General features: G+C 36.7%; 3 pseudogenes; 1 reads left to right on the forward strand and 2 right to left on the reverse strand.

The window, feature by feature from the left end:
- Positions 1 to 24,338: 24,338 nt before the first annotated feature.
- On the reverse strand, positions 24,339 to 37,326 carry LOC140532223 (ubiquitin-conjugating enzyme E2 D1-like; annotated as a pseudogene).
- A 608-nt stretch (positions 37,327 to 37,934) lies between these two features.
- Positions 37,935 to 83,991, forward strand: LOC140532224 (cytochrome P450 3A12-like; annotated as a pseudogene).
- Positions 45,294 to 45,887, reverse strand: LOC140497113 (retinitis pigmentosa 9 protein homolog pseudogene; annotated as a pseudogene).
- Positions 83,992 to 144,179: the final 60,188 nt, after the last annotated feature.

Below are 144,179 nucleotides of genomic sequence, written 5' to 3' on the forward strand. Positions count from 1 at the left end.
TCAAAATGATCGATTTTGCACCTCATAATGTTCTCTATCTCTTGTTTGGTCACAAATTTCTCCATTCTCCATAAACCTGATATTCCTTGGTCCTCTAATTTATTTATATTATCAGCATTTATATCTACACTATGTACACATATGGACTTTATTTTGGTGTACAGTGTGAGGTATTGATCTATGCCCAGTTTCTGCCACACTATTATCTAATTTTTCCAGCAATTTTTGTCAAGCAGTGACTCCTTGTCCAAGAAACTTGGTTCCTTGAGTTTATCAAACAGTAGACTGTTATGTTCATTGACTACTGTGTCTTGAGTACTAACCTATTACATTGATCTACCACTCTATTTCTTAGTTAGGACCAATTAGTTTTAATGATTGCTGCTATATAATACAATTTGAGATCTGATATGGCTAGGCCACCTTTGCTAGCATTTCTTTTCATTAATTCCCTTGATATTCTGGACCTTTTGTTCCTCCAGATGAATTTTGATATTATTTTTTCTAGCTCTAGGAAATAATTTTCTGGTAGTTTTGTTGGTATGGCATTGAATAAGTAAATTAATTTAGGTAGAATTGCTATTTTTATTATATTAGCTCTGTCTACCCACAAGCACCTGATGTTTTTCAATTTATTCAGATCTGACTTTATTTGTGCAAAAAGTGTTTTGCAATTATGTTCATATAGTCCCTGATTTTTTTTTTGCCAGGTAACTCCCAAATATTTTAGAGCATCTATCACAACTTTAAATGGGATTTTTCTTCATATTTCTTGGGGTTGGGCTTTGTTAGTAACAAATAGAAATGCAAATGATTTATATGATCTTATTCTGTAGCCTGCAACTTTGACAAAATTGTTTATTGCTTCAAGTAATTTCTTGCTTGATTCTCTAGGATTCTCTAAGTATATAATCATATTGTCTGCAAAGAGTGATAATTTAGTTTCTTCTTGGCCTATTCTAATTCCTTCAATTTCTTTTTCTTCTCTTATTTCTAAACCTAACATTTCTAATACTGTATTGAATAACTGTGGAGATTATAGACATCCCTGTTTCACCCCTGGTCTTATAGGAAATGCATCTAGCTTGTCCCCATTACATATAATGCTTGCTGTTGGTTTTAGGTAGATACTACTTATTATCTTAAGGAAGACTCCATTCATTCCCATACTCTCCAGTGTTTTCAATAGGAATAGGTGTTGTATTTTGTCAAAAGCTTTTTCTGCACCTCTTGAGATAATCATATGGTTTCTGTTAGTTTTGTTGTTGATATGATCAATAATGCTGATAACTTTCCTAATACTGAACCAGCCCTGCATTACTAGTATAAATTATACCTGATCATAATGTATTATACTTCTGATAACTTACTGTAATCTTTTTGCTAATATCTTATTTAAAATTTTTTGCATCTGTATTCATTAGGGAAATTGGTCTACAATTTGTCTTCTCTGTTTTGGCTCTTCCTAATTTAGATATCAGAACCATATTTGTATCATAACAAGAATTTAGGAGTACTCCTTTTTCACCAATTTTCCCAATTAATCTATATAGTATTGAAATTAACTCTTCTTTAAAGGTTTCATAAAATTCACTTGTAAATCCATCTGTCCCTGGAGATATTTTATAGGGAGTTCATTGATAGCTTGTTTAATTTCTTTTTCTGAGATGGAATTATTTAAGTATTTAACTTCCTCTCTTGTCAATCTGGACAAGTTATACTTTTAAAAAGATTCATCCATTTCTTTTAGACTGTCAAATTTATCACTATATAGTTAGGAAAAGAAATTACTAATTACTTTTTAAAATTTCCTCCTAGTTGGAGGTGAGTTCACCCTTTTCATTTTTCATATTGGTAATTTCATTTTCTTCTTTCTTTTGTTTTAAATCAAATTGACCAAAGATTTATCAATTTTATTTTATTTTTTCATAAAACCAACTTAATGTCATTTATTAATTCAATAGTTTTCTAAATTTTAGCTTTATTAATCTCTCCTTTGGTTTTCAGTATTTCTAATTTGGTACTTACTTGGGGATTTCCAGTTTGTTCTTTTTATAGCTTTTTCAGTTTCATGACCAGTTCATTCTTCTTCTCCTTCTCTACTATATTCATATTGGTATTCAATGATATAATACTCTCCCTAAGAAATTCTTTCACTGAATCCCATAAGTTTTGGTAGGTTGTCTCATTGTTGTCATTATCTTGAATCTATTTGTTGATTCTTCCTATGATTTATTGTCTAATCTACTCATTCTTTTTATTTTAATTTAACTTTTAACATTTATTTTCACACAATTTTGGGTTACAAATTTTTTCCCCTTTTATCCCCTCCCCCCCAAGACCCAAGCTTTCTAATTGCCCCTGTGACCTATCTGCTCTCTCCTCTATCCTCTCTCCCTGCCCTTGTCTCCGTCTTCTCTTTTCTCTTGTAGGGCCGGATAGCTTTCTTGACCCCTTAACCTGTATTTCTTGTTACCCAGTGGAAAGAACATTACATTTGGTCCTAACACTTTGAGTTCCAACTTCTTTAGCTCCCTCCCTCTCCACCCCTTCCCCTTGGAAGACAGGCAGTTCAATATAGGCCATATCTGTTTAGTTTTGCAAATGATTTCCATACTAGTTGTGTTGTATAGGACTAACTATATTTCCCTCCATCCTATCCTGTCCCCCATTACTTCTATTTTCTTATGGTCCTTTCCCTCCCCATGAGTGTTGACCTTGTATTGCATTCTCCTCCCCATGCCCTCCCCTCTATCTTCTCCCCCACCCTGCTTGTGCCCCTGTCTCCCACTCTCCTGTATTATGAGATAAGTTTTCCTATCAAAATGAGTGTGCATTATATTCTTTCCTTTAATGGAATGTGATGAGAGTAGACCTCATGTTTTTCTCTTGCCTCCCCTCTTTATCCCACCACTAATAAGTCTTTTGCTTGCCTCTTTTATGAGAGATAATTTGCCCCATATAACTTCTCCCTTTCTCCTCCCAATATTTCTCTCTCACTGCTTGATTTCATTTTTTTTCTTAAGATATGATCCCATCCTCTTCAATTCACTCTGTGCACTCTGTCTCTATGTATGTGTGTGTGTGTGCATGTGTGTGTGTGTGTACTCCCACCCAGTACCCAGATACTGAAATGTTTCAAGAGTTACAAATATTGTCTTTCCATGTAGGAATGTAAACAGTTCAACTTTAGTAAGTCCCTTATGACTTCTCTTTGCTGTTCACCTTTTCATGGTTCTCTTCATTCTTGTGTTAGAAAGTCAAATTTTCTTTCCAGCTCTGGTCTTTTCATCAGGAAAATTTGAAAGTCCTCTATTTCATTGAAAGACCATTTTTTCTCCTGAAGTATTATACTCAGTTTTGCTGGGTAGGTGATTCTTGGCTTCAGTCCTAGTTCCTTTGACTTCTGGAATATCCTATTCCATTCCCTTCTATCTCTCAATGTAGAGGGTGCCAGATCTTGTACTATCCTGATTGTATTTCCACAATACTTGAATTGTTTCTTTCTAGCTGCTTCCGATATTTTCTCTTTCACCTGGGAATTCTGTAATTTGGCCACAATGCTCCTAGGAGTTTCTCTTTTTGGATCTCTTTCATGCGGTGTTCTGCGAATTCCTTGAATATTTATTTTGCCTTCTGGTTCTAGAATCTCAGGGCAGTTTTCCTTGATAATTTCATGGAAGATGATGTCTAGGCTCTTCTTTTGATCATGGTTTTCAGGTAGTCCCAGAATTTTTACATTGTCTCTCCTGATTCTATTTTCCAGGTCTGTTGTTTTTCCAATAAGATATTTCACATTATCTTCCATTTTTCGAATCTGCGCGGTATGTTCTGAGATATCTGTCTTTCTCATAAAGTCCTTAGCATCCATCTGTACCATTCCAGTTTTGAAAGATCTATTTTCTTCAGTGAGCTTTTGAATCTCCTTTTCCATTTGGTTGATTCTGCTTTTGAAAGCATTCTTCTCCTCATTGGCCCCTTGCACCTCCCTTGCCAACTGAGTTAGGCTAGTTCTCAAGGTGCCAATTTCTTCAAGATTTTTTTGGTTCTCCTTTAGCAGGGAGCTGATCTGCTTTTCATGCTTCTCCCTTATGCCTCTCATTTCCCTTCCCAGTCTTTCCTCCACCTCTCTAACTTGATTTTCAAAATTCCTCTTGAGCTCTTCCATGGCCCGAGCCCATTGGGTGGGCTGGGACACAGAATGCTCGATTTCTGTGTCTTTGCCTGATGGTAAGCATTGTTCTTCCTCATCAGAAAGGAAGGGAGGAAGTGTCTTTTCTCCGAGAAAATACGCTTCAATAGTTTTACTTCTTTTCCCTTTTCTTGGCATTCTCGTCAACCAGTGACCTGACCTCTGAATGTTCTCCTCACACCCACCTCGCCTCCTGGTCCTCCCAGCCAGCGTTTGGGGACTGAGATTCAAATGCTGCTTCCCGCCTTAGGGTTTTTGGCGGGGGCAGGGCTGCTATTCAGTGTGAGAATTATGATCAGGTGGTCAGGGGCAGGGCTGCCTCTCTGGCTCATTTCCCTCAGGGGGTTTATGCATAAACCTTCCACAATGGATCCAGGCACCCGCCCGTTTGGGGAGCCCCTGTCTGTAGCCGCCTCTCAGCTTCTATCTCCTGGGGGGGCCCGAGCCATGGGGGCACCCCACTCCCCTCTCAACCCACCAAAGGGACTCTCTCACCTACCCCCGTCAGTCCCCTGTTGGTGGGGGGGCTTGTAACGTCACTGGAGATCCCGTCCCCATAGCCCTCTCGGATCTTTTCCTCACAGTGTCGCTGCCACGGTAGGGCTACTCTCTGCTCCCTGGCCCGGCGCCCAATCCACAGCACGAAGGACCCCCCGCGAGAGGTTTGCAGGTCTCTCCAGAACAGAAATCTCCCTCACTCCAGTATTCCGTGGTCTCTGGGTGCAGAATTCGCCCTGGGTTAGTCCCCTCTAGCCGTTCTGTGGTTTGTGGGTTCGGAGCTATGTGTATGTGCGTCTTTCTACTTCGCCATCTTGGCTCCGCCCCCTAATCTACTCATTCTTTAGGATTAGATTATTTAGTTTCCAATTAATTTTTGGTCTATCTTTCCATGGCCCTTCATTACATATAATTTTTATTGCATCATGATCTGAAAAGAATGCATTGGCTATCTCTTTGTGCCTCTATGTGAGGCTTTTATGCTCTGGTATGTGATCAGTTTTTGTGTATGTACCATGTACTGCTGAGAAAAGTATATTCTTTTTATCCTCTTTCGGTTTTCTCCAGAGGTCTATCATTTATCTTATCCAGAGTTCTATTCACCTCTTTAACTTCTTTCTTGTTTATTTTGAGGTTTGATTTATCATGTTCAGAGATGGGAGAAGTTGAGGACCTCACTAGTATAAGTTTGCTGTCTATTTCTTCCTGTATCTCCCGTAACTTCTCCTCTAATAATTTGGATGCTATACCACTTACTGAAGTTAGAACTGTATACACATTTTTCTGGAGTGGTTGCAGTGAAGGGGAGTGCTGTGAAACTGGTGTATGTTTTGCAATCCAAACTAAAATAGTCAGCAAGATGATGTGTCTGCCAAAAGGAGTGAATGTCAGGCTCATGACAATGCTATTGCCACTTTCAGGAAAACACTATTCCACCATCATCAGTGCCTATACTCCCACCAAGATGAACCCTGATGAGATCAAAGAAAATTTTATGAAACCCCAGAGACACTTATCATCAATGTGCCAAAAGAAGACAAGCTTATAAGTCTAGATGACTTTAATGCTAGAGTAGGCTCAAACTACAAGAGTTGGCAGGGAGTTCTAACGAGGAATGGAGTTGGAAACAGCAACAGCAATAGCCATTTACTGCTGAAGACTTGTGCATCACATGACCTTCTCAACATCAATATTGATTTCTATTTACCTAAATGCAATAAAACTTCATGAATGCACCCTTGTAGCAAACACTGGCATCTAATAGATTATGTGATTATAAATAAGGAGGAGAGACAGACAAGATGTGAGAGTGATAAAGGCATTGTGTTGTACAGAGTGCTGGACTGAAAACAGACTTCTCCTTTCCAAGCTAAATATTCACATTCATCAAAAGGACTCCCCCAAGGAAAAATGACTACCAGAAGAATTAATGTCAATATATTAGGGCTCTTCTCTTAGCATGAACAGTTTGTTGCTGACTTGGAGGGAAAGTTGAGCCAACACATAGTTGGCAACAGTAGAGCAGAAAAGTAGTGGGCAACTTTCAGTGATTTGGTGTACAGCACTGCATTTGCTCATCTGAATCAGAACACTTGCAAATACCAAGACTGGTTTGATGAAAACGATGGGGAAATTCAGAAGCTGCTAAACAAACAAATGAGAACTCCATAGGATTTACCAGGAGAATAGTTCATCCACCTCTAAGAAGGTAGCATTTAATTCTATCAAAAGCAAAATACAAGCAAAGCTTAGAGAAATGTAGGATTCCTGGCTCAGTAAGAAGGCAGATGAAATTCAGTTGTATGCTAATAGTAACAATCCAAAGCACTATTATGATTCTCTGAAAGCTATTTATGGACCAAAAATCTATGGTGCATCACAACTACTTGGTGCTTCATGGAGTCACATTGTTTAGTGATAAAGACATGATCCTAGAGAGATGGGCTGAACACTTCCATAGCGTTTTCAACAGAACATCATCAATCAATGCTGAAGTCACTTGACCTCTTACCTCGGGTTGAAGTCAATTCCTTCCTAGCTGAACTTCCAACTGAAGATGTTTTGGAGGCCATTAGACTTCTTTCATGTGGCAAAGCACCTGGTGCTGATTCTATTTGAGCTGAGATTTACAAGGACAATTGCTCATACAAAAGTTGACTGAAATTTTGCAGGTTATATGGCAAGAGGAGGTTATCCCTCAGGATTTCAAGGATGCCTCCATTGTCCATCTCTACAAAGGTAAAGGGAATAGATTATCCTGTGATAATCACAGGGGGTTCTCTCTCTTAGTCATTGCTGTCAAAATTCTTGCTAGAATCCTCCTTAATAAGTTGATCCTTCACCTGAAAGATTGTTATATACCTGAGAGTCAGTGTGACTTCAGAAAGGGCCAAGGAACAGATGATATGGTATTTGCTGCCCAACAACTCCAGAAGAAATGCCAGGAGCAGAACAGAGGTCTGTACACATTTGTAGATCTGACCAAGGACTTTGATACTGTTAGTCATGAGGGATTATGGAAAATTATGTCAAAATTTGGTTGTCCAGAGAAGTTCATCAGTATTGCACATCAATTTCATGATGGCATGTTTGCCTGGGTTCTGGATAGTGAACAAAGCTCTTGTGCCTTCCCAGTCACCAATGGAGTGAAACAGGGCTGTGTGCTTGCTCCCATGCTTTTTATCATGATATTTTCAGGCATGTTGTCAAATGCTTTCAATGAAGATGAACATGGCATCAAGGTCAACTACCATACTGATGGTAAGTTCTTTAATTTCAAAAGGCTCCAAGCCAAGGCCAAAGTTCAGGGAGTATTGGTGCATGATTTTCTGTTTACAGGTGGTTGTGCTCTCAATGCAGCAACTGAAGCTGAGAGGCAACAAAGTATGGATCAATTTCCTGCTACCTGTACTAGTTTTGGCCTAATAACACCAAGAAAACACAGGTGCTCCATCAACCACCATCATACCATCCATCCATGGAGAAGTTTTGAATGCTGTAGATAAGTTCACTTACCTTGGCAGTGTACTTTCCAGGGATGTACACATTGAAAATGAGATTGATGCACACATTGCCAGACCTAGCTCATTATTTGGTAGGCTCTGAAGAAAAGTTTGGGGGAGAAGAGGTATTAGACTGACTACCAAACTGAAGGTCTACAGAGCCATTGTGTTGACCTCATTGTTATATGCCTGTGAAACCTGGACAGTCTATCAGAGCCATGCCAAGAAATTGGATTGCTTCCATTTGAACTGTCTGAGGAAGATTATGAGGATCACCTGGCATGATTAAGTACCAGACACGGAAGTCCTTGCTCGACCTGAACTGCCAAGCATTCAAACTATGCATCAGAGAGTGCAACTCCAATGAGCTATCCATGTTGTTCAAATGCAAAATGTATGCTTTCCAAAAAGACTATTTTACGGAGAACTCATGTGAGGCAGGCAATCACATGGTAGCTGGAAGAAATGATATAAGTACCCTTTCAAGGTCTCTTTCAAGAACTTTTGATTTAACTGTGTGACATGGCAGACACTGACATAGGACTGTTTAGCATGGAATGCCCACATCAGAAAAGATGCTGTTCTCTGTGAGCAAAGCAGAATTGAGACAGCACAAAGGAATTGTAAGATCTGCAAATTTGGAGTAACCACCTCAAATATTCATGTGGACTATCTGTGTCCAACCTGTGGTAGACCATTCCCAAACTCGTATTGGTCTGATCAGCCACAATCACACACACTGAAACTTCAGTTTATCATTGTGATGTCATTTTGGTCCTCTTCAAGAGTGAAGGCGCACAACCAACCAACCAACCAATTGCAACAAGAGAATTTTCACACTGTGGGGCAAGATGAAACCAAACCTTCTCTAACAGCTTTTTCAAAAGAAAGTATTTTTACCATTTAGCTTTGCTATGCATTTTGTCCCATGAATGTCCAAACTGTGATTCATTCATTCATTCCCTCATTCATTTATAAAAAGCATTTTGGACTTCTAGGTAGCTGATGAAAAGAATCATCATTTTTCTGAAAAAAATCTCAACTAGTAGATGCTACTGATCATTTCATATCTGGTTCATATGCCCTGCTGTCTTGAACATAGAGCAAATAGGGTAAACCTGGCTAGACCACATTGAAATATAATTGCGAAATAGGTAAAAAATACAGTAGAATGTGGATAATATTAGTATATACTTTTCCAATTTGAATATATGACCCTTAGATATCATGTGGAATGGTTGAGTGATTCCAATTTCTATTGAGTTTCACACTACAGGTGTAGAGCCTCACTTCATGTCTTTATTTGTTAATGAAAGATGTGATGCCTTTTTTTGACTCATTTTTTGCTGTCTTTCCTCAGCATTTTGGGGGCCTACAGCATGGATGTGATAACCAGTACTTCATTTGGTGTCAATATTGATTCCTTGAATAACAAGAATGATTCTTTTGTCAGAGAAATCACTAAGTTACAAAATGCATTTAGTGCTCTGGACCCACTCAGGTTTACAACAGGTAAGTTAGTCTTTCTTTACAGAAATGAATAATTAAAAATTCTGTGGTCTGAAGATTCCTGAAGATAAATCAATAAGTTGGATCCAAATAGATTTAGAGATGGGAATAAACTTAAAAGCCATCAAATCTAACCCCTTTATTTAACAGAAAATTAAATGTTAAAAGGAAAGAGAAATTACACGAGTCGCAAGAATGATGGAGATTCAATTCTTAAATTTCTATGTGTCAGGAAGGGAAAGATTTCAGAGAGCAATGACCAAAATTTTCAATGAAATTGTTTGCTGATTGGTGAGTCAGATAGCTTTGCAATTAATCTAGAAGACTGGGGATGGGTACAGGACACCTGATTTTAGAGAGCCCTTCCATTGTTAGACTTTTTGTTGATGCACCAGTTCATAGGCAGTGAGAGACCTCAGAAGGTAAATGAGTAACCCATGCTACATTACAATTTGTACCTCTGCTACAATTTTCTCATTTATATTCCAAATAAAGGTGGCAGCATATTTCATAAAATGCTACATTTTTATAGGGATTTTTTTGTATTTTTTTTCCTTTTCCTCATCACTCTTTCTGTTCCTTGTTGCCTTGTTAAAAAAAATGGATGTAACTGCGTTTCTAAAAGAACCAGTAAATTTCTTGGCAAAATCAGTTAAAAAAAATAAGAATGAAAGAAAAATCCACAGAAGGTAAGTCCCACCAATATTCAGAATAATGATAGGTGTACATTAGAAATGGTTGTATTCTTTATCCAGAATAGAGCAAAATTCTTGTGTTCCATTTCACTTCATGTACATCTTTCTTCATTATAATTTTTATTCAACTCCAATTGTCAGATTGTTTTGAAGACTTACTGTAGCATGAAGAAGAGTCACTTTGTAGCCTGTAAGCTAATTTCCAGCTCTAATTCTATGCCCCCCATCATTTAATATTTGCTGTAATTAGTGATCTGTGTCTGTGGGAGTACAAACAAAAAAAAGGCAGTGTCCCACCTCTCAAATATTTTACAACCACTCAGGTGGGAGAAGAAGCATCTGATATATTGCAAATTAATACATTATATGTAGCAGCAACCCAAGAAGAAGAAATTACCTTTCTCCTTTATTTATATACTCTCAAAGGAAGCCTTAATAACAACAACAAGCCTATATAAGAATGGGCACAAAACTTGTAATTGTGCCAGTAATATGGCATTCAAATTCTTCATGTGGGCTCTTAGCCCAAATTCAAAACATTTTTCATTTTTCCACAAAGCTCCTACTCTGAGTCCCGATTCTGGAACAGCTGTGACTTTTAATTATTGAAGGTCAGACCAGAAAAGTACAACCTATTGTCTACCCTTGCAAGTTACAAAATCTTCCAACATGGGCATATTGGTTCATTGCATGCTTGCTGACCTAGGACCAATCTAGCTGAGTTTGAAGAGAGATGTACATTTGTTGACCACAATGACATCAATTCCTTTGCCTGTAGTGATCTCTGAAAATCAGCCATGAAATTATTGTAAGATACTTATCAGTATGTCCATGTCAATGATATAAATCATTGAAGCATTACCTTTCTATCCTTTCTGTCAGATTGAAGAGATTTCATTTCCTGAAATACTTAATATTTTCTTTTAGATTTTTCAGTGTTGGCTTCCTTTACATAACCATGGACTTGTTAATGGTTCAGAATCTTTTAATGTTTTGGAAGCTGATTTAAAGCCATTATTTCATTCACTTGAGGCTCAGACTCTTTGACCATCCAGGGTCCTTAAGTTGAAATGCCTTAGTTAGAATTCTAATTCTGACATTGAGCTGAAATCACAATGTCTCTAATTATTTAGATCTTCACTTGTCTATCCTACAGTAGGCATATTAATTTGCTGCGTTCAGAGCTAATTTCTGTGTTCTCAAGTGTGTTCTCAGCACTAATATTTTCCATTACTTTTACATTGCTGGGTAGATTTCCTTCACCTTATGATCAGTTCTCAGACTTCTAACAAATCAGAGATGCAATCTCACAAAGATAACTTGGACATGAGGATTTTCACTAAATGGAATCTTGAAGCCATTATCTGTGGAAGTATGAAATAATTTCCAATTTGCTTATATGATATACCGAATAATAATAATGACAATGAAGATGGTAATGATAATCTTACAGGGTTTAAGATTTGCAGAGCAATTTACATATCATTCTTCATTTGATCTTCATAACAATTCTGTGTGCTTGGTGTCATTCTTACTTAAATTTTAGAGATGAGGAATCTATGTCTGAAAGAATTAAACAGCTTCTATAGCATCACAACTAGTAAAACTTTGAAGTAGGATTTGAACTTAGATCTAATTGACCTCTAAATCCAGCTCTCTGTGGTATCATCTAGCCATCCAGAAAGATACTTGACATCTGTAGGATGAGTTTTCAAAATCATATTTCAGTTTGTGATGGTCCTGTTAGTCTGAAGCTTGAACGATAACACAAAAATTCCTTTGTTGTCTACAACTGTGACAACAATGAGACTTAGTGAGGTGGGAAAAAAATGATTTTTTCTTTCTTTAAATTAATAAATTAATTTTTAGTTTTCAACATTCTTTTCCACAAGGTTTTGAGTTCCAAATTCTCTCCATATTTCCCCTCTCTCCCAATTCTGATTATCCCTTCTGCAAATCTGCCCTCCCTTTCAACGAACCCCCTTTTATCCCCTTCACCATTATATTCTTGTAGGGCAAGTTAGATTTCGATAGTCCATTGCCTATATATCTTATTTCCCAGTTGGGTGTGAAAACAACTTTTAGCATTTGTTTTTGAAACTTTGAGTTCCAAATTCTATTCCTTCTTCCTTCCCCACTCACTCTCATGGAGAAGGCAGGTAATTCAATATAGGATATACATGTGCAGTTATGCAACACAGTTCCATAATAATCATGTTGTGTAAGAATAACTAAGTTTTCCTCCATCCTATCCTGTCCCTTACCTATTTGATTTTCAACTTTGACCCTGTCTCTTTTGAAAAGTATTTGCTTCTGACTATCCCCTTACCCAATCTGCCCTCCCATCATTGCTCTCCCATTCCCGTTCCCATACCTTTTACTTTCCTGTAGGGAAAGATATCCAATGAATGCATCTGTTATTCCCTCCTTAACCTAGGTCTGATGAGAATAAGGTTCACTCATTTCTTCTCACCTACCCCTCTTCCCCTCCACTGTGAAACCCTTTTCTTGCTTCTTTTATGTGAGATAATTTACTCCATTCTTTTTCCCTTTCTCCTTCTCCCAATGTATTCTTCTCTCATCCTTTAATTTTATATTTTAGGTATCATACCTTCATATTCAACTTACTCTGTGCTCTCCCTCCCTCCCTCCCTCTCTCTCTGTCTCTGTCTCTCTCTCTCTCTCTCTCTCTCTCATCCAATTAACATAATACTAAGCAAGATCTCATGAGTTACAAATATCATCTTTCTATGTAGGAATGTAAACAGTTCCACTTTAGTAAATCCCTTATGATTTCTCTTTCTCATTTGCCTTTCCATGCTGCTCTTGATTCCTGTATCTGAAAGTCAGATCTTCAATTCAGCTCTAGTCTTTTCATCAAGAATGCTTGAAACTCCTCTATTTCATACACATTCCATCTTTTCCCCTGAAGTATTATACTCAGTTTTGCTGGGTAGGTGATACTTGGTTTTAATCCTAGCTCCTTTGACCTACAGAATATCATATTCCAATACCTTAATGTAGAAGCTGTTAGATCTTATGTCATCCTGATTGCATTTCCACAATACTTCAATTGTTTCTTTCTGGCTGCTTGCAATATTTTTTCCTTGACCTAGAAACTCTGAAATTCGGCTATTATATTCCTAGCAGTTTTTATTTTGTGATCTTTTTCAAGAGGTGATTGGTGGATTCTTTGAATTTCTGTTTTACCCTCTGGTTCTAGAATACCAGGGGAGGTTTCTTTGATAATTTCTTGAAAGATGATATCTAGACTGTTTTTTGATCATTGCTTTCAGGTAGTCCAATAATTTTTAAATTACCTCTCCTGGATCTATTTTTCAGATCAGTGACTTTTGCAATGAGATATTTTACATTGTTTCCTATTTTTTCATTCTTTTGGTTGTTTTATAATTTCTTGGTTTCTCATAAAGTCATTAGCTTCCATTTCGAGATTTTAATTTTGAAGGAATTCTTTTCTTCAATGAGCTTTTGGACTTGCTTTTCCATTTGACCAATCCATATTTTTAAGGAACTCTTCTTCTCATTAGCTTTTTGGACCTCTTTTGCCATTTGGTTTAGTCTGTTTTTTAAAGCATTATTTTCTTCAGTATTTTTTTGTGTGTTTCTGCTTTAGCAAGTTATTGACTTGTCTTTCATGATTTTCTTGCATCATTCTCATTTCTCTTCCCAATTTTTCCTCTACTTCTCTTCTTTGATTTTCAAAATCTTTTTTTTGAGCTCTTCCATGGCTTGTGACCAATTCATATTTTCCTTAGAGGCTTTTGATGAAGGCACTTTGATTTTGTTTTCCTCTGGTTGTATGTTTTGATCTTCTTTGTCACCAAAGTAAGATTATATAGGTCTGAGTTTTTTTTTTCACTGTATACTTGTGATCCCAGCCAAATACTTGACTGAAACTCTTTGTCCAGGTAGGGCTCTGCTTCTGGTGGGTGTGGATATGGGTGTATTGTCCCAGGGTTCAGGGGTTTTGTATCAGCTATTCAATCCCCCGCTGTCTGTTGGCCCAGACTGCTGCAGACTCTGTAGTTGCCATGCCCAGCACCAGCACCCCTTCCTTCTCCACCCTGTGACTGGATCTGGTCCCCAGCTAGACCAGATATCCCAGACTTCTCTCAATGACCTTCTATGCCGTTTTTGGTGTTTGTCAGTTGAGAAGTCAGGAAAAGGCCACAGCTGCTAGCAATTCAGTACCCTGAGGCTGAAGCCATCCATGCTATCAAGGCCCATGCCTGACTGAACTCTGCTCAACTCCACTCTCAGTCTAGTGGGTCAGATGGCTCCCATTAACCCTCCAGGCTGTCTGGGGCTGGAAATTTGTTTCACTCCATCACTTTTTGGATTCTAAAGCTCTTTAATTTGTTTAGAGTCATTTTTAGAGGTATTTGGTTGAGTTTAGGGAGACAGTTCAAGAACGTCCCTGCTTTCACTCTGCCATCTTGGCTCCACCCCCAAAACAACATTTTCAAGAAAAATAATCAATTCTTTTATTCTAACTGTTCTACTTAGTACTTTTTTGATCCCTGGGTACTTTATTTCACTTGCCAATACTTGCTTGTCATAGGTAAATGCATGGCATTAGCCCTGATGATCATTTAATTCTCTTCTACTTCCCAATCTGAAAATTTTACTCTATTCCCTGGCCTAGATCATGTTTCCTTGTGCTCAACTTGTTGGACAGATAAGATAGAGTGTCTGGCTTGGAGTCAGAAAGAATCATCTTGTGTGACACTGGGTAAGTCATTTAACTCTGTTTGCCTCAGTATCATTATCTGTAAAATGTACTGGAGAAGGAAATTCCAAACCACAACAATATCTTAGCAACAAAAACACCAAGTAGAGCCACAAAGCATCAAGCATGACTCTAAGGGCAAGCAAAGTAGAATCTTTTTCTGTTTTTGTTTTAGCATAATCAAGAAGTATAATGCCTCTGACTGAATTTTGCCATTATAAACCAAGAGTCTTTACTAGGACTAAAATGCAGAAGCAAGAGTTTCTTTAACTAGAAACACTACTTGTATTTGTATTGTTAATGAGATTAAAGATTTTCCCCACCCATTAATGGGCCTTCCCGTTAAGGGGAATTTGATTAGGGAGGATATGTAGGAAGTCCCACATCTTTTGTTAGTGAGGCACTGGTTCTCAAGGGTTATGATGCCCTCTGGTTCTAAATCTGAAGACTTTATCTGGCCTTCTGATTCCCAAATGCAGTTCCCTGTATTGATAATCCTTATGTTTTAGTATAATCAAGTGTCTCTCATTGAGTAATTTGATTAAAGATCTTAGCCACTTATTAATGGACCTGGGAATACTTTTAGGAAGACCCACACCTTTTCTTACAGAGGCACTGGTTCTCAAGGGTTATGATGCCCTCTGGCTTTGGAAAGGGTATAAATACTCTGAGGGTGAGGTTTTACTTTGAGGCTTAGTTTTGGAAGAAACTGGGTTGGCACAGAAGAGACTCTGGGAAATTGCTAAGTAGACCCCTAGCTTCAAAAACCCAAATGTTGGTGCTTCCTCTATGGTAACTATAGTCAGAAAGTTGGACATGTCTGTTGATGTGTGATATATGTGTTGCTTATGTCAGACAGTTTGGAAGCACTGACTGTTGATTTCCTGAACTAAGTGAATGATATATGTGCTTGATTGGAGGAGACTGTTAATCCCTCAAAAGTTGCCTTTCCTTTTCCAAAAGCAGATCAAAGAACCTGTGATAGCAGGCCCCACTGTTTATGTCAGGGTGCTTAATGATACAATGACTGAAAAAAATTGTAAATAGCCTCACTGGAAAGAAAAAAAGTAAACGTGTCTCTTGAAACAAAAAATTTGCAGGTAAACTTTTCAAACTGTGATTTAATTAGCACTATTCTCATTAAACCATAAGTAGGATATTGACTCTCCTTTTTTATACCTAAACATTCATACCAGAACTCAGCGGGTGGGAGGCAACGTATTTTAAGGGAAAGGGGATCAATAATCACTTTGATCAAACACATGCATCATTCACTTAGTTCACAGGGAAGAGTCAACACTCTGAAGATCAGAGAAAATACAGAGAAATCAGGGTCAACAGATAGTGCTTCCAGCTGCCTGACATAAGCAATACATACATCACAGATCAAGAGACAGATACAACTGTCTGACCATTACATACATACATAGTTACCAGAAAATGAAGCAACAACATCTGGGTTTTCAAAGTCAGGGGGCTGGTTAGCAGCTTCCCAGAGTCTTATCTGCCACACAAACCTTCTTCCAAAAACTAGACCCCAAGGTAAAAATCTCACCTCTGAATATTTATACATTTTTCAGAGACAGAGGGCTTTATAACCCTTAAAAGCCAGTGCCTCATTAACAAAAGATGTGGGCCTTCCTAGGAATGTTCCCAGGCCAAGAAATAGGTGGGGAATATCTTCTTTAATCAAATTAGTCAATGAGAGGAACTTGATTATACTAAAACATAAAAAGGATTATCAATATAGGGAACTAGAGTTGGGAATCAGAAGGCCAGATTCTAGTCTCAGTTTCAGCCACTTACTAGCTCAGTGATGTTGCAACAGTCATTTTATTGCCCTGAACCTCAATTACCTTATCTGAAAAATGGAGAGAAACCTTCATGCATTAGCAATTTCACAAGCTTGTTATGGTGCTCAAATGAAATAATGTAGGTAAAATATAAACACTAGGCACTATGTTTATAAATGTAATTGATGTTTATCATTACTTTCTGGATAGAGTATTGTCTCTGAAATCTGAGGACCTATGTTCAAATCATAACTCTCTCACCTAAGAGACTTTGGCAAAGTCACATAATCTCTTCAGGCCTCAGTTTACTGAACAGAAAAGTCAGGATACTGGACTACATGGCTTTCGAGTTTCCCTCCACTTCTAGATAAATGATCTCACTAAAGACCTCTTTCCTCACTATTTGCTTCACTTAATGTACAACTACCCAACTACAGGCACTTATCCTCCCTCTTCTTGACTATTGCTAGAAACTTCTAATATATTTGTTCTATCAGCATACCAGGACAAAAAGAAAATTCCCTGAAATCAAATGTCATTTTTATTACTCCCAGAAACAACTGATGATGAGGCAGGTTTGTGGAAAAAGCAGAGCCGATATTGGAGAAAAGAGGTTGAGCAACCCTGGTTAGACTTAATCTTTATCCTTGTGATGGTAGATTTCAGTGGGAAATTCCTGTCATGTCACTGAATGCATTTCATATCTTTTATAGGTATTCTGGACAGTGAGGAAAATGTCTTTCCTAAATTCTTGTGATATGACTAAATTATACAACAATGGTAGGATAACTTTGTTTGAATATTTCTCGGTCTCTTTTCAGAATCTGAGTGATGAGGAAATCGTGACCCTGTCCATTATCTTAGAACTGTTGGTTTTCTTCCCAGGAAGCAGTCACATATGATGCCCTGGTACAGGTGGAATATCTAGACAGGTGATACATGAAAATCTCAGGCTGTTTCTCATAGTTCCCAGGGTTGAAAGGGTTGCCAAGTAAACTGCTGAGATCAATGGATTGAGGATTCCTAGAGGCACAGTGGTGATGGTTTCATATATTCATTCATCATTACCTAGAATACTGACCAGAGCCAGAGAAGTTTTGTCCTGAAACATAAACACATTTTTTTTTTTTAAATAAGGGAGATGGTTGCTCCATGTGCTCAGTTGCAGCATTGAGATTGAGGGACAATCTCAAGGATGCCCCTTAATTTCAAAGGGAAATGACTATTTAAGTGTTCCCATAATGGGTATTATCTTACTTGGTCCAAGAGGGATGGAGACAGGTGATCCTGGTGCATCAAAAAATGCTTCCTTGGTGAGGATAAACTAAAATATCCACTCAAAAGGCCTTTTACCTTCTGACATCAGGAACAATGCATAACCCTCCCAAAGCCTTGGGAGGCAGGACCAGGCTTTGATTTCTGCTTTTGTGTCTTTCTTAGATCTATGACTCTGGGTCTGCAACTTAAACTCTCGCAACAACCCTGCATAATGCCTACAGTAGCTATTTCAGTAACTTGAATACAGTCATTTTAGGAACCATTGTCTCTATTTTATAGATGAAGGAATAGTTTATACACAGTAAGTGACTTAGCATTCTCCCTACAGTTAAGAAGTTTTAGAAGTAGATTTTGAATACTGATCTTTATTAGAGTTTCCAAGGTGAATAATGAGGGTTTAAATTGTATACCAAGGGAGGGGAGTGATGGGGAGAAAAATTGGACATGTTACAAAGTGAGGTAAAAGCAATTTGTATTAAAACAATTGACTGAATTAATTACTGAGAATAAATCAATGACATATTTAGTTTGGGGAAAAGAATTTCAGTCTAAATTCCCTAGAGGAAGGCAACCTTGGGCAAATTTGGCATTGATGGAAAAGTTAAGGTTTTAATGGTAAATTTGATTTTATGATTACCATTCAATCAGGAACTAGAACATGTATAGAAAGGCATGTAAGCCACTTAAGACTTGCCTCAAAAGATGTTCCTTAGCCAGAGTGAAATTGTAATAATATTTGAAATCTGGTTATTGGAACTCGAAATTTTTGGATGCTTTGAGACTATTAAGTGACTGTTCTTCTGAGTCTAACTCCAGGTATGGGTAGCAAGAAAGGCGATCAGAGCCTCCAACCCATGATGCCAGTAAGCTGGTGAGATGCTGGTATGAACTGCAAAAGGTGATCTCATGGCAAGGGTGGGAGAGTGGCTTGTTCAGCATAGGCTAAGGTAGCATTCTCCTGACTCAATTTCCTCACAGACACCTGGCAGACTTTAAGCCTGATTGAATGCAAGTGGATAATCTAATCCTGCCTGGACTTGACATGAAGTTGGGGAGATACTGTATCCCTGTAATGTCCGTACTCTTGGTGGCAATTTCCTATAGTCAAAAGGTTTGTAAGTTTAATACCAGATCTATTCAATCATAGATTATTGGTAGGGGGAACATCCCAGGTTAAGTCTAAAATTAAGCTATTAGGCATAGGACTTTAGACCAACAACAATAAGCTAGGGTTCTTTAATTCTTAGTAATGCTATAGAGACAATTAGGTCAGGAGCTTGTGAAGTTAGCAACATAAATATTATTTGTGTCTCAGTTGATTAATGTTTGAAAAAAAATTCTTTTGTGGTCCATATCATAAATGCTTTAAAAAGAAATATTACCTGACCAAAAGTTTGAATTGCTTTACCCGTTATAAACTGTATTAAAAATAAAAAATAAAAATAAAAAAATAAATAAATTGTATACGAACTGAGATCTCTTTTATCTTTAAATTCTCTAATCTTTGACTCTTTTAGTTATTTTATATTTATGTCTATTCCAGGGTCAATGCAAACATGTAATTATTTTCATGAATCACTTATTTGTAGATTTCTTTAAGCCCTTAGAAGGGACTAAACTTTTTAGGGCATATCAGACAAAGGACATTGTGCTACATTCATAGTCAGGAAGACCTGAATTCAAAGCCCACATCTGACACAACTTAACTATGTTACTAAGGGCACTAATGATCCCTTTCTACATAGTGACCCTTCCAAACATTTGCTTCCCTCCTCAAAACTTCCATTGCTCCCTTTTTTTCACTCTCTCAACTGAGAATCTTCACTCACATTTTACCAGACAAAATATGAGGCTTTTCTCATTGAATTTCTTTTCTCCTCTCCCTCAAGTCCCATTTTTCAGATGTGGAACATCTGTTACTTGCCCCTCCATTACATCTGTATCACATGATGAAGTAACTTTACTCCTCTACGTGATCAAGTAATTCCATCTCTTCTAATGGATTGCCCCATCTATCATTTCCATTCATGTATTGTTTTCAGTCTGTCCCTGTCTAAGGACTCATTTCTTATTGCCTACAAAGAAGCCCATGTGTCTTCTATCCTGAGTTAACCCCCACTTGATCTTTCTCTCTCTGCTAACGTCTTATATCTCCTCTATCCTTTGTAGCTAACCTCCTCAAAAAGTTTACAATACAGTAAAAGGTACAAAGGTTATCTACTACAGGTGCCTCCACTTTTTCTCCTTTTGCCTTCACTTCGGATTTTGAAAATTAGTTTAAAGTCTTTTGTTATTGTTTTTTTTTTGTTGTTCAGTTGTATCTGACTGTTCCCCACCCCATTCAGGGTTTTCTTGGCTCAAATATTGGAGTGGTTTGTTATTTACTTGCCCCGATTGTTTTACAGATGAGGAAACAGAGGCATACATGGGTAAATGACTTCTCAAGGTCCCACAGCTACTAAGTTTCTGAGGTCAGATTTTAATTTAAGTCTTTCTGACTCCAGGTCGACCTCTCTACCTACTCTGCCACCCAGCGGCCCAAAAAGTGAAGTGCTGTTGCAATAAGAGATCAACACTCTCATTGCTTACATTTCTTAGTAATTAAAAGTTTAGCATTTCGAATATCTAGATATTTTTTATGATAATTTGTTGAGAGTCTGTTGAAATTTCTGCCTTTCAAGGCTCATTTGGAATTTTTAAAAATAATAAATAACAAATAGGGCTTCATGACAGGAAGGAATAGCTCTGAAGACAGACAAGTGGTGCTTTAGAAGTTCTTAATTATATTCTTGAAGTAGATCCCTTGTTGTCTACATTTTTTTCTCCTTTTCATTTTTTACATTGATTTTTAAAATTTTGATTTTGAAATATTCTTCCTCCTTCTGGCCTTTTCCCTACGCATTGTGAAGTCAAGCAATATGAATCATTTTACCTGTGAAGTCATGAAAAACATATTTCCATTTTAACCTTCTTCCAAAGAACAAGAAAAATAATGTGAAAACAGTGGACTTCAACATACATTTAGACTTCATAATTTCTCTTGGTGCAGACGGATAGCTTTTTTCATCACAGTAGTGTTGGAATGAATGTTGGATCATTGTATCAAGGAGAGTAGCTAAGTCTTTCACAGTTAATCAAAATTGCAATTTTCCTGTTACTGTGCAAATTGTTTTTCATTTTGTAGCAGTTCATACAAGTATTCTCAATTCTTTTTGAAATCATCCCCTTTGTCATTTCTTACACCACAATAGTATTCTATCACAAGCATACCACAATTTGTCCACTCATTCCCCCTCTGATGGGCATCATTTCCATTTGACATTTTTTTGCCACCAAATACACACTGCTATAAATATTTTAGAACATATAGGTTTTTCTGCATTCTTTGATCTCTTTGGGATACTGATAAATAGTGGTATTGCTGGGTCAGATGGTTTACAATTTTATTGCCCTTTGGTCATATTTCAAAGTTGTTCTCCAGAATGGTTGGAACAGTTCACAACCCTATCAACAGTATTCTAATGTGGCTTTTATTCCCCATAATGCCTCCAGTATTTGTGATTTTTCCCCTTCAAATTAGCCAGTCTGGTGTGATTGTTGTTGCATCCCAGAGATATAGTTTGAATTTCTCTAATCAAGAGTTATCTAGAGTATATTTTCATGAGACTATTTACAGCTTTGATTTCTTCTGACAACTTCTTCTTCATATCCTTTGACCTTTTTCAATATTATATTGTTCTTATTTTTGCAAATTTGATTCTGTTCCTCATATATTTGAGAAATGAGACCTTTTTCAGAATAACTTGCTATAAATTCTCCCCAGTTTCTGTTTTCTGTTTTCCTTCAAGTTTTGGCTGAATTGTTTTGGTTTGTGCAAAAACTTTTAAATTTCACATAATCCAAATCCTCCATTTTATTTCCTTTAATTCTCTGTGTTTTGTTTGGTTATAAAACCTTCCCTTAGTCATATGTGCAAAAGGTGAATTTTTCTCTCTTATTTGCTTTCCTTATTTGTCTGTGATAACTTTTAGCAAAATCTAGTTTCCCTGATTATCTCTTTGAACCAGGTCTTATAAAAGTTTTTTTTTGTATGATTATCAAGTTTGTAACCCTCCTTATTTTACTTAGCTTGAAGTACAATAGATTTGGTTTCAACACCTTGTTTTAAGCTCACATGCATGTCTTTCTGTTTCTTTTTCAAATTTCAGAAACTTTAATGAAGAAAAAGTTATACTTCCATAAATGAATGCCACATAATAAAAGCTCTAAGGATCTTCCAGCCGACAAAGTCCTTTATTACCAAAGTAGATTGATTAACCAACCCCAGTGAGACCAAGAGTTTCTTTCTAGTTACTTTAACCCCATTTCAAATTCAGTGAGAAAGTAACCCAGAACATAAAATATCTTTCAGATGTCTCTACCTTGAAAACTCAAAGGAGGAGGTGGTTTATTTTAAACAATCACATTTTAAATTTTCATTTCACCATTCATTTAAGTATTTTACATACATTTATAGAACACATACTATTTCTATTTTTCATTAAGCTTATCTTGTTTGTGCTGTAGCTTTCTATCCAGAAGATAGCCAACTGATTTAAATTATTGTCATATACCCATCACAAGTAGTTGCACATTTATAGAACCATTGCAATACTACAGAAAAAATTGCTGTGTTAAAGACATTAGATGGTTAAAAAGAAAATAACACCAATACCAGCACCACCACCACCACCACTATTACTACTACTACTACTACTACTACTACTACTACTACTACTACCACTACTACTACTAATAGAACCTTTGTGCTGGGGAAATAGCACTGGCCTGAGAATCAGAAGACCTGGGTTCAAATTCTGACTATCTTCCTTACTGTGTGGCCATGTGCAAACTATCAATCTTCTCTGAACCTCTGTTCCCTCATCTGTCTAAGAGGAGGACTCACTACCACTCGGCCTGCTTCCCCTCATGTGCTTTGTCATGAGGACCAAATGAGATTATGGATGTACTGTTTTCAAAACTGTCACTCACTAGACAAATGCCAGTTATTACTAGCTTTTAAAGTGAAATGATTAGCAAATTTAATGTCTTCAAGTTTTCATTATGCAATATTGAAAATTTGACACAGGTCAACTTGGGTCTTTGAAGCAAACTACTCACAAAAATAAACTCAAACATGTATGATTTTAGTGTCTTGTTAAAATTTCTATAGTAAAAAATTGGTTTAATTCAAAATTGAGAATCCATTTCTAAAATACCGTATTAGTAATTCTATGTTAAATATTAAGGATAAAATGAAAGTTCAATCTGTTGGACAAACTTATTTTTAAAAACATGCACCTGTAGACATATATTAAGTTTGACTAATTCATTAAACTATGCCTCATGTCTACAAGTGCTAAACTCAGGATCCATCCCACTGGCTTGCCATAACAGTGAAATCATTTTCTCTGAGAGATTCCTTCTGGTTTTCTGATAAACAACCAAACTACCTCGACACCATGATCCACCACAGACCAACAATATTCTGAATCCTGCTCTATAGCAAGAGACTTAAAGAAATTATTTGATAGCACCATGATTTCCTATTATGGGGTGTTAATTTAATGTCAGACAAGATTTATACAGGAAATATAATAATAAGAAATGAAAATTAAATACACGAACTCTGAATAAGGCAGTCCTTATTTTCAAAAATTTGCATGCAAAACTATATACAATATTTAGATCCTTTCTCTGAGACCTAGTAATGAGTCTTGTAAAAAAAAAAAAAGCATGAGAAGTAATATAAAAAGCATTTAATTTACATGGAAAAAGCTGCAGTAAGATCTGTAAAAGGTCCATGAGAATATTATATTGCCTGTATGTATGAAAAATGTGAATAGAAACAAAAAATTTACATATCTTCCTACTTAGCAGTGCAATTACTTTACACTGCAATAAAATTAAGTCTAATGTGCAACAAAATCGAAACAAGTATTTCTCCATAATCAGAATACTGAGAATTACAGTGTAAAATATCACATAAAATTTGAAGAATCTGCAATCAGTCTGTGGAATATCCTAAGGAAGAGGATTCAAAGTGTTCTTTCATTTCATTACTAGCAGTTGTAATTTGTCAATACTGTGCATAGGAAGAGAACGTCTAATGAGTTGACTTACATGGTAAATAAAATATATTTAGTCTATACAGTAAAAAAAATACAACTTATGTAGTGAGTTAACAAAGAATGAAATCGGAATACAGATTTATAAAACTGATGACATTTTAGACAAACACATACTGTATCTCATGTAAAAAACACCTGGTATTAGCAAAAAATAATTTGGCTGCTTTACAACTGCACTGTGGATCTCGTAGGCTGAAGATTCAGATATGCAACTATGTTAAAAACCATAAGTGTGTTTTGCAAAGCATACAAAAAGATAAATAATCTCATCACAGTATTAAGGTTATTTTTGGAAGTTGGTTTTGTCTTGCTTCAGAAACACATTTAAGATGGGTAAAAATCAAAGAGTCTCAGGGTACACTGGAATAGCAAATGATGCTCAATTTATTTCTACTATTGAAAAAACTTAGAATTTATAGTACTCTGGTATATAGGAAAAATATCTTCCATTTTACATCGTGTGTTTCTGTGTCAATTCTCTCTCATGTCTGTTGTATTTTTCCTTGTCTGATTTATAGATTTGTGCAATATTTGGTACTAATGGGTCATCTGGATTTGGATCACAAAGTAGTGAACATATGGACAACAAAACTTTTGATACAGTCAAACCTGGTGACCACTGTGACCTCAGGATGTCAAGACAAATACTTCCATTGCTATTTATGTTTGAAAGGTAGATTTTTTGTTGTGAAAACAATCGTTGGTGGCTTAAAGGCTTAAAAGGACAGTCTGTTGGGAATATGCAGTGAGAAAGAAAACTCCACTTTGACATGCACTGTCTGGAAGTCCAATAATAGTGACTTGCCAGTGGGACAAGTCATTTCCCACTGGTTCTGCTGAGCAGTGGGCAGGAGGGTCACACTGAAGATCACTTAATTCCTTCTGGATCTGCTTCAGTGCCACGGGTTCCGGGAGTGTTGAGTTCCTCCTACCTCAGATAGCAGCTGGGCTTCAGGGCGAGGAAAGGTGCCACGTCTTTCTGTTTTAAGCATTTTTCTTATGAACAACATATTGTTCGATTCTGATTTCTAATCTGTCCACCAAATCAATGCCACTTATTGGTAAGTTTATCTCATTCACATTCATAGTCATGATCAATAACTGCATATTTCCTTTATACCCTTCTTTCTGTTGTTCTTTTTGCTATACTTGTTCCTCTCCTCTTTCTCTTTGTCCTTCATTTTCTTTTTCTCTTCTTTCACTTTCCTTTTTCCCCCCTTCCTCCTGTTTCTTTGTGTCTCATTTTTTCTTGACCATCTCAAAAGTCTTTTTTGCTGTTGCTACTGCCTCTCTTGGAGCAGCTAGATGGTGTAGTGGATAGAGCACCAGTGCACGGGTCAGGAGGACCTGAGTTCAAATCTCAACACTTGACACTCACTAGATGTGTGACCTTGGGCAAGTCACTTAATCTCAATTACCTCATCCTGGATCATCTCCAGTCATGCTGATGAATATTTGGTCATTGGACTCAGATGGCTCTGGAGGAGAAGTGAGGCTTGTGGTCTGCACAGCCCTCCCTCACTCAAAACAAAGTCAAGGGCAAGTCATGTCATTATTTCTCTGATGGCATGGTCTTCTTTGGCAACGAGAGATGAACACACAGCTCTCTTAATCTACCTTTCCTCTTATCACTGTTGCCTGCCTTCTCTTAGCCGTTTCTCCTCCTATTTCACTGTTGATTAAGGATTTCTATACACAACTGAGTATGCACATATACTCTTTCTTTGTTTAACCAATAAATATGAATGAGATTCAAGTAGTGCCCTTTCCTCATCTTATTTGCTCTTTAATTGGAAAAATCTCTTCCTCATGCACTACTTTAGGTGAGATAATTTTCTCCATTTTTGTTTTTTCATCCCTCTTCTCCCAGTATATCCTTCTTTCTCAGTCTTTTTTTCTTTTGAGATCATCTCAATATAATTGTCAAATACCCATGCCCTCTGACAAGTAAGATTATTTCTAACTAAAATGATAATAAAGTTTTTGCAAGTTTCAGTATCATCTTCTCATTTGGGAATGCGAAAGTATGATCCTTTTTAAGTTTCTCATGATATCTCAATCATGTTTGCCCTTCTATATTTCTCTCAGATTCAGTGTTTGAAGGTCACATTTTCTATCCAGTTCTGATCTTCTCACCCATAATGCCTGAAATTCCTCCATTTCATTGTTGGCTTATAGAAATATACTAAATTTTGTTGGGTAAGTAATTTTTGGTAATATTTCAAGCTACTTTGCCTTCTAGAATATCATATTCCAAGTTGTCCCTTCCTTTATCTTGGTATCTATTATAACTTGCAGGGTCCTGACCCTGGATCCATAAATGTTTCTTTCTGGATGCTTGCATTATTTTCTCCTTGACTCTGGAGCTCTTGAATTTGGCTCTCATAGTTCTGGGAATTTTCATTTTGGAATCTTTTCTGAAGGTGATCAGTGGATTCTTTCAAGGGATATTCCACATTTTCTTTCATTTTTTAAAATTCATTTGGCATCATTTCACTTTTTCATGATATTTCATTTATTTTAGCTTCCATTTGACTGGTTCTAATTTTCAAGAAACTAGCTCCACAAGTGAAGTTTTGTACTTTTCCCCCATTTTGCCAATTCTGCTTTTTAAGAAGTTATTTACTTCATTATTCTTTTGTTCCCCTTTTACAGAGCTGTTAATTTGCCTTCCAATATTCTCTTGAATTGCTCTGATTTTTCCCCAATTTTCCCTCTACTGTCCTTATCTAATTTGTAAAATAATTCCCTGCCTTTTAATATCTCACCTTTTGTTTAACTCTTCTGGGAATTATTTTGGGGCTTTTATCCAATGTGGAGGATTTTTTTTTTTGGCTTTGCTTATAAATATTTTCATGTCACTTTAGTCTCTTCATTTGGGTCCTGAACTTCCTTGTTGTCCTCATATTATGAACAAGTTTACTTTTGTCTCTTGATTTTAAACTTTTGCTTAAAAGCTTCAGGTTTTTTGTCCTATTTTAACAGTTAGTTTTGGAGGCCTATACACTTTAGTGCTTCTAAGTTGGTTTTATTCAGGGAGGGATGTGGTCCCTGCTCTTTTGGTCAGTACTCTGGTGTTTACTGTCTTCAGACCCTTTCTCTCTCATGACCAAAATTCCTCTCCTTCATGCAACTTGAACCTGGAATTGCATAATGAGCAACAGAGTTGTTAAATGGTGCCTGATACTGTGCCTACTGCTAGAATAAGTGTCCCCTGGAATCTTTTTCTGACCATGTGTTCTTGACCACCTTTTTGCTGCTTCCATTTCCTCCTCCAAGCCTCATAACTGATGCCACTGTCCTGCTCTGCTTTTCTCTGTTCCTCACTTGTATGACACAGACCTATCCTTCTGATCTTCTAAGTTGCCTTGAGCTGGAAAAATGGCTCATCCTATCCCATGTTTTGTAATATGCCATTCTAAAATTTGATTGGATATGACATTTTTTAAAATTTATTTAACTTTTAACATTCATTTTCACAAAATTTTGGGTTCCAAATTTTCTCCCCTTTTGTCCCCTCCTCCCACCCCAAAACACTGAGCATTCTAATTACCCTTATCACCAATCTGCTCTGTCTTCTATCATCCCTCTCTGCCCTTGTCTCCATCTTCTCTTTTTTCCTGTAGGGCCAAATAACTTTCTATACCCCTTTACCTGCATGTCTTATTTCCTAGAGGCAAGAACATTACTTGACAGTTGTTCCTAAAACTTTGAGTTCCAACTTCTTTTCCTCCCTCCCTCCCCACCCCTTCCCTTTGGAAGGCAAGCAATTCAATATAAGCCAAATCTGTGTAGTTTTGCAAATGACTTCTATAATAGTCGTGTTGTATAAGATTAACTATATTTCCCTCCATCCTATCCTGTCCCCCATTATTTCTCTTATCTCTTTTGATCCTGCCCATGAGTGTCAACCTCCAATTGCTCCCTCCTCCCCATGCCCTCCCTTCCATCATCCCCCCACTCTGCTTGTCCCCTTCTCCCCACTTTCCTGTATTGTAAAATAGGTTTTCATACCAAAATGAGTGTGCATTTTATTCCTTCCTTTAGTGGAATGTGATGAGAGTAAACTTCATGTTTTTCTCTCACCTCCCCTCTTTAGCCCTCCACTAATAAGTCTTTTGCTTGCCTCTTTTATGAGAGATAATTTGCCCCATTCCATTTCTCCCTTTCTCCTCCCAATATATTTCTCTCTCACTGCTTGATTTCATTTTTTTCAAGATATGATCCCATCCTCTTCAATTCACTCTGTGCACTCTGTCTCTATGTGTGTGTGCGTGTGTGCATGTGTGTGTGTAATCCCACCCAGTACCCAGACACTGAAAAGTTTCAAGAGTTGCAAATATTGTCTTTCCATGTAGGAATGTAAACAGTTCAACTTTAGTAAGTACCTTATGACTTCTCTTTGCTGTTCGCCTTTTCATGCTTCTCTTCATTCTTGTGTTTAAAAGTCAAATTTTCTTTTCAGCTCTGGTCTTTTCAACAAGAATGCTTGAAAGTCCTCTATTTCATTGAAATACCATTTTTTCCCCTGAAGTATTACACTCAGTTTTGCTGGGTAGGTGATTCTTGGTTTTAGTCCTAGTTCCTTCGACTTCTGGAATATCCTATTCCATGCCCTTCTACCTCTCAATGTAAAAGCTGCTAGGTCTTGTGTTATCCTGATTGTATTCCCACAATACTTGAATTGTTTCTTTCTAGCTGCTTCCAATATTTTCTCCTTGACCAGGGAAATCTGGAATTTGGCCACAATGTTCCTAGGAGTTTCTCTTTTTGGATCTCTTTCAGGCAGTGATCTGTGAATTCCTTGAATACTTATTTTGCCCTCTGGTTCTAGAATCTCAGGGCAGTTTTCCTTGATAATTTCTTGAAAGATGATGTCTAGGCTCTTTTTTTGATCATGACTTTCAGGTAGTCCCATAATTTTTAAATTGTCTCTCCTGGATCTATTTTCTAGGTCAGTTGTTTTTCCAATGAGATATTTCACATTATCTTCCATTTTTTCATTCTTTTGGTTTTGTTTTGTGATTTCTTGGTTTCTCATAAAGTCATTGGCCTCCATCTGTTCCATTCTAATTTTGAAAGAACTATTTTCTTCAGTGAGCTTTTGGACCTCCTTTTCCATTTGGCTAATTCTGCTTTTTAAAGCGTTCTTCTCCTCATTGGCTTCTTGAACCTCTTTTGCCAATTGAGTTAGCCTATTTTTCAAGGTGTTATTTTCTTCAGCATTTTTTTGGGTCTCCTTTAGCAAGGTGCTGACCTGCTGTTCATGCTTTACCTGCATGTCTCTCATTTCTCTTCCCAGCTTTTCCTCCACCTCTCTAACTTGATTTTCAAAATCCTTTTTGTGCTCTTCCATGGCCTGAGCCCATTGAGTGGGCTGGAATACAGAAGCCTTGACTTCTGTGTCTTTCCCTGATGGTAAGCATTGTTCCTCCTCATCAGAAAGGAAGGGAGGAAATACCTGTTCGCCAAGAAAGTAACCTTCTATAGTCTTATTTTTTTCCCCTTTTCTGGGCATATTCCCAGCCAGTGACTTGAGTTCTGAATATTCTCTTCACACCCACCTCGCCTCCAGATCCTCCCAGCCAGCACCTGGGGTCTGAGATTCAAATGCTGCTTCTCAGCCTCAGGGCTTTGGGTGGGAGCAGGGCTGCTATTCAGTGTGAGATTAAGTTCAGGTGCTCAGGTGGGGGTAGGGCCACCACATGGACTCAGTTCCCTCAGGGGATTTATGCAGAGACCTTCAACAATGGTTCCAGGCTCCTGCCTGCTTGGGGAGCCCCAGTCTGCTGCTGCCTCCTCTGCTGCCTCCTGAGGTGGCCTGAGTTATGGGGGCATCCCACTCCCCTCTTGGCAAGCCGAGAAGACCCTCTCACTAACCTTTGGGGCCCGTGTGTGGAGGGACCTGCGTGGCTGCTGGAGATTCAGTCCCTGAAGCCTGCTTGATCCACTCCTCTTGGTGCCACGAAACCAAGGCAGGGCTGGGCTCAGCTCCGGGTCTGGGGTGCGACAGACTTTTCACTTCAGGTTTTCAGATCCCTCTGGAACAGCAATATCGTCTGCTCCGTTATTCTGTGGCTTCTGCTGCTCCAGAATTTGTTGGGAGTTCTTTTTTACAGATATTTTATGGGCTGTGGGTTCAGAGCTAGTATATGTGTGTCCCTCTACTCTGCCATCTTGGCTCCATCCCCTCTCATTGTATTTGACTTAAGGAAGTAATAACATAAACTCTCAATTGGATATGGAGATCTATCTTACCATACTGGAATGTGTGGGGGAAAGGCATACAAAATGGGAGTAATGATAGAAGGGAGGGCAGATTGGGGGAGAGGATAATCAGAAGCAAACACTTTTGAAAAGGTCCAGGGTGACAGGAGAAAACATAATAAATTGGAACAGGATGGAGGGAAATACAGTTTCTCTTTCACAATATGAATATTATGGAAATGTTTTGCATTACAACATCTGTATTATGTATATTGAATTGCTTGTCTTCTCAATGTGAGTTGGTGGGGAGAGAAGAAGGGAGAGAATTTGGAAGACAAATTTTTGAAAATGAATGTTAAAAATTTTTTTTTGTATTCAACTGGGAAATAAGATACACAGGCAATGGGGTATAGAAATCAATCTTGCCCTATGAGAAAGTAGGGGGAAAGGAGGTAAGAGAGGGGTGGGGGCAGACTAGGGGGTGGATTAATCAGAATGCATGCCATCTTGGAGCTGGAAGCAGGGAGAGATGGGGTGAAAATTTGTAACTCACAGTCTTTTGGAAATGAATGTTGAAACTAAAAATAAATCAGTTTTAATAATTGCTTTTACATGCATCTGGGAAATAAAATATACAGAGAGCGGGGTATAGAAAGCTATGCTGCCCTAGAGGAAAATAGAAAGCAAAGGTGGAAGAGACAGGGGGATTGACAGAAAGGAGGTCAGATCTGGAGCAGAAGTAATCAGAATGCATGCTATCTTAGGGGACAGGAGAGATGGAGAAAAAAATTTGGAACTCAAAATCTTGTGGAAATGAATGTTGAATATTACAAATAAATTAATTAATGAAGTGCAACTTAATTTGATAAATATTAATTAAAACATTATTTTGTGTTGAGAATTAAGCTGACTTCACTAGAAATAAATAAATAAAACATCTTCCCTCAAAAACCTCACAGTCTATTTGAGGAAGACAATAGACAAAAGGAAAGTGAAAAAAGAAGTGGTTGAAAGTGGTTGAGAATGTACCCAGAACAGAATCATAAGAATGGTGGAGTCTGCATCACCAAGGCAACATTCACAGCACCGTTGGTGACTAAATATGCCAGTGCAGTTCTCAATCACAAAATACAAAAGATTCTCCATATAGAAGGGAAAAGAAAACCATGTATTTAAACACCAGAAATCCAAATCCCAGAATGAGAAAACCAGATCCATCATGGTGACCAAGAAGTTAATAAACATGATCACAGCAGAGAGCAAAGCCATTCTCAAACCTCCTCTCCCTCATCCAGGGCCTTCTTGCTATCAGCTGTCACAATGTGTCAGTTGGCTTGTGTCAGTTGCCCTGTGTTCTTTCTCCTCTGAGCTGACCTCCCTCACTCCCTCCTGGTTCTGCTCCACCCTTCCTGTTCTATCTCTTCACCAAGCTCCTCCTACCACATGTGACCCAGGCTTCCAGGCCATTTAAGTAGATCATATGGGCCTATTAATTAATGAGAAAGATCATTCTATTTGAAATTACTATTATGAGGCAAATTGATGGCATAAAGAACAAGAAGTCAATAATATTAAGCAATCAATGAAAAAAGTGGAAAGAAAAAGAGCTTATCCTGATTTTAAACTATTCTACTACAAAATCATATTTGTTAAAATAAAGAAAAAAGCAAAAACAAGAAAATCTTGGTATTGGGTAGCAAATAGATAATTTCAGTAGTGGAAAAATTAGGGACACAATACAGAGAAACAACGAAGAACAGTAACCAGTTATTGATGAAAATGAAGATACTAGATTTGGGGGAAATAATTCAGTATTCACCAAAACTGTTGGAAAAAATACTCTAGCAGAAACCAGATATATGCCAATACCTCACATAATATACTAGGATAAACTCAAAATAAATATACAATTAAGATACAAAGCAAATTAGAGTAGTATGGAAAAATTACTCTTCAGAACTACAAACAGGGGAAGAGTTCATGACCAAATAAAAGATAGAAGTTCTAAGAGGGCAAAGTGAGAACAACTAGTCACCTAAGCTCTTAGAAAAACTACTTCACATACCTCTAAAAAGGGAATCTGGCCAAATTTTGGAGGTGGTGTATCCAATAGGAGACAGACTGTGGCAGATTCACAGACTGGGACAGACTGGAAGATCGACAGGAAGGATAAGAATTTTTGACTAAAGAAGAGGTAGAAAGCATTATGAAGGGCAAGATGAATAATTTTGGTTACATTACACTGTAAAGCTTTTGCACAATCAAACCCAATGCAACCAAATTTTGGAGGGATGTGGAAAACTGGGAAAAAATTTTATAGCCAATGTCACGGATTTTTTTTAGAATATATAGAGAACTGAGTCAAATGTACAAAAATAAAGTCGTTTCCTAATTGATAAATGGTGAAAGGATATGAACGGGCAATTTTCAGGGGAAGAAATTAAAGATATCTATCTTCATATGAAAAAACTGCTTTAAATCACTTTTGATTAGAAGGATGCAAATCAAAATAACTCTGATGTACCACATCACACCTATCAGATTGGCAAACATGACAGAACCGGAAGATGATAAATGTTGGAGAGGATGTGGGAGAATTGGAACACTAATACATTGTTGGTGGAGCTGTGAGCTGATTCAACCATTCAGGAGAACAGTTTGGAACTATGCCCAAAGGGCTGCAAAAATATGTATACTCTTTGACCCAGCAATATCGCTTCTATGACTGTATCCTCAAGAGATTATAAAAATGGGAAAGGGTCCCACATGTACAAAAGTATTTACACCAACTCTTTGTGGTGGCCAAAAACTGGAAATCAAGGAGATGCCCATCAATTGAGAAATGGCTGAATAAATTATGGTATATGAATGTAATGGAATACTCTGTAAGAAATGATGAACAGGAAGACTTCAGGAAGACCTGCAAACACTTATATGATCTGATGCTGAGAGAAAGGAGCAGAACCAGGAGAACTTTGTGCACAGCAATGACCACAGTGTGTGAGTTTTTTCTGGTAGACTTGGAACTTCCTAGCAATGCAAGGATTTAAAAAAATTCCCAGTGATCTTCTAAGGCTAAATGCCTTCCACATCCAGAGAAAGAACTATGGAATTCAATCACAGAATGTAACAGATCATTTGTGTGTGTGTGTGTGTGTGTGTGTGTGTGTGTGTGTGTATTAAGTTTTGGTTTGTTATATGATTTTCCCCAAGCAATTTAATTCTTCTATACAGCATGACTATAGTGAAAATGTACTTAATAAGAATGTTTGAGTACAACCTATATAAAATTGTATGCCGTCTCAGGGAGGGAGGGAGGAAGGAGGAAAGAGGGAGGGAAAAATAATAATCTGAGTTAAATGATAGTGATTGTAGAACACTGAAAATAAATAAAATTAATTAATTAAAAAAGATAGAAGCTTACAGAAGTTAAAATATACAATTTTGGTCACATAACGTTAAAAAATTTGCAGAAATAAATCTAATACAGCTAAACTTTGAGGAAAAAAACTGGGAGAACACGTTTGGAGGAACTTTAACAACATCTCATTTCTCTTTTATTAATTCATTTTTAAAATGAAATATTAAACTTAAATACACAATGAGAAAACAAAAAGAAACAAATTTAAATACTAAAACTTAAATACCAAGTAAAGAAAGAAAAGAAAGCATTTGTCTTTGATGTTTAAGTCAAAATTGCAATTAAGTCCAGGTTATTTTTGGCAACAATATCCTGAAAGTCTGGCAGTTCACTGAATGTCTATTTGTTTTTCCTTCAGGATTATTCTTTCCTTTCCTGGTTATGATATTCATGTCAGTCACCCCAGTTCTTTTGATCTTTACTATATAGTTTTCCAAGACCTGTTATCTACTAATATAATTTCTTCTAAGTCTTTTGTGATTCTAATTGTGGTTCATTGACTTTCCTCTTGGAGTTAGGAGTTTCAGAATTTGACTATGATATTTCTATCGGTTTTCCTTGAAGAATTTCTTTCAAGTGGTGATCAATGATTTGGTATATTTCTACTTTACCTTCTGGTTTTAAGGCTTCAGAACTGTTTTTGTCATTTATTTTTGTGTTATTATATGAAGATTCCTTTTTTATGATAGCTATCAGGTAGTAAATTTATTGTTGTGTTTTTCTTCTTGATCTGCTCTCTTGATCAGTTGTTTTTCTTATGAGATGTTTCACAATCCCTTCTATTGTTTTCCTTCTTTATATTTTGTTTTATTTTTTCTTTGTCTCTTAAGATTGCACTTACTTCTCTTTGCTTGATTTTGATTTTTAAGGAGTCATTTGCTTCGTTTAGATTCTGGATTTCTTTTTCTAATTGATTGGTTTTCTTTTCATAATGTTCTTGATTTTGGGATGTTTTTGTTTAGTTTCTCCTCAATTTCTCTAATTTGATTTTTAAAGTGTTTTTAAGTTCTTCTAAGAATTCTTTTTGGGCAAGTGAGCATCTGAAAATACTCTTTCAGGCAGAAGAAGGGTTCTTTGCTGAAGCAAACCGTCTGGAGATGAACCCTGGTCTTCTATACCTACACTAACTTTCTTTGGTTGGATACTTCCTCCTTTGCCTGCTCATTTTTGAATAATTTGTAGCAGTTTATTTTTTGTAATCACCACTAGCCTTAGGGTATGGGGGCATTATGCCTTTACTTCAGATCCTGCTTCATTTCTGTCTCCTGACCTGGAACAGAAATCACAACCTCTAGGCTGCTGTAAGTGTCCACAGTTACTGTCATCCCCATCTCATTTGTTTCTTCTCAATTCATGGTCACATCTTTGCAACACAGCTGGGCCTGGTTTTCATTATCAGCAGAGGTCTCTCAATTTTCCACTGCTTAGAAGCCTAGTTCACCACAAAATCCAGGATGTGAAAATTCCTGTGACTAAGGTTGAGGATATGTCTCAACTCAGCTAGGTGAACGGCTAGCTTCTTGGTGTTACAGTGTAGCTAGTCTGTAGGTGTCTAGACTTCAAAGGGCCAAAACCTCAGTCCTGGGATTTTTCTTCATATCTTCTCAGGTTGAACCAGGTCAGCCACTGTTCTGTTCCAACTTATGTATGTGTGTGTATGTGTGTGTGTGTGTGTGTGTGTTTAACTGCTCTAAGTTCACCCTAAGGCACTATTTAGTCTTGTTTGTGGGGGAAATCTAAAGAGTTTGGAATTTTCTGACCTACTACTCTGTCATTTTCCCAGAATTCTATCCAAAATCTCATTTCAGAGACATACAGGGAATTTAGGCAAATTTATAAGAACAAAGCCATTTGCAAATGGGGTAAATCCCCTATGATGTGAATATGATATGAATGAATAAACAGTTTTCAGAGGAATAAAACCATGCTATAACTAGTCATGAAAAATGCTCCAAGTCACTAATAATTAGGGAAATTCAAATAAAGTAACTCTGAGGTACCATTTTGCACAAATTAGATAGGCTATGTTGACGAAAGGAGGAATGATAAATACTGTAGAGGCTGTGGAAAAATGTATATTAATGCACTATTGGTGAAGCAGTCATCTGTTCTAACCATTTAATAAAGCAATTTGAAAGTATGAACAAAAAGCCATAAATCTCACCGTACATTTAGAATTCATCAATACTAGCTCTAGGTTTATAATCCAAAGAAATTAAAGAATGAGAAAAATGATACACATTTACAGAAATATTTATAGCAGTTCTATTTGTTATAGCAAATAATTGGAAAGTGAGTATATTCATCAGTTTGGAAACGGCAGAAAAAGTTCTGGTATAAGAGTATGGTGAAATAAATAATGTGTTGTAAGAAAAGATGAAAGGTAATTCTTATTTGAACTGATACACAGTGGAGTGAGCAGAATTAGGAGAGAAATTCATGCAATCACAGTATTACAAAAGTAGTCAACTTTAAATCTATGGAATGCTGTTAAGCACTATGACCAATGATGTCAAGAGGATTCACAATGAAATATTCTACCCAGCTACAAGGCAGAGTGCTAATGTCCTCAGACTGCATATTGTAGCACATTTTTTAAAATTTCTTTTCCATTTTTGGAATATAGATATGACTAATGTAGGAATTGATTTTTACATCAATATACATACATGAAAGTAGCTTTATTCTTGCATACCCCATGGGTAGAAGTTAGAGAAGAAGATACAGGGAGAGATTTTGGAGCTGAAAATAAAAGAAAATTGAATTGAAAAATGAAAAGAGGCATCATATATTGCATGAGCAAGATGTCAGTTACGCTGTCCTCCACCATAGTCACATCCAATATGAAATACTGTGCCAGTAAGGGGAAACATATTTGAGAAATGATCCTTATAAAAAGACAATATCTAAAGAAGGACAACAAAGACTGGCAGGGATCTTTAATTCATGACATCTGACATTCAGCTGAAGGAAGTGAAGATGCTGTGCTTGGGGCAGAGACAATTTAGAGGACATTTTCAAGTGCTTTAAGGGTTGCTACACTAATGGAAGATTAAGCATGATCTACATGGCAGCAGAGCACAGAACCCAGACCAAACATGGGAACTACAGGGAGATAGATGCTGCCTTGAATGAAGTGAAAAATTGCTGAAGATTAAAACTACCTAGAACTGGAATTAGTTTGCTTCAGGAAGTAAAAGTTTTGTCATCTTTGGAAGTCTTCAGAGAAAGCTTAGGTGATGCAGTGGATAGAGTCCCAGCCTTGGACTAAGGATGACATAAATACAAATCCAGCTTTAGATAACTACTAGCTGTGTGATTACGTTTCCCTTAATTCCTCATCTGTAAAATGAGATGGAGAACGAAATAGCGAACCACTTCAGTATCTGCCGAGAAAGCCCTAAATGTGCTCACTAAGGACCAGGGACAACTGAAATGACTAAGCAACTGAAAAGAGAAAGGTAGAATGACCACTTGGTTGGCCTGCTGCAGCCAAGACGTTTGTTCATATATTTGCTGTTGTAAGAGGGCTTTTCAGATCCCTTCTACGCTTAAATCATCGGTTATATGATTTAGGGAAGAGAATGAACAGAATATATTTTCCTGTCAGTAGCTGGAAGCTAGCAGTTAATTCATACCTGAGACTTCTAATTTGCCTTGGGATGATGACTTTAACCCTGGTAAGCATCTGGGATTTGGTCACATTGCGAATCTTCCATAGAGACTTACATCCATGTACGTTTTTCTGTGGATGGCTAGAGAACTCAAGGCGAGCATTTCCTCCTCTTCCTGATACATCTGGGAGTTGCATGCTCTAGCTATGTATAATATAACCTCACTAGAAAAGAACAGTCTTAATAATAGCTGACCATAGGTGGCAGACTGTGCATTCAAACTCATGCCTAATGAATCAGAGTTCACCTCTTTTCTGCGTGGTTCTGTGACTCATGATTATCTTATGCTCACACAGTTATTAATTGTTACAGAAAGAATTGTCATCTTTATATCTCAAGGACTAAGTGTAGTGTCTGGCACATACAAGAACTTAATATATGCTTATTTACTGCTTCATTTGTACTTTAGACCTTCACAGAACTTTAATGCCACTTTTGTTTTGTCAGCACTATTTCTGATAAGGATCAAAGATGTTTGTACCATGATTATATATTTAAAATGGCTAAGGTTAATTTTTGTTTTCTGAATTGAATTGATTGTCACAGGATTCCATGTACTTATTTGCTACAATATCTCAATAAAGACAAACTCTGAGACCTCAGAGATGACGATTTGTATAGAACTGTAAAACTTCCCAGCTGAGTCATAGTTTCGTTGGTCATCGCTTTATCTCCACCCCTTGTTTTACAGGCTATATAGTCCTTCCAGAATTTGTCAGGGAATTAGAACAGCACTAGAAGTTGAGCTATTAAGAACTAAGGAGTACCAGGAGACAAGGAAAAGACACAGAAATAAAAAGCTGGCTAGAGAGAGTGACAATGAACATCATCCCAAGCTTAAGTGCTGACACCTGGGCACTGCTTGTTCTCTTCCTAACTCTCTTGTTTCTGTAAGTGATAACTTCCTATTTATTCCTCTTACAATTTATCAAGGGATTAGATGCAGCTTCTTTGTGACTGTGACAGAACATTTCACAGTGACTGGTTTCTACTTCCTTCTACTCTGTACGTAATGTGTATTAGGAGATATATGTATGTATATATATATGCACACATATTTTGATTTCTGTAACTAAAAATGCTTATTTTCTTTGTCTATATAAATGAGTTGACACAATTTTTGAGAAAAAAAGAAAATTTTAAACTCTTTGATCAAAGGCTGCATTGTCATTTCCTAAAAGAATAGATTTTGAGGATATTCCTGTGGTATTGGTCAAGTAATTTAAAAGTGAAGACAAGTCCTTAAAGAAACCTGAATTCATGTCAGTTTTCGTTTTACCTTTCCAGTTTTTCTCCTTATTATTTTAATTTTTACAGTATAAGAGGTATTTCCTTCTGTTCAAAAAATTACATTTTATTTACTAATGCTCATTTTGACCAAATCACCACTCTTTTCTATGATCCACTTTCTAGGGATTCTGTATGATGTGTTTCTGCATTCTTTTTTTTCAAAGACTTTGGGAGTGGAATGTCCCCCAAACTTGAGTGCTGCTCTGTTTCATCTATCTCTTTTAAAGAATCACTTTCCTGGAAAGGTAGGGAACTAGAAAATTGGTTAATGTAATGGATATAAATCAGAGATGGAAGTCTTTCTGTACAAACAATACAATTATATCTATTATTGCAATCTCCACAAGCTGATGAGGCTCAAGGTCCATATTGGCAGGACAACAGTTAGACATTCTACACTGCAAACTACTAAACCTCAGAGTTTTCTGTCTTTTTTTATTTTAGAGTTCTGATGACTTTAAGGACTATTATTTAATTATGTTCTATAGGATATGAATGCTTTGTGCTTAGGTCTTGTTTATTTCTTGGTATATTGGTTTATTTAACACAAAATGTGGGAGCAATCACCGCTAAATGTTAGAGGAAAATTCACATAACTTCATAATTTTTCCTTTTCATTTTTCCTGAAGACTTTGAATCATACTAATTAATTCAGGTAATAGAAGTTGATTTCATATACCTCTTGTGTAGTAGGATTTTTAAAATTCCCTATAAAAAAGTAGAGAGAACTTGGTGGTAGTTCTCCACATGGATATAAAAATTGACCAGCTTGGAAAAAATGAAGTTGTAATTGAACCAAGAGATAGTTTAATACCATAATACCAATATACAGGTTTCTTTCTTAGAGCTATCAAAAAACATTGTAAAGTCACAAACCTGGGGAAATATGACCATTAGATGTCATGGGATCCTTCTACATTCATGCTAAAGTCACAGCAACACTGATGGATTAGATTACTAGCACACGTAAATGACAATGCACTCAGGAGTGAAAGGGCTTAAATTCAGATCCTTCTCTTGATATTCACTTACCTATGTAACCTTGTCAAGGATGTTAAATTGCTGAGCCTTAGTTTCCTCATTCATGTAATAAGAGGATTTTTAAGATGGACATGGAAGCCACCTAACAGTCTAAATTTATGATTCTGTCATCTTGAGTCCCATAATGAAAGTCAGAGCAGCCAATGTGTGCTACTTTGCGCCATTTCTGGGATTATCCTCTGCAACTCCTTTATTTTCTCACTAATTTGACAGATGAGGACCTTGAGGTTAAGACAAGAGAAGGAATCTGCATAAGGATTCAATACAATGCAACATATCAAAGATGTAATAAAGTAACATGATATGACATAGCTTAGTTTTGAAACATAACTATTTTGAAGTCATAAACAGCAAACAGATATGCTAAACAAAAAGGGAAGTTATACCCTAAATGAGGAAATAATATCAATGTTAAATATACAGACAATGAGCAGTCCTTTTAAAGAACCAAGGTTCTTTTTTAAAAATTATTTGAAACTCTATTGTGAGGTAAAATCTTAACGAGTTGAGCCTTTGAAACGATAATCATAATCTTACCTGACACCAAAGCCTATATTGAAGTAGAATCTCAGCAAGTATCATATAAATAAAAATGAAATAAAATAACATAGTCTCCATCCAGGAGTTTTACAAATGTTTACCATGTTTCAGAACATACTCTTTTCTTTGTTTCTTTTTTTCTTCTTTTTATTTACTTATGTAGATGAACACATGACGTAGCGGTGAAACCATTCCGGTTTTGTTGATTTTGCTATACTTTATCTCACAGCTGACCTTCCTTATTTCCTTGTATTCGTTAACCATAATTATTGAGGGAACTTTTATTATATTTGATTATAAAGTGCCATAATTAGGTTAGGCAACATTGAACATAACATTTGTTTTTCAAAATAAAGAAGAAATGAATATATATTTTATATTCATAAGTAATTTTAAAATTTTATCTTTATTTCTGTGATACTCTACTTGTACAGGAATTGCTTGATTAAAAGTAATATTCTGCTTTGTGACTCTTATAATGTATTCGGACATTGCTCACCAAAATATTTTCTTGATTCTGAAGTCCTATCAACAATGTATTGGGGTGTCTGATTCCTCTGAATCCCATCAAAAGTGGATCTAAATACAAGGTATTGTAATATATTCTACTTTAGGACAATGAATTAAAAAACATCAGCAAATGGAAACATAAGGTACCTCACCACCTATTATCTTCATCTGAGCTCTGTTGCTAAATGTTCTCCCTATAAAAGTCAAACACCTTCAACAAGCCTATCTCCTTATTCAGTACAAAAGTCTTTGAGGAAATAAAGCTAAGGACATCTGAAAGCATATTAGATAACCATATGACAAGTTTGAGTAAACTAAGGGATATAAAAAGGAAAGAAGGAAGAACATTATGAAAGAAGGTATTTAGTAAAGAAGGAAAGTAAAAAGGAAATATGGAAGTAAGACTTCTGCAAACATGTACTATATTCCAGGTACTGTGGCAAACACTTTAACAATATACTCATTTTTTCCTCAAAAAATCCGGAAAAATAACTACCATTAACTCCATTCAACAGCTGAGAAAACTGAGGGAAATTGAAATTAAGCAACTTGCCAAGGATTACACATATACTTAGTGTTGAAAGCTGTATTTGAACCAAGGGTTCTTCACTCTAGGTCCAGTGTTCTATCCACCAGTCCACCTAGTTTTGAAGTAGTGGTATAGTTATATCCTGAAAGGTGTCTCACATCTCCCCACATCCTAGCATAATTACTGAATTTTTATGTGTGAGTGAATATATTTTGTTTGTAATTAATAGTAAACATGTTAGAGATGTTAAAGAGATAGCTTCCAAGAAGAAGAGGTGGTCCATTTGTGTGAAGGAGGGAGTAGCAATTGCTACATGTTGAAGACAACATAGAAGAGGCAACTGGGGTTTATGAAGAAGTGGAGATGTTAGACATGGAAGTTGTGGAAGCCCAATTGTTACATATGAAGGGAGATGGAAAACTCCCAATGTGTTTCTACAGATCCAGCATGTACTCGTTGCACATTTGGGCTTCCACAAATTCATTCACCATAGCCCATAAAATTTCTGCAGAATGACTCTAAACAAATTCTAGAGCAGCACAAGCCACAAAACGACAAAGTGAAAGAGATTTCCAACCCAAGACAGCCTGAAGGCCTACAGCAAAGGTCTATTGCACCAGGTATGAAGCACAGCCCAGCAGGAAGGCCCAGGTGGTCTGAAGCAGCAGCTGCACTGAAGAATCTCAGGAATATAAGCCCAGGAAAGGAGTCCAGCAGAACCAAGCAAGTGAGAGCCACAGAACCCCAGGTATCTGCAGAGGCTTCTCCTGAGACTATCAGCCCACAGATTAAATGTCTGGAAGTCACCTACTGAACTTCCAGGAGCCAAAATGACACAGTGACAGATATATTCTCTCTCCTCTTCCTCTTGTTGACCTTGAAAGAACCATAAAATGTTTCCCCAGAAAAATCCTGCCACAGTGGGATCAGCAGAAGGGGCAAACAGTCTTGTAGCTTGGAAAATCGCTAAGGAGGATCCTTCTTACTGTGACAGAAGGACATCAGTACAGGATCAGAGCTGTCATAGACAGCCCCACCTCAGTCAACTGAGAGGAGATCCGGAGCCTCAGGGGGGTGGAGCCATGCAACCATCAACACCAAGATGTCTAGCATGCTTCAGCACTGTAGGGGAAATGGGAAGACACTAGGACAGCCCAGATCACCAACTGCTCAGTTTGCCTATGCTGTAGCTCAGCAGGGGAGACAAAGGAGACCTGCTGTGGTCAGACCACCCATGTCCCACACTTAACAAGCTAACTCCAGGGTAAATCTGAGGAAATACAAAAAGACATCATCTGGCCTCTGCTTTCCCACACCAGCCAACTCACTACCAAGTAAGCTGCAGCACTTTAGCTGTTACCTGAAAGAACAAGAGGCCACAACATACAAAACCTCATCATCATGAGTAAGAAAGAAAGAAGAAAAACAAAGTCCATAAAATCTTTCTATGGGAACAAGGACCAAAACACTCATATCAAAGAGGTCAGCATTTAGGCTGTACTCCCATGTGAAATTTCAGAACGGACTACGAATTGGTTGCAAGCACAAAGAACACTTTTATAAGAGCTGAAGAAGAATTTTAAAAGCCAAATTGGAGAAACAGAAGAAAAACTGGCCAATAATTTCAAAAATATGAAAAAAGAACTCACTGAAAAGAACATCTCTTTTGAAAGGAAAATTGGACAAATGGAAAAGAAAGCACAACATCTAACTGGGAAAACTGGACAAATGGAAAAGGAAATAGAAAAACTAACTGGAAAAAATAACTCCTTAAAAGTAATAATTGGACAGATGGAAAAGGATACCCAAAAGTTAACTGAAGAAAACAGTTTATAAAAATTAGAATTGTGCAAGTAGAAGTTTGTCTCTATGAGACATTAAGAATCAGTCAAACAAAATCTAAAGACCAAAAAGGTAGAAGAAAATGTAAAATATCTGATTGGAAAAGCAACTTACCTGGAAAATAGATCCAGGAGAGGAAATCTAAGAATTATTAGTCTACCAGAAAGCCATGATGAAAAAAAGAGCCTGGACAATATCATCAAAGAAATCATCAAGAAAAACTGCTCAAAAGTCCGAGATTCAGAGGGAGGAATTGTCACCAAAAGAATCCACCATTCACCACCTGGAAAGATCCCAAACTAAAGATGCCCAGGAATATCACTGCCAAATTCCAGAACTAGCAAGTGAAAGAGAAAATAGTACAGGCAGCCAGAAAGAAACCATTCAAATATTGAGGAGCTACAGTCAGAATCACACAGGACCTTGTAACTTCTACATTAAAAGGTCAAAGGAATTGGAATATGATATTCCATAAGGCAAAAGACCACAACCAAGGATCAATTACCAAGAAACATGAGCATCATATTTCAGGGAAGGAGATAGACATTCAATGAAATAAGGGATTTCCAGACTTTTCTTGTAAAAAGGCCAGAACTCCATAGAAAATTCAATCTTCGAACGCAGATCTCAAGAGAGGCAAAAAAGGTAAACAGGGGAAAAGAAAAACTTGTTACTCAATATGGGCAAACTGTTTACATCCCTACAAGGGGAGATGATACTTGTTAATCTTGAGAATTATGTATTTATTATGAAATATAAAAGGGATATGCATAGATAAAGGGAATAGATATAAAGTAAATGATGCCATGATAAAAATGTGATTGAAGGTTGTGAAAGGATTGTAATACATGATATGAAAAGAAGAAAGTATAAAATGGTAAATTACATCAAAGGAAGAGGCCCAAAATTATATTGCAGTAGAGAGAAAGAGGGGAAGGAGATAGCATTGTTTGACATTTGTTCTGATCTGATTTGGTTCAAGAAGGGAACAACAAGCTTAATTAAATATATAAATCTAACTAGCTCTCTAGGCAGTAGGAGAGGAAGGGAGAAAGAAAGGGGAAGGGAGGTTGAACAGGAGGAAGGAAGCAGTAAGCATAAAGTGGAGTAAAAGGAAGGGGGACTGAAAGAAGGAAGGGAAGACTGTGGAAGGTGGTGGTCAAAAATTAAAACAATATTTTGGAGGGGAGGGGAAAAAGGAGAACTAAAAGCACAAACAATGGGAAAGAGGATAAAGGAAAAAACACATATAGCAATCATAACTGAATTTTAACTGGATGAACTGTCCCATAAAACAGAGACAGACAGCAGAATGGATTACAAACCATAATCTAATATGTTGTTTACAAGAAACACATTTGAAATGGGGGGATACACACAGAGTAAAAACAAAAGGCTAAAGCAGAATATATTGTGCTTCAGCTTATAGAAAAAAATAAAAGCAGGGGTAGCAATCCTAATCTCAGATAAAGCAAAAACAAAAATAGATCTAATCAAAAGAGATAAGGAGGGAAACTATATCCTGATAAAAGGTACCATATACAACAAAGCAATATCATTACTAAACATATGTGCTCGAAGTGGTATAGTATCCACACGCTAAGAAGAGAAGTTAAGAGAATTACAGGAAGAAACAGATGGCAAAACTATTCTAGTGGGGGACCTCAACCTCCCTCTCTCTGAATTTGATAAATTTAAACTCAAAATAAACAAGAAAGAAGTAAAGGAGATGAATAAACTCTGGATAAGGTAGGTATGATAGATTGGATAAAACTGAATACAAATAGGAAGGATTTAGCTTTTTCTTTCTTTTTTTTTGTGAAACAGTTACTTTAGTGCAGTGTCAAATTCTAAAACAAAATGATTAAAATAAAGATATTTCATATAGTTGCCTTTTTCCATATGCCACCATTTTAATTCAAGCATTTTCTTGTCAGCAGCAAGGACGTTCACTTTTAAGTCTGGGATAGTTAGTTAAGTTTTATTATCCAACACCTGACAGCATTTACTTGCAACTGCTAAAGATCTAGAATTTTCAAGTAAGTCAGCCTACAGCCCCATTAACCCTCTGCTTTTGTTGGGGAATCTCTTTTGGAAATACTTAGAATATCTTCATATTTATCATAAACTACATTCTCGCAGTATGGCACATATAAGCAGCAACTCAACATCATGTTTAGTTCATCACTGTTGGCAGCAAAAGAAAGATGCTATCAAAGTCATGCTAATGACACACTTTCCATGGTTCCTTTTTCTGTCAAGTGAGGCCCTTTTATGGCTACTTCTTCTTTGTACCTATGACATTCAACTAGGATTCTTGAGTGACAAGGTGGATTGAAAGAAGATTACTTTTTAGTCAGAGTCTGAACTCTCATTTGACTTAGATTTGTGCTTCTTTTTCTTTTTCTTTTCCTTTTTCCTCTTCTTGTGTTTCTCCTTCTTCTCCTTTCTCTTATGCTTCTCCTTACATTCTGAGGAGCTGGAAGTACTGCTGTCTTCATCTGAGGTAGAATCCTCCATTTCCTTCTTTAGCTGTTGTATCCTCACATCTTTTTCATGACGCTTATTCTCCCTTATAATGTCATCCGTGGGATCTTTATGTACTACTCTGAATTGTTCTAATTTCTGATTGCCTTTGATAAAGAATGGGCATTCTTTGTCACCTGTTCTGTGTCCATACCGTTTACAGTGCCAGCATTGCATAACCTTGACTTCTTTCCCCAGGGGCATCCAGAGTCCTTTAGTTGCAGCATGAGCCAGAAATTCTCTGGCATGTTCATTGCCCGGTACATCCGGTATACAGTCATCTGGCTTGGTCTCATCTTCAAGAACTCAAGGTGCTGCAGCTGCTGCCACTGCTGCGCATCCTGCCGGCCTCTTCTGCTCCCAGCACCCCTGCTGCTACAGTTTGGCCGGCTCCTGGGCCTGCTTGGGGGGCGGAGGCATGGCCGGGCCAGGCCGGCAGTGGATTTAGCTTTTTCACAGCAGTACATGGCACATATACAAAAACTGACATGTAATAGGGCATAAAAACCTCACACTTCAGTACAGAAAGGCAGAGATAATCAATGCATTTTTCCCAGATCATAAGGCAATAAACATTATACGAAATAAAAGGCTATGGAAGATAAATGAAAAATTAATTGGAAACTAAAAAATCCTAAGGAATGAGTGGGTTAAACAACAGATCATAGAAACACTCAACTTCATTCAAGAGAATGAAAATAATGAGATAACCTACCAAATCTTATGGGATACTGCAAAAGTAGTTCTTAGGGGAAGTTTTATATTTTTGAACATCTACATGAATAAAATATACAAAGAGAAGATCAGATATCTTGCAGAGTTAAAAAAAAATAATACCAAAATTCATCTAGAAGAACAAATGTCCAGAACAGCAAGGGATCTAACGAAAAGAAATGCTAGGGAAGATGGCCTGACTCTATAAGATCTCAAATTTTGTTATAAAGCACCAATTATCAAAACCACTTGATACTGACTAAGAAACAGAAGGGTAGACAAGTGGAATAAGTTAGAGACTCAAGACACAATAGTCAATGAATATAGCAATGTACTGTTTGATAAAATGAAGGACCCCAGCTTCTGAGATAAGAACTTACGGTTCTTATCCCAAATTGCTGGGAAAAGTGGACAAAAGTGTGGCAGATACTAGGCATAGACCAATGCCTGACACCATACACAAGAAAAAAGTCCAAATGAGTACATGATCTAGGTATAAAGACTGATATTGTAAACAAATAAGTGGAGTAAAGAATAGTGTGTTTATCAGATTTATGGAGAAGAGAAGAATTTTTGACTCAACAAGAGATAAAAAAAATTTTGAAGTGAAAAATGGACAATTTTGTTTACATTAAATTGAAAAGCTTTTGCACACCTAAACCCTATGCAACCAAGGCTAAGAAGCAAGCAGAAAACTGGGAAAAAATGTTTGCAAATAGTGCTGTGAAAAGTGTCTCATTTCTAAAATATATAGAGAACTGAGTAAAATGTACAAAAACACAAGTCATTCCTCAATTGAGAAATGGTCAGAGGTTATTAACAAGAAGTTTTAAGAGGAAAAAATCAAAGTTTTCTATAATAATATGAAAAAATGCTCTAAATCACTATTGATTAGAGAAATGCAAATCAAAACAACTCTGAGGTACCACTTCACACCTATCAGATTGGTTAAAATGACAAAACAGGAAAAGATAAAAGTTGGAGAAGATGTGAGAGAGTTGGAACACTAATTCATTGTTGGTGGAGCTATGAGCTGATCAAACCATTCTGGAAAGCAATTTGAAACTATGCCCAAAGGGGTACAAAAATGTGCATACCCTTTGACCCAGGAATACTGCTTCTGGGACTGTATCCCCAGGACATCATAAAAATGAAAAGGATCCCACATGCACAAAAATATTAAAACACCTCTTTGTGGTGGCCCCAAACTGTTAATCAAGGGCATTTCCATCATTTGAGTAATGGCTGAATAAATTGAGGTATATGAATGTAATGGAATACTATTGTGCTATAAGAAATGATGAACAGGAGGACTTCAGAGTGGCCTGGAAAAACTTATATGAACATATGCTGAGTGAAAGAGAAGAAGCAGGGAACCTTTGTACATAGCAACAACCACAGTGCATGAGGAATTTTTCTGGTAGACTGGGTATTTCATTGCAATGCAATGACTTAAATAATTCCCAATGATCTCTTAAGGCAAAATGCCTTCCACATCCAGGGAGAGAACTATGGAATTTAATCACAGAATGAAGTAGATCATTTTCTTTTGTATTATATTTTGGCTTGTTTTATGATTTCTCCCATTCATTTTGATTCTTCTATGCCATATGACTAAGGTGAAAATGTATCTCATGGGAATGTATGTGTAGAATCTATATAAAAGTGTATGCTGTCTCAGGGAGGGAGTGGGGAGGTGGTAGGGAAGGTAAGACAGAGGAAAAATCTAAGATATTTGGAAGTGATTGTAAAACACTATAAACAAATAAAATAATAAAAAAGAGGAAAAATTAAAAATTACAAAAAAACAGCATAATAAAAAAATAAAGGATAGCCAAAGAAATGCTGAAGAAAATAACACTTTTAAAAATGGGCTAAATCAATTGGTAAAAGAGGTACAAAAAGCCAGTGAGGAGACGAATGCTTTAAAAAGCAGAATTATTCAAATGGAAAAGGAGGTTCAAAAGGTCCCTGAAGAAAATAGTTCTATAATAATGAGAATGGAGCAGATGGAAGGTCATAACTTTATGAGAAACCAAGAAATTATAAAATAAAATGAAATGAATGAAAAAATAGAAGATAATATGAAACATCTCATTAGAAAAGAATTTGACCTAGAAAATAGATCCAGGAGAGAAAATTTAAAAATTATGGGTCTACCTGAAAGCCATAATCAAATAAAGAGTGTAGACATCATTTTTCATGAAATTGTCAAGAAAAACTGCTCAGATATTATAGAACCAGAGGGCAAAATAAATATTGAAAGAATCTACCAATCATTTCTTGAAAGAGATCTGAAAAGAGAAACTCCTAGAAATATTGTAACCATTTTCTACAGTTCCCAGATCAAGGAGAAAATATTGCAAGCAGGTAGAAAGAAACAATTCGAGTATTGTGGAAATACAATCAGGATGACACAAGATCTAGCAGCTTCTACATTAAGGGATCAAAGGACTTGGCATATGATATTCCAGAAGTCAAAGCCACAAGGATTAAAACCAAGAATCACTTACCCAGCAAAACTGAGTATATTACATCAGGGAAAAAACAGTCATTCAGTGAAATAGAGGACTTTCAAGCATTCTTGATGAAAAGAGCAGAGTTGAATAGGAAATTTGACTTTCAAAGACAAGAATCACAAGAAACATGAAAAGATAAACAGGAAAAAGAAATTATAAGGGACTTACTAGAGTTGAACTGTTTATATTCCTACATGGAAAGATAATATTTGCAACTCTCGAAATTTTTCTCAGCATTTGTGCAGTTGGAGGGATTATACACACATGCACACACACACACATACACCCCCCCCACATATACATATGTTATATATACATACATATATGTACGTATGTATATGTGTGTGTGTTTGTGTGTGTGTGTGTGTGTGTGTGTGTGTGTGTAGCCAGAGAGCACAGAGTGAGTTGAATAGGAAGGAATGATATCTAAAAAAACAAATTAAGGTGAGATCAAAGAATATATTGAGAGGAGACAGAGAGAGGTGGAATGGGGTAAATCATCTCTCATAAAAGAGGCAACAAAAAGCTTTTTCAGTGGACAGAAAAAGGGGAGAGGTGACAGGAAAAAAGTGAAACTTATTCTCCTCACATTTGGCTTAAGGAAGGAATAACATGCACACTCAATTTGGTATCCAAATCTATCTTACACTACAGGAAAGTAGGGGAGAAGGAAATAAGTGGGGTGGGATATGATAGAAGGGAGGGCAAATAGGAAGAGGAAGCAATTAGAAGCCAACACTCTTGGGGAAGGACAAGGTCAAAAGAGAGAATAGAAGAAATGGTGGGCAGGATAAGATGGAGGGAAATATTGCTAGTTTTTCACAATATGACTATTATGGAAGTCTTTTGCAAAACTATACATATACATGTATATAGAATTGCTAGCCTTCTCAGAGGGGATGGGTGGGAAGGGAGGAAGGGAGAGAAGTTGGACCTCAAAGACTGAGGAATGAATGTTGAGAATTGTTTTTGAATACAACTGGAAAATAAGAAATGCAGGTAATGGGGTATAGAAATCTATCTTTCCCCACAAGAAAAGAGAGAAGATCAGGATAAGGGAAGGGAGGAGTGTAATAGAAGGGAGGGAAGATTGGGGGAAGTGTTAATCAGAATGCATGGTGTTTTGGGATGGGGGAGGGGAGAGATGGGGAGAAAATTTGGAACTCAAAATTTTTTGAAAATGAATGTTGAAAACTAGTAACTATACATAAAATAAGAAAAAGTAAAAAAAAAATAAAGAGGTATCTGAGGTGCTAGAATTGGGTTGGATCTTAAGGAGGATTGCTTCATGTCTGAGATGTTTTCTCAACTTTCTTAGTTGTATGTAAGGTGCATTGATGGACTTGGTCCTTTCTAGCAACACAGACTTTGTACCATTCACAGCACAATAGAGAGGTAGTATATTCCAGCAACAATCCTGATGATGGTTTACTCAAAGCTTGTCAAACATGACCACACCTAATGTGTTGTCTCAAACCTTACTGCGTCTTACTGAGACTTCAGAGTATCTCAGTAAGGTGGTGAGACATCTCAGGATGGTGGTGAGAACCATGAAATATTTCTGTAAGTGCCCCCTTGGCTAATGAATCTGAGTGAAAAAAAGACTTAATTCAAATATACCTTTATAGCACTTGCCCTTCTGTTTACCAACAAGTGAACTGCATGATTTATGTCTTCTCCCTTTGCCTTGACTGTAATGCTTTAGTGTTTTCCCTTCACTTTATAGATATGGTACCTGGACACACAAACTCTTCAAGAACCTGGGAATTCCTGGACCAGCACCTCTTCCTTTCTTTGGCACTGTTCTTTCTTACCGTAAAGTAAGTTTCCATGAATTGTTTTTTATTCTCTTTGTATGGTGGAAAAAGCATTTCCTTTGGACTCAGGAGACTTGGGCACAAATGCCAGCTCTGATGATTGTTACCTAAATGATTTTGGACAAATAAATTATTCTTTGTAGGCCTCAGCCTTCGAATCTGTGCAGTGAGAGCCTTGGATTTTAAATTTGAGTCTAAGATCTTCTGATTCTTTGTATGATTTCAGATTTCTTAAAAATAAGGTATAATGCATGTGTTCTTCAGTGTTCTAAGATGTAATGTATAGTAGTATTCAGGCACTCTTTACATTGGAAAAAGGCCTTCATCAACAAGTCTTAGACACTGAATGCTTTACATTAAATTCTGCGTGAGTGGTTGTCATTATTATTAATACTCTCTGGCAGATTTAGCTCTTGATTCAAAGGGAATTTCCTTTTGAGTCCTGTGCTCTCAATGCTCCAGAGAATAATGACTAGACCTGTAATTTTAATGGCACAATAATTTCCAGGTGAGGAAATGGCTATCACTACATGACTTTTCCCACAGCTTTCAGTCTTAGAGAGTTTCTTACAGTATTGATTAGTTATCTTTTCTAGGATCACCCAACTAGTATGTGTGAGAGGCAGGACTGGAACCCAGGAATTCTTGAGTTTGAGGCCAAGTTCGAAGGATCTCTATAACTTCCCACTGATTACCAAGCACTTTCCATTTAGCTTTTATCTCCACATGTTGATACACAGATAGGAGAGACTCCATGTGAAGCTTTAGGTCAGAGGATGTGTCAAATCTTGGGAAGGGATAGAATCCAAAGGCTCAGATTGATGGGTCAGTAGTTCACTAACTGCCTAATCAGGTTCTTGTGAAAACCAAATGAAACACATTGACTCATGAAATGGATGTGAAATAGCTGAAGAAAGTTGTAAGATACTATTAAATGTAAAAGGGATTTGCCAAAGGTTTTCATAATCATAATTATATTAACAATAATGTTTTAGTGGACTGGAGTCAAGATGCCAAAGAAAAGTCAGGATGTTTCCTGAGCTCTCCCCATTATCCTTCAGAAACAGTGTTAAGACAAGTATCTAGATGTATTCGGGAGCAACAGACTGTACAAAACAGCAGAGTGAAACAACTTTCTAGTTTAAAAAGTCTTCCAGAATGGTCACTTGGTTAGACAGGTAGCATGGCCTAGTAGAGACAGTGTACAAGATGGCCAGTGAGAGGCTTTTAGTACAACACAAATAAGCAACTGAGGTTCATTGGTTTTCACTCAGCAGGCTAGTGGTATCTCAGGCCAGCTGTGAGGCCCCCAGTCCCAGCGGAGAAGGAAAGCTGCCATCCCAAGAACCCATGGCACAACAGAAGTAACTAAGCCAGGCCACCCCAGCACAGTGGGAGAGTTATTAGTAACTGAGAACTCAGGGCAGAAAGCCAGTGACCAGGCCTCTGATCTGCAGCCCAGGAAACATGGATCCATGCCCTCTGTGCCCTAGGGACAAAGCTCTATTTCAAAGCCACAAGAGAGGCTAAAAATGAGCAACAAACAGAAAAGATCCCTAACCAGAGAAAGCTATTATTGTGACTGAGAAGATCAAAACACAAACTTAGAAGAAGACAACGATGTCAAAATGCCTACATATGAAACCTCAAAGCAGAACATGAATGACTTTGAAGTCCAAAAAGTCTTCCTGGAAGAGTACAAGAAGGAAAAGTTAGGGGAAAGGATGAGATGAATACAAGAGAGTCAAAAGCTTGGAAAAAGGCAAGACAGAAATTTCTTGAAAAAACAATCCCTTAAAAAATACAGCTTGCCAAATGGGAAAAAAGAAATCCACTGACAAAAACAACTCCCTAAAAAGTTGATGAAATGGAGAAGGAGGTAGAAAGCTAACTGAAGACACTAAATTAAATTAAATTAAAAATTAGAATTGGACAATGGAAGGTAATGACAGTAAGAGACCTCTAGCATCAGTCCGACAAAACTAAAAGAATAAAAAAAAATAAAAGAATGTAAAATATCTACTGGAAAAAAGCTGACTTAGACATAGATACAGAAAAGATAATTTGTGAATTATTGACTACCTGAAAACCATAGTCAAAAAAGAACCTAGACAGCATCCTTCAAGAAATTGCCTAGGAAAAATGCCCTGATAACTTTGAACCAGATAATAAAATAGTCTTTGGAAGAATCCACCAAACATCTCCTGAAAGAGATCTCAAAATGAAAACTTCAAGGAACAGTATAGCTGAATTCCAGAATTATCAGGTCAAAGAGAAAATACTGCAAGGAACTTGAAAAAAAACCAATTTAAATATTAAGGAGCCACAGTCAGGATTAAACAGAACTTAGTTGCTTCTGCATGTGAGATTCAGAGGGCTAGGAATATGATATTCTGCAAATCAAAGAAGGTTGGTTTAAAACCAAGAATCAACCATCTGTCTAAAATTGAAAACAGTCTTTCAGGGGAAAAGATTCACATTCATTGAAATAGGAGCTTTTCAAACTTTTCTGATGAAAAGAACAGAGCTGAACAGAAAATTTGATCTTCAAATACAAGAGTCAAAAGAAGCAATGAAAAGTAAAGAATAAATAAGAAATATGCTATTCAAAATGGTTAAGTTATTTACATCCCTTCGCGTGAAGATGATACTTGAGAACTCTTGAAAACTGTATCTCTATTAAGGCAGTTAGAAGAGATATACATAGATAGAGGGTGTGGGTATAAGTTGATGTGAATGTGAAGATATTTTAAAAATATTTGTAATATTCATTAAAGGGTGAAGAAAGGATCTACTGGGAGATGAGGAAAGGGGAAGGCAGAATAGGGTAAATTACATCATATGAAGAGATACAAAAGATCTATAACAATAGAAGGAAAGAAAGGGCAGCTTTAGCATGGTTTAAAGCTTACTCTCATTAGGTTTAGCTTAAAGTAATAGCAAACCTACAGTTGGATACTGAAATTTATCTTAACCTATAAGGAAATAGGAGAGGAAGAAAGCAAGAAAAAAGGTGTGGATAGAAGTGAGAGTAGAAGTAGAAAGTGGAAGGGGAAAGAAAAAGGAGAGGAGTTGATATAATGAAGGGCAGATTGAGGGAGGCATTGGTCAGAAGCAAGACACTAGTGAGGAGGGACAGTGAAAGGAGAGAGTAAATTATAAGCAGGGGAAAAGTAGAAAGGAATGAAATACACAATAATCATAACTGTGAATGTGAATGAGATGAATTCTCCTATAAAATGGAAATAAATAGCAGAGTGGATTTAAAATGCACAGTCCTACAATATGTTCTTTACAAGAAACACATTTTAATCTGAAAGGTACACACAGAGTACAGGTAAAAGCTTTAAGCAGAATATATTATGCTCCAGCTGAATTTAAAAAACAAAACAAAACAGGGGTAACAATCCTGATCTCAAACCAAAAAAAGCAAAAATAAATCTAATTAAAAGAGGAAAGGAAGGAAACTTCAACTTTCTAAAAGGTAGCATAGACAATGAAGTAATTTGAAAACTAAGCAAACATGCAACAAATGACATGGCATCCATATTCTTAAAGAAAAAGTCAAGTGAAGAAATAGACAGTAAACTATACTGGTGAGAGTCCTCCCTGCCCCCCTCTCAGACTAGGTAAATCTAACAGTCACATATCAGGAAAGAAATTAAGGAGGTGAATAGAATTCAAAAATCCCAAATTAAATACCAAATGAGAAATTCTGAAAATCAATGGAGAGATTAATAAAAGTGAAAGTAAGAAAAATATTGAGTTAATAAATAAAATCAAGAGTTGGTTTTATGTAAAAAAACCCAATAAAATAGATAGATCTTTGATTAATTTGATTTTTAAAAAGTAAATAGAAAAATGTCTTACCAGTATTGGCAATGAAAAGGGTATATTCACCGAAACTGAAGAGGAAATTAAAGCAATAATTAAGAACTACTTTGGTGAACTGTATGCCACTAAATCCAACATGCCATTAAATCTGAGAGTTTAAATGAAATAGATGAATATTTAAAAATTTTAATTTATAAATTTAATAAATAAATTTTAAAAAATACAAATCACACAGATTAACAAAAGAGGAACGAAAATACTTATATAACCCAATTTTAGAAGAAGAAATTGAACAAGCCATCAATGAACTTGGAAAAAATATCTCCAGGGTCAGATGAATTTACAAACATGTTAAAAAAAATTAACCTAACACCTATCAGATTGACTAATTTGACAAAAAAAAGGAAAATGATAAGTAATGAAGAAGATGTGAGTAATTTGGGACACTAATGCATTGTTGCTGGAGTTATGGACTGATCCAACTATTCCGAAAAGCAATCCGGAACTATAAACGGCAACCAAATTGTGCTTTTCCTTTGATCCAGTAATACCACTCCTAGATTTATATCATGAAAAGATCATTAAAAAATGGAAAAGGAAATGGGTACAGCTCTAGGTATAAAGACTGATACCATGGACAAACTGGAGAAGCAAGGAATAGTGTATTTATCGGATTTATGGAGAAGGGAAGAATTTTTTTTTACTGAAGAAGAGATAGAAAGCATTATGAAATGCAAGATGGATAATTTTGAATACATTAAACTGAAAAGTTTTTGCACAACCAAACCTAATGCAACCAAAATTCGGAGGGATGTAGTAAATTGAGAAAGAATTTTTACAACCAATCTCGGGAATAAAGGCCTCATTTCTGGAATATATAGAGAATTGACTCAAATGTACAACTATACAAGTCATTCCCCAATTGATAAATGGCCAAAGGATATGAACAGGCAATTTTCAGAGGAAGAAATTAAAGATATCTATAATCATATGAAAAAAATGCTCTAAAACACTTTTGATTAGAGGGATGCAAATCAAAACAACTCTGAGGTACCACATCACACCTATAAGATTGGCAGACATGACAGAACAGGAAAATGATAAATGTTGGTGAGGATGTGGGAGAGCTGGAACAGTAATTCATTTTTGGTGGAGCTGTGAGCTAATCCAACAATTTTGGAGAGCGCTTTGGAACTATGTCCAAAGGGCTACAAAAATGTGCATATCCTTTGACTCAGCAATGTCTCTACAAGGACTGCATCCTTGAGAGATCATAAAAATGGGAAAGGGTACCACATGTAAAAAAATGTTTATAGCAGCACTCTTTGTAGTTGCCAAAAACTGGAAGTCAAGGGAATGTCCATCAATTGGGGAATGGCTGAATAAATTATGGTATATGAATGTAATGGAGTACTATTGTGCCATTAGAAATGATGAACAAGAAGACTTCAGAGAGGCCTGGAAGGACTTATATGATCTGATGTTGAGTGAAAGGAGCAGAACCAGGAGAACTTTGTGCACAGCAAGACCACAATGTGCAAGTTTTCTCTGGTAGATTTGGAACTTCGTAATAACACAAGAACTTAAAAAAAAAATTCCCAATGGTTTTCTAAGGCAAAATGCCTTCCACACTCAGAGAAAGAACTATGGAATTCATTTGCAAATGTAACAGATCATGTGTGTGTGCGTGTGTGTATTATATTTTTATTTGTTATATTATTTCTTCCATTTATTTTAGTTCATCTACACAGCATGACTACAGTGAAAATGTATTCAATAGGAAATTATATGTAAATCCTATATAGAATTGTATGCTGTGTTGGGGAGGGAGGGGGGTGGTGGGGGTTAAGCATGGGGGGTAAAAATCTAAGTTTTATGGTAGTGATTGCAGAACATTAAAAAAATGAATAAAATTTAAAAAAAATGATCTTTAGAAAATGGAAAAGGGCCTACATGTACAACAAAATTTATAAAAGCCCTTTTCACAGTAGTAAAATATTGGAAACTGAAGGGATGCCCATCATTTGGGGAATGTCTGAATAAGGAATGACATATGAATAAAATGAAATATTACTGTGCAATTAGAAATGATAAACAGGCAGATTTCAGAAGAACTTGGAAAGGATTGTACAAGCTAATGCAAAGTGCACATCAGGAACATTATGTGATGACCAACTCCGCTCTTCTCAGAAACACAATGATCTAAGACAAGTACAAAAAACACAGGAAGGAAAATTCTATCCATATCCAGGCAAAGAACTGGAATCTGAATGCAGAAAGAAGCATTTCTTTTTCACTTACTTTATTTTTTCTCATGGTTTTGATTTGTTTCTTCTTTTACAACTGTGACTAATATGGAAATATTTTTACATGATAGCACATGTATAAATGATATCAATCTTCCTAATACTTTCAGAAGAGGGGAGAGGAGGGAAGAGATCAAAATTTGGAACTCAAAATCTTGTGAAAATGAATGTCAAAATTTTTCTTAACCTGTAGCTAGGTTGAAAATATAATTAAACTTAAAAAACAAAGCAAAACAGGCAATTAATTCCAATATCATATGACCCATTTGGAAATGTAGGGAAAGAAAGGGTCATACCAAATTCTTTTTATGACTGAAATGTGGTGCTAATACCTAAACAAGGAGCAGCCAAAACAGAGCAAGTTTCCTCAATGAATATTGATGTAAAAGTATTAATTAAAAAGTTAGCAAAAAAGTACAGCAATTTAATATAAGGAAAATATATCACGACCAGTTGGGATTTATATCAAGAATGCAGGAATGGATCAGTATTAGAAAAAAATCATTAAAATTGACCAAATTAATAACAAAAGTAAGAAAATCACGATTATCTCAATAGATGCAGAAACATCTTTTGACAAAATACAATACCCATTCCTATTACAAACACTAGAGAGCATAGAAACAAAGGGAGCTCTCCTTAAAATGATAAGTCATGTCTATCTAAAACCCTAAGCAAACATTTTATGTCATGGAGATAAGCTTGAAGCTTTCCCTCAAGACCAAGAATGAAAGAAGTATGTCCATTATCACCATTATTGGTCAATATTGTGTTCGAAGGAAAAAGAAATGGAAGGAATTGGAATAGGCAATGAGGAAACAAAATTATCACTCTTCATAGAGAATGTGCTTGGAGAATCCTAGAGAAACAACTAAAAAACTACTGGGAATAATAAACAACTCTAAGTTGCAGGATATAAAATAAATCCACAAAAATCATCAGCATTTCTTTATATTACTAACAAATCCCTGCAACAAGAAACAGAAAGAGAAATTCCATTTAAAATAACTGTCAGAAACATAAAATATTTTGGAGTCTACTTGCCAAGAAAGACCTGGGAACTATATGAACACAATTACAAAACACTTCACACAAATAAAGTCAGGTCTGAACAACTAGAAAAATTGTCAATAGCTTATGGGTAGGCTGATCAAATATAAGAATATAAGATTTCTACCTAAATTTGTTTACTTATTGAGTACCATACCAAAGCAACAAAAGAATTATTTTACAGAACTAGGAAAATAGCAAATTTGAACTGGAAGAACAAAAGTTTCAGAATATCAGGATAATTAATAAAAGAAATGCAAAGGAAGGTGGCCTAGCTGTACCAGATATGGGACTACATAATAAAGTAATCATCAAAACTGTTTAGTACTGCTTAAGAAATAGAGTGATGAATCAGTGGGTTAGATACACAAGTACAGTAATAATTGTCTGCAGTAATCTAGAATTCTGAGGTAACCAAACCACACTTATCAGATTTGCTAATGTGACAAAAAAGAAAAATGATAAATGTTGGAGATGTCAGAAAAGTGGAACGCTAATTGATTGTTGGCAGAGTTGTGAATTCATACAACCATTCTGGAGAGCAATTTGGAACTGCACCCAAACACCTATAAAAATATGCATACACCTTGACCCGGCAATACCACTACTAGGTGCATATATCAAAGCTATCGTAAAAAAAGGAAAAAATTCCACATGTACAAAAATATTTATAGAAACTCTTTTCATGATGGCAAAGAACTGGAAATTGAGAGGATGCCCATATGTTGGGGAATGACTGAACAAGTTATAGCATATGAATTTAACGGGATATTATTACATATATTAGAATGGAATAATAATGGTGACCAGGATAATTTCAGAAAAACCTCGATTTACACAAACTGATGATGAATGAAATGGAGAGATCCAAGAGAACATTGTACATGGTAACAGCAACATTGTGTGATGACCATTTAATGTATACTTAACTCTTCTCAGCAATACAATGATCCAAGATAATACCAAAAGACTCATGTTGGAAAAGGCTATCCTCCTCCAGAGAAAGAATCATGGAGTCTGAATGCAGATTGAAGCATGCTATCTTCACTTCTTTTTTGTCTTTTCTTTCTCATATGTTTCTTCTTTCACAACATGACTAATGTGAAAATATGTTTAATATGATTATACATATATAACCTATATAAGTTTCTTTGCTGTCTTTTGAAGGGGGTGGAAAGAATGGGAGAGAAGAAGAAAAACTTTGAAATCAAAATCTTATAAAAGTGAATGAGAATACTGTCTTTACTTTGAATGATACAATGTGTTGGGCAATAAATACAGGATTCTTAATATGGGAAATAAGAAGGTTTTGCATAACTGTTTTTAGAAAAAAAAAGTGGTTTCTTTTGTGATGCATTGTGCTTTGCCCATTTTAAAACATCATATCAAGAAGTGATCCATAGGCTTTTCTAGACCACTATAAAAGTCTATGATGCTTAAACAGCTAAGAACTGATGTAGGGGAAATGTAAAAGTAAAAAATCCATATTACATGACCTCAAGGAGTGTATGATACAGTAGAAAATGACATATATCAAGAAAATTGTAATTTAATGAGAATAGAGTGAGAGCAGACATTTATAGAGTGTACCAATGTATTAATCATAAAATTTTTATTAAGTGCCTACAATGTTCTAGGCACCAGGTTACAAATACATTCCATAGTAAAAGCTCTATATTAAATTGATTGTCATAGTACAGGAAAAAGGCATTAGAATTAAAATCAAGAGATCAGAGATCCTGGAGAAATCTTTCTGCTGGAGACATCAGGAAAAGCCTAATGGAAAAGATCACATTTGAGCTGCGTCAGATGTCAACAAGTAGAGACTGGGATGGGCAACAATTTCCAGGCAAACTGAAGACCATAAACACAATAGCAAAAAATACATTATTTTATAATTGACTTCCCAGTATAATGCATTTTAACATAATTCTTCATTAGGAATTTATGCCAATATCTGATTTAAAAATACCTTTTGCAGGGTTTTACAGAGTTTGACATGACTTGCTTTAAAAAATATGGGAAAACCTGGGGGTGAGTATTATAAGTTATCTTTCCATTATATATCCACATTTCAATGGCCAGTCACCCACAGCTTCCCACTCAACCCAATTGCATTTGTGAAAATAGAGGTATTAGAGATCTGTTTAATGCCATAGAATTCTAATTCAAGCCAATAGCATCATAACAGATGCCTCAGCATGATATTACCCTGGTCATGGATTTTGGATATATCACCTGGCTTTAGAGTAGTGATATGAGAATGTGAATGTTGATGAAATAAAGAAACATTGTATAAAGTGGCAACCACATGCAGATCTCCTGAGCAGTGCAGATGCAAAAATAGAACTAAAAAAGAGTTCCTGCCCTGAAGGAGCTTCTATTCTTTTGTATAATTCAAGCTGTAAAAAAAGAATAGTAATGAAGAAGATGATCAGAGAAGTAATAATATAGTTCCATGAAGATAAACAATATTTCTTTGAGAATTAATTATAGTTCAGAAGACTATTCTTCCACCTTCTTTAATTTATTGTCTAAAATCTTGTTAATTCTGAGGCGTGAATTTAGACCCAATGAATTTGTGGTAATTCATATTTAGTAACTATCATTCTTAGTGAGTATCCGAAGTTAAACAACAGTGACATTGTTAGAACTGTTAGAAATACTGTGTGATACATGATTTTTTATGCAATTGCAAATGGCATAATATCACATGAACTAATCTCACTTTAATTTCCATGATATACTGGTGATATTTTCCATGATATACCAATGATATATTGGTTAATATTAGTGTAGCACCAGATAACCTGTCAGTCTTGAAGCTCCTATTAGCTACTCCAAATTCTAGAGATTTTGGAAGGTGGCCAAAATCTTCAAATCTTAGCTTTTGAGCACTAACACAAAGATTTTACTTTTACTAGTCAGCCATACGGCACACACTCCCTAACAGGGACTATAACTAAAAAGCAGTAAAAATTAATGAACAATTAAACATGTTCTCTGTGAGCTAACTCTCTCAGAAACTCAATCAAATTACATGAGAAGAAGGGATCTTTTTTGAAGCTTTGCTTGGACAGCTACACATTGGTACACATGTGGGTGGAGTGTATGCGTGAAGGGAGAAGTATATAGGGAGCATGTGAACAAGACATATATGTATATGGACACCTCACACTGGCAAAGCTGCATAGCTGTCAGAGGCCTTTTCTGTTATGACTGTGCTACTCTATTAGACATATTCCCGGCCAATCATCTTCCACCACATCTTTCCTTCTTGTGTTGCATCTTAGTTACTTTGGAACACCAAGATTCTAAATTCTATCTTAAGCTCTCAGGAAGTTAATCTATTTACTGGTTCTGGAAAAGTATGCCATGTACTCTGCTTCTTATATTGTCTTCATAATCATGGTCATCCATTCTCATCAATTTAGGTGCAAGTACCCACAATGATTCATTCTGAATACTTTTCCTTATTCTAATCACTCCAATTACTTCCCAGGCCCACTCCAACTCAATGTTCTATCACCTATTGCTTCTGTGCTTCTCTCATCCTATCATCTGCCAACTTTCCTACACATCTGCAAATTTTTCAGCCAGCTTGATTTCTGATTTTCTGATCTAATAGAAATCTGACACCCTCCTGAAAATATCATATCCCTTAAAATGTTTTTTGTTTAGTCTCCTAATTCCTCCACTACCTATTCACAGGGTTAGAAAATGGAGAAGGTATATTCTTTAATCATCACTGTTGTTTCCAGGTCATTCCTCTTCCACTATTCCCTAAATATTCCTTTTTTTATCTGCTCACACCCAAGTAACTTTCTCAAGTTTTTCAATGACCTTGTTGCTAGTTCAACATCTTCTCCTCTACTCATCCCCTGATTTGGACTACAAAATAATATTTCTGTAGATAGCCTGATCATGCTGCCACTCTTCAAACTCTACAATTCCAAAGAGTTTTTGCCGCATATTCGGGTTGAATATTCACATCTTGCAATTACTGTTGCCTATATCAACTAATAACTCATATCAAAATCTAGAATTAAATCCCACAATTTAACCAGCACCCTTTTTTCTTTTACCTGCCCTATTCACTCTCACTAAATCTAGTAGGCCTTACTCTTACTGTACATGGCAGTCCTTGACCATTTTCCTGTTCTGCTTGCTCCCCTTGGGTATTATTTTTCTCAATGCTTTGTTTTGACCATATTGTTTGCTACTTTAGTGCTTTCCTACCTGTTAATATCCCTCAAATTCCTCTATTGCATCAATCCTAACCTCCTTTCATATTATTGTGGCCTACTGACAGGATTCTTCCTGCCTCCACTCTCCCTTGTAATTGGCCTATTTAAAAAAATGCTTATTGTTAAAAAGTGCTTATTTGCTAATAATATTCTTTTTAAAATTTTGAGTTTATAATAATTACCCTCTTTCTAGCTCTTACATAACCCATTGAGAACGCAAGTGATATTATATCAATTATAAATGTGAAGTCATGAAAGCATATTTCTATAATCAGTCTATGAGAAAAAAATTAAAATAAAAGAAATGAAAAACAATAGTTACATCAGTTCTCCCTTTGCAGATGGACAGCATTTTTCATCATGAATTGATTCTTTGTAACCCTTAATACAAATGACAGAATCATCTTTTTGTGTGTAAACCTGTTTATGCTCATACTTCTGCCCAAACACCCTTCCTGGCTCCCTATTGTCTCCAAAGTAAAATTTAAAAACTACTTTCTCATATTCAAGACTTTTCCTTGCAAGCTCCCACCTCACTTTCCCAGGTGTACTTCCTATTAGTCCCCTCTATCCCCTTTGTTCTTTATCCAAACTGGAAGACTCTGGCTCACAAATACACTTGCCAGTCTCATGCCACTGTGACTGCTCAGGCTGTTGGCTATCATTGAAATGCCCTCTTCCCTTCCTTTTCCTACTGAGCACTTGACCATTCTTTAAAGCTCAGTTCAAATGTTAACTCCTCAATGAAGCCATTGCATTTTCCCATCGTAACTCAACCACATCATCAACAAGAACAAAATCTACTCTTTATATATGTTGTCTTACTGGTCTTCACAACAACCCTCTAATGTTGATGCTCTTCTTTTCCTCATGAGGAACGTGAGACTGAATGATCTGCATGAGGTCACAGAGTAAGTCGTGTCAAAGGCACGGTTCTAACTTAAGCATGCAGCAAGTATTTCATAAACATGAGTTTTATTTTAGATTCCTGGTTCACTCCCACATCTTAGATCATAATAAACATAAGCTGACAGCAAGCTCATGGCTATGAGTTTATAAATTCCACTTGAGACCTCTGCTTCCAACAATGTAACTTGGTGACTGATGCAATTTCTTCCATTTGGGGTACAGGATTTTTGATGGCAGACAGCCTGTGTTGTCCATCATGGACCCAGAGACTATCAAATTGGTGCTGGTAAAAGAGTGCTTTTCTGTCTTCACCAATCGTCGGGTAAGTGACAGTGGAAGACTAAAATTGTCAGCAATGGGGAAGTCATGTTGAGCATCTTAAGGATCACACAGTTTTTAAGCCATCTATAAATACTAGCTTCACTATTAATATTCTTGTAGAAGACAGAGTAGGCAAGACAGCCTAGCTGAGGAAAATGCCTCTTCAACTGGAGACAGAAGACTACTTTTGCTGGGTGATGTAAGCCCTATCCACATCTCTTGGGCCTCCAAAATTTGAGAGTGGCAATGCCTTCAGCAGAACTAGACTTGTTTATAATGTGTCCCCCAGGGCTATTATTAAAGGGAAATGTCACTGTGGAAAATGGGCCTGCTCTGCTTATCTCCATAGGAAATAACTGTTGATCAGCTGTCTCCAAAGAACTGATGGGCAAAGGAAACAGTCTGAGATGTTCCCTACAAGTTTCCTTTTCTGCTTTTGGCTAGGCATTCCCAGTCATAATAGTGGGGGAAAATTATCTGGAGGAGGGGCTGGTCATACCTACCCATTGTCAATTATCTTGTGTGTTACAGGCCAGTCAGAATAACTGTGAAGAAGAGATAGGAGGTCATGTGTGTCAGGTAGTTCAAATTACCACCACCATCATCAATCACTTCATCTCAGACATGGAGAGACAGCCTAGGATATGTAACCCAAGGTCCCAGGGAATAGTAATCCTCATAGCCTAGTACAATCAGCTATCTTTCTGGGAAACAACCTCTCTAGTGATTCAGCCTGGAAACTGCTCCTACAGATACAATAATCACAGCATTTAAGTATCCAGAAAAGAAAATTGTTGCCACTAAAGTCTACGGACTCTAAAGGGTCAGAAAAAAAAATCTAGATAATTAGAAAGAATTAGTTTTTATATTGGAAAGTGACATAGGCCTCGACTTCTGGTTCTACCACTTAAAACAAGAATCATCTTGCCTTTTATCTATTTCTCCTAGAATTTTGGTCCAGCAGGGATTATGGAGAATGCTATCTCAATTGCTGAAGATGACCATTGGAAGAGGATTAGAACAATACTGTCGCCAACGTTTACAAGTGGAAAACTCAAGGAGGTAAAGAAATGAAAACTGGTCAGATTTTAGAAAACTGAGTCCAGGGGAAAGTTAAAAAAAAGTTCCAATGATTTTTAATAGCTAAAACCTAATTAACAGGCCCACAAGTGTGAACTTCCTAAAAGGGAATATTTTTTGTCCTAGTTTGTTGTGCTCCAGTGGAGACAGTACAGTCTCTGGAATTAGAGAACCTGATCTGCAACCTCACCTCTGATGCTTATTGCCTGAGTGACCATTGATAGGGTACTTAATCACCTTGGTTGCAGATCCCTCATCTTTAAAATGAATTGGTTTTACTAAATGGCCCAAAAGGACTCTTCTTACTATAGAAATAAGATTCTTTACATTTTGAAAGAGAAATGATTTTATGAAATACCATTGTGCTTCTTCAAGCTTGGGAAATTGTATTTGTTTTGGAACTAGGTTTTTCATATGTAATTATTGTCATTTGGTATTTAGATGTTTCCCATCATTAAGCAATATGGAGATGTGTTAGTGAAGAACATGGGGAAGGAAGCAGAGAAAAGCAAGCCTGTAAGACTGAAAGAGTAAGTATGGGGCAATACCTGGAGGAATCTGAGGAACAACAGGACATCCCACTTGCCTTCTGTCATCTTTCCTCAGAAAGTGAAGCAGCCACTTTTAAAGTTATTCTGTTAACTTTTTCATTAACAAAGGAAATGTAAAGGACAACATGGTGAGATATTCTGAAGCTAAACAATTTGATTATGCCATTTACAATTGATCACACTACTCTTGCTTCTTTTTCTTTTTAAATTCTGAACTCTATATATTCTGTCTTCCAAACATATCTTTCCACTCAGGCTTTTATAAAACTGTTTTAATGCCTCCAAATTACCAATAAACAATTTTATATTTATTAAAATATTTTAAACTTTTTTCTAAACGTCTTGCTTTGTCTTTTCCAGAAATTATATTTGAATTTGTGTCCAAGTTGTCTTTTTTCTTTGAGATTATGCTTGGAGTGCTATGTTCTTCTGGGTTTGTGTGTTGAGTCTCTCTCTCACCATAAAAGCTTTTTTTATGGGATTCTTTTTGCTTGTACTCTACCACCCCAAATTTCCTGACTTTAGAGTTTATGCTACTTCCAAGATCTACACACTTCTAGAGGATATATCTGGGTTGCTTCTGCTGTAGGTTTTTTGGGTTGTTGGTTGTTTTGTTATTCCAGGCTCCAAAGTTCAACTCATTCTGGGAACTTAAAAGGTTTTGTTGTTGATTGATTCCTCTGTCCTTCACCCTTCAACAGGGAGATCTGAGCTTTGCAGGCTCCTGACCTATATTTGGATCTGAGTAGTAATAAACTGCTACGAGACTGTGTCATTATCATCCAAGTGGAAAATAGTTTCTCTTTAGTCTGAGATACTTTTCATTACTATTCCTCAGTAGGCTTCAGATTTATCTAAGAATTAGAGCTGAAAACAAACTGTTTTCCTGGGGTCTGAAGCACATTTTTTTTGCTTGCTTCTGAACTTCCCCCTTGCTTGCTGGGACCTGTAACTGACCCTTACATCTAGGTCCTGGTCTCTTCATAGTCCATGGTACATCTGTGACCCAGAAAGCTATTGGAAGTGACAACCTGCCCCTTGGCACAGTTTTCCCTACCCTACATGAGTTCTGAGTATCCCAGCACTTTTTTAAAAGAATCTTTTATTTCTCTTAGAAATTTGCCTTTTTTTCTTTTTATTTCTCTAGCTGTTGAATGTTCTAAAGTCTAATTTCTGGCCAGTATCTAAAGATCTTTATATGTCTCTGTCTGACAAATGGAACTGGACAAAAGTCATTGTATTCTCTCCTTCTTGGATTTCTCCATCATTAACCAGTCTGATCCATATTCTAGAGTAGTTTTCAAGTGGAGGAGCTCTCTGTGCTTCTTGCTTCTCTTGCATACTAACTCTGTCTCTATTGCTGTTCTCTTCATTTTCAAATCAATGATTTCTTGTGGATTTGAATCTTTGTTAATTCCATAGCATCGTCTGACACTGTTAACAATATTCTCTTTCTGAATGCTTTCTATTCTCTATTTTGTGATTCTTCTCAGTTTTGGTCCTCCTCCTGTCTGTCTGATCATTCTTTCTCAACATCCTTTGCTGAATGCGCATCCATGGAGCACCTACTAATTGCAGCTTAGTCACTCAAGCACAATGCATTGTTATTTAATTTATTAAGAAAAACATGGAAAAGAGATCCCATTTAAAATAACTCTATATGCTATAAAATACCTAGGAGTACACTTGCCAATACAAACTTAGGAACTTTGCAAACAAAATATTTTAAAAGAGTTTTATACAAGTAAAATCAGGTTTAAGCAATTGGAGATATATTCATAGTTTATGTATAGGCAGGGCAAATATAATCAACATGACAATTTTACCTACATTGATTTGTATATTCAATACATAAAATAATTCATATATATATACATATACCTATTCTAATTTAATTACTAAAAATATTTTACTGAAGTAGAAACAAATGAGAGAAAATTCATTTGGAAGAACAAAAACTCAAAAAATATCAAAGGAAATAATGAAAAAATGTAAAGGAAGTACTAGATCTTAAACTATATTGGAAGGAAGTAATTATCAAAACTATCTCTTACTGGTTCCAAAATAGAAAAGTAGATCAATTGAACATAGTAGATATGCAACTTTCAGCCATAAATTAATATAGTAGCCTTTTATTTGAAAAATACAAAGATTCAAGATTTTGTGATAAGAATGTATTATTTGGTAAAAATTTTATTGAAAACTAGAAGGCAGTATGGAAGAAACTAATATCTCACACCATTAGCTAAGATAAGGGCACAATGAATACTCTACTTAAATATAAAGAGAGATATTACAACAGCATTTGAAGAACTTGGAACATGTTATTTATCAGACTTATAGAGGGGTAACCAATTTAGCAAAACACAAGAGAGCAGAGTGAGGTGTAAAGTGGATAATTTTGATTACATTAAATTTAAAAAGTTTTGTAGAAATAAAACTAATGTAGCCAAGATCTGAAGAAAAAGCAGAGATCTGAAAAAAACACACGTTTTTGAACAGTTTTTCAGATAATGTTCTCATATCACAAATATATAATGACCTTTAGTTAGAATATGAGTCATTCTCCAATCAATAACTCATCAAAGAATATGAACAGGCAGCTTTCTGATAGTGGAATAAAAAATTATGGTCATATGAAAAAGTGCTATAAATCATTTTTTAAATCTCTTCTTTAAATTGTCTTTTATATAAACTATCAGTATCCTCAGTTTCTTCAACAAACCTTTCATTCTAGATACCATGCATTTCTTCCAGCATTCTAAGGGTTCATTAAGTTTCTATCATTATTTATTAGAACACTCAAACACCTTTGAGAGTTCATTTTGTACCTGTCAGATTGGATAAAAACATTGAAGAGGAAAGAGTCAAATGCTGGAGGGAATTTGGAAAAACTGTACACTAATTCATCTTGGATGTAACTGTAAAGAGATCTAACAATTTTAGATACCATGCTGGAAATATGCCAAAAGATTTTTTAAGTTGCTTATATCCTTTGACCCAGAAATAACACAATGAGATCTATTTCCACAAATGATTAGGGAAAAAAAAAGAACCTCTATGTTCTAAAGTAGAGAGTATTCACCATGTGGGGAGGAAATTGTACCCCTGGTTAAATGAGGGAAATCTAACCTCCTCTAATAGCTTAGGAAAAGGAAGTGATAATGCCAGTAAGCACTGCCATGCATTATGTCCCATGATTTTCCAAGAATTTTCCATTCACTCCTTCATTTACAAAATGATTTTTGACTTCTAAGAAACTGATGAAAAGAATCAACATTTTTTCTGAAAAATCTCAGCTAATAAATGCTACTGATCATTTTTAACTTTGGTACATATGACTTCGGGCTTGAAGTTAGAGTCCAATTGTTAAACCTGGTCAGACCACATTAAAATACAACAGTGAAATATATAATAAAATAAAGAAATAGAAAAAAAACAATATTAATATGTGGTTTTGTAATTCAATATATGACCCCCAGGTATCTTTTGGAGTGGTTTAGCAACCCTGGTTTCTATTGAGTTTCACACCAGGGATTTAGAGGCTCACTTCATGTCTTTACTTGGAGAGGAAAGAAACAGTGCCTGTTCTGAGTCTTTTTCTGCTTTCTCTCCTCAGCATTTTTGGGGCCTACAGCATGGATGTGATCACCAGTACTTCATTTCGTGTCAAAATTGATTCCTTGAATAAACAAGATGATCCCTTTGTGAGAGAAATCAAGAAGTTAATTAAATTAACTTTTATGAATCCACTTTTACTTCCAATAAGTAAGTTGATTCTTCATTACCAAAAAAAAAAATTAAAATTTCAGTGGTCCTGACGTTCCTGAACATAACTCAGTGACTCACCAAGTTGGACCATAGATTTAGAGATGGACAGAAACTTAGAAACCCTTAAGTCTATCCTCTTAATTCAACAGAGATTAAACTAAAGCACAGAGAGACTACAACACAACATCAGGAATTCTGGAAATTATGTACTTCAATTGCTATCTGTTAGGAAATCAGGGCTTTCAGAGAGCCACTGACCTAAATTCCCAGGGGAGTTATTTATTGTTTGGGGTAGTTATAGGTTACTTAGCAGTTAACCTAGAAGATGGGCACAGGACACCGGATTTTGGAGATTCTCTTCACTGTTGCGGTTTTCATTGACCCCCAACAGTTTACAGATAATTAATGATGTTAAAAAGAAAATGAACCATATTACAATTTGTACCTCTGTTGTCATCTCCCCATCTACACACCAAATAAAAGTGATCGTGTCACTCATAAAGTTCTAGTTTCATAAGGATAATTAGTTTTTGTTTTCCTCAGCAATTTTTCCATTCGTTATTCCTTTGTTAAAAAAAATGGATGTAACTGTATTTCCAAAGGAAACAGTAGATTTCTTAACAAAATCAATTAAAAAAATAAAGGAAGACTGAAAGAAAAATTCACAAAAGTTAAGTAAGTCTCTACAGTGTTCAGAATAAGAATATGTGTCCATTAAAAATATTGGTATTTTTATCCTCAGAGTAAAGCAAACAAAACTGGTGTTCAATTTTACTTCACCTTTGTGCACTATAATTTTTATTCAATTTCAGTTGTCACATTTTTGAAGATTTACTGTAATCTGAAGAAGTGTCACTTGTTGACATCTTGTTTCCAGCTCTAACTCTATGCTCCTCTTATTTAATATTTGCTAGCTTGAGTGATCTATGTCTATGGGAGTACAAAGAAGAAAAAAAGACACTGTCCCAGCTCTCAAATATTTTACAACCACAGAAGTGGGACAAGACACATACCCAATATTATATTGCAAATTAGTATGTGATTTATAGTAAGAACCCAAGAAAGAAGAAAGTGCATTTCTCCTTTATTTATACACACTCAAAATAGCCTTGTTAACAATACCAAAAGCTGTATAAGAATAGGCACAAAAATCATAATTGTGCCAGTAAAGTTGGTTTCAAATTCTCTGTGTGGACTCTTGGTCTACATTTGGAACATGTTTCATTTTCTCACAAAACTTCTACTGTGAGCCTCTTTTCTGGAAAAGCTATGACTCTTAATTCTTTAAGGCCAGACCAGAAAACTACAACCTATTAAGTTGACCGTTGCAAGCTAGACAGACTGCTTACCCAGGACTGTTCTAGGTCCCACCATGTCCATTTGTTGACCACAATGAGATCAGTTTCTTTGCCTATAATGATCTTGAGAAATCAGCCATGAAGTTATTGTAAGATTGTGATCAGTGGTGGCCACATCAACGATATAAACTGTTGATGCATTTTTTTTCTATCCTTTATGTCAGAATTAAGAGAATTTCCTGGAAGACTTATTTCTCTTACGTTCTTCAGGGTATGCTTCCCTCCAAAAACCCTGGTTTGGTGATTGGAACATCATCTTTTAAAATTTGGGAATGAGATTTTAAGCTCGTATCATTCATTTGACACTCAGACTCTAACCATCCAGGGTCTTTGATGGAAGTGTTTTGAATGGAATTCCAACTCTGCTACTGAGCTGAAGTCACAATGTTTCTAATCTTTGAGATCTTCATTGTTCTATCATACTGCTGACATATTAATTTCCTGTGTGTATAACTAATTTCTGTGCTCCCAAGTACTTTTTTCCTCATTAATGTTTTCCAACCTTTTTTCCAGAACCGAATAGATTTCCTTCAGCTTATGATGGATTCTCAGACTTCTAAAAATTCAGAGATGCACTCTCACAAAGGTAAATTGTGAATGAGGGCAATCACTAATTGGAATCTTGAAGCCATTATCTGTAGAAATATGAAAAAATTTCCAATTTGCTTCAATGATATACTAAATGGCAATATCAACATGAATGATGACCAGGATGTTACAGGGTTTAAAGATTTGCAGAACACTTCAGATAAATTTTTTCTTTGATCTTCATAAAAATCCTGGGTGCTTGTATCATCCTTATTTCCAATTTACACTTGAGAAGTTCAAGGCTCAGAGTGTTTAAGCAACTTCCACAGGATCACAGCTGTTAAAATTTTGAAATAGGATTTGAACTGGATCTGGTTTTTGTAGAATGAGCTCAATGGAAAAAATTTTTTAAATCATATTTGAATTTGTGATGGTTATGTTAGTCTGAGGCATGCAGACTAAAGTCCTTTTTTCATCTATACCTAGGACAGCAATGTGGCATAGTAAGGTGGGGAAAGCGCAATTTTTTCCAGAGGGAAAATGTGTTTTCTTATCCTAACTGTGCTACTAAGTATGTATGTGACCCTGCATACATTACTTCACTTGTCTGGACTTGCATGTCAGTTGTCTTCTAACTCAAAATGCTATCATTTTACTCTGTTTCCTGACCTAGACTGTGTATACTTATGCTTAGCTAGCTTGACAGATGATGGCACATAGGATAAAGTGTCAGACCTGGAGTCAGGAAGACTCATGTTCCCAAGTTCAAATCTGGTCTCAGACACTTAATAGTTGTGTGACACTGGGCAGGTCATTTAACCTGCTTTACCTCAGTTTCCTCATTTGTAAAATGAACTCGTGAAGGAAATGGAATAGACACTCTATATCTTTGCCAGGAAAACCATAAATGGGAATGACAAGGAGTCAGACATGTTGTTGTGTTCGTCCTTTGTTATCAAAGAAGGCCATGCCGTCAGAGACATGATGACATGACTTGCACTTGACTTTGTTTTGAGTGAGGGAGGACTGTACAAGGTCACCAGTCTCACTTTTCCTCCAGAGCCATCTGATCCCTGTGACCAGACATTCATCAGAATGACTGGAGATGAACCAGGATGTAGACATGACTGAAACAACTGAATAGCAGTACAGGAAAGAAAAAAGGAGGCTGATGTTAACATACAAGTTTTTCTTGCAATATAAAATTTGTGGGCAAATGGCTCAAGTTGTGTTTTAGTGTGTTTTTATATGCTATATTCCCATTTAAACATAAGTAGGATATAGACTCTCCTATGCTGTACAACCTGATAAATTTAGCACTATTAAGTGAAAGGGAAATGGAGTTGGGAGTCAGAAGGCTAGATTCTAGTCTCAGCTTCAGCCATTTCCTAGCTCAGTGATATTGAAACAGTCATCTTACTGCTCTACACCTCATCTGCCTTATTTGAAGAATGGAGAGAAGCTTCTTGCCCTAGCAATTTCATAGGTTTGTAATAGTGGTCAAATGAAATAATGCGTAAAACCAATCTACAAGTATGAAGCACTGTGTATAGAAATATAGCCAATTTTTACTGTTATTTTCTGAATATCTTCCCTTCATGGAGCTCATCACAGACAGGATGTAGTGAGGTATTGTGGGAAGAGAATGGAATCTGAAGTCAGAAGACCTAGGTTCAAATCCTCAGCTTCTCACCTATGAGACTTTGGGAATGTCACCTAACCTCTTCAGGTTTCACGTTACTGATTTCATGGCTCTTGAGGTCCCATCAAGCTCTGAATCTGTGATCTCCTTCAAACATCTCTCCTCCATATTTGCTTCACTCTACACACAACCACACTACCACAGGTCCTTGTCCCCTGTCCTCTGGACTATTGCTAGAGCCTTCAGATGCGTGTTTCCTATGACACAGTGAATGAGATAAAAGAGAAAAGTGTCTGAAATAAAAAAGTTACTTTTATCCCACTCAGAAATAACAAATGAGGATGAGGCAAGTGTGTGGAAAAAACAAAACAAATATAGAAAAAAATAGGTTGAACCATCCCAGTTAGACTGAATCTCTTTCCTGCCTTGTCATGATAGATTTCCATGTAAAATTCCTATCATATCAATGAAGGTATTTCAGATCCCTCTAGGTATTCTGGAGTGTCAGGTAGAGGCCTTTCCTAACTTCTAATGATATGACTGGGTAAAATAACAAAGATATGATGACTTTGTCTGAATATCTCCCTTGCTTCTATTTCAGATCTTAGTGATGATGAAATCCTGGCCCAATCCATTATCTTTATTCTTGCTGGCTATGAAGCCACCAGCTCTGTCCTTTCTTTCCTCTTTTTCCACCTGGCCACCCACCCTGAGATCCAACAGAAACTTCAGGAGGAGATTGATGCATTTTTACCCAACAAGGTGAGAGAATGAGAACAGAACTATTCAGACTCCCTCCCAACTTTTTTCCTATTCACCCATTCTCCTAGTAGAAGTGTTGTCCAAATCAGGTGTACTGACTGAGCATTTACCCATTATTGACATCTGACCAGAGTTTTAAAAGGCAAAGATATGTTGAAACATCATAAATTTACGTGAAGTTCTGCTTTCAGAGAAGGAAATACTTAAGAAATTGGTATCAATTCTTGGTAAAATACTTCAAAAGCTCACTTGTCTTCTGTTTCTACAGCCACTTCATGGCCCTTCCTTCATTTAGTGGCACTCATTTCTCATCTCTTCTGATACTAAATATCTTTGTGACTTTGGGTCTCCTCTATATTTCTCACTCTCTTTCCCATTTCCTCCTTTCATATTCTGTTTTCTTGTCCCTCGCTTGTTTTCTTCCCTACTCTCCTCTCAGCTCTTCTTCTAAGATTCTGCTTCAATCTCTGATGTAACTGATAGCAGGGGTAATAAACACTTCCTGGTGTCAGAAGACAATAGGTCTTGTGAATGGACATTGGAGTTTGTCCATACCTATAAAGCTCTTTGTGATGCACCAGGATCATCTGTCCCCATAACTCTTGGACCAAATTGAATAATCACTTTTAAATGTCATTTCACTACAAAGTTAGGAGATAACCTTGAGAATGAATTGAAGCAGTCCATTTAAAGAGTAATGAGTAATCAAACTAGGAAAACAAGGATATAAATTCATAAAATGGTTTCATTAGATTTCATTGACTTCCCAGCAAACCAAACCTGAGCCCCTATAATGATGCTGAGAACAACCTAGGGCACATAAATAAATGGGGAAAATTCTGCTTGGTTTGGGGCCAAAACTTTTTGTATGTTATTGATTTTCTCTAGTATTTTACAGAATGTCAGGATATTGCTTTTTCTTGAAGATAGGTGATGACTGCTAACTAGTGATTCCTCCATATATCCTCCAAGTCCCCTAATATTTTCCAAACTACATAGAAGTGTGAGAACATGGTGGTATCATCAGAGTTGCCCTTTGAAATTGATAACTGTGTGAGTTATCTCTTAGGAGGGATCCAGGGAAAGCCTCTCTGCCTCCCTCCAAGTTTCTCTTCTAAATTATACTTATTGCAGATGCATCCTTTTCAGTCATTTCTGTTATAAAGTCCTTTCGAGGTAGAAAATACTGAACTGCTATGAAATGAAACCAGAGTGTTCCAACATTGATGGTGAGATGAACGTAAGAACTTCTAGAGTCTAGATAAAGCTTAGTCATTTTTTGGAAAGATAAGCAGAGATGACAAAAGTGGAAGCTGAGGAGCAATGAAGACACCGATGGGCTCTTCTCAAGTTTCAAGTGTATATAAATTAGACTTGACTGAGGTAAATTTGGGCTACTATTCCACCCTATATATCATAGTTGGCCTGGTTGGTTCCAAGAGACAACCCGGAAGAACAGAACGAAAATATTCATCTTAGCACAACTTCCTTCTACTGAGGCTCAAGAGTTTTGTCACAGGTTCAAAAGTGCTCACTTTATGAAAGCATTTATACAGACGCAAATCTCACTTTGACAGAGCTCAGAAGTTTTCATTTTTATTTTGATTTGTATTTTATTTTCATTAACATAGTGAACTCCAACATTCTATAGGTTCAATAGTAGAAGTATTTTTATAACTTTCTGCTAGAAGGTAATACTGTATCATCTGGTGACCAGATGCATAACGTAGTTATTATAGACCCATTCTAAGACCAAGTTAGTAAAGATAGATGTGATATGTCACTTTAGTACTTAAAACTTATTACTTAGAAATATATTTTTTTCTCTTCCCAGGAAGCAGTCACATATGATGCCCTGGTACAAATGGAGTACCTAGACATGGTGATACATGAAATTCTCAGACTGTTTCCCGTAGCTGGCAGGATTGAAAGGGTTGCTAAGAAAACTGTTGAGATCAATGGAGTGATGATTCCTAAAGGCACAGTGGTGATGGCCTCACCCTTTGTCCTTCATCGAGACCCAGATTACTGGCCAGAGCCAGAGGAGTTCCGCCCAGAAAGGTAAACACTTTTTTTTTTTTTAATGAGGAAAAGGGTTATTGAGTGTGGTCAGTTGAGACAGTTTGGAGAAAACACTGAATTGGGAGACAGGATCACTTCTTTGTAGAAGTGTTTAAGCTCTTAGCAGAGATTAAAATTTTAGGACATATAAGACAGAAGACATGGTATTACATGAAGAGTCAAGAAGACCTGAATTCAAAGCCCACCTATGATACCACTTATTTACATGGAATGAATGATTCTATTCTACACAGTGACTCTTTCAAATATTTTATTTCCTCCTCAAACATTTCATTGTTTCTCCCTCTTTCCATTTTCTCAGCTGAGAACCTTCCTTCATATTTTAGCAGAAAAAATTAGGCTGCTCACAGTGAACCCCTTCATTTATTCACTTCCCCATGTCCCATCACTCAGATGCTTTCTGCTACTATTCCCTCCTTTATGACTGTATCACATGATAAAATAATCATATTCCTCCCTAAGGCTAATTACTTTACTCATTCATGTAATTCTATCTCTTTAAAGAGGTTTATCACCTGAAATTAATACTCTTATACTTATTTCCATTCTGTCCTAATGACTATTTTTCTACTGCTTACAAACCTGCCATGAGTCTTCTATCCTGAAAAAGAATCCCTTGCTTGATCTTGTGTTATCCTGATTGTATTTCCACAGCACTCGAATTGTTTCTTTCTGGTTGCTTGCAATATTTTCTCATCAACCTGGGACCTCTGCAATTTGGCTACAATATTCCTAGATGTTTTCATTTTGAGATCTCTTTTAGGAGGTGATCAGTGCATTCTTTCAATATTTATTTTACCCTCTGGTTCTAGAATATGAGGGCAGTTTTCCTTGATAATTTCTTGAAAGATGATGTCTAGGATCTTTTGTGATGATGGCTTTCAGGTAGTCCCATAATTTTTAAATTTTCTCTCCTGCACGTATTTTTCAGGCCAGTTGTTTTTCCAATGAAATATTTCACATTGTTATTTTTCATTCCTTTGCTTTGTTTTAAAATTTCTTGATTTTTCATAAAGTCATTAGCTTCCATCTGCTCCATTCTAAGGTTTAAGGAATTATTTTCCTCAGTGAGCTTTTGGACCTCTTTTTCTTTCTGACCAATTCTTCTTTTTAGGGTATTCTTCTTTTCATTGGTCTTTTGGATTGGTTTTTGTTATTTGGTTTAGTCTATTTTTTACAATTATTTTCTTCAGCATTTTGGGGTTTCCTTTATCAAGCAGTTGACTCATTTTTCATAATTTTCTTGCATCTCTCTCATTTCTCTTCCCAAGTTTTGCTGTATTTCTCTTACTTGATTTTCAAAATCCTTTTTGAGCTCTTCCATGGCCTGAGACCAAATCATACTTTTCTTGGAGGCTTTGGATGGAAGAGCTTTGACTTTATTGTCTTCTGTTTGTGTGTTTTGGTCTTCCTTGTCAATAAATTGAGATTCTATAGTCTGATTCTTTTTTCAGTTTTTGCTCATTTCCCCAGCCAACTTACTTGACTTATCAGCACTTTGTCAAGGTAGATCTCCGCATCTTGTGGCAAGTGGGAGATGTACTGTCAGTGGCTCAATTCCCCCACAATCTGTAGGCCTAGAACTCCAGAAAGAGTCTCTGTCTCTGCCTCTGCTGCTGTTTTGACTTCTTCAAGTTCCTCCGTCCACTTTGCCTTCTGCCAGCCTGGAACTGGGGCCAGACCACTGTACTCTCCCACACTGGTCCCACAGGCTTTTTCCACTGACTTTCCAATTTGTCTTCAGCGATTTGCGGCCCTGAAGTCTGAAAACTGCTGAAGGTGTGAGAGATTCAGTTTCCCTAAGGCCTGCTCAAGTCTTGTCTTTTCCTGCACAGCCAGTGTTGTATTGTGTCCTGCCTCCAGCCTGGCATGATAGACACTTCCTGGTGACCTTCCAGGTTGTCTTGGGCTGGAGATTTGCTTTACTTCACCATTATGTGGGTTCTGCAGCTCCAAAATTTGTTTAGAGCCCATTTCACAAGTATTTGGCTGGGCTTAAGGACAGAACTCTAAAAAGTGAGTGCTGTTACTCCATCATCTTCCCCCTTACTTTCCTGAAGAGCAATATAAATTTTTATAACCCATTGCCAATATCTTATTTCCCAGTTGCATGTAAACGCAATTTTTAACTTTTTTTAAAATTTGAGTCTCAGATTCTCTTCCTTCTTCCCTCCACACCCTCCCTCATTGAGAAGACAAGCAATTCAACATAAGTTTTATACATGTAGTTATGCAAAACACTTCCATACTAGTCCTGTTTTGAAAGACTAACTATATTTCCCTCCATCCAAATCCCCCAACTTATTTTATTTTGCACTTTGACCCTGTCCCTTTTCAAAAGTGTTTGCTTTTGGCTACGCCCTACCCAATCTGCCCTCCCATCTGTCATGCCCTCCCTTAGCCCTTTCCTCCTTACTTTCCTGTAGGGTAAAACACCCAGATGGATGTGTATGTTATTCCATCCTCATCTAATATCCAATGAGATACCACTCTTATACCTCTCTGCTCTTCCCATCCATGTGGAAACCATTTTCTTTTCTTTTTTTTAAAATTCATTTATTTAACTTTTAACATTCATTTTCACAAAATTTTGGGTTCCAAATTTTTTCCGCATTTCTTCCCTCCCCCCACCCCAAAACACCAAGCATTTTAATTGTCCCTATCACCAATCTGCCCTCTCTTCTAACATCCCTCCTTTTCTTTGTCCCCATCTTCTCTTTTGTCCTGTAGGGCCACGTAACTTTCTACACTCCATTACCTGTATTTCTTATTTTCTAGTTGCAAGAACAATGCTTATCAGCTGTTCCTGAAACTTTGAGTTCCAACTTCTCTTCATGTATCCCTCCCCCCCATTCCCTTTGAGAAGGCAAGCAATTCAATATAGGCCATATCTGTGTAGTTTTGCAAATGACTTCCATAATAGTCATGTCGTGTAAGACTAACTATATTTCCCTCCATCCTATCCTGCCCCCCATTGCTTCTATTCTCTCTTTTGATCCTGTCCCTCCCCAAGAGTTTTGACTTTAAATTGTTCCCTCCTCCCACTGCCCTCCTTTCCATCATCCCCCCCCACCCTGCTTATCCCCTTCTCCCCCACTTTCCTGAATTGTAAGATAGGTTTTCATACCAAAATGAGTGCGCATTTTATTCCTTCCTTTAGTCGAATGTGATGAGAGTAAGCTTCATGTTTTTCTCTCACCTCCCCTCTTTTTCACTCCACTGAAAAGTCTTTTGCTTACCTCTTTTGTGAGAGATAATTTGCCCCATTCCATTTCTCCCTTTCTCCTCCCAATATATTTCTCTCTCACTGCTTAATTTCATATTTTAAAGATATGATCCCATCCTATTCAATTCAGTCTGTGCTCTCTGTCTCTCTCTCTTTGTGTGTGTGTGTGTGTGTGTGTGTATGTGTGTGTGTGTGTGTGTGTGTGTGTGTAATCCCATCCACTACAGAGATACTGAAAATTTTCAGGAGTTACAAATATTGTCTTTCCATGTAGGAATGTAAACAGTTCAACTTTTATAAGTCCCTTATGACTTCTCTTTGCTGTTTACCTTTTCATGCTTCTCTTCATTCTTGTGTTTGAAGGTCAGATTTTCTTTTCAGCTCTGGTCTTTTCATCAAGAATGCTTGAAAGTCCTCGATTTCATTGAAAGACTACTTTTCCCATGAAGTATCATACTTAGTTTTGCTGGGTAGGTGATTCTTGGTTTTAGTCCTAGTTACTTTGACTTCTGGAATATCCTATTCCAGGCACTTCTATCCCTTAATGTAGAAGCTGCTAGATCTTGTGTTATCCTGATTGTATTTCCACAATACTAGAATTATTTCTTTCTAGCTGCTTCCAATATTTTCTCCTTGACCACGGAATCCTGGAATTTGGCCACAGTGTTCCTAGGAGTTTCTCTTTTTGAATCTCTTTCAGGAGGTGATCGGTGGATTTATTGAATACTTATTTTGCCCTCTGGTTCTAGAATGTCAGGGCAGTTTTCCTTGATAATTTCATGAAAGATGATATCTAGGCTCTTTTTTTGATCATGGCTTTCAGGTAATCCCATAATTTTTAAATCGTCTCTCCTGGATCTATTTTCCAGGTCAGTTGTTTTTCCAATGAGATGTTTCACATTATCTTCCTTTTTCTCATTCTTTTGGTTTCATTTTGTGGTTTCTTGGTTTCTCATAAAGTCATTAGCCTCCATCTGTTCCATTCTAATTTTAAAAGAACTATTTTCTTCAGTGAGCTTTTGGACTTCCTTTTCCATTTGGCTAATTCTGCTTTTTAAAGCATTCTTCTCCTCATTGGCTTTTTGAACTTCTTTTGTCAATTGAGTTAACCTATTTTTCAAGGTGTTATTTTCTTCAGCATTTTTTTGGGTCTCCTTTAGCAAGGTGTTGACCTGCTTTTCATGCTTTTCTTGCATCTCTCTCATTTCTTTTCCCAGTTTTTCCTCCACCTCTCTAACTTGATTTTTCAAACTCCTTTTTGAGGTCTTCCATGGCTTGAGCCCATTGAATAGTTATTTTGAGTGTTTGAGGTACAGAATCCTTGACTTTCATGTCTTTCTCTAATGGTAAACATTGTTCTTCCTCATGTGAAAGGATGGGAAGAGATATCTATTCACCAAGAAAGTAACCTTCTATGGTCTTGGTTTTTGTGCCTTTTTTGGGCATTTTCCCAACCAGTTACTTGACTTTTGGGTCCTTTGTCAAGAGTAGGGTATACTCCGGGAATGTGTAAGATCTCAGTTCCTCTGATGTGGCATGATAAAGCGTGTACTGGTCTGGATGCAGAGAAGGATTTTTATGCCCAGAATCTTAGCATTTACCTCTCCTCAGCCACCTGGTCTCCAGTTCCCCTAGGGAAACCATTTTCTTGACACTTTTTTGTGAGATAATTTGCCCCATTTTATCTCTGCCTTTCTCCGTTTCCTAACCTATTCCTCTTTCACCTCTTAAATTTATTATTAGATGTCATTCCTTCATGCTCAACTCACCCTGTGCCTCTCTCCCTCCCTTCTTTCTTCTCTCTCTCTCTCTCTCTCTCTCTCTCTCTCTCTCTCTTTCTGCCTGTCTCTGTCTGTCTTTCAAAAACCAAAATACTAAGCAAGGTGTCATGAGGTCCAAATATCATCTTTCCATGTAGGAATGTGAACACTTCAACTTTAACAAGTCCATTATGGCTTCTCTTTCCTGTTTACCTTTCCATGTTCCTCTTGATTCTTGTATTTGAAAGTCATATTTTCTTTTCAGCTCTGGTCTTTTCAAGAAGAGTGTTTGAAAGTCCTCTGCTTCATTGAAATTCAATTTTTCCCTTGAGTTTTTAATCAGTTTTGCTGGGTAGGTGACTCTTGGTTTTAATCCTAGCTCCTCTGACCTCTAAAATATCATACTAAAAGTCCTTCACTTCTTTCATGTACAAGCTGCTAGATCTTGTGTTACCCTGATTTTATTTCCATAGTACTTGAATTGTTTCTTTCTGACTGCTTGTAATATTTTCTCTTTGAACTGGGAGCTCTGGAATTTGGCTACAATATTTCTAGGAGTTTTTCTTTTTGGGATCTCTTCAAAAGGCAATTGGTGGAGTCTTTCAATTTCTATTTTCGCCTCTGGTTCTAGAATATCTGGGCAGTTTTCTTTGATAATTTCTTGAAAGATGATACCTAGCATCTTCTTTGATCCTAGCTGTCAGGTACTGCAATAATTTTAAAATTATCTCTCTTGGATCTATTTTCCAAGTCAGTTGTTTTTCCAATGAGACATTTCACATTGCTTTCCATTTTTTTATTCTTTTGTTTTTCTTTTATAATTTCTTTATTTCTCATGAAGTCATTAGTTTCCATTTGCTCCATTCTAATTTTGAGGGAATACTTGTCTTCACTAAAATTTTGCAACTCCTTTTCCATTTAGCCTGTCCTGCTTTTCAAAGGATTCTTCTCTTCATTGACATTTTCGACTTCTTTTACCATTTGTGTCAGTCTATTTTTAAGATGTTATTTTCTTCAGTATTTTTGGGAATCTTCTTTAGCAAGCTATTAACTCGTTTTTCATAATTTTCTTGCATCTCTCTCATTGCCCTTTGCAATTTTTCCTCTACTTCTCTTACTTGATTTCAAAAATGCTTTTTGAGCCCTTCCATGGCCTGAGACCACTTCATATATTTCTTGGAGGTTTTCGATGCAGGAGCTTTGACTTTGTTGTCTTCTAGTTGCATGTTTTGATCTTCTTTGTCACCAAAGTAAGATTCTATATTCTGAGTTATTTTATGCTGTTTTCTCATGTTTCCAGCAGATTACTTGATTTTCTATCTCTTTGTCAAGGCAGGATTCTGCTTTGGGGGTGGCAGTGAGGGTCAGTGTACTGTCCCAGGCTTCAGGAGTCTTGAATCAGCAGTTGATACTCCATCATCTGTGAGCCCAGATTTCTGTAAGTAGCTGCTGCTGCAGGAGTCACTGGGGCTGCCACAGCAGCTGACTCTTGTTCCTCCTCAGCCGCAATGCTGGGGCCAGACCCCAGTCAGACCAGGTCCCACAAAATTTTCCCACTGAATGTCTATGCTGAGTTTGATTTTTGTTGGTTGAGAAGTCTGGAAATTGTTACATCTGCCAGTGATTCAGTCCCCTGAAGCCTGCTCTGTGTTTGCACAGTCTATCCCTAACTGTGCTCTGCCCTCAGCTTGCCCTAATAGACACTTCCTGTCAACTCCCAAGGCTGTACATGACTGGAAATTTGCCCCAGTCCATCATTATTGAGTTTTGCACCTCTAGAATTCGTTAGAGTCACTTTTTACAGATATTTGGAGGGTTTTGGGAGGGAGATCAAGGAAGTCCCTGTTTTTATTCTAACATTTTGGCTCTACCCTGCTATTTCATTTTTAAGTTCATCAATTTCTAAGAATTTATTTGCCATTTGTGCACCCATGTGCTCCCTACCTACCCTGCCCCAAACTCTCTAGTGACTTTTAATCTCTCATCTTCAAATGCCTTTCAGTCATCTTGAACTGGATGGCCAGTTTAAATTAAGATAATAATGATAATGTATAATATATTCAATATTCTCCTACCTTCCGTGTTTCTGGCAGCATCATGATACTAGTCACTCAGATTCACTACCTTGGAGTCATACCTGACCACATGCTTTCTCTCTCTGTTGTCTTCCCATCTAATCTTATCTAATCTAATCTGTTACTAAGATTTGTCAATTTGACCTATGCAATAGTTTTCAAAAATATTTTCATCTCTACTTACATGCTGCTCCAACTCTAATGCAAGGCCTCAAGATGTCATTTTTGGATTTTTATAATAGCCTACTGGTAGGTCTGCCTACCTCAAATAAGTCCCTATGTCAATTCATTCTCCATTTAGCCATGAAAATGATGTTCCTAAAGTGCAGGTATGATCATATAATCCCCATCTTTAAAAAACTGCAGTGGTTACCCAGTGCTTCCAGATGCAAATACCTTAGGCCTGTAATTATTTTTCAGTCTTCTTCCATCTTGTTCCCTTACTTACTTACACTTTGATCCATTTTCACTGATCACTTGGCTGTTCCACAAACAAGACACTCCAGCACAGCTCCAAACATCTTCTCTGACTGTTCCCCTTGCCTGGAATACACACCCTTCCCTCTTCTGACTTTTGATGTCCCTGCCTTCCTTTAATCCCTAATACAAAATCCATCTTCTACAAGAAGTTTTTCTCAACTCCTCTTAATTCCAGTACCTTTCTTCCCTCTGTTAATTATTTGCTATTTATCCTATGTATAGTTTGTTTTATATAGATTTCTTTGCATATTAACTCTCCTATTACATTGTAAGTTCCTTGAAGGCAAAGGATATCATTTGCCTTTTTGTATACATAGCAGGCACTAAGTAAATGTTGATTGATTGATTGATTGATTGATGCATTTCTTCTCATCAGATTCATTGTTCTTCTGACGAGTCTTGGATCTCTTTTTTTTCTCATCTCATTTCTCCATCCATTTTGAAAAAAAAAAACAGGTTCAGCAAGGAAAACAAATAGAGCATTAACCCTTATGTTTACCTGCCCTTTGGTGCTGGTCCCCAAAACTGCATTGGGGTGAGATTTGCACTTATGAGTATGAAAGTTGCAACTAGCCTAGTCCTGCAGGAATTTTCCTTCAGAACTTGTAAAGAGACACAGGTGAGGAGTCACATCTTTTGTTTTGATACTTAGGGTGGTTTTTATCTAGATGATGGACAAATTAATTCAACATAATTTTCCTGTTTATTGTGAGCAGGCTATTAGGGGTTAACTTTCCATTTTTAAGATGGAAGTATAAAGAAGGCCACAAGAAAAACAATGAAAGTGTTGCTGGGTATATAATTAATTTTATTTAACTATAATAACAATACTAATAATACAAAATTCTTTGTTGTACACAATATAGATTTTGAAGACCAAAGTCTAGCAGCCCCTTTTTAATTCCTTTATTTTATGAGAAAAAAACATGCAGTGTTAAATGCCATAGGTGTGAAAAAAACTCTTAATTTCACTAAGATTCTTGATTCTATCTTACAAGAGACCAATATTAATAAAACCTAAGTATATAAATAATACATGTTTATTGATTGTCTATTTTGTGACAATCTCTGAGGTCAAGTCTACATTGGGTCTCAATTAAAATCATATCCATCTAACACTCCTTTGGATGATATTCTAACTGGTTTGTCTTCATTTGTATAATCTTCTTTTCCATAAGATATCATTAATATTTGTAACTACATCTCTTTCTCTCCGTTGTAGGGTAATGGTTGCTTATTGATCTCTAATTGTTTTTCTTAATTGTTGCAGATTCCTATAAAATTGAGCACTCTGCCACTCCTTTCACCAGCTGTACCAATTGTCCTACAGGCTCTACCAAGGTCCAAGAAGGGAAACCAACATTAGAAATTCTCCTTCTCATTATACTCATACATATCTGCAGTCATGCCCTAGACTTCTCTTCTGTAGTCTAAAGACATTGCATTCTTGGGTTGCAAATGTAACTTAATTTACCACAGGCATAAAAAAAAAAATAAATGATGTTTTTAGCTATAGGAGAGGAGTATTTAGACATTTCAGATTGTCTTTTGGATATCTCCTTTTTTGAGGCCTATGTATAATGCTCAAAGGTATCAAGTGTCACATAGACAGATCCAGCTGATCATAATCCAGAAGAAATGACCCCTACCATATTAGAATCAGTATTACTAAACTTACTAAACTTAGATGATTTAATGGATGGACATGGAGAAAGCCATTAACTGAGCGCATCTTCATTACTTTTTATCAACAATTGTCTTTAACAACTACAATTACAGTCAATATCACACTATTGTGGGGAACATATTACTAATTTTTCATATTTTGCCTTCAGTCAAAGCATACCATATTTGCTTTCTTTTTTTCACTTTTTCCTTTGCACCTGGGTCTTCTTTCATAACACATCTAATATGCTAATATGTTTTGTGTGATTGAACACATATAATCTATATTCAGTTGCATCATGTCTTTGTAAGAGGGAGGGAGAGAGGAAATTTGGAACTCAAAATTTTAAACGAATCTTAAAATTTGTCTTCATGTGTAATTCAACAAAAATATTCTTTACTTAATATTCATTATTTAATTATTGTGCTCATATAAATGAATAAAGGTATTTCTGGAAACTGATTCTTTCATGTCTAGTATGCCCTAAAGTTGCTTTAATGATATTTGGTTGGTTGGGCAATGTGTCAATTTTCATTATCTCATTTGTTTTTTATTGCCAGTCAACTGATAAAAATATCCATGTACAATTCCAGTTTACATTAAAAAAGGAGGGATATTTATACCCAAACTTTTAAATAGTCAAAACAACTTTTCTTACATATATGGTTGGCCTCTATTTTATCCAAGGATACCAAGTGGTTGAGGTACAACTAAAACAGGAAAACATTTGGAGCCACTAGAAAGACACTCCCCTCAAAGTTTGTTCCTCTTGACATATTCCTTTTGTCCAAGTCAAGTTCAATGGAATCATGATATTTTAAATTATCTCCCAATAAATATTTAGTACTTGGCCTATGTAGTAAGGACTCTTGAATGTTTGAAAGAAAAGTCAATGATGGATTATTAAATTGTACTCTTGGAAAGATTAGATGGTTTTCCTTTTTTTTTTCAATTAATTAATTTATTTAACATTTAAAATTTAAAATTTAAGGCCAGATAATTTTCTATACCTCGTTACCTGTATTTCTTATTTCCTAGTTGTATGCAAGAACAATACTCGACAGTTGTTCCTAAAACTTTGAGTTCCAACTTCTCTTCATCCCTCCCTCCTCACCCATTCCATTTGGAAGGCAGGCAATTCAATATAGGCCATATCTGTGTAGTTTTGCAAATGACTTCCATAATAGTCATGTCGTGTAAGACTAACTATATTTCCCTCCATCCTATCCTGCCCCCCATTGCTTCTATTTTCTCTTTTGATCCTGTCCCTCTCCAAGAGTTTTGACTTTAAATTGTTCCCTCTTCCCACTGCCCTCCTTTCCATCATCACCCCCACCCTGCTTATCCCCTTCTCCCCCACTTTCCTGAATTGCAAGATAGGTTTTCATACCAAAATGAGTGTGCATTTTATTCCTTCCTTTAGTCGAATGTGATGAGAGTAAGCTTCACGTTTTTTTCTCACCTCCCCTCTTTTTCACTCCACTGAAAAGTCTTTTGCTTACCTCTTTTGTGAGAGATAATTTGCCCCATTCCATTTCTCCCTTTCTCCTCCCAATATATTTCTCTCTCACAGCTTAATTTCATTTTTTTAAGATATGATCCCATCCTATTCAATTCACTCTGTGCTCTGTGTGTGTGTGTGTGTATGTATGTGTGTAATTCCACCCACTACCCAGATATTGAATAGTTTCGAGAGTTACAAATATTGTCTTTCCATGTAGGAATGTAAACAGTTCAACTTTTATAAGTCCCTTATGACTTCTCTTTGCTGTTTACCTTTTCATGCTTCTCTTCATTCTTGTGTTTGAAAGTCAAATTTTCTTTTCAGCTCTGACCTTTTCATCAAGAATGCTTGAAAGTCCTCGATTTCATTGAAAGACCATTGTTTCCCCTGAAGTATTATACTCAGTTTTGCTGGGTAGGTGATTCTGGGTTTTAGTCCTAGTTTCTTTGACTTCTGGAATATCCTATTCCAGGCCCTTCTATCCCTTAATGTAGAAGCTGCTAGATCTTGTGTTATCCTGATTGTATTCCCACAATACTTGAATTGTTTCTTTCTAGCTGCTTGCAATATTATCTCTTTGACCAGGGAACTCTGGAATTTGGCCACAATGTTCCTAGGAGTTTTTCTTTTTGGATCTCTTTCAGGTGGTGATCGGTGGATTCCTTGGATACATATTTTTCCCTCTGGTTCTAGAATGTCAGGGCAGTTTTCCTTGATAAGTTCATGAAAGATGATGTCTAGGCTCTTTTTTTTGATCATGGCTTTCAGGTAGGCCCATAATTTTTACATTGTCTCTCCTGGATCCATATTCCAGGTCAGTTGTTTTTCCAATGAGATATTTCACATTATCTTCCTTTTTTTCATTCTTTTGGTTTCGTTTTGTGGTTTCTTGGTTTCTCATAAAGTCATTAGCCTCCATCTGTTCCATTCTAATTTTGAAAGAACTATTTTCTTCAGTGAGCTTTTGGACTTCCTTTTCCATTTGGCTAATTCTGCTTTTTAAAGCATTCTTCTCCTCATTGGCTTTTTGAACCTCTTTTGCCAATTGAGTTAGTCTATTTTTCAAGGTGTTATTTTCTTTAGCATTTTTTTGGGTCTCCTTTAGCAAGGTGTTGACCTGCTTTTCATGCTTTTCTTGCATCTCTCTCATTTCTCTTCCCAGTTTTTCCTCCACCTCTCTAACTTGATTTTCAAAATCCTTTTTGAGCTCTTCCATGGCCTGAGCCCAAGGAATGTTTATTCCGGATGTTTGGGATACAGAAGCCTTGATTTCTATGTCTTTCCCTGATGGTAAGCATTGTTTTTCCTCATCAGAAAGGAAGGGAGAGGATATCTGTTCGCCAAGAAAGTAACCTCCTCTCGTCTTATTTTTTTTCCCTTTTCTGGGCATTTTCACAGCCAGTGACTTGACTTCTGAGCTCCCTCTTCACACCTACGTCACCTTCAGATCTGCCCAACCAGGGCTTGGGGTCTGAGATTCAAATGCTGCTTCCCATCCTCAAGGCTTTCAGCAGGGGCAGGACTGCTATTCAGTGTGAGATTAAATTCAGCTGCTCAAGTGGGGGCAGGGCCTCCACTCAGGGTTCAGTTCCCTCAGGGGGTTTATGCAGAGACCTTCAACAATGGGTCCCAACTCCTGGCCATCTTGGGAGCCCCCATGCGCTGCCACCCCTCTGCTGCCTCCCAAGAGGGCCCAAATCACAGGGACACCCCACTCCCCTCTCGGCCACCCAAAAAGACTCTCTCACACCCCACCACCACCTGTGGGTAGAGGGACCTGCGTAGCCACTGGAGATCCCATCCCTGAAGACTGCTTCGATCTGTTCCTCTCTGTGCTGCAAGGCCAAGGCAGGGCTGGGCTCCACTCCGGGTCCGGCGAGTGATGGACCCTTCGGGTCAGCCCTCTAGGTCTCTCTGGAACAGCCATCTCCTCCACTCCATTGTTTTGTGGCCTCCACTGCTCTAGAATTTGTTGGGAGTTCTTCCTTACAGGTAATTTATGGGCTGTGGGTTTGGAGCTAGCATATGTGTGTCCGTTCTATTCCACCATCTTGGCTCCTCCCCTTAGATGGTCTTTCAACTAGAACATTCTAAGATGTTTGATTCTTTTTTCACCGTCTCCAATCAGTAATCAATTTTTCTTTTCTAATGTTTCTTGTACTTGTTTAGTTATTACCATTCTATTGGACCATTCTGCTGTAACCCTACATTATCTCACCCTTTAATTGTTGCAGTACTGGAGTAGATTTATAACTGTTGTTCCTTCCTTGAATCTCTACCTAAATAAATCCATCTTCTGGGTGCATACCAGATTATTCTTCTTAAAATGTTACTTTCAAAAGACCACTCTTCTAGTTAAATTTTCCATTTTTCTTCATTGTCTACATGGTTAAGCATAAACTTGTAATATTTTGTATATGTTTTTTTCACCAAAAATAGCCTTAAACAAACTTTTCCAAAGTAAATTTTAACACGGTGTAAAGATAAAAAATCATTTGGAAGCTAGGTGACATAAGAGATAGAGTGCTTGCTTTGAATTATGAAGTCTCATTTTGATGAGTACAAATCTGGCCTCAGGCAGTTAGTAGATGTTTGACCCTGGGCAAATCACTTAATCTTGTTGGCCATTGTTCCTAATCCGTAACATGAGCTGTAAAGGAAATGAAAAATTATTCCTGTGCCTTGATAAGTAAACTCCAAATGGAGTCATGATGATTTGGAAAAAACTACAACAAATTAACATCAGCAAAAAAGGCAAAATCAATACTATTGTCAAATATATGGACCTATATCCTTTGTGACAACTTTGTAAGTCATTTACCTACTCTTGCCTCTCTTTTATTTTCTATAAAATGGAGATAATATTTTTTTACCTTTGCTCTTACAGTTACTATTCGTAAAGCTTTTAAGCTTTAAAGTACTAAATAAACATGAGTTATAATGATGATCACAATAAAATATTCTTCATGTCCAGGAAGAACAGAGTAATATTCCCCTGCTTGTTTCTGTTTTGACCAAAAATATACTGTTCTCCTAAATGGAAATCATCATCCATCATTTCTTTGCCAATCTTAATGATGACATAGTTCTAGGTTTACCTTAAGTTGTTACTGATTCACTGAAGCCCAAGTTATCATGGGCTTCATGTAGCACCCATGAAATCTTCCATTCATTTGACCTGCACTGCCTTTTGTTTTTAGTTAATTTTTTAGCATATATCTTTTTTTTTCAACATAAGAAAGCTACAACATCCTCAAAAGAAAAGAGAGTGTATTATTCTTCATTTAAATTCTAGACTTTGTCTATCTTGTTATCATATTCTCAGTTGACTTTCAAAAATTGTCACTGGTTCTGGGATCGAACTTTGTGGAGTAACCAGTAAATTGCTGCAATTCTTCCATATTCACCTCCAAACAACCATTAAATAGCACCTCAAACAAATTCTGGAAACAACAGAACCAAAAAAAAAAAGGGTGAAACGATCTTTTAACCAAAAAACTTGGAAGAGAGACAAGACAAAGTCAATTTCACTCTGGTAAAACAGGGAGTGCATTACAGGACAGGATACATCCCAGCAAACCAGTAGCAAGCCCCACCTCAGCCAACCCCTGGGAGATCCTGAGCCCCACTGTGGAAGAACAGACTCATGGCAGCATCAGGAATCTCCATCTGCCTTAGAATAGCCCAGGGACTACTGCATGCCTCAGGGCAAACAGGCATCCTCCAACTTCACAAGAAAGTAGACCACACCTCCATGTGATTCAGCACACCCTTGGGCAAACAGACTTCCACGTGATTTAGTGTAGCTCTGGGGAAATACAGAAATGCCCAACTGAGTCTCAGCACATGCCAGACACTACTACTAGGACCTCAGCTCAGTACCAAGTAAACTTCCGTAATCCTACAGCTTCCAGCAGTGCTAATAATGAGAGGGGAAGGAGAAAGAAAATATTTGGAACTCAAAATCCTGTAAAAATGAACTAAGGAAAAAATGTAACTAAGGAAAAAATAAAATACTCTTAAAATAAACTTAAAACTAGAAGAATTTGATGGTTTGCAAGAAAAGTCACTAATAGGCTCCAAAATAGGGCTGGTTGAAAGATTAAATGTTCATCTATCTTGAAAATTTAAGATGCTTGATTTTCACCTCTCCATATCTTCTGTGTCTAATGACTTATCATATCATCTCAACCTTTATTTTTTAATGTTTCTTTTCTTTGCTCAATCATTGCCATTCTATTTGACTGTTCTAGTGAAAATCCACATCATTTAATCACTGTAGTGCTGCAGTAGCTTTTGAACTGATTACTCTTCCTTGATTCTCTCCCTCTTCTCCACCTACATCAGATTGGCCATATTAAAATTCTAGTTTCAGGGGCAGAGCAAAAATGATAGAGTAAAAGCAGGGACTTGCTTAAGCTGTCCCCCAAACCCCTCAAAATACATGGAAAAATGACTCTGTACAAATTCTAGAGCAGCAGAATCCAAAACAATAACAACCTAGAAGGTTAATAGGATAGTTCTCTTACACTGGGCTTAAAGAGTAGCTCAGTCCACTGAGGATTATGCTGAAACAGACAGGGTCAGAGAAGGCCTCATGGGGCTGAATCACTGGCAGGTGTAATGACTTCTGGACTTCTCAACACATAAATGTCAAAGACTACTCAGAAGTTCAGTAGGAAAGGTCTATTGGCCCTTGGTGAGATAGGAGTATAGATTGGAGTATGGTGTGACCACAGCCCTGGCATTCTTGTACTACATAGGCCGATTAGAGGAGGATTGCAGGGATCTCTTTGCTGGCACTGAGGTAGGATTCTCTTGCTTTGTCGATGCTTAGATCTGGCTTATAGTCCTGGGTGGTGGTCCTGGTGCAATAAGGAGGAGTGATGTGATGGAGTTTGTGGTAGCAATGGAGAAGGATTCCTCCTCCCAGTTCCAAGGCAGAAAAGAGTGTTTGTGGTCACTCATAAACCAGAACACAGGCCAGGAGATGAGTAAATTCCTCTTCTTTGATCATACCATCTTGGAAGAGATGAAAATTTTCAGCTCCCTAGAAGTATCTCTGAAAACAGCTGCACAAATTCTGAAACTTGAGGCAGTTTATCCTTCATCGTGCAAGCAGAACTCTCCTTAAGAAAGAGCTAAAAAGTCAGTTAATTAGCTGCGAAAATGAACAAACAGAGGGAAAAACTCCGACTATAGAATCCTACTTTGGTGACAAAAAGATCAAAACATACAATCATAAGAAGACAACAAATGCGAAGTTCCTATATCTAAAGCCTCCACGAAAAATATTAATTGGCTGCAGAATATTTAAGAGCTCAAAAAGGACTTTGAAAATCAAGTAAGGTAAATAAGGGAAAACTGGGAAAAGAAATGAGAGTGATGCAAGAAAATCTTGAAAAAGAAGTTGACAGCTTGTTGATGGAGACCCCCATAATGGGGAAAAAATAGTACCTTAAAAAAAACGGACTAACTCAAATAACAATAGAGGTCTGAAAAGCTAATGAGAAGAAGAATGCCTTAAAGAGCAGAATTGACCAAATGGAAAGTATCGTCCAAAAGCTCACTGAAGAAAAGAATTTCTTAAATATTATAATAGAGCAAATGGGCACTAATGAATTCATGAGAAATCAAGACATTATAAAACAAAACCAAAAAATGAAAAAAAATGAGACATAGTGAATTATGTCTTTGGAAAAAAAATTGAGCTGGAAAATAGATCCAGGAGAAGTAATTTTAAAACTGTTGAACTACCTGAAAGCCACGATCAAGAAAAGGAAGCCTAGACATCATCTACCAAGAAATTGTCAAGGAAAACTGTCCTGATTTTCTAGAACCAGACAGTATAATAGAATAGATAAAATAAAATAGGTAAAATAGAAATGGAAAGAATCTACTGATAACCTCCAAAAAGAGATCCCAAAACGAATAATCTAGCCAAATCCCAGAGTTCCCAGATGAAGGAGAAAATATTACAAGGAGCAAGAAAGAAACATTTCAAGTATTGTGGAAGGACTATCAGGATAATATAAGATTTAGCTATTTCTACATTAAAGGGATAGGAGGTCTTGGAATATGATATTCCAGAGGTCAAAGAGCTTGGATTAAAACCAAGAATCACCTACCCAGCAAGACTGAGTATAATCCTTAAGGGCAAAAATTGGACATTAAGAGAAATGGAAGATTTTCAAGCATTCTTTATGAAAAGAGCACAGATGAATAGAAAATCTGACTTTCAAATACAAGAATCAAGAGAAGCATGAAAAGGTAAGCAGGAAGGAGAAATCATAAAGGATTTGTCATAGTTGAACTGTTTACATTCCTACGTTGAAAGATGATATTTATAATTCATGATATCCTTCTCAGTGTTAGGGTAGTTGGAAGGGTGAGTTGATTATGAAAGGATGCTATCAAAAAATAACATTAAGGGGTAAGATAAGAATGTACTTGGAGAAGGAGAAAAGAAGTAGAATGAGGTAAATTATCTCACATAAAAGATGCAAGGAAAAGCTTTTACACTAGAGGAGAAGGGGGAATTGTGAGAGGGAATGAGTGAACTTTACTCTCACCAATTTGTCTTTAAGAGAGAATAACATACAAGCTCCATTGGATATGAAAATCTTTCTTACCCTACAGGAAAGTAGGGGGGAAAGGGATAAGAGAGGGAAGGGATAATAGAAGGGAGGGCAAATGGGAGGAAGAGGTAATAAGAAGCACTTTTTAGGAACCACAAGGTTAAAGGAGAGAATAGACTAAATGGGGGGCAGGATGTGTGTTTGTCCTTTGTTGCCGAAGAAGCCCATTTCATCAGTGGAATTATGACATGACTTGCATTTGACTTTGTTTTGAGTGAAGGAGAGCTGTGCAGGTCACCATCCTCACTTCTCCTCCAGCGTCATCTGAATCCAGTGACCAGATATTCATCATGATGACTGGAGAAGACCCAGGATGAGTCAACTGAGGTTAAGCGAATTGCCCAAGATCACACAGCTAGTGAGTGCCAAGTGTCTGAGGTGAAATTTGAACTCAGGTCCTTCTGATTCCTGCACTGGTGCTCTATCCACTGCATCACCTAGCTAAGGGGACAGGATAAGATGGAGAGAAATATACTCTTTCACAAGGTAGACTTCCATGGAAAGGTTTTGCATTCCTAAACATTATTTACTTATTGTAAATTGTTTGCCTTCTCAATAACAATGTGTGAGGAGGGAGGAAGGGAGAGAATTTGGAATTAATAGTTTCAAAATTAAATGTTAAAAATTGTTTTTATGTGCAATTGACAAAGAATATACACAGGCAATGGGGTACAGAAATCTATCTTGCACTATAAGAAAATAGAAGGGAAGGTGATAGGGGTTATAGAAGGGAAAGTGGACTGGGGTAAGGGGTAATCAGAATGCATGTTGGGATGGGAGAGGGAAGAGATGAGTAGAGAGATTGGTAGAGATATTTCATAACTCAAAATCTTGTGGAAGTGAAAAGTGAAAACTAAAAATTAATGGGAATAATAAAAAATAAAATATATTACATTTAAAAAATAAAATGAAATCCCACTTTCACGACACTTCACTAATAAAATTCTCCATTGCTTTTTCATTGTCTTACAAAGTCAAATACAAATTTTTGGCATTTTGTATTCTTTTTCATTACCAAAATAACCTTAAACATTTTGTGTAAAATAAATGCTCATACAGTATAAAAGGAGAATTGAATACAATTGTCAAATACACATGCTTTGGGACCATCAGCAAGCTATTTGACAACTGTTGGTTCAGTTCTCTCCTCTTTAAAATGGGGGAAATACTTATTATGCCCTCTTAACATTGTTATGAGGAAAGTACATCCAAAACTTAAAGTGCCAAGTAAACCTGACTTGTCATTATTACACTAATAAAAATCTCTCTTTCCCTAGAAAGAATTGAATAAAATCACACTGCTATATACACTATCTTTTGAGATCACCTTCTTGGTTCCTATATTCTTGTTATTCTAATTGAAAATGATCTGACTAATGTATCCAGTGCTACCATTCTTCCAAGTCTGTCTCAAGTCCTTCCACGGTGTTAGGGATCCCTCCAAAATACATGTGAGATCACATGAGAGTCCCTGGCGATGTTTGACTTTGTATAGCACTCGTTCTATTCCCTGAATTTGTCCTGCATTGCCTTTTGTTAGGTTTGTCCTTTGTTAGGTGTTTTTTGTTAACTTATGAATGTTTATTTCCCCAATGAGACTCTAAGTTCCTGAAGAGAACTACTTCATTTTATTCTTCACTTAAATTCTCTACTATGTCTATTTAGTAAAAATTAGTAAGTTTTCAAAAATCATAGCTAATTGATAGCTATAAATGCACTAGTACTGCTGGAAACATACTAAATTTACATGCCCCATTTATATGGGACAGTGGTTTCAGGGTTGTAAATGAAGGACAATACATTATGTTTCTATGAGTCTGTGTGTTGATGATGCATTTTTGCTTATTGTTAATGTAATTTTGCTTCTTAACTGGAAGATCTTTCCCATACATTAATAGGCTTAAATCACATGGATGCCTGAGTCATATGAGTTAAATCACATGGAACAGAAAGGGGTGGAGCAGGAAGGGTTTAACAGGAAACCGAACTGAGAGGAAGTTTGAGAGCAATGAGAACTGGGAAAGAGAAAGCAAATAACTAACATGAATATAAGAGCATGTCTGTGATTTTCTTTAAGGAAGCCTGTTTGTGATTTGTTTAAGGGAAGTGGTCTGTGGGAAGTCTAACAGAGGGAAGATTTGGGAATGGGAGTGCCCTTTGTATTGTTATTGTGTATAGATTTCTTTGCTGCTATGATGGATTTGGCTGTCTGATTTTGGGATTCAGCTTTATGGTCTTTTGGGTTCTGTCTTCCATGTGGAGAATCTGCTGTCTTTTGTGATTGTGCCAGCATATTCATGGTTGTATATCCTGTGGATATTGTGTTGGTGCTACAAATGATGATGAGGGTGGGATCATGAAATTCCAGACCTCTATTTGGAGACAGAGAGGCTTTAGAGGAAGAAAGAGAAATGTCAGGATGGGAGAATTTACCTTATTCCTCCCTAGGAAGAGAATGGTCTAAAACCACTGAGCTCTGTGAAAACGCTGAACTGGGGCTGCAGAAGGGAGGACCCGGAAATTTAGAGAGATGTTTGTAGGAAATACCAGTAGAACCAGGGTAAAAAATGGCAGGAGTATGTAGCACAGACTGGGTCTAGTAAGTTATCACCTTATGTGCAAAAGCAGAGAAAAGCTGCTGGAAGAGAAAACTCAGATAGAAATGGAATTGGTTGGTTTGTATGAGAAGCATTTTATGTTGCAGAATTCAAACTCTGCTTTAGAAGAGCAAGCAAAAAAGTCTCAAGTAGTAGAAGAAAAAAAGCTGTTGTTAGTTTAGCTCACAAAAAAGAAGCTAAAAAGTAACAAGAGGCTTGATTAGGGACCACACACCTGCCCCCAGGATGCTTGTGAGGTCTCCCAGGAAGAAGAAGTACATTTAATACGAAGGTAAAAATGGAGAATCAAGGAGACCATGCAGTGTTTGGATAGGTAATTCAGAATTTTACTCGGCAAGAGGCCACAGATATTTTGAGTCATTTCTCCCAAATGATGGGGGAATTGTTGTTATCTTGGATAGTGAGAATCAGCGAAAAAGATAAATTTCCTCAAGAGAGAAGAGTAAATAGCCAGCAGATTCAAAGTCAGAATGGACTGACAAGAAAAAAAATTGTTTACTGCTCTACTGAGATCTGGCATTGACTAATCTTCTGATACCAATTACAGAACTGACACCTCAAGTGAAATCTCTTGGGGCAGGGACAGCTCTATGTCCAATCTCAACAGAAAGTAGCTACACAAGAAGAGACCTTCAGCCTTTATCCCAAGATTTTGGGCCCCATTCTTTGAAAGGGGATATGATGAGGTGTTTGTGCTCAAGCCCCATGCTAAGATATTGTTTCATGTGTTTAATTTTGTATAATCCCTGTTATATTGTTGTAAAGTTCCATTGATGCCAGTTGCTTAATATATTGTTTTATATGCTTATTTTCTGTTATCTGTGTTAAAGTTCTGTTGATACCAGTTGCCCAATTGACCCATGGAAGGGATAAAATAGATTTGGTGGCTAAATGTACTGATAATGTAATAAAGTAATTGATAAAGTAATAAATTTACTTATTGCTAATGTAATTTTGCTTGTTAATGGGAAGATCTTTCCCATCCATTAATAGCCCCATTGACCTGCTTAAGTCACATGGAAGCCTGAGTCACACGAGTTAAGTCACATACAGGAAGTTGTGGAGCAGGAATTGTGGAACAGGAAGAAGTAGAGCTAGAGCAGAGCTGAGAGGAAGTTAAAGAGCAATCAGAACTGGGAAAGAGAGAGCAGGCAACTAGCAGGAGTGGAAGAGATTGTCTGTGATTATGTTTAATGGTGCCTGCTTGTGAATTATTTAAGGAAACTGGTTTGTGGGAAGCCTAACAGAGGGAAGGCTTGGGGATGGTAGTGCCCTCTGCATTGTTATTGTGTATAGATTTCTTTGCTGCTATGATGGATTTGGCTTTCTGTTGTTGGGATTCAGCTTTCTGGTGTTTGAATAAATCTTTTGATTCTGTCTTCCATGTGAACAGTCTGTTGTATTTTGCATTTCACAACTGTGCCAGCATATTCATGGCTGCCTTAGGCCCTGTGAATATCACGTTGACTCTAGAGTCTCAGTCACCAAGACAAATCATCTTAGTATGGGGATATGCTGTCAGCAGTGTTTCACAAACGGGAATTCCATTTCATGGGTGAAGGGGAAAGTAATAGGAAGAATGGAGTTGGAGATTCAATATTAAGAAAGCAGGTAACATAACTAATCTTATTTTAAAAAGAAAAATAAACCACAAAATTGTACCAATAGGTTTAGGGGGGAAAAACACTTGATAACACGCAAAGTCTCATTTATGTCAAAAATAAACATGCAAACCTAAATAACACCACACCCACCACCCTCAGGCTGGGGCTGGATCTGGCCAGAGGGCATGCTCTTCTTTCATCCAGGTTCCACAGAGTTTTCCAACTAACCATTTTGGCATTTGTAAGTTGAGAATTCTGGAAACAGCCACAGCTGCCAATGTTTCAGTCCCTTGAGATATGCTGTGACCCCTCGGCCCGTGCTGGACTGTGCTCCACTCTCCCCCCAGTGTAATAGACCCTTTCTGCCAACTTTCCATGTTGTCTTTGGCTGGGGAGTTGTTTTACTCTCTCACTTTTTGGGTTGTGTGGCTCTAGAGTATGTTTAAAGTGATTTTTTTATAGATACTCAGAGGGCTTTGGGGGAGAGCTCAGGAAGTCCTCACTTTTACTCCACCATCTTGTCTCCATCCCCCAGAATGAATTGTTTTTAAACGTTTGATTGAGTTCACTTGTAAGTCCATCTGACTCCAGAGATTTTTTTTCCTAGAGAGTTCATTAATGACTTTTTTCAATTTTCTTTTCTGAGATGGATTTTTTTAAAAGTGTTTTACCTCCACTTCTGTTAATCTGGGCAATTTATATTTTTGTAAATATTCATTCATTTCTCTGTGATTGTCAAATTTATGGATATACAATTGGGCTAAATAATTTCAAATTATTGTTTTAATTTCCTTTTTGTTGGTGTTGAATTCACTCTTTTAATTTTTGGTATCTGGTAATTTGATTTCCTTCTTTCTTTTAAACAAATTAATCAATGCTTTATCAATTTTACTGCTTTCTCCATAAAACCAGCTATTAGTTTTATTTATCAGTTCAGTAGTTATCTTAGTTTTGATTTTATTAATCTTGCCTTTGGTTTTCAGTATTTCTAACTTGGAATTTAGTTGGAAATTTTTAATTTGTTCTTTTTCCAGCTTTTTCAGTTGCATGCCCAATTCATTGACTTTTTCTCTATTTTATTCATGTAAGCATTCAGAGATATAAAACTTCCCCTAAGAAACGCTTTTGTTGCATCCCATAAGTTTTAATTTGTTGTCTCATTATTGACATTCTCAAAAGATGTTGTCTAGACTCTTTTTTGGTCATAGTTTTCAGGTAGACAAATAATTTTTAAATTCTCTCTCCAAGATCTATTTTCCAAGTCAGTAATGAGACATTTCACGTTGCCTTTTTTTCATTCTTTTGGGTTTATATTATAATTTCTTCATTTCGCATAAAGTTATTAGCTTCCACCTACTCCATTCTAATTTTTAAAGAATTATTTTCTTTTTATAAATTAGTTTATTTGCTTACAGTTGTATACATTTACTTTCATAAGTCTTAGATTTTCTCCCCCCTTTCTTCTCTCTCCTTCCCTGAGATGACCTGCAATCTTATATGGGTTCTGCCCGCACATTCTTATTAATCACATTTTCACGTTAGTCATTTTGTGTAGAAGAATTAAAATGAATGGGAGAAACCATGAGAAAAAAAAGGAATCAAACCAAAACATAACTCAAGAAATAATATTCTGTGTGCCAATTCCGAAGTTCTTTCCCTCGATGTGGATGGCAATTTGTCTCGAGTCCTTTAGGAATATTTTAAGTCTTTGCATTGCTGTGAAGGGCTAAGTCTATTAGAAACAGTTCTCGCACACTGGGTCTGTTACTGTGGACAGTGTTCTCCTTTTTCTGCTGATTTCACTCAACAGCAGTTCATATAAGTCTTTCCAGGCCTCGATGAAGTCCTCCTGTTCATCATTTCTTATAGCACAGTAGTATTTCCTTACATTCATATATGACAAGATGTTCAACCATTCCCCAATTGATGGGCATCTCCTCGATTTCCAATTCTTGGCCAGGACAAAGAGAACTGTTATAAATATTTTTGTACATATAGGGCCTTTTCCGATTATTATGATCTCTTTGGGATACAGCTCTAGAAGCGATGTTGCTGGGTCAAAGGGTATGCACATTTGTGTAGCCCTTTGGGAAGAGTTCCAAATTGCTCTCCATAGTGGTTGGATTAGCTCACAGTTCCACTAGCAATGAATTAGTGTTCCAGCTCTCCCACATCTTCTCCAACATTTATTATCTCCCTCTTTTGTCATGTTATTCAATCTGATAGGTGTGATGTAGTACCTCAGAGTTGTTTTGATTTGCATTTATCTAATCAATAGTGATTTAGAGCATTTTTTCATATGACTAGAAATAGCTTTAGTTTCTTCCTCTGAAAACTGCCTGTTCATATTCTTTGATCATTTATCAACTGGGGAATGACTTGTGTTCATTAAATTTGACTCAGTTCTCTACATATTTTAGAAATGAGGCCTTTATCACAGGCACTAGTTGCAAATATTCTTTCTCAGTTTTCTGCTTCCATCCTAATCTTCATTGTGTTGGGTTTGTTTATGCAAAAATGTAAGAAATGTAATAAAAGTATCCATTTTTCAGTTCATAATGTTCCCAATCTCCTGTTTGTTCATAAATTTCTCCATTTTCCATAAATCTGAGAAATACACTATTCTTTGCTCCCGTAATATTTTTACACTATCAGCCTTTAAACCTACATCATATATTCTTCTGTCCTTTCTTTTTCTGTCACACTGTTATCCAGTTTTCCCAACAGTTTTTGTCAAACAGTGAGTTCTTATCCCAGAAGCTGAGGTTCTTGGGTTTATCAAAGAGTAGACTGTTACATTCATTGACTTGTGTGTCTTGAATACCTAATTTAGTCTGCTGATATACCCCTCTATTTCTTTTGCCAATACCAAGTGCTTTTGATGATTGCTTTTTATAATATGTTTAGAGAACAGGTAGGTCTAGGTCACCTTCCCTATCATTTCTTTTCATTAATTCTCTTGCTGTCCTGGACCTTTTGTTTTTCCAGATGAATTTTCATATTATTTTTTCTCCTTTCTAATTTTGAAGAAATCATTATCTTCAGTGAGCTTTTGGACCTCCTTTTCCACTTGGCCAATTTTGCTTTTTAAGCCATTCTCATGATTGGCGTTTTGGACCTCTTTTTGCCATTTGGATTAGACTACTTTTAAGAAGTCATTTTCTCTGCATTTTTGTGGGTCTCCTTCAGGAAGCTACCTTTCATAATTTTCTTGTATTGTTCTCATTTTTATTCCCAATTTTTCCTCCATCTGTCTTACTTGATTTTCAAAATCCTTTTTGAACTCTTCCATGTCCTGTGACCATTGTTTATTTTTTTGGAGGCTTTGAATGTAATGCAACTTTTCTCTAGAGACCTGTAATTTCTCAGTTCCTCCAAACTGGCACAGTCACAGGAGACATGTTTACTCTTCTCCTATCTTGTGTTCTGTTCTGTGAGCAGCCAAAAGTACTCTTTTCTGCCTTGGAACTGCAAGTTAGATTCCTTTTCCACAGCCACCACCAGCTTTACCACGCCAGTGCTTCTCCTCACCCCAGGGCCACCCTTCAGAACTGAGACCAAGATCAGGTGCTTGATTCCCCCACAGCCTATAGGCTGAGAGTTCCAGATGTGGATGCTTCTTCCATGCACATTGCTGCCACAGTGGCTGCTGAAATCTAAGGGGTCTCCCTAGGGTTGGGCTGTGAACATGCTGTTTTCTCTCCTAGGTGAAAGAGCTTTCTCATTGACATTTGAAACTGTCTTTGTGGGTTCAAAATCTAGAAAGGTGCCTGTGTTTGAGCACCCTGAAGCCTGCTCTGACTGTCTGTGCTGGTATGGCCCACACTGGGCTGCACTTGGCTCTGAGCCTGGTGTGATAGACCCTTTCTGTTGGTCTTCCTGCCTGTCTTGGGCGGGAAATCTGTTTAACTCTGTCATTTTGTGACTTCTGCTGCTCTATAATTTGTTTAGAGTCATTTTTTCAGGTATTTTAAGGGATTTGAAGGGAGAGCTCATGCACATCGATTCTTCTACTCCTACATCTTGGCTCTGCCCACCCATTACTGTCATTCTCTTGAGTGAAGTTATTGATGGTTTCTATGATTTGTTGTTTGATTCAATTATAGTTTATGTCTAGAATATTTAGGTTCCAATTAATTTTTGGTCTTTCTTTCCATGACCCTTTAATACATATAACTTTTTATTGTATCATGATCTGAAAAGGATGCATTTAATATTTCTGCCTATCTCCACCAGATTATGAGGTTTCTATGCCCTATTACATGGTCAATTTTTGGGTACATGCCGTGTACCACTGATAAAAAGGTATATTCCTTCCTATCCCCACTGACTTTTCTTCAGAGATTTACCATATCTACCTTTTCAAAAATTCTATTCAGCTTCTGAACTTATTTCTTCTTTATTTTGAGGTTACGTTTATCAAGTTCAGAGAGGGGAAAGTTGAAGTCCCCCAGTAGTGTACTTTTACTGTTCCTTTCTTCCTTCCTATAACTCCCTTAGCTTTTCCTCCATGAATCTGGATGCTATAGCTCTTGGTGTGTATATGTTTGGTAATGCTTTTACTTCATTGTCTATGTTGCCTTTTAGTATAATATATTTACTTCCCTATTTTTTTTATTAGATCTATTTTTGGTTTATATTTGTCTGAGATTAGCATTGATACCACTTCCTTTTTCACTTCATTTGAAGCATAATATATTCTACTCCTACCTTTTACCTTTACCTGGTGTGTATCCCTTGTTTCAAATGTCTGTCTTGTAAATAACATACTGTGGGGTTATTTTTTTAATCCATTATGCTATCCTCTTCTATTTGGTGGGAGAGTTCATCTCTTTCATAATCAAAGTCATGATTATTATCTTTGTCTTTGTCTCCATACTATTCCTCCCCCCATTCATGCTTTTATTTCACCCTTCTAGTTTTCCCTCCTCAAAAGAGTTTTGCTTTTAACCACTACCTCCATCAATCTTTCCACGCTTCTGAGGGACAATTCTAAGATGGTGGAGTGAAAGCACTGACTTTCTTGATATCTCCTCCTAAACTGCTTCAAAACCTGTTAAAAATAACTCTAAAAAAATTCTGGAGGTTCAGAACACACAAAATGACAGAGTGAAACAAATCTCTGGCCCCAGACAGCCTGGAGGGTCAATGAGAGGTGTCTATCGCACCATCTGGGAGAAGAACACAGTCCAGAGGGAACTGCAGTGATGAGGACAGGGTCAGAGAAGGCCTCAGGGGACTGAACTACTAGTAAAGGTAGCATAGTTGGTCAATGGGAGAAGTCTGTGGGGTTGGGTCTGGCTGGGATCTAACCCCAGCCCCAGGTAGGAGATGGAAGGGGCGCTGTCACCGGTGGCAACAGCAGCAGTATGACAGTGTCCTAGGCAGCTGCTTCTGGAGCTCTGAGCCCATAGATGGTTTGGGATAGAGTTTTGTATAATACAAAACTCCTGAAGCCTGCACAATACAGCCACCTTCTCCTTCATCCCGATTGGAAGCATAGTTCTACCTTCATAGAATTAGAAAGTCAAATATTAGGGAGGGATCATGAGCAGACTGTGTAAAAAAAAGCTCAGAATATAGAGTTTACTTTGGTGACAAAAAAGATCAAAACACACAAAGAGAAAACAAAGTCAAAGCTCCTATATCAAAAGCCCCTAAGAAAAATATGAATTGGGTGCAGGTTATGTAAGAGCTCAAAAATGATGTTGAAAATCAAATAAAAGAAGCAGAGGAAAAATTGGGATAAGATAGGAGTGATGTAAGAAAATCTTGAAAAACAATTCAATAGCTTGCTAAAGGAGACACAAAAATTACTGAAGAAAATAATACTTTAAAAAAATAGACTAATCCAAATCACAAAAGTGGTTCAAAAAGGTGATAAAGAGAATGCCTTAAAAACTAGGAGAAAACAAATGGAAAAGGAGGTCCAAAAACTCTCTGGAGAAAACAACTCCTTCAAAATTAGAATGGAACTTAGAGAAGCTAATGAGTTTATGAAACATCAAGAAGTTATAAAACACAACCAAAAAAATGAAAAAATGAAGACAATGTGTAATATCTCATCGCAAAAACCACTGGCTTGGAAAATATATCCAGGAGAGATACTTTTAATATTTTTGGACTACCTGAAAGCCATGATAAAAAAAAGAGCCAAAACATCTTTGAAGAAATTATGTAGGCTAACTGCTCTTATATTCTAGAACCAGATGGTAAAATAGAAATGGAAGGGGTTCACCAACCGCCTCTTGACCATAAAAGGAAAACTCCTAGGAATATTGTAACCAAATTCCAGAGTTCCCAGATCAAGGAGAAAATATTATAAGCATCCAAAAAGAAACAATTCGAGTATTGTGGAAACACAATCAGTATAACAGAAGATCTAGCAGCTTCTAAATTGAGGGACTGAAGGGCTTGGAATATGATGTTTCAAAGGTCAAGGGAGCTAGAATTAAAACTAACAATCACCTACCCAGCAAAACTGAAGATGGTCCTTCAGAGTGAAAAAAAGGCTTTCAATGAAATAGAGGACTTTCAAGCATTCTTGACGAAAAGAGCAGAGCTGAACGGAAAATTTGCTTTCAAATATAAGAATTAAGAGAAGAATGAACAGGTAAACAGGAAAGAGAAATAATAAGAGGTGTATTAAAATTGAACTGTTCATTCCTACCTGGAAATATAATATTTGTAACAACTGAGAACTTTCTCAGTATTTGGGTCATTGGAGAGAATATATGCAGACATAAATACCTATATACATACTGTAACATCAAATTGATATTCACAGTGCTTAAAGCAGCCATGGATTTGCAGGTGCAATTCTGAATCACAGAATAAAACAGACTCTCCACATGGAAGACAGAATCAAAACATTTATTCAGACACCAGATAGCCAAGTCCCAACACCAGAAAGTCAAATCTATCATAGTAACAACGAAATCCATTACAGTAACCAAGAAGTTTATACACGTTATCAGGCTTTCCCACAAACAAACAAACTCTCAGAAGCCTAGCTGTCTACCTTTCTTTCTCCCTCAGTTCTAACTGCTCTGATGAATTTCCTCTCAGTTTTGTTCCATCCTTCTTTCTCCAGCCCTTCCACTCCTCCCACTGGCTCCATGTGACTCAGACTTCTGTGTTACCCAGGCAGGTCACATGGGTCTATTAATCAATCTAAAATATCTTCCAATTTAAATCACTATTACACATACATACATACATACATACATACATACATGCATACATATACTTATATACACATACACATATACTTTATATATAGGGCACAGGGTGAGTTGAATATGAAGGGATGATATCAAAAAATAAAATTAAAGATGAGAGAGTATTGTATTCAGAGAAGGAGAAAAGGAGAGGTAGAATGTAGTAAATTATCTCACACCAAAGAGGTAAGAAATAGCTTTTACAATGGAAGTAACGAGGGAGGAGGTGAAAGTGAATGAGTAAACCTTACTCATTTGGGTTAAGGAGGGAATAACATACACACATAATTGTGTTTGGAAATCTATCTTCCTCAACTGGAAATTGGGGGAAAGGGAATAGGAGAGGGGGAGATACCAGAAAGGAGGGTAGATTGGAGGAGGGGTTGTTAGAAACAAACACTTTTGAATGTGACAGGGTTAAAGAAGACAATAAAATAAAATTTGGAGTGGAATAGAATGGAGGGACATATAGTTAGTTTTTCACAACATGACTATTACAGAAATGTTTTGCATAACTACATATGTACAAGCTATACATCAAATTGTTTGTCTTCTCAATGAGGATGGATGGGGAGGGAGAAAGGAGGAGAATTTGGAATTCAAAGTTTTAAAAATGAAGGTTAAAAATTGTTTTTACATACAATTGAGGAATAAGATATATAGACAATGGGGTGTAGGAATCTACCTTGCTCTACAAGAAAGTAAGGGGGAAGGCGATAAGAAGTGATGAGGTGGGGGTGAGAGAAGGGAGGGTAGACAAGTGGAAGCAATAATCGGAATGCTTGTCATCTTGAGTTTGGGGTAGGGGAGAAATGGTAATTTGGAACTCAAAATCTTATGGAAATGAATGTTGAAAACTAAAAGTAAATTAATTAAAATAAAAAAAGAATTAAACCAAGTGTTGTAGATATAAATTCAAAAGACAGTCTCTTCCATCAAAGAGCTCACAATTTACTTGAAGAAGACACAAAAAAACAAGGTTAAAACTGGGGTGATCGGGAATTGGAAAGAAGATATCTATAATAGAAGTATAAGAATTGTAGAGGCAAATATAGGTAGTGTAACTGGTGGGATAAGAAACAAGAGGTCAAGAATATCTAGGGAATCAATGAAATAAATGGGAATGAAAGAAGTTCAGCCAGAATGCAAACTCTACTCTAAGAAAGCTGTATTTCTAGAATAAGACAAAACAACTTGTGTTGGGTAACAGACGGAGAGTTTTATTAGTGGGAAATTTAGGGACAGAGTATAGAGAAACAAATAAGCATAGTAAGCAGTTTTTGAGAAAAATTAAGATCCCAGATTTTGAGTCATGAACTGAGTGTTCATCAAAAGCTGTTGGAAAAATAGTCTGGCAGAAACAAGGCATATGCCAATATCTCATAATATATCAGAATAAGCTCAAAATGAATACCTGATTAACATACCAAGTGTAACATCACAAGCAAATTTGAGCAATATGGACAAGTTCCTTGTGAGATGTATGGATAGCAGAAGAGTTCATGACAAAATAATAGATAGAATACTCATAGAAGATGAAATAAACAATTTTGGTTACATAAACTTAAAAAAGATTTTGCATAAATAAAATTAGTGCAGCTAAAATTTGAAGAAGCAAAATGAAAAGGTGTTTGCAGGAAATTTCTCTAACAAAGGTCTTGTTTCTAAGACATGTAGAGAACTTAGCTAAATTTATAAGAACAGAACCATCTGTAAATTGATAAATAATCAAAGGATGTGAATAAGCAGTTATTCAGAGAAATAAATCTGTTATAATAAATCATATAAAAATGCTCTAAGCCACCATTAATTAGGGAAATGCAAATTAAAACAACTCTGAGGCACCATTTTCTACATATCAGATAGGCATATTTTGACAAAATTGGGATTGACAAACTCTGGAGGGGTTATGGGAAAACAGGTACATTATTAATTCCCTATTGGTGGAGTTGTGATTTCACCAACTACTTTATAAAGTGTTTTGGAAGAATGAACAAAGAGTTGCTAATCTCACCATACACTTACAATTCCTCAATACTGGTACTAGGTATAGTAATCGAAAAAAATCAAAGAATGAGGAAAATGACCCATATGAACAGAAGCTCTGTTTGTGATAGCAAATAATTGGAGACTGAGAGGTTATGCATTGGTTGGGAAATGATTGAACAAGTCTTTTTGCATCAATATGGTGGGAAAAAATACTGTGTTATAAGAAAAGATGAAGGGGATATTTTCTGAAAAATCTGAAATTTCTTCTTTGGCATGATGCAGATTGAGGTGAGCAGAATCAGGAGAATTATGTAAACCATCTCAATATTATAAAAATATTCTACTTAAAAGTCTATTGCACTCTGAGAAGCACTAAGACCAATCACAAACAAAGGACTCATGATAAAGATAAAAAGGAGGACAAATGAGAGAAGGGAGTAATTAGAAGTAAACACTTTTGGGGAGGGACAAGGTGAAATGAAAGAAGAGAATGAATGAGGGGGAGGATAGGATGGTGGAAAATATAGTTAATCCTACACAACATGACTATTGTGGAAGTCTTTTGCAAAACTACACATATATAGCCTATATTGAATTTCTTGCCTTTTCAGGGGGATTGGAGGGGAGGGAGGAAGGGAGAGAAGTTGGAAATGAAAGTATTAGAAACAAATGTTGAGAATTGTTTTGCATACAACTGGGAAATAAGAAATACACATAATAGGGAATAGAAATCTATCTTGCCCCACAAGAAAAGAGAGAAAATGGGAATAAGGGAAGGGTGAGGTGTGATAGGGAGAGAATAGTGAGGGAAGGGGTAATTAGATTGCAAAGCATTATGGGATGGAGGGAAGGGAGAGATGGGGAGAAAACTGGGAACTCAAAATTTTGTGGAAATGAATATTGAAAACTAAAAATAAATAAATATTAAAATAATAAGAAAAATCCTGGACAGACCAGACCAGCACATTGAGTACAGACCAGTGTGGAGCATAGACCAGCATGGAGCAGCAGGGATAGGACCCAGAAGAGGATTCAGGGCTCCACCAGGAGCAGTTCCCAGATTCCTCAACACACAAATGCCACGGACAGTTTCAAATGTCAGTGGGAGGGCTCTGGCAGCTGCCATTTTCAGAGTCCTCCACCTAGAGCCCCTGGGTCAATTGAAGGGCTGATCTAATCTCAACCCTGAGTGGCAATCCTGGGAGACCTTCACCTAAAGCCCCTGGGGGAATTGAGTCACTGATCTGATTCTCAACCTGAGCTCCACCCAGGGTGAGGAGGAACACTGGAAGTGGAGCTGGTGGAGCCTCTGGAGAAGGAATTCAATTGCAGATTCTGGGTAGAAAAGTTTTTGGTTGCTCCCAGACCAGTGTGCTGGTCAGGAGAGGAGTAAACACCTGTCCCTTGATTGTGCCACCTTGGAGGAACTGAAAACTTACAGGTCCCTAGAGTATACCCTCCTCTTGACCCAGGACCCAAAAGTCAAGTAACTGGCTGGGAAAATGTCCAAAACAGGGAGAAAAAATAGGACTGCATAAGGTTACTTTCTTGGTGAACAGATATTTTCTTCCATCCTTCCGGATGAGAAAGAACAAAGCATAACGTCAGAGGAAGTCATGGCTTCTCCAAAATAAATATGCAACGGTCTCACTCCATAGAAAAGCTCAAAAAGGATTTTGAACATCAAGTAAGAGAGGTGGAGGAAAAATTGAGAAGAGCAATGAGAGTGATGCAAGGAAATCGTGAAAAGTGAGTCAACAGCTTGCTAACGGAAGAAAAAAACTGAAAAAAATAATACCCTTAAATATAGACTAACTCAATTGCCAAAAGAGGTCCAAAAAGGAGAAGAATGCTTTAAAAAGCAGGATTAGCCAAATGGAAAAGGAGGTTGAAAAGTTCACTGAAGAAAATAGTTGCTTAAAAATTAGAATGGAACTGATGGAAGCTAATGACTTTATAAGAAACCAAGAAATTCCAAAACAAAACCAGGAGAATGACAAATAGAAGATAATGTGAAATATCTCATTGGAAAAACAACTGACTTAGAAAATAAATCCAGCAGAGACAATTTAAAAATTATGGGACTACCTGAAAGCCATGATCAAAAAAAGAACCTAGACATCATCTTTCATGAAATTATCAAGCAAGACTGTCCTGATATTCTAGAACCAGTGGACCAAACAAATATTGAAAGAATCCACAGATCACATCCTGAAAGAGATGCAAAAAGAGAAACTCCTAGGAATATTGTAGCAAAATTTCAGAGTTACCAGGTCAAGGAGAAAATATTGCAAGAAGCTAGAAAGAAGCAGTTTGAATATTGTGGAAATACAATTGGGGTAACACAGGATCTGGCAGCTTAAGGGATTGAAGGGCTTGGAATATGATATTCCAGAAGTCAAAGGAACAATCATTAAAACGAAGAATCACCTACCCAGCAAAGCTGAATATAATACTTGGGGGGAAAATGATCATTCAGACATTCATGATGAAAGGATCAGAACTCAATAGAAAATTTGACTTTCAAATGCAAGAATGAAGAGAAGCATGAAGAGGTAAACAGGAAAGAGAAATCATAAAGGAGTTTCTAAAGTTGAACTGTTTACATTCCTACATGGAAAGATAATATTTGTAACTCTTGAGACTTTTTTCAAGACTTGGGTACTTGGAGGGATTATACACACACACACACACTCACACACACACACACACAGAGGCAGAGAACACAGGGTGAGTTGAATAAGAAGGGATGATACCCAAAAAATGAAATTGAGGGGGGAGAGAGCACTATATTGGAAGAGAAAAGGGAGAAACGGAATGGGGTAAATTATCATGCAGCAAGGAGGCAAGAAACAGCTTCTTTAGTGGCGGAGAAAAGCGAGGTCGTGTGAGGGAAAAAGGGTAGTTTACTGTCTTCATATTTGGCTTGAGGGAATGACACACTCACTCAGTTTGGTATGAAAGTATATCTTGCACGACAGAAGGGTAGGGGAGAAGGGGGCAAGTGGGGAGAGGGAATGATAGAAGGGAGAATAAATGGGATAAAGGAGTAATCAGAAGCAAACTATTTTGGGGAAAGACAAGGTCAAAAGAGAGAACAGAATAAATGGGCGGACAGGACAGGATGGAGGGAAATATAGTTACGCTTAAACAACATGATTATTATGGAAGTGTTTTGCAAAACTACACATATATAGCCTATATTAAATTATCTACCTTCTCAGTAGAGATGGATGGCGATGGAGGAAGGGAGAGAAGTTGGAATTCAAAGTATTAGAAATGAATGTTGAGAATTGTTTTTTACATACAACTAGGAAATAAGAAATACAGGTATGGGCTATAGAAACCTATCTTGCCCAACAAGAAAAGAGAGAAGAAGGGGATATGGAAAGGGAGGAGTGTGATAGAAGGGAGGGCATATTGGGGGAAGGAGTAATCAGAATGCAAGCAGTTATGGGGTGAGGAAAGGGGAGAGATGGGAAGAAAATTTGAAACTCTAAATTTTGTGGAAATGAATATTGAAAACTAAAAATAAATAAACAATTGAAAAAGAAAATTCCTGAAAAATACACCCCATCTAAAATAACTCTAGACCAGGGCTGGGGAATGTTTTCACATTGAAAGTTGCATTAATAGTTAGCTGTAATCAAATAAAGCTGCATTCAAGAAACTTCAATTAGATATACTTCAAAAAGTACATTTCTTTGTAAAAATCTAACTAGTATGTACTTAATTTCAAAAAAATGAAAACTATTTTTAATTTTAAAATTAACCAACTTTTAATGACTTTATTGTATCTGACTGTTGTTGAAAAACATGTAACTATTTGTTTACAGCATGATGACCCACGGTTTCAAGTGACTTTTAGGTGGGTATCAATCATTTGTGATGTTCAGGGCATCTTGATTTGTGTTAGATAAGAGAAGGTAGATTTGTAGCAATAAGAGGTTGAAAAGAAAGAAAGCATTTGCCCTCCCTCTGCCCCTGTATGTTGCCAAAGGCAGTATTCTAATGAAGTTTTCTGTATTTCCACTGGATCTTCCTTAGCATCAGACAATGACTTCAGAATGCCATCTGCTGAGAGCTCAAACAATTCTATTTGTAGTTCTTTAGATAAAGGAGGTGAGTCTGAAATGCTAATTTGAATTTAATGTCATGATTCCCAAAGGCTGTGAAACTTTCACTGAATTCTCCAATTAATAGGTCTATGACATTGCATATACTTCACATTATTTGTATTTATCATTCACCTCATCAATTATGTTTGCTAACCTGGAAACATTCATGGAACATTGTCTTGTGAATAAGTGTTTTGAAAAAAAATAGTTTTTTTCAAAATGCTTATATTTTCTGCCACATATCATATATAGACTTAGTTTTACCTTGCAAAGAAAAATTAAAGTCGTTTTGATTTGACAAGATATCACAGAGGAATGCAGCATTCCTAAAGAAATCTCCTTTCAATAGTTAACATTGCTGATCCTGTTCTTCATAAAATTTAACTACCTGTTCTCCCAGAAATAAAGTTTTGGCTAACACCTGTCCCTGTGGTAACAAATCACTTTAGAATGATACAGGAAATCCAAACTGAATAACTCATCATTCAACTTTAGCATGTTATGACATTAATTATACTGTGTTGTATTTTCATGAATATAGTTAACATTATTTATAACTTGTTGCAAAGTTTCACTTAAAATAGTAGCTTTAGCACAGAAACTTTTTTGATGCAAGATACAATGAAAAGAAATGAGAGCATCTGGATTAGTTACTAGTTTTTGTCTTTATCTGTGCACTAGACCCTCTTAATTTTCCTGTCATGTAATTGGGAAATAGGCAATAAAATAAAAAATGCAATATAACACAGGTAATATTAATATGTGGTTCTTTGACTTAAAAACAGAAGCCATAAAGACTAACCACTTAATTTAACAGAGAATTAAATGGATGCATAGAGAGATTACAACAAAATCTCAGGAATTCTGGGGACTCAAGTCTTCAATTTCTGTGTGTTAGGGAGGGAGCACTTTCAAAGAGTAATTGTACAAAATGCTCAAGGGAATTAATGCTGATTGATAAGTCATAGCAAACTTTGCAATAAATCTAGAAGACCAGGTATGGGCACAATACACCTGATTTTGAGAGAGATTTCCTTCAATTACTGTGCTTTTCATTGATCTCCACCAGCTCACAGAAAATTGGAGGTCTTAAGAAGGAAATGAGTAAGCAATATTACAATTCATCTCTGGTACCATCTCCCTGTCTATACTACAAATAAAGATGGTAGCATCTCACATAAAATGCTACAGTTTTAGGAGTGAAGACAGCAGAATAAAAGCAGGGACTTACTTGAGCTTTCCCCCCAAACTCCTCTAAATAATTGTGATAAAATGAATCTAAATAAATTCTAGAACTGAAGAACCCACAAAATAACTGTGAAACAAATCTCTATCTCAAGACAGCCTGGCAGGTCCACAGGAAGAGTCTATAGCACTGGGATGGGAACAGAGCAGTACACAGTCCAGCATGGGCTGCGCCAGCACAGACAGGGTTGGGGAAGGCCTCAGGGGACTGAATCACTGGCAGCTGTGACAGCTCCCAGATGTCTGAACCCACGAACTCCAAAGGTAGCATAAAATATCAGGGGGAAAACTCTGTAGTACCTGGTATGGCTGGGGTCAGGGCCCCAGCCCTGGGGTGGAGGAGGAAGCTATGCCATCTGCTGCTGTAGTAGCAGCAGCACAGGAAGCTGCAGCTATGGCAACAGTGGTTACTTTCCAAGTTCTGGGCCCACAGACAGTGGTGGATCAAGCATGTGATACAAAACCCCTGAAGCTTGGGACAGTATACCCATACCCACACTTAACCCCACTGGAAGCAGAGTCCTCCCTTGATAAAGAGTTAGAAAGTCAAATATTTAGCTGGGAATATGAGCAAACAGCATGAAAAATCTCAGCCTATAGACTCTTTCTTTAGTGAAAAAGATCAAAACATACAACTAGAAGAACCAACAAAGTCAAAGGTCCTACATCACTTAGCCTCTAAGAAAAAATACAAATTGGTCCCAGGACATGGAAGAGCTCAAAAAGGATTCTGAAAATCAGGTAAGAGAAGTAGAGGAAAAATTGGGAAGAGAAATGAGAGTGATGCATGAAAATCATTAAAAATGAGTCAACAATTTGCTAAAGGAGACCTCCCAAAATACTAAATATTATAACACCTTAACAATTAGACTAACCCAAATGTCAAAAGAGGTCCAAAAAGCTAATGAGGAGAAGAATGTCTTAAAAAGTAACATTGATCAAATGCAAAAAGAGGTGTCAAAGCTCACTGAAGAAATTAGCATGGAGCAAATAGAAGCTAATGACTTTGTGAGAAAATCAAGAAATTATTGAACAGAAGCAAAAGCGTGAAAAAATAGAAGACAATGTGAAAAATGTCATTGGAAAAGCCACTGACTTGGAAAATAGATCCAGGAGACATAATTCAAAAATTATTGGACTACCTGAAAGCCATGATCAACAAATAGAACCTAGGCATCATCTTTCAAGAAATTATCAAGGAAAACTGCCCTGATATTTTGGGAACCAAAGGTTAAAATAAAAATTAAAAGAACCCACTGATTGCCTCTTGAAAGAGATCCCAAATGGAAAGCTTCTAGAAATATGGTAGTCAAATTCCAGAGTTCTCAGGTCAAAGGGAAAACATTGGAAGCAGCCACAAGGAAACAATTCCAGTACTGTCAGAACAAAATCAGGATAACACAAGATCTAGCAGCTTCTACATGAAAGGATTGAAGGACTTGGAATATGAGGAATATGATATTACAGAGCTCAGAAGAGTTAGGATTAAAACCAAGAATCACCTACCCAGCAAAACTGAGTACAATACTTCAGGGGGAAAAATGAAATTTCAATGAAATAGAGGACTTCCAAGCATTCTTGCTGAAAAGACCAGAGCTGAATAGAAAACGTGACTTTCAGATACAATAATCAAGAGAAGAATGAAAAATTAAACTGGAAAGAGAAACCATAGGGGACTTAATTACAGGTGAACTGTTTATATTCCTACATGGAAAGATGATATTTGTAACTCATGAGACCTTGCTTAGTATTAGGGTAGTTGGAAGAGATAGACAGATAGATTAGGTGGATAGATAGATAGATAGATAAATAGATAGGTGTTGTGTTTGTCATTCATTCTCAAAGAGGACTATGACATCAAGATGATGACATGACTAGCAGTTGACTTTGATTTGAGTGAGGGAGGGCTGTGCCTGGTCACCAACCTCACGTTTTCCTTCAGAGCCATCTGAGTCCAGTGGCCAGGTATTCATCAGGAAGACTGGAGATAGCCCAGGATTCAATGTGACACCCTGGCCATTTTAGGTTAAGGTCTTACTGGATTCTCACTTTGAGTGAGCCATTCAATGAATAGGCTTCTTTATATAGTTACTCAAGGGATAGCCCCTTCAATCAAAACTTTAAAAGAAATCAGATTGGGAGGGGAAGGCCTTTTCTACTTGGTGTCATTTTTATGTTTATTTTAGAGATGATGAATCTAAGGCTGAGGAAGTTTAAGCAACTTGCCCAGAATCACAAAGCCTTGAAGCAGGATTTGTACTCAGATCTGACTTACGTGTAAGTCCAACACTCTGGTATCATTTAGCCATATCAGAAAGATCCTTTATATCTGCAGGATGAGATAAATGGAGAAAATTTTCAAAAGTATATTTGAATTTGTGATATTCAGGTTAGGCTGAAACATGAATAGCGACACAAGAGTACCTTTGTTATCTATAATTGGGAAAATAATGAAGCATATATAGACATTGGAAAAAAACCAAATTGTTCAAGAGAGAAAATCTGTGCTCTTATTCTTACTCTACTAGTACTGAGGTCAAGTCTGGCCTCAGACACTTACTACCTGTGAGACCCTAAGGAAGTCATTTAACCCTGTTTGCTTCAGTTTCATCATCTGTAAAATAAATTGAGGAAAGAAATTTCAAGCCATTCCAGGATCTTTGCAAATAAACCCCAACTGTGGCCACAAGGAATCAGACATGATTGAATCAATTGAACAACAGCAACACAGAAATGAAAAAAAAAGAAAGAGTAGAAATTTCTCTTGCAATATAAAACTCAAAGGCAAACTTCACATACTGTGTTTTAATTAGCAGCATTCTTATTTAACCTTAAGTCAGATACTGACTGTCCTATGCTATATCTAAGCATTCTTACCAGAACTCAGTCTGAGAGAAGCAGCATAGTTTAAGGGAAGGAGCAATTGGAGTTGGAAGTCAGAAGGTCCCAGCTGCAGCCACTTACTAGCTTAGTGACTTTGTAACAGTGATCTTACTTGAACGAGCCTCAATTGCTTTTTCTGAAGAATGGAGAGGAGCATTCTGTTACTGGCCATTTCACAAGCTTATTTTGGTGATCAAAAGAAATAATGTAGCTAAAATACAAAACCTAGTCACTATGTGCAGAAATATAGTCAATGTTTTTTGTTACCTTCTGGACATACTACCTTTATGGAACCCATCAGAGAGAGGATGTAATGGGGTACTCTGGGAAAAGTGTGGTCTCTGAAATCTGAGGAACTAGGTAACCAGTCCTCAATCTTTCACCTATAAGACTTTGAGAAAGTCACTTAAATTCTTCAGGCCTCAGTTTACTGAACTGAAAGGTCAGGATGCTGGAGTACATGGCTCTTGAGGTTCCTTCCAGCTCTGAATTTGTGATGTCCCTTCAACCATCTCTCCTCATTTGCTTCACTCGAAACACAACCACCTTCCACAGGTGCTTATTCCCTCTCCACTGGACTATTACTGGAGCTAATTAATGTATCAATCCTGTCATACATAGAAGAAGAAAGAAGAGAGAATTTCCTGAAATGAAATATCACTTTCATGTTTAGAAACAACTGAAGATAAATTAAAAATTTTACATCTAAATTCAGTGGAGAAATTTTGTCAATAGTTTTCTTTCTGTTTTTTTAATCTCTCATTTGAAGATTAAGACTGTATTTGTGTCACAGAAAGAATTAGGTAGAACTAGTTTTTTAGCTATTTTTTTCAAGTGGCTTAGATAGTATTGAAATTAATGCAGCTTATATAGTATTGAAATTAATTGAGATTAGGGGCAAAACAAGAATATCTATTATCAGCATCATTACTCAGTATTGAACTAAAATGTTAGCTATAGCAGTGGACAAGCAAAAGATACTGAAGCAATAGGCATAGCCAATGAGGAGTAAACAAAACCCACTATCTATCTTTTAATATGATTAGAAAATTGATTAATAAAATCTGGTCAAAACAATCAACAACTTCAGCAAACTGGCAGAATATAAAACAAATCCACATAAATCATGAACATTCAAGAAGAGATACATATAGAACCTTCACTTAAAATTACTGTAGAACAAGACATTTCCTAATTGATAAATGGTCAAAGGATATTAGTAAGCATTTTTCAGAAGAAGAGATTAAAGGTATCAATAGTCATATGTAAAAATGCTCTAAATCACTACTGATTAGATAAATGCAAATTCAAACAACTCTGAAGTACCACATCATATCTATGAAATTGACTATCATGACAAAACAGGAAAATGATCAATGTTGGAGAAGATATTGGAAAATTAGAACACTAAAATATTTTTGATGAAGTTGTAAACTGATCCAATCATTCTGTGGAGCAATTTGGAACTATGCCCAAAGGGCTATAAAATTGTGCATACACTTTGACCCAGTAATACCACTTCTAGGTCTCAAAGGGATCATAAAAATGGGAAAAAGGACCTACATGTACAAAATTATTTATAGCAGCTCTTTATGTGGTAGCCAAGAAATGGAGATTGAGAGGATATCCAACAATTGTAGAATGGCTGAAGAAGTTGTGGTTCATGAATGTAATTAAATACTATTTTGCTACAAGAAATGATGAATAGGCAAACTTCAGAAAAACCTAAAAAGACCTATATGAGCTGATGCCGAGTGAAATGAGTAGAGCCAAGAGAACATTATACACAATAACAACAGCATTGTGTGATTACTAACTTTGATAGACTTAGCTCTTTTCTGCAATGAATGGGTCTAAGGCAACTGCAAAAGTCTCATGATGGAAAAAACTATTCACATACAGAGAAAGAGCTATGGAGTCTGAGTACACATGGAAGCATACTATTTGCTATCTCTCTTTTTTTTTATTGTTTTGTCTTGTTTTGGTTCTTTCTTGTGACTCTTCTCATTGGTTCTAATTCTTCTTTATAACATGACTAATGTGAAAATATATTCAATAAGAACGTTTCTGTTTTTTGTCAAAAAAAGGGCCGAATATTTAGGGGTACCCATTGATGTTTTAGAAGTGATCCAAAAATAGACAAATGAGTTAGTTATGTCTGCACCAGGAGTCAAGGACAAAACTACATTCATTTGGTTAAGATAAGCTTAAGGATTCTACAAGGAGGTATATTATACTTAGAGAAAACTTATATGGGCCATACTAAGAAAAACAAAGGAATTCCAGAAGCTGTAAGGTGTAGGCTTATCCCTTACACGAGTTCTCTAAGTTTAAACTCACATTCCCATAGCTTTGGTATGTACTTGTGAATAAATGTTCCAGATTTTGGGGAAAAATGTTTATACCACCTGTTCTTACCACACCACCTTGGTAAATAATTATTTCTAAAAGCTAATTAAGTCTGTCTACACAATTGATATCAATGAGTAATTAATAGAGAAATCACATTGGTGTGGCTCAAGAGTTACAGCACTAGAAGTCTCTCTTCCTCTCTCTCTCTCTCTGTCATACACACACACACACACACACACACACACACACACACACACACACACACACACACGTTCCACAGGTTATTCTTGAAAGCCTGAGGGGAGAAGTAACTGGCCCCTTTTAGAATCTAACCTGTATTTTGAGAGAGTGAAACCAAAGCCTGCTCTGCATATGTACATATAGTCTCCTCTGTTATGATCAGAACAGGAGTGTTTCATATTTGCTTTGTGATTCTAGCACCTTGCACAATTCCTGGCACAGAGTAGGTACTTAATAAATGCCTTGTGAATAACTGACTGACCTTGTCCTATCTTACCTGACTGCACCCATGGTTCCTGCCTCACCCTACACATCCTTCTCTACGTACATCCTGCTCTTTTCTCCATGTTTGAATAAGGAATACTACCTCTACACTTGGAGTTCTGTCTGAACAAAGGAAAACAATCAACTCAATCCTTTACCCACTGACTACATGCCCCCATCAGTGGAAGAAACAACAACATTCCTTGAGATCAGAGAACATTTCATTTTTGTCTTTGTTCCTCTAGACATTAGCACAATGTCCACTCAATCTCTTAATAAATGCTCATTGAGTTGAATCCTTTGCATTTTCAGACTGTTAAATTCCTTTAGGTAAACAGTTCCTAAGATTTCCCAGGGACTAAAAAAGAAAGAACAAAAGTTTGTACAAATAAAGCCAATTGTGGGGACAAAGTATTTGCACTGCTAAATCATAAAGCTAAAAACAATAGCTCCAGCATTGGGAACAATGAAATGAAAACAGACACCTACAGATCCCCTGTAGTATACTCAAAAAAATGATCAAAAGGTCCCAGTAATCATCAGTTCAATAACAGAAAAAAAGAAAGAATCTTTGTTGTGACCCAGAGACTACAACACTCCAAGGATAATTCTGTCTGGGTAGGGTTGGCATATCAAGTGTCCTAAACTCTGATACCTTATATGTCCTAAGGAAAGAAGAAAGGTTTGAAAAGTTCTACCAAGTAAAGAGACTTCACTGACTTGATAAGATTTTGTCCCTACCATGTCCCGCAGATGTTCTCTGTCTTAGACTAAAGGCAACTTGGTGGGATAGGTGGCATATAAGACAATTCACAAAGCAAGAGATGACACAGACAGGTAAAATAGAAAAGAAGTATCACAGGACACTGGAAACCCAGAGTCATACTACTCTGCTGGAATGAGGTTCTTCTTGTCTCCTAGATTTGTTCCATTACTGTCAAGAATGCTTAGGACCACTACTGCCCTAATTCCTTGATGTATAAAATCAGGACATCTCTATATACATGTCCCTCCAAGCATTTCATATCCCAATAGATCAAATCCAATTGTTTCACTTTTGGGGAATGGGAATGGTGGTGCCAGGTGTCTTGGAGTTAGGTCCTGAGATCATGCTCTATAGGACTTATCCTTTTGAAGATACAAAACATCTGCCCTGAAGTCTCAATGTACTAGTTGGTGAATGGATTATATGGATCACTATATTCATGTCAGATTCAGTCATGCTTTGCCTTACTCTCATTGAATTGAATCCAATGAATAACTGAATCATTGGTGGAAAAATGAAGAAATCATAATGGTAACAACTTTCAAACTTATACTACAAAACAATTATCATAAAACATTCTTGTACTGTATAGTAGAGTGGCTGATCAGTAAAATAGATTAGGTACACAAGATAAATAAGTAAACGACCATAGTAATCAAATGTTTGATAAAACTGAAAGAGCCAAACTTTGGGAGGAAGAACTCACTACAAAAAAAGAAAACTGCTAGGAAAACTGCAAAGGAGTTTGACAGAAACTGGACATACATAAACATCTTGCACTGTATAGCCAGATAGAGAAAAGTGCATAATTTAGGACAAAAGAGTGATATTATAAAAAATTAAAGAAGCATAGAAAAAATAATTTTCAGATATATGGTTAAGGTAAGGTTGTATGACCAAACTAGAGATAAAGAGAATCCCAGAAAACAAAATGGATGACTTGGGTTACATGAAATTTATAACTTTCCCACAAACCAAACCAATTCAGCCAAGTCTGAAGGAAAGCAGAAAACTGGTGAGGGGGAGGAAATTTATGATAAGTTCATCTCATAAAGGTCTCATTTCTCTATTCTCTCTTTTGACTTTGTCCCTTCCCAAATGTGTTTACTTCTAATTGGTTCCTCCTTCCATTTGCCCTCCCTTCTACCATCACCCCCACCCCTCTTATCCCTTTCTCCCCTACTTTCCTGTAGTGTAAGGTAGATTTTCATACCAAATTGAGTGTGCATATTGTTCCCTCCTTAAGCCAAATGTAATAAGAGTAAGCTTCAGTTTTCCCCCCTCTCACCTCATCCCTTTTCCCCTCCATTGATAAAGCTTTTTCTTGTCTCTTTTATGAGAGACAGTTTGCCCCATTCCATTTCTCCCTTTCTCCTCTCAATATATATTCCTCTCTCTTCCCTTAGTAGTATGTGTGTATATGTATATATATGTGTGTGTGTGTGTGTGTGTGTGTGTGTGTGTGTGTGTGTGTTAAATCCCTCCAACTACCCAGATACTGAGAAAAGTTTCAAGAGTTACAAATATTATCTTTCTATGTAGGAATGTAAACAGTTCAATTTTAGTATGTCCCTTATGATTTCTCTTTCCTCTTTACCTTTTCATGCTTCTCTTGATTCTTGTGTTCATTTCTCATATATATAAGGTAACAGCCAAATTCATAAAAATAAGAGCAATATACTGTCAATAAAAGGTCAAAGGACATGAAGCTGCAATATTAATAAGAAAAAAACTGAAGCTATCAATATTCACATAAAAATATACTCTATATCACTGTTGATTAGAGAAATTCAAACAACAACATCTCTGGGTTACTATATCACTCCAGTCAGATTGACTAATCTGATAGGAAAAAAATGACAAATTCCTGAGGCCACTTGAAAAAAAAGAGGCACACTGGTGGAGTCGTGGACTAGTGCAGCCATTCTGGAGAGCAATTTAACCTAGTGGAGGTGGAGCCAAGATGGCACAGTGAGAGGAACTACTCACCTAAGCTCTTAGATAAACTCCTTCAGAGAATCTGGCCAAATTTTGGAGGTGCAGAATCCAATAGGAGACAGACTGCAGCAGATTCACAGACAAGAACAGACTGGAAGATCAACAGGAAGGATCTATTCCACAGGGGTGAGCCCATAGCACACAGCACAGCATGTCTTGCAGCAGCGTGGCCAAGCACGAAACCCCCAGGGTGGCCTCAGGCAGCAGCACCAGGGGGGAAGGGCAGAGTGGCAGTCCAGGGCAGGAGACCACCAGAGCCAAGTGAGTGACAGCCCCTGAGCCTCAGGTAGCAGCTGCAGCCACTCCTGAGACTTTCAACCTGAAGATTAAACATCTGTAAGTCATCTACTTGATCTTCTGAGAGCCAAAATGCTGTAGTGATCAATAAATGCTCTCTCCCCCTACTCTTACTGACCTCAAAAGAACCATAAAATATTTCCCCAGAAAAATCATTGATCAATGGGAACATCTGAAGGGGCAAATAATCTCTTAGCACCTGAGGCTGGGAAAATAGCTAAGAGAGATTCCTTTTACTGTGGTAGAGGCTAACTGGAAGTAGAGGAGCCCCAGAGGGGTTGGACCCAGGCATGCCTCAGGGCTAGGAGAGGAGCCTCGGGGTGGGGGGGAGGTGGAAACTCATAATAGGACCCAGGCATGAGCTGAGTTTGCCTTGGCTCCAGCTCAGCTGAGATTTCCTGTGACCAGGTCAACCTTCCCCCACACTTAACAAGCTGGCCCTAGGGCTAAGCTAGGAAATACAAAACAAAAGGAAAAAGAAAGCCACCTGCCCTTACTTTTCCCACACCAGCAGCTCAACAACAGATCCTCCAGCTTCCAACTAAAAGAACCAGAGGCCACAACACCCAAAACCTTACCACGATGAGCAGAAGAAGCAGAGCAAGCAGTAAAACACCATAGAATCTTTCTATGGGGACAAGGACCAAAATACGATTACCAAAGAGGTCAGTATTGAGACTGTATTCCCATCTGAAACTTCAGAAGGGACTATGAACTGCTCGCATGCACAGAGAGCCCTCCTGCAACAGCTGAAGATGGAAATAGAAGAAAAAATGGCCACTGATTTTCAAAGTATGAAAAAAAAAGAATTCACTGGAGAGAACAGATCTTTAAAAAGGAAAATTAAACATATGGAAAAGAAAGTACAAAAACTTACTGGACAAAATAATTCCTTAAAAGGAATAATTGGACAGATGGAAAAGGAAATGCAAAAGTTATCTGAAGAAAACAATTTGAAGAAAATTAGAATTGGGCAAGTAGAAACTAATGACTCTATGAGACATCAAGAATCAGTCAAACAAAATCTAAAGAATCAAAAGATAGAAGAAAATGTAAAATATCTAATTAGAAAAACAAATGACCTCGAAAATAGATTCAGGAGAGAAAATTTAAGAATTATTGGTCTGGGGTTGGAACCAAGATGGCGGAGTAGAAAGATGCATATACTCTAGTGCTTACCCCACAACCCAAAAAATACCTGTAAAAAATGATTCTCAACAAATTCTAGAGCAGCAGAAGCCATAGAACAACAGAGTGAAAAGAGGTTTCCAGCCAAAGGTAGCCTGGAGGGCAGACAGGAAAGGTCTATCTCATGGAAAGCTGAGTAGAGCGGAGCCCAGCCCTGACCACGCAGCACTGGGACTCTGGGACGAATAGGACATGAACAGACTTCTGGGTCAGAGTTCCCAGCAGGGAGGATCCCAGATCCCTCAACCCACAAGTGACAAAGAAAGCTCCAAAGGTCAATGGGGAAGGGCTTTTCCAGCTGGGTGAGAGGGAAAAGGGTTCCTCCAGCAATAGCCTCAGGTGATGGCAGAGGCTGCTGCAGCAGCAGCAGCAGCAGACCGCAGGCAGCTACAGTGGCCAGGAAGCAACCTGGGTCCATTGTCCAAGCAGCTCAGCTTAAAGCTTCTGGCAGTATGGAGCAGATGATCTAAACCTCAGCCCTGAGTGATGGCCCCACCCCCACCCAAAGTCCTGGGAAATCGTGCAGCTGAGTCGAAACTCAGCCTTGAACATAGCACTGGGGAGAGGAGGGACAATAGGACCATCCTCTTGACAAAAGATTCAGAAGACAAGTAACTGGCTAGGAAAATGCCCAAAAAAGAGGAAAAAAAAGACCATAAAATGTTACTATCTTGGTGAAAAGTGTCTCCTCCCTTCCTTTCAGATGAGGAAGAACAAGGCAAACAGTCACAGGAAGTCAAGGTCCCTGCCTCCAGGACATCCAAAGGGAACTTAATTTGGGATCAGGCAATAGAAGAGCATGAAAAATGAGTCAACGGCTTGCTAAAGAAGAACCAAAAAAATGGTGAGGAAAATAACATCTTTAAAAAAAAAAGGCTAACTCAAGTGTAAAGAGAAGTCTAAATAACCAATGAAGAGAAGGAGGCTTTAAAAGCAAGATTAACCAAATGGAAAAGGTTCAAAAGCTCACTGAACAAAATATCTCAGAAAGGGAGAATTGAGTCCAGGGAAATGAATGTCTATGAGATAAACCAAGCAGTTAAAAAACAAAACCAAAAGTTTGAAAAAATGGAAGATAATGTGCAACATCTCATTGGAAAAACAGCTGACCTGGAAAATAGATCCAGGAGAGACAACTTAAAAATTATGAGACTACCAAAAAGCCACAAAAAGGGCCTCTGAAATTATTGAGGAAAACTGTGCTGATATTCTGGAACCAGAGGGTAAAATCAATATTGAAATAATCCACCGATCACCTCCTGAAAGAGACCTGAAGAGAGAACTCTTAGGAATATTGTGACCAAATTTCAGTTTCCAGGTCAAGGAGAAAATACTGCAAGCAACCAGAAAGAAACAATTCAAGTTTGTGGAAATACAATCAGGATAACACAGGATCTGGCAGCTTCAACATTAAGGGATCAAACGGCTTGGAATAGGATATTCCAGAAGTCAAAGGAACTGGGATTAAAACCAAAAACCACCTACCCAGCAAAACTGAGTATAATACTTCAAGGGAATAAATGGTCATTCAATGATATAGAGGACTTTCAAGCATTCATGATGAAAAGACCAGAACTGAAGAGAAAATTTGACTTTCAAACACAAGAATAAAGAGAAGCATGAAAAAGTAAACAGGAAAGAATTCATAAAAGACTTTCTAAAGCTTAACTGTTTACATTCCTACATGGAAAGAAAATATTTGTAACCCTTGAGAGTTTTCTCAGTATTAAGGTAGGTGGAAGGATTGTGCATACATACACACACACGCACACACACACACAAGTGTGTGTGTGTGTGTGTATATATATATATATATATATATATATATATATATATATATATATATATATATATATATATATATAGAGAGAGAGAGAGAGAGAGAGAGAGAGAGAGAGAGAGAGAGAGAGAGAGAGATGGAGAGTACAGGCTTTGTTGAATTAGAAGAGATGATATCCACAAAAAGTAAAATACAATAAAAATGGAAGGGTGAAGGAGGAAAATACTGGGAGGAGAAAGGGAGAAATGGAATGGGTCAGGGCATAACTCAACAAAGAGATAAGAAAAATCTTGTGCAATGGAGGAGAAAAGTAAGAAGGGGAGAGGGGGAAAGCGATGCTACTCTCTCCACATATGACTTAAGGAGGGAATATCATGCTCACTAAATTTGCTATGAAAATCTATCTTGCACTACAGAAAAGTAGGGAAGGAGGAGACAAGTGAAGTGAAGGGAATGATAGAAGGGAGCTCAAATGAGAGAAGGGAGTAACTAGAAGTAAACAGTTTTGGGAAGGGATAAGGTCAAATGAGGGAATAAAAAAATAAGGGAGGATAGAAGGCAAGGTAGTTAGTATTACACAACATGATTATTATGGAAGACTTTTGCAAAACGACACATATTTAATCTGTACTGAATTGCTTGCCTTCTCAGTGGGGATGAGTAGGGAGGGAGGGAGAGAAGTTGGAATTCAAAGTACTAGAAAAAATGTTGACAATTACTCTTGCATATAACTGGGAAATAAAAAACACAGGTAATGGGGTATAGACATTTATCTTGCCCTACAAGAAAAGAAAGAAGATGGGGATAAGGGAACGGTGGGGTGTGATAGAAGGGAAAGTACATTGAGCAAAGGGTTAATCAAAATGCAAGGTATTTGGGGGTGGAGGGAGGGGAGAGATGGGGAGAAAAATTGGAAATGTTACAAAGTGATGCAAAAGCAATTAGTATTAAAACAATTGACTGAATTAATTACTGAGACTAAATCAGAGACATCTTTAGTTTGGGGAAAAGAATTTTAGGGTAAGTTTCTTAGAGGCAGGTAACCTTGGGTAAAATTTGGTGTTGATGGAAAAGTTAAGGTTTTAATGGTAAGTTTGATTTTATGATTGTTATTTAATCAGGAAGTACAACATGTATAGAAAGCCATGTAAGCCCCTTAAGACTGCCTCAAAAGATGCTCCTTTGCCAATGCGACATTATAGTCATATCTGAAACCTATTTATTGGAACTTGCTATTTTAAGATGCTATAACTGGCTGTTCTTCTCAGTCTTACTCCAGGTATGAATAGCAAGAAATGTGGTCTGAGCCTCTAATCCATGATGCCACTAAGCATGTGAGATGCTGGTATGAACTGGAAAAGGTGATCTCATGGGAAGGATGGGAAGCCTGAGCTGAAGTAGGATTCTCCTGATTCAATTTCCCCAGTGACACCTGGCAGACTTTAAGCCTGTCTGAATACAAGGTGACAATCTACTCCTGCCTGGAACTGATATGAAGTTGGGGAGATATTATTTCCCTGCAATGTCCCTACTCTGAGTGACAATTCCCTATAGTCAAAAGTTTTGTAAGTTTAATACCAGATCTATTAAATTACAGATTGTTTGTAGGGGAGCATCCGAGGTTAAGTCTAAAATTAAATTATTAAGCTTAGGACTTTAGACCAACAACAATAAGTTAGGGTCCTTTAATTCTTAGTAAGAGTGGGGAGATAATTAGGTCAAGGGCTTGTGAAGTTAGCATACATAATTATTATTTGTATCTCAGTGGGTTAATGTTAAAAAAAAAAATTCGTTAGTGGTCTATATTGGAAGTACTTTAAAAGAAGTGTTACCTGACCAAAAATTGGAATTGTTTTATGTGATATGAACTGTGTTAAAAATGAAAAATAATAAAAAGGAATTATTGGTCTACCAGAAAGCCATGATGAAGAAAAGAGTCTGGACAATGTCTTCCAAAAAATCATCAAGGAAAACAACCCAGAAGTGCTAGATTCAGCCAATGACAGGGTCATCGAAAGAATCCACCATTCACCTCCTAAAAGGGATCCCAAACTAAAAACGCCAAGAAATATTGTTGCCAAATTCCAGAACTATCAAGTGAAGAAGAAAATACTACAGGCAGCCAGAAAGAAACCATTTAAATAACGAGGAACTACAGTCAGGATTGTACAGGATCTTGCAGCTTCTACATTAAAAGATTGAAGGAATAGGAATCTGATACTGCATAAGGCAAAGGAGATACTAATACAATCAAGGATCAATTACCCAGAAAAGTTCAGCATAAATTTCAGGCAAGGAGATGGACATGCAACGAAATAAGAGGCTTCCAGACCTTCCTGATAAAAAGGCCAGAACTTCATAGAAAATTCGATCTTCAAATGCCTGTCTCAAGAGAAGCATAGAAAGGTAAACAGGGGAAAAGAAAAACGAGTTACTCGGTCTGGGCAAGCCGTTTATTTCCCTATAAGGGAAAATTATACTTGTTCATCTTGAGAATTGTACATCTATTATAAAGCATAAACGGGATATACATAGATGGAGGGAACTGGTTTAAAGTAAATAATTTGATGATAACCAAGTGATTCAAGCATTAGAAGGACTGCAATGGAAGATGTAAAAAGGAGGAAGCAGAAAATGATAAATTACATCACAGGAAGAAGTACAAATCTGTATTATAGTAGAGGGAAAGAGGGGAGGGAGATAAGCATTGTTTGAGAGATGTTCTCATCTGATTTAGTTCAAGGAGGGATAAATAAACTTAATTAAGTATACAAATCTAAATAGATCTGTAGGCAGTAGGAGAGAAAGGGAAAGAAATGTGAGGGGAAGCTAAAAGGGGGGGAATAAATAGCAAGGGTAAAGGGAAGTAAAATAGAAGGAGGTGAAAGAAGAAAGGGAAGACTGCTGGAGGTGGTGGTGAAAAGTGAAAACTCTATTGAGGAGGGGAAGGGAGAAAGGAGAACTAAAAGCACAAACAGTGGGAAAGAAGATGGAGGGAAAGATAGAGATTGTAATCATGACTGTGAATGTGAATTGAATGAACTCTCCCATAAAATGTAGACAGACAGCAGAATGGATTAAAAACCATAATCCAACAATATGATGTTTACAAGAAACACATTTGAAATGGGGGGATACACACAAGGTAAAGGTAAAAGGCTGGAGCAGAATATTTTGTGCCTCAGCTGATGTAAAAAAAAAAAAGCAGAGGTAGCAATTCTAATCTCAGATAAAGCAAAAGCAGAAATAGATCTAATCAAAAGAGATAAGGAAGGAAACTATATCCTGCTAAAAGGCACCATAGGTAACAAAGCAATATCATTACTAAACATGTATACTCCAAGTGGTATAGCATTCAGATTCTTAGAGGAGAGGTTGGGGGAATTTCAGGAAGAAATAGACAGCAAAACTATACTAGTGGGAGACCTCAACCTCCCACTCTCTGAACTTGATAAATCTAACCTTAAAATAAACCAGAAGGAAGTTAAGCAGGTGAATAAAATTCTGGATAACATACATATGACAGATTTCTGAAAAAAAAACTGAATGGGGATAGAAAGGAATATACATTTTTATCAGCGGTACATGGCACATATACAAAAATTGACCATGTTCTTGGGCATAAAAACCTCACAATCCAGTGCAGAAAGGCATCCTTCTCAGATCATAATGCAATAAAAATCATATGTAATAAAAGGCCATGGAAAGATACACTAAAAATCAATTCGAAATTAAACAATCTAATCCAAAAGGAGTGGATAAAACAACAAATCATAGAAACAATCAACAACTTCATTCAAGAGAATGACAATAATGAGACAACCTACCAAATCTTATGGGATATTGCAAAAGCAGTTCTTAGGGGAAATTTTATATCTTTCAATGCCTTCATGAATAAAATAGAGAAAGAGGAGATCAATGACTTGGGCGTGCAGCTGAAAAAGATAGAAGAAAAACAAATTGAAAATCCCCAAGTGAATACCAAATTAGAAAAGCTGAAATCCAAAGGAGGGATGAATAAAATTGAAATTAAGAAAACTATTGAACTAATAAATAAAACTAATAGTTGGTTTTATGAAAAACTAATAAAATTGATAAACCTTAGGTCAATTTGATAAAAAAAAAGAAAGAAGAAAATCAAATTACCAATATCACAAACGAAAGGGTGAACTCACCTCCAATGAGAAGGAAATTAAAACAATAATTAGAAATTACTTTTCCCAACTTTATGCCCGTAAATTTGACAATCTAGATGAGATGGATGAGTATTTTAAAAAATATCAATTGCCCAGATTAACAGAAGAGGAAGTTGAATTGATAAATGGTCAAAGGATACGAACAGGCAATTTTCGGAGGAAGAAATTAAAGATATCTACAGTCATATAAAAAATGCTCTGAATCACTTTTGACTAGAGGGATGAAAATCAAAATAACTCTGAAGTACCACATCACACCTATAAGACTGGCAAACATGACATAACAAGAAGATGATAAATGCTGGAGAGGATGTGGGAGAGTTGGAACACTTAAACATTGTTGGTGGAGCTGTGAGCTGATTCAATCATTCTGGAGAGCAATTTGCAACTATACCCAAAGGGCTACAAAAATATGCACACCCTTTGACCCAACAATATTGCTTCTATGACTGTATATCCAGGAGATCATAAAAATGGGAAAGAGTCCCATATTTACAAAAATACTTATAGCAACACTCTTTGTGGCAGCCAAAAATTGGAAATCAAGGGGATGCCCATCAATTGGGGAATGGCTGAATAAATTATAGTATATGAACATCATGGAATACTATTATACTATAAGAAATGATGAACAGAAAGACTTCAGAGAGCCCTGGAAAGACTTATGTGATCTGATGCTGAGCAAAAGGAGCACAACCAGGAGAACTTTGTGCATAGCAATGACCACAGTGTGGGAAAGTTTTTTTTCTGGTTGACTTGGAACTTCGTAGCAATGTAAAGACTTGAAAAAAATTCTCAATGGTCTTCTAAGACAAAATGCCTTCCACATCCAGAGAAAGAACTATGGAATTCAATCACAGAATGTAGCAGACCATTTTGTGTGTGTGTGTGTGTGTGTGTGTGTGTGTGTGTATTATGTTTTGATTTATTATATGATTTCTCCCATTCAGTTTAATTCTTCTACACAGCATGACCATAGTGAAAATGTATTTAATAAGAATGTTTGAGTAGAGCCTATATAAAATCGTATGCCGTCTCTGGGAGGTATGGGGGAGGGAGGGGTGAGGGAGGGAAAAATAATAATCTAAGTTATGTGGTAGTGATTGTAGCACACTGAAAATAAATAAGATTAATTAATTAAAAAACAATTTAATCCAGCTATAACACTATTTATATCCCAAAGAGGTGAAAGAATAGGGAAAATCCCATATGTACAAAAATATTTATATCAGAGATTTTGTGGTGGCAAAAAAATTTCAGATGGAAAAAATACCTATAATAGGGAATGGCTGGATGAGTTGTGGTATGATTGTGATGGAACACGTTCTACTAGGAGATGAAAATTAATAGTGTATTGCCAGGTGAGATGGGAGAGATGTGAGAATAGCTTTGTTTTTCCCATCCTCTCATCTTGTTCGACAAAACTGCATCTATCTTCTCCTAAAGTTTCTTCTGGAACTCAGGGCCATTGTCCAGGTTGTAAAAAAAAGGAAAGAAAGAACTGAGCTGGTAGTCTCATGGCCACCAAAAATAAAGTTAATGAATTGGGCCAGGATTTCCTTATCACTCAGTTCTGATATAAAAACAAATTAAATAGAAACATTTAGACAAAGTTATCATTCCTTTGTTATATCATTCAGTCATATTACAAGAATTTAGGAAAAAGATCTATTGGACTCTCCAGAATACCTAAAAGAGATATAATATATATTCACTGAGAAGATAGGAATTTTCCACCAAAAATCATCAGAAGAAAAGAGGAAATGTTTAACTAGGCCTGCTTACCCTAAGTGGAGAAATTTTGTCAATAATTTTTCTCTCTATTTTTTAACCTCTTTCATTTGGACATTAAGACTGTATTTGTGTCACAGAAAGAATTAGGTAAAAGTCGTTCATTGGCTGTTTTTCTCAAGTAGCTTACATAGTATTGGAATTAATCATTCTTTAAATGTTTGCTAGATTTCACTTATAAATCCAAGTAGTCTTACGGATCTTATCTTATTGAGCTCATTTATGGATTGTTAAATTTCGTTTTCTAACATGCTCATTTAAGTATTTTATTTCCTCTTCTGTTAATCTGTGCAATTAATATTTTTGTAAATGTATATGAATGTAATGGAATACTATTGTACTATAAGAAATGATGAACAAGAAGACTTCAGAGAGGCCTGGAAAGACATGTGATGTGATGCTGAGGAAAAAGAGCCAAACCAGGATAACTTTGTACACAGCAACAGCCACAGTGTGCAATGATTTTTTCTGGTAGACTTAGAACTTCATTGCAATGTAAGGACTTAATAAAATTTCCAATGGTCTTTTAAGGCAAAATGTCTTCCACATTCAGAGAAAGAACTATGGAATTCAATCACTGAATGCAGGAGTTCATTTTCTTCTGTATTATGTTTTGGTTTGTTATATGATATCTCCCATTCATTTTAATTCTTCTATACAGCATCACTATGGTGAAAATGTATTTGATAGGAATGTTCATGTAGAACCTATATAAAATCATATGTCATCTCTGGAAGGGAGGGGAGAGGTAAGGGGAAGAAGGGGGAGGGAGAGGAAAAAAATCTAAGTTATATGGTAGTGATTGTAGAACACTGAAAAAAATAATAAAAAAAAGTCATAAGTGAAAAAAAAATTTGTAAATGTTTACCAATTCATTTATCCAATTTATCCAATGTCAATTTTATTGGCATATAACTGGAGAAAAACAGCTCCCAATAATTTCTTCAATTTTATCTGCATTCATAGTGCATTCACTCTTCTCACTTTCAATACTGTCAATTTGACTTTCTTTCTTTTAAAAAAAATACCAAATTAAGCAATGATATATCAATTTGTTTTTGTTTTTTCCATAAACCAGATCTCCATTTTAGTTTTTTAATTAAAAAGTTTTTTTAGTTTACATTTTTTAAAATCTCTTTTTTGATTTTTAGGATTTTATTTTTGTGTTCGAATTGAGATTTTTAATTTGTTCTTTTTCAAGTGGTTTTTTTAGTTTACTGTGCAATTCATTGTTCAACAATTTTCCTCTTTTACTGCTTTAAGGCAGGGGTAGGGAACCTGTGGCCTTTGGCTATATGTGGTCCTCTAGGTTCTCAAGTGAGGCTCTTTGAATCCAAGCTTCACAGAACAAATCTCCTTAATAAAAAATTTATTTTGTAAAACTTGAACTCAGTCAGCACCCAAGGACCTTCACTTCAAAGGTGACATGCCCCTGAGGCCACAGGTTCCCCATCCCTAAGGTAAGGTTTCAGAAATGTAAAATTTCTCCTCCATATTGCTTTGGTTGCATTCCATCAACTTTGAATGTTGACTCACTGTTGTTATTGTCTTTAATGAAATTAGCGATCATTTCTATGAATTTTTTTGGTTTTTGCAGTTTTTAGGTTAAGATTATTTAGTTTGAAATTAATTTTAAATATATACTTCCAAAACTCTTTATTAAATTTATCTTTTATTTCATTGTGACCCAAAGAGATAAGATTCAATATATCTCCTTTAATGTATTTGTTGGTGAGGATATTGTACGCTAACACATGTTAAATTCTTGTGAAGGTGCCATGTACAGCTGAAGCAAAAAGTATTTTTCCATTCAATTTTTCCAGAGGTCTATCATACCAAAGTTTTTCAAAATATTATTAGTCTCTTTAACCTATTTTTTATGAGTTAATATCTTGATGCCATTTATTTTATGAAATAAATTTATCTACTTGTGGGAGCGGTAAATTAGACATTAAAAATTTCAACATGTTTTAAATGTGTTTCCATTTAATATATTTATTATTAATATTACTTCATACTCTACGGTTGTCTTTCATCTTCAAAAAGGCTCTTTATTTGATTATGACTTTCAGGTAGTCCCATAATTTTTAAATTGTCTCTCCTGGACCTATTTTCCAGGTCAGTTGTTTTTCCCATGAGATATGTCACATTGTCTTTTATTTTGTCATTCTTTTGGTTTGGTTTTGTAATTTCTTGGTTTCTCATAAAGACATTAGCTTCCATGTGCTCCATTCTAATTTTTAAAGAACTATTATCTTCAGTGAACTTTTAAATCTCCCTTTCCATTTGTTCAGTTCTGCTTTTTAAAGCATTCTTCTCCTCATTGACTTTTGGGGCTTTTTTTGCCATTTGAGTTAGTCTATTTTTTAAGGTGTTATTTTCTTCAGCGTTTTTTTGGGTCTCCTTTAGCAAGCCATTGACTCGTTTTTCATGATTTCCTTGCATCACTCTCATTTCTCTTCCCAATTTTTCCTCCATCTCTCTTACTTGATTTTCAAAAGTCTTTTTGAAGTCTTCCATGGCCTGAGACCATTATATATTTATTTTGGAGAGCTTGGATGCAGACATCTTGACTTTGATGTCTTCCTCTGATGGTATACACTGCTCTTCCTCATCTGAAAGGATGGAAGAAACTGACTGTTTACCAAGAAAGTAGCTGTCTATAGTCTTATTTTTCCCCTTTTTTGGGCATTTTCCCAGCCAGTACTTGACTTTTGAGTCTTTTCTCAAGAGGAGGGTACACTCTGGGGACCTGTAAGTTCTCAGTTCCTCCAAAGTGGCACAATCAAGGGAGAGGAGTTTACTCCTCTCCTGGCCTGCACACTTCTATGGGAGCTACTACAAGTTTTGTGCCCAGGATCTGTGAATAGAATTCCCTCTCCAGAGCCTCAACCAGTTCCACCATGCAAGCACTCCTTCTCTCCCCAGGGCTGCTTCTCAGGACTGAGTCCCAGATCAACAGTTCAATTCTCCTAGAGACTTTAGGCCAAGGTGTCCAAAAATGGATGCTGTCACTGCCTGGGACCAGCTGGGACCAGGGCTAGGGCACGAGGAACCTGCTTCCTTCTCACCTAGTTGAAAGAACTTTCTCATTGACCTTTGAAGCTATCTCTGGCATTTGTGGGTTCAGGGATCTGGGAACCACAGCTGCTGCCAGTGGCATCCTGAAGTTTGCTTGAATCCTGCGCCTGTTGCTGCACACAGTCAAGGCTGGGCTGCACTACACTCCAAGCGTGGTGTAATAGACCTTTCCTGTCATCCTTCAAGGCTGCTGTGAGATGGAAATTTCTTTCACTCTGTCATTTTATGGCATCTACTGCTCTAGAATTTGTTTAGAGTCATTTGTTTCAGGTATTTTATGAGAGGAGAGCTCTTACAGCTCATCCTTCTACTCCACCATCTTGACTGCACTCCTGAATTGTTTCTTTCTGGGTGTTTGCAATACTTTCTCCTTGATCTGGGAGCTCTGGAATTTGGATACAATATTCTTATGAGTTTTCTTTTTGGTATTTCTTTCAAGAGGTGAATTCTTTCAATTTCTATTTTACTCTCTGTTTCTGGAATATCAGAGCAGTTTTCCTCGATAATTTTGTGAAAGGTGATGTCTAGGTTATTTTTTTGATCATGACTTCCTAGTAGTCCAATAATTTTTAAATGATCTCTCCTGGATCTCTTTTCCAGGTGAGTGGTTTTTCCAATGAAATAGTTCACATTGTCTTCTCTTATTGCATTCTTATGGTTCTCTTTTATATTTTCTTTATTTCTCATAAAGTCATTAGCTTTCATTTGCTCCATTCTAATTTTGAGGGAATTATTTTCTTCAGTTAACTTTTGATCCTCCTTTTCCATTTGGCCAATCCTGCTTTTTCAGGCATTCTTCTCCTCATTAGTATTTTGGATCTCTTTTGTCATTTTGATTAGTCTATTTTTTAAAGTGTTCTTCATCATTTTGAGGGGTATCCTTTAGTAAGCATTTGATTTGTTTTTCATGATTTTCTTGCCTCATTCTAATTTCTCTTCCCAATTTTTCTCTATTTCTCTTACTTGATTTTCAAAATCTTTTTTGCACTCTTGCAAGGCCTGTTACCAATTCATATTTTTCTCGGGGGCTTTTTATGTAAGAGCTTTAATTTTTCTTGTTTTCTGGTTGCACGTTTTGATCCTTTTTGTCACCAAAGTAAGAATCTGTAGTCTGAGTTCTTTTACTCTGGTCATGTTCTTAGTCAAATACTTGACTTTCTAACTCTTCATTAATTTAGAATTCTGCTTCCAGTGGGGGTAGGGGTGAGGGTGGGTATACTATTTCAGGCTACAGGAGCTTTCTATCAACTACTCTATGCCCCCTCATACGTGGACTCAAAACTCTGGAAGGAGTCACTGCCACTGTTGTTATTGCTGAAGCAGCAAAAGGTGCAGCTTCCTTCTCCACTTTGGCCCTGGGGCTAGACCACAGCCAGACCAATTTCCATGGAGTTTTCCTACTGACTTTCTGTGTTCTCTTTGGTGTTTGTGAGTTGAGAAGTGTGGCAACTGCCACAGCTGCCAGCGATTTAGTCCCTTGAGGACTTCTCAGTTCCTGTCTGTCCTGGCATGGGCCGTGAAGAACTGGGTTCCACTCAGCTCCTAGCCTGGCACAATAGACACTTCCTGTCAACATCCAGGATATCTTGGGCTGTATATTTGTTTCACTCCATCATTTTGTGAGTTGTATAGCTCTAGAATTTGTTTAGAGTCTTTTTTACTGGTATGTAGAGGGTCTTGGGGGGAGCTCAAGGAAGTTCCTGCTTTTACTCTGCCAGCTTGACTCCATCTTTATTAATTTCTCATGCCTCTTTTATGAAGTCACTAATTTATTGATCTTATTTCTTTCCTTATTTTCTCTACTGCTGTTATTCAAATTGTATTTAATTTTTATTTTTAAAAAAATGTCTCTCATTTTGTTTAACTCTTCTAGGAATTTTTGTGGGGCTATGTCCAATATGAAGTATTATTTGAAGCTTTGTTAGTAGATGTTTCCACGTCATTTTCTTCTTCTGAGCATGGGTCTTGAACCTCTCCAATATTCTCATAATTTTCTCTTTGCTCATTTTTACATCTTTATCTTGATCGTAAACTTAATGTTAATGTTGGAATCTACTCTCTTCAGGGGTAAAGAATCACTGTCCCAAGCTTCAAACTTTTTTTGTCGTTCTGTTTCAACAATTAGTTTGGAGGGGAGCCAAGATGGCAGAGTAGAAAGATGCATATACTCTAGCGCTTCCCCCACAGCTCACAAAATACCTGTAAAAAGTGTCTCTCAACAATTTCTAGAGCAGCAGAAATCACAGAGCAATAGAGCGAAAGAGATTTCCAGCCAAAGGTAACCTGGAAGGCCAACAGGAAAGATCTATTTCAGGAACACTGAGTAGAGTGGAGCCCAGCGCTGGCTGGACAGCATGGGGAGTAACAGGACCAGATCAGGCTTCTGGGGTGGGGAGGGTCCCAGATTCCTCAAGCCACAAGGGAAAAAGAAAGCTTCAAAGGTCAGTGTGGGAAGGCTTTTCCAGCTGGGAGAAAGGGGATCAGGGTCCCCCCAGCACTGGTCCCAGGCCGTGTCAGAGGCAGAAGGTGGCTATGTTGGCCTCAGAAATAGCCTGGGTGCGTTGTCCAAGCAGCTCAGCTAAAACCTCTGGGGGAATTGAGCAGCTGATCTGAATCTCAGCCCTGAGCATGGTCCTTGGAGGATGAGGAGGACTGGGACCTTCCTCTTGACAAAATATTCAGAAGTCAAGTAACTGGCTGGGAAAATGTCCTAAAAAGGGAAAAAAAAATAAGACCATAAAAGATTACTTTCTTAGTGAACAGGTATCTCCTTCCATCCTTTCAGATGAGGAAGAACCATGCACACTGTCAGAGGAAGTCAAGGCTTTTGCCTCCAGCACCTCCAAAATAAATAAGAAATGGGCTCAGGCCATAGAAGAGCTTGAAAATTGAGTTAACACCTTGCCAAAGACAAACCAAAAATTGCTGAGGAAAATAACACCTTTAAAAATAGGCTAAGTCAATTGGAAAAAGACGTCCAAAAAGACAATGAAGAGAAAAAAGATTTAAAAAGCAGAATTTGCCAAATGGAAAAGGAGGTTCAAAAGCTCACTGAAGAAAATAGTTCTTTAAAAATGAGAGTGAAGTTCAGGAAAACTAATGACTACATGATAAACCAAGAAGCTACAAAGCAAAACCAAAAGACTGAGAAAATAGAAGATAATGTGAAACAACTCATTGGAAAAACAACTGACCTGGAAAATAGATCCAGGAGAGACAGTTTAAAAGCTATGGGACTACCTGAAAGCCATGATCAAAAGAAGAGTCTAGACATTGTCTTTCATGAAATTATCAAGGAAAAATGCCCTGATATTCTAGAAATAGAGGGCAAAAAAATATCGAAAGAATTCACTGATCACCTCCTGAAAGATACCCAAAGAGAGAAACTTCTAGGAATATTGGGGCCAAATTTCAGAGTTCCCAGGTAAAGGAGAAAATATTTCAAGCAGCCAGAAAGAAACAATTGAAGTATTGTGGAAATACAATCAGGATAACATAGGATCTGGCAGCTTCAACATTAAGGGATTGAAGGGCTTGGAATAGGATATTCCAGAAGTCAAAGGAACTGGGATTAAAACCAAGAATCACCTACCCAGCAAAACTGAGTATAATACCTCAAGGGAATACAGAAGACTTTCAAGCATTCTTGATGAAAAGACCAGAACAGAATACAAAATTTCACTTTCAATCACAAGAATCAAGAGAAGCATGAAAAGGTAAACAGGAGAGAGAAATCATAGAGGACTTTCCAAAGCGGAACTGTTTACATTCCTACATGGAAAGGTATTATTTGTCTCTCTTGAGACTTTTCTCAGTATTTGGTAGGTGCATGGATTATATACACACAGACAGATACAGACACACACACAGAGTACAGGTTGAGTTGAGTCAGAAGAGATGATATCCATAAAAAAATAAAATAAAATTGAGGGGAAAGAGAGGAAAATATTGGGAGGAGAATGGAAGAAATGGAATGGGGTAGCCTATCACTAATAAAAGAGATAAGAAAAATCTTTTTCAATAGAGGAGACAACGGAGCAAGTGAGAGGGGAAAAATGAAGCTTACTCCCTTCACATATGGCTTAAGGAAGGAATAACATGCTCACTAAATTTGATATGAAAATCTATCTTACACTACAGGAAAGCAGAGGAAAAGAGGACAAGTGGGGTGAGGGGGATAGAAGGGAGGGCAAATGGGAGAAGGGAGTAACTATAAATAAACACTTTTTGGAAGGGAAAAGGTCAAATGAGAGAATAGAAGAAAAAGTGAGGACAGGATAGGATGGAGGGCAATATAGTTGGTCTTACACAACATGACTATTATGGAAGTCTTTTGCAAAACTACATGTGTATAGCCTATATTGAATTGCTTGCTTTCTCAGTGAGAATGGGTGGGTAGGGGGTGAAGGAGAGAAGTTGAAATTCAAAGTATTAGAAACAAATGTTGAGAATTGTTATTGCATGTAACTGAGAAAGAAGAAATATACTTAATGGGGCATAAAATTTTATCTTGACCTACAAAAAAAGAGAGAAGATTGGGATAAGGGAAGGATGGGGTGTGATAGAAGGGAGAGCTCACTGAGGGAAGGGGTAATCAGAATGCAAGGTGTTATGGGATGGGGAGAGAGGAGAGATGAGGGGAAAATTGGAACTCAAAATTTTGTGGAAATTAATGTTGAAATTTAAAAATAAATAAATAAAAGTATTAAAAAATTTTAAAAAAGCAATTAGTTTTGGGAACCTGTAAGCTTCTAGTTATTCCAAGTGAGTTTAATTCATGGAGAGATGTAGTCCCTGCTCTCCTGGTCAGGACTCTGTTGTTAAACTTGGTAAGAGCCTTGCTCTCTCATGACCACAACTCCTCTCCTCCCTGCAACTTGGCCCTGGAACTGTGTGATGGATGTTGAATTTGTTAAATGGTGCTTGATCCTGTATCTAGTCCTAGAACAAATGTCCCCTGGAATCTCTTTTCTGACCAAGTGTTCAATTCTCTTTTTATCTATGGGCAGTTAGAGCTCCTGGTAATGCTGCTTTCATGGTCACTTCCAAATCCATTGTTGGTGCCACTGACCTGTTCTGCTTTTGTCCACCTCTCCACTCCAGTGACACAGACCTCTCCTTTTGATCTCCTAAGTTACCTTGGAATGATAAATATCTCAGTCCATCCAGTTTTTTTTTCTTTTGGATATGCCACTTTAGAATTTGAATAAATAGGCTGTTTTGAAGTTGTTTAGAGAAGAATGTTGGGAGAATTCAGTTGGAATGTTCCCTTTCCTTTGCCATCCAGGCATTACCTCTTTCTCTCCCTCCTAATGTCTTACATTTCTGCTTCTGACCTTATTATTCCACTGAAACTGCTCTGTCTAGTTAATAATGATCTCTCAGTTTTCAAATGCAATGACCTTTTCTCAGTTCTCTTTCTCCTTTACCTCTTAGTAGCCTTTGACATAGTTGACCATTCTCATCATACTCTCTTCTCTCTAGGTTTTTGAGATGCCACTCTCTCCTGGGTCTCCTCCTATATATCTAACTTCTCCTTCCCTGTTTCTTTTACTGGATGTCTTCTAGATCAAATCCTTTAATTCCTAGGTTTTGCTCAGGGTTCAGATGTGGGCCCTTTTCTATTTTCTTGCTGTGCTATCTCACTTGGTGAACTCACCAATTCCCATGGATTTAATTACCATCTTTATGGCAATGATTTTCCAATCTATTCAGTCTACTCAAACTCTCAACTGACCTCTAACCTCTTATCTCTAAATGACACTTAGACATTTTGAATTGTATCTCCAGTATACATCTTAACTTTGGTATGATCAAAACCAAATTGATTTTCATTCCTCATAATCCCCCTGCCCACCTTCTCTATTTCTGGTAATAGCATACTCCCAGTTCTTTAGATTTACAACCTCAGAATTATACTTGACTACTCACTATCTTTCCCTCCTTTCCCCATATACAATGTATTGCTAAGGTCTGACAACTTCATCTACGCAACATTTTTCAAAAATGTTCTCTTCTCTCCTCTGATGCTGCTCGCAGGCTAGTTCAGGGCCTCATCATCTTGCATTTCCATTATTATTTTAGCCTGTTGGTGGATCTACTTGCTTCAGTTCTCTCCCTATATCAATTCACTCACCATTTAGCCATGAAAATGGGTTACTCAAGTGCAGAAATGATCATGTAAAACCCATCCTCAATAAATTGGGCTGAGAAAGAAATGGCTAACGATTCAAGTATCCTCACCAAGAAAACCCCAAATTGGGTCATGGAAGAGTTGGACACAAGAACTCAACAACAACAAAAAGGTGCAATCAATACTATTTTCAAATATATGTACCATATGTTTTTTTTTTACCACTGTCAAATCGTTTAATAACTTTTACTTCAATTTTATCTACTTATAAAATGGAGATAATACTTGTTTTATCCTAATTCTTAAGGTTATTGTGAGGAAAACATCTATTAAGCTTTAAATTGTTAACTAAACATGAGCTGTGATGATTATCAAAATAAAATATTCTTTATATCCAGGGAGAATTGAATTTTAAAAATGGGTGGTATATGCACATTCCCATGAGATTTCTTTCTTGTTTCTACATTGATCACACACTCACTGTTCTCTAAACTGCAAATAATATTCTATCATGTTTTTGCCTATGGAAATAATGACATTCTTCTAGCTTTACATTAAATCTTTCTGTATTCACCTAAGCCCCAGTGACCTTGGACTTCTACTGCAGTTATGTGATTTTTCCATCTAACTGGCTTGCATTGTCTTTTGTTTTTAGCTTATTTTAGTTTTTTTTAATTTGAAAAGATCTTATTTCCATAAGGAGACTATCAGCTCCCCAAAAAATATCCTATATTATTCTTCATTTAACTTCCCCACTATGTCCAGCTTAGTATTATATTCTTTGTTGGCTTTCAAAAATTGTCACTGATAGATACATACAGATGAATCTCTACTGTTGAAGCATAACTAAAATTCATAAAAATAAAACACATGCCCTGATCATAGTGTGACAGTGGTTCTAACACTGTAAAAGGAAGACATATAGTACACTATCTTTCCTTTGTTCTCAATTCATTAGTCAAAGCATCTCAGTATTAGTGAATATATTAAGCAGTTATTCACAGATGGGAATTCACTCCATTAGAGAAAGATAAAGCAAGAGCCAGAATGAAGTTGGATTTGCAGCATTAAAAAGCATTAATAATCAAGAAATTGACAATTGGTGGCAAAAAATTAGACACTGAGAAAATCTCCATCAACTGCTGAATAATATAACTGAATATTATCATGCAATAAGAAATGATGCGGAGGTGAATTGCAGAAAAACTTGGAAAGACATACATAAATGAATTCTGGATATATTGAGCAGAACCAGAAGAGCATTGTACGCATTAATAGTAACATTATGTGATGATCAACTATGACTGACTTATCTCTTCTCAGTAATACCACAATCCAAGACAATTCAAAAGACTCATGATGTAAAATGCCATCCACACTCAGAAAAAGAACGATGGAGTCTAGGTGCAGATCAAAGCATACTATTTTCATTTTGTTTTGGTGTTTTCTGTGGATTTTCCTTTCTGTTCTGTTTCTTCTTTCACCAATGTGGAAATATGTTTAACATGATGACATATATGTAACCTACCTCAGATTGCTTGCCACCTTGGGGATGGAGGTAGGAGAAATTTGGAATTCAAAATCTTATAAAAATGAATGTTGGCAAGTGAAAAATAAATGATGTATTAAAAAATAAATTAACAACTAAGAAAACAAGAAAATTTTATATTAAAAAAAGAAACCAAGGATTGTATCAGTATATAAAGAAAAAGCCCTTGCCTATGAGCAACATTCATTTCTGCCAAAAAAAAAAAAAAAAAAGAAGAAGAAGAAGCCTAAAGGAGAAGTGAATTGAAAGGTCATATTTTTCAAATATCCATATATTTGAAGCCAAGTGTTAACATTATTTGCATGGAAGAAATACTGAAGCTTTTCTGAAATTGGATGACCAAAGCAAAACGTCTGATTATTAGCTCACCTAATTTAAAAAATTCTATCAATAGACACAAGAAAACTGAAGGTTGAACACTGGCAAAGAGAACATGACATTATTCCCATTTTCAGATTGCATTGTGACTTACTTTTACAATCCAAGAGCATCAACCAGGAAATTAATTGAGAAATTGCCTACATTATAGAAATAGTTTGCAAAATAAGTACTCAAAAATCATTATCATTTCAATACGATAATTATAAAAACCTAGAGTCACTCAAAATCCTTGTAAAATACCCCCCCCAAAAAATTGAAGTCAAACTACAAAATCACAGCCTTGACTTGTGTAAATATGATTGTGGCTTTGTTTGTGTGAACTGAGGTAAAGTGAAATAAGTAGAGCCCAGAAAAAATATATACCCTAACCATAATAGTGTAAATGGAAAGAACAATGACACAAAAAATCAAAATTAAATATAATAGAAGTGTAATGATCAAATGAAACTTCAATGAAGAAATATGGAAGATATTCCTAGACTAGCCCTTAATAGAGATGGGAGGTCCACAGGTGTTACACATTGTACCTGTAAAAACATGTATCATGTATTTCAATGTATCAATAAACTGCATAAATTTTTTTCCACTCTGAAAAATCTAATTTGTCATGTGGTATGGCTTTTGTGAAGTTTTAGGGCTAGGGATATTTGGGATCCTGTGGTGATGTAAGAAACAGAAAACATCAATAATAATACAATAAATTTAATAAAAAAGCAATTGCACTCCAATATAAACAGCCTAAAAATGAAAGGCAAGATTAAGAATTTGAACACTAAAAAGTTAATTAACAAGTAAAAATTAGAAATTAATTTTAAAATCAGTAAACAATTAGTTCATTGGATTTTTAAAAGAAGGAAAGAAGCCAAGTTGCCTGTATCAAAAATGAAAAATGTGATTCACAGCTAAAGGAGAAATAAAAAGCCTTCATTAAGGCTCATTTCAGTCAGCTATCTGCAAATAAAACTGACAATCTAAATAAAACAATTTTAAAAAATTTATAAATATGAACTTCTTAAATAGTCAAAAAAGAAATATATTGTTTACATAATTTATCTTATGAAAAGAAATTGAACAAGCCAAAAATGAAATCCCTAAGGGGAAAAAATTCTGGCAATTACTAGACTTATTTACAAATAAATTGAACCAAAAATTTTAAGAACAATTATTTTTTTGTAAGTAAAACTCTTCCCTCCTAGGAAAGTATGAACAGGGGGAAAAAAGAACAATTATTCCATATATCAGATATACAGCTTGTAAAATAGTAAGCATATTTTACCAAGCTCTTTTTTTGACACAAATGTCCTCCTGATATTTTCACTATAGAGAGTCAAAACTGTAAAAGGAAATTATAGACCAAATTTTCCAAGGAATATTGAAGCAAAAATTTTAAAGAGTATACTATGAAAGAAATAATACAGCCTAAAGATGATACATTATAACGCAATTGGTCTTATATCAGGAATGCCGGATAGGTTTCATATTAGAAAAATCTACAAACATAATTGATAAAAGTAACAATATACCCAACCAAAATTATATCATTAATTATTACCATTGCTGTTTGAGGTTACCACTTTTATATTCCTAGACTTGAAACTTTATGCATGTAAAAATTCCATGGAATAGTATACAACTCAATTCTTTTAATAGCATAAAAGAAATAAATTTTAAAAACACTTTAAGATCTCAAAATACTATATTTTAGAGTAATTCAAATTCCATTATTCAGCTTTTTGATAGTTACATATTGTTATGTATGTATGTATGTTAAATTAATATAGAAGCTTTATACAAACTACAAGCATTCCTGTTAAAAAACAAAAACAAAAACACGAGAAATTATGAGTATAAATAGATCTTTCTTTAAAAAGATAATGTGTACGAGAAACAAAGAGCAAGTAACATATGTCACAGGTATCAGTTAGAAATCTTTCTGATAAGATAAGAAGAAAAGTAAGAAGGTGCTTTGCTACCATTTCCATTTAGTGTTATACTAGAATCACTACCTATAGCAATAAGATAAGAGACAGAAATTAAAGAATTAGCATAGGCAAAGAGGAAAAACAGTAATTATTTTTTACTGATGATATAATGGCTTACTTATAGGGCTCTGTAGAGTCAGCTAAAAATTAATGGAAACCACTGACAACTTAGGTGAAGGTCAGATACATATTATATAACAGCAAATGATGACAATGACCTCATTTATTATAAACTCAAAGATTCCAGCTATTTGGACAAGATGTCAGTATTTGACAAAACTACTAGGAAAACTGAAAAGTAATCTTGCAGACATTAGACATGGGCCAAAACTTCTTAATACGTGTCAAGATAAGCTCCAAATTGGTAGATGCTTTTGATATTGTGAAGAGAATTATGATTTTTATAAAAATCAATACATGTTTAATGAATATACTAATAGATTAGATTTTTCAGGATTGCCTCTCTTTTAAGAGAGTTCATAATGTTCATAACGAGTTCATAATGCAGCTTAAAGTAATGGCTCAAACTTTTGACAAGGCTCGTAGTCACTACCTGCATACCTTCTTTTACCATTTGTGATTTATATATATATATGGATATGTCTATCTGTCTGTCTGTCTGTCTGTCTGTCTGTCTGTCTGTCTATCTATCTATCTATCTATCTATCTATCTATCTATCTATCTATCTATCTATCTATCTATCTAAAATCTTTGTCTTCAGTTCAGCAAAGTAGGAATCTAATTAGGAGAATTCCTGACTTGTAAATCTGTTCCTCACAATGAAACTAATTTATTAAACAGCTACCTGATTACTAGCACTTTGTCTCTGGTTTGCTGCTTTGTCAAAGTGAGAAACAATGAACTCTGAGTACAGACTGAGATACACTTTTAAAAATTTCATTATAATCCGATAAAAAAGCTATCGATTCCCAGAGAAAGAACTAATGGTGCTGAGTACAGATTGAAGCATACTTGTTTTAACTTTATTTTTCTTGAGTATTTTCTTTTAATCTGTGTTATTTCACAACATGACTATTATGGAAATGTTTTGCAAAGTTACACATGTATATACACATGAGAAGATTCTGGGAAGATGTTGGAATAAATCAGATAATTTCAAACTCTCAATATTTTCCTCCAAAAAGATAAAATAGTGCCTCTGGGCAAACATAGAATTTTGAAAAAAATCAGCGCAGAAGCAGAACAGAGGTTCTTTTGGGATAATCATAAAAGATCTGAAGAAAAATCCTAGGACAAGATTTCCTCTCCATAAAGAGTAAATAACTCCAGGCTCAGTTCACTTTAACAACTAGTGGTCAAAGCTGTTTAAATAACAAGCAGCCAGCCCTGGGGATATTTGGTTTTAGATGCCCCAGTCACAGGAACTTTTACACCTAGAACAATGACCAGAATTGGGTGTCTGACCCGGGGAAGATCAAGTGAATCTCTGTTGACGAGGAAAACCAGACCCAGATGTGCTGAGAAGAGTGGCAGAGACAAGAAGGAACCAGCACATAGTCAGTGAGTGTAGAAGCAGTGGGACAGAAAGTTCCTGGCTGTGGGCACTTCAAGGAGGCTGGAGGTCTTCATTTGAGCTCAGTGTCAGAGGAGAGAACTGAAGAGGATCAGAGGTCAAAGGCACCATCTCCCATACCCCAGGTGATTATACAAACAAAATTATTATCAAATAATGCACAGGCAAAGGAGAAAGATTCCAATCATAGAGAGCTACTTTGGGAATAGAGAAGACCATCAGAGGAGGATACTGAAGCAAAGAAACCCTCTTTTACTACTAATAGTAATGTCAAATGGTCACCCACCCAAAAATATTCATTGAAGAACTTAAAAAAAGACTTTACAAATCAAATGAAACAGGTGGAGGAAAAATTAAAAAGAAAAATAAGAATAATACAAAGAAACCAAGATTATGACAAGAAAGTCAAGCAATTACATAAAGAGATCCAGAAACTTAAGGAAGAAAATGACTCTTTGAATATCGGAACTGGGCAAGGGGAAACCAACAAAGTTCTAGGAAATGAAGAAATTTTAAAAAAATGACAAAGACTGAAAACATAGAAGAGAATGTGAACTCTCTCACAAGAAAAACGATGAACCTAGAAAAAAGACCAAGAAGAGAAAATATAAGAATAATTGGAATACCTGAAAGTTCTGAACAAAAAAAGAATGTTGATACAA

This window comes from Notamacropus eugenii, chromosome 3, assembly GCF_028372415.1.
Source record: "Notamacropus eugenii isolate mMacEug1 chromosome 3, mMacEug1.pri_v2, whole genome shotgun sequence".
In the NCBI taxonomy this organism is placed as follows: domain Eukaryota; kingdom Metazoa; phylum Chordata; class Mammalia; order Diprotodontia; family Macropodidae; genus Notamacropus; species Notamacropus eugenii.